Source organism: Schistocerca gregaria, chromosome 5, assembly GCF_023897955.1.
Source record: "Schistocerca gregaria isolate iqSchGreg1 chromosome 5, iqSchGreg1.2, whole genome shotgun sequence".
In the NCBI taxonomy this organism is placed as follows: Eukaryota; Metazoa; Arthropoda; class Insecta; order Orthoptera; family Acrididae; genus Schistocerca; species Schistocerca gregaria.
Window position 1 is genome coordinate 13,036,565 of NC_064924.1, and position 144,179 is coordinate 13,180,743.

Below are 144,179 nucleotides of genomic sequence, written 5' to 3' on the forward strand. Positions count from 1 at the left end.
ACCGCCTGTTGCAGATCCTATACGGGCCTTCCTGGATGCAGGAAATGTTCGACTGCTGCCCTGGCCAGAACATTCTTCAGATCTCTCTCCAACTGAAAACGTCTGGTCAGTAGTGGCCGAGCAACTGGCTCATCACAATACGCCAGTCACTACTCTTGATGTGCTGTGGTATCGTGTTGAAGCTGCATGGGCAGCTGTTCCTGTACACGCCATCCAAGCTCTGTTTGACTCTATGCCCAGGCGTGTCAAGGCCGCTAATACGGCCGCAGGTGGTTGTTCTGGGCACTGATTTCTCAGGATCTATGCACCCAAATAGCGTGAAAATGTAACCACATGTCAGTTCTAGTATAATATACACTCCTGGAAATTGAAATAAGAACACCGTGAATTCATTGTCCCAGGAAGGGGAAACTTTATTGACACATTCATGGGGTCAGATACATCACATGATCACACTGACAGAACCACAGGCACATAGACACAGGCAACAGAGCATGCACAATGTCGGCACTAGTACAGTGCATATCCACCTTTCGCAGCAATGCAGGCTGCTATTCTCCCATGGAGACGATCGTAGAGATGCTGGATGTAGTTCTGTGGAACGGCTTGCCATGCCATTTCCACCTGGCGCCTTAGTTGGACCAGCGTTCGTGCTGGACGTGCAGACCGCGTGAGACGACGCTTCATCCAGTCCCAAACATGCTCAATGGGGGACAGATCCGGAGATCTTGCTGGCCAGGGTAGTTGACTTAACCTTCTAGAGCACGTTGGGTGGCACGGGATACATGCGGACGTGCATTGTCCTGTTGGAACAGCAAGTTCCCTTGCCGGTCTAGGAATGGTAGAACGATGGGTTCGATGACGGTTTGGATGTACCGTGCACTATTCAGTGTTCCCTCGACGATCACCAAAGGTGTACGGCCAGTGTAGGAGATCGCTCCCCACACCATGATGACGGGTGTTGGTCCAGTGTGCCTCAGTCGTATGCAGTCCTGATTGTGACGCTCACGTGCACGGCGCAAAACACGCATACGACCATCATTGGCACCAAGACAGAAGCGACTCTCATCGCTGAAGACGACACGTCTCCATTCGTCCCTCCATTCACGCCTGTCGCGATACCACTGGAGGCGGGCTGCACGATGTTGGGGCGTGAGCGGAAGACGGCCTAACCGTGTGCGGGACCGTAGCCCAGCTTCATGGAGACGGTTGCGAATGGTCCTCGCCGATACCCCAGGAGCAACAGTGTCCCTAATTTGCTGGGAAGTGGCGGTGCGGTCCCCTGCGGCACTGCGTAGGATCCTACGGTCTTGGCGTGCATCCGTGCGTCGCTGCGGTCCGGTCCCACGTCGACGGGCACGTGCACCTTCCGCGACTGGCGACAACATCGATGTACTGTGGAGACCTCACGCCCCACGTGTTGAGCAATTCGGCGGTACGTCCACCCGGCCTCCCGCATGCCCACTATACGCCCTCGCTCAAAGTCCGTCAACTGCACATACGGTTCACGTCCACGCTGTCGTGGCATGCTACCAGTGTTAAAGACTGCGATGGAGCTCCGTATGCCACGGCAAACTGGCTGACACTGACGGCGGCGGTGCACAAATGCTGCGCAGCTAGCGCCATTCGACGGCCAACACTGCGGTTCCTGGTGTGTCCACTGTGCCGTGCGTGTGATCATTGCCCTCTCGCAGTGTCCGGAGCAAGTATGGTGGGTCTGACACACCGGTGTCAATGTGCTCTTTTTTCCATTTCCAGGAGTTTATTTGTCCAATGAATACACGTTTGTCATCTGCATTTCTTCTTGGTGTAGCAATTGTAATGGGCAGTAGTCTAACTTTGTAGGTGGGATATGTTTCAGATCTCGGTCTTGGCTGTACGCAGACGTAATGACAAGTGGGCGCCGTCGTCCGCCCCTGTTACAGCTACTGCCTGACAGTGTTCTCGTCAGACTGGAACGGCTAACACCAGAAACTGATGCGTTCCTACCCAGGAGAAATGAGTGCGGTGCTCCACGAAGCATTGGCTTTGGAGAGGACGGCCTCCGTCGCGTAGGCCAGAAGCCGGCGCTCGCTGCTCGGAACACCTGCCTGCGCGCCACGGAACGCGGCTCATCGCCTGCGCTGTCTGCGGACGACGTGAAAGAGGTTCGTGGTGCTCGAGCTTATTTTACACCCCGCCGTGCATTTCTGGACATGGTCTGTTATCAAAACTGTATCAACGAAATCCTTTCTACAACCCCAAGATGCCTATAATAGGAGTCGCGTGGAACACCCTTTATACTGTGGTACTAGGTCGGACAAGGATGGAAGACAGCAATCCATTAAACAATTATCCGAAGTATTATATTGCTAATTTTGAGATTATAAAACGATTTTTTGGCGAGGATTGTAACAGGAGACCGAAAGAAAGTAGCCATCCCTGACATTTTTGACATCAGAATACGTGCTCGAAGCGGTGGCGCCCCCACTCTGTCAGGGGGCGACCGGGACTCCGCGTCTCGTGTGTCGGCTGGAAAACTCTAGTTCGCCTGTGACGTACAGCAAAGTAATTCAGTAGGTGTACTCGCCCAGACGCTGTTGCTATAATCGGTACACATTCCTGCAGTACGTGTGTGCCGTGCTTGGAAAAGTAAACGTTTTCACACAGAAACTCAGCGAGTGCACGCAACGTAACAGCACTTCCGGAGTGGCGATCAGTGACATGGGCCGATACAGGGTCTGTCGTAGTTTTTGTTATTTTCGGCAGATGTGACACTGTGTATCGAAGAAGCCGAAGAAGTTCTTTTTGTAGTTGATGCAACTATTCCAATCAAGCCTAATGGAGAAACTTAAACACTTGAAATTACAAATACAATTTTTTTCAAAGTAGTTAACTGGCTCTCTTTAAACAGACCGTCATTAAATTTAGATAAAACGCTATACATCCGAGTCCACTCTGCGCAACGCCTGACCACACGATCGGAGATCATACATGGAGGAAAACAACGAACGCAGCAGGAAAATCTAAACACTTAGGGGTTTATGTAGTTGAGAACCTGAATTGGATAGCACATGTACGGAACTTGTTCTAGCTCAGCAGCTTTGCATTAAACACAATTGCAGAATTTGGATATGAAAACATTAAAACGTTGACTTATTTTCCCATTTTCACTCGCTTTCTTGTTGTTTCATTGTACCACTTAGCAAGTGTTCATCGAGGAAGAAAATGTTTGATGGAGAACAACGCGTAGTAAGAGTAATGTGTGGTGTCCACTGTAGAACCTCCTTTACACCACTCTCTAAACACCTGGTACTCACTTATGAAGTTTATCTCAAATATCGAACGCAGTTAATAATCCTCTACTACAAAGACTTGCTGTAACGACATGCTAAAACCCTCGAAAAGACGATTACGGGTATATAACGCTTAGTAATATCCTTCGTAATATTTCCTAAACGTAATTCCCAAATATGCTGAAACTGAATATCAGGGCAGCCGCTATCTTCGCATCCTCTTCCTCAAGATGACGACCAAGACTGTCCGGTTTGGCACTGTTTGCACTGCAAAATTGAACTGCAGTTACTTCGCTCTCCAGTTTCAGCACACTTCTCAGATACTTCGGGAAAACTTTTGGAAGACAATATCAACAAGCGCTATGTCACTGTACTTCCTTTTCACGAGCAGTCAAACGGCATCAAAAAAGTATACCTTCCCAATTTAAAAACTATACTTCCATAAATACATAGGTCCACACTAGCGTCACAAATACTCAGCATGTAATATAGTTATTTTTCATTTAGTTATATTTATTATCGGTTTATTCAACCTGGCACGATTAGGATCATCAGGTTATCTCCTAGATGTAACGTGGCTTTCTACATTTTTTGTGTTACGTGGAATACAATAATCGGGTTTTAAGCTACGTCTAATTTATAATACAAGATTTAGAAATTAGTGCGGTTCAGGGAGAACAAACAGTTTATATTCGTTAACGACAAGTACAGTAGAATACAAATTACAGAAAGGTAGGTTTAAACTATGAGCGCTAGCAACAGTGGACACAACAGGAGGAGTAGAAGAGGGAGAGGTGACCTGATAATACGCAGATAACGAGGACAAGGGAAAAGAAATTGTCGTCAATCTCTGAAAAACGAGAAGAGAAGGAAATGAAACTAGAGAAATTATATAATCCTCCTTCAAGGTAGCACGCTTTGCCGAGAACTTCGTTTCAATGTCCTGTCGCTTTCACGGGATAAAAGAAGAGGAATCCCCACGCGACTCGCCCTTAAGAGCATGAAGCACTGAAGTGCAATCAGGAAGGTTAATCGTGTAGCACTGATATTTTATCATATTAGAGCGTTGGGAACCACTAAGGATCATGCAGGAGAAAGGACGTTTCACAGCGGTTTATCATCATAATTAGTGTAACAAACCCGCATCAGTACTCTGTAAAGACTCCCTGCAGTCAGATCATTGCTTGCAACAAAGCACTAAGAACAAAAAAAAATTTCTTCACATTCTGAGGTCACGTCAGCTCCGTGTAATAATAACTTAGTTCCGTTTCTCTCTGTTGCTGATGAATGAAATCCGATATCAAGAACAAATTTTGCTCACGCTGACGAATAATTACAGTACCTGAAAGCGTCAAGCATTAACACACACACTCCGCCTTCAGGCCAGTAGTGGCCAGCCGGGACCATCCGACCGCCGTGTCATCCTCAGTGGAGGAGGCGAATAGGTGGGGTCAGCACACCGCTCTCCCGGTCGTAAGATGTCATTCGTGACCGAAGCCGCTACTATTCGGTCGAATAGCTCCTCAACTGGCATCACGAGGCTGAGTGCACTCCGAAAAATGGCAACAGCGCATTGGGGCTGGATGGTCACCCATCCAAGTGCCGACCACGCCCGACAGCGCTTAACTTCAGTGATCTCACGGGAACCGGTGTATCCACTGAGGCAAGGGCGTTAAATCGTCAATCATTAGGGAATGGAAATATTGGAAAGAAGGGAAAGAAGTTTTAGGTACAAACTGTTGCCACTCTTGTTAAAAGTAGCACGATTTGGGCAAAAACAGTTCCGCACGTCGCGGTCACTGACGCACACGTGGTAGCTCCGGCGTGTAGCGGCACTCCCCACAACAGGCTGTCGCAGTATGTTGCTCAGAGAGTCATGGGTTCCACACTCGTGTAAGTTACAAGAACAGTAAGTAACGATCCTCTCCTTTTTTTTATAGAGAATGAGAGAGAGAGAGAGAGAGAGTATGGATCTTGCCACCTGGACTCAGTTAAACCGGGAAATCAGTTCAGTTGTTGGTCGCTAGGTTTGTTCCTGGTAGTTTCTGACAACACTAAAGAGTTGCGGCGATATTTTGGCAACTCATATCGACATCCCCAGAAGAACAATACTGAGAGAAGCTAGGGAGCGGAATTTGTAACAGATTGGATAATGATTCAACTGCCGCCAACATACATTTCGCATAAGAACCCCGAAGATACAATACCAGAAATTAGGAGTCACACGGAAGACGTATCTGCAAATGGAACAGGAAATGAAATGACCATCAGTGATGCAGGGTACACACCTTCACGCACCGTACAGGGGAGTATGTATGGATGTAGATGTAAATATGTAGAATGTCTATAGACATGTAGCTAGACAATGTATTATGGACAGTCTAGATACTTTGTCTCAGATACACACCTGAATGTCTTGTTCCTCGATACTAGCTAAATATGGGGGACCCCGTTGTGATCGACCTCGTGCAGTGATAGTAAAAAACAGTGACAGAAATCGAATGAGGAGACATTGATAGAAACGTGTACTGTTTGTGGAGTGTCTTTCGGCTGTAATTTACATTCGACTTTGAAGGTAGAAGACAGCATTGTTTTCTTTCAACATCACTCACTGATACTTAACATTACTTGGCCATCTCCTCGATAATTAAATTTTATTGTTGCGATTTTTATGTTCGGAATTGCTAACTTCCCACAAACATGATGCTGTGTGAAAATCTTCAGTCAGTTGCAACAGTTCCTCCGTTGCCATATCTTGCCAATTGATGTGTAACAACAAGAAAAACAAAAATAATAAAAAAGTCGACGTAGTGTTTCCATGGCGCAGACTAAATAACTGAAGGCCCTGTCTACCAACACGTCCACACTGCGAAATGTTGCGCAATATTGATTGAGAATTGTCTCCTGTCTCCCTTACTGCGATTGTTGCACAATATTGACAAGGATTGTCTCCTGTCTCTTAAATGAAACAAAAGTCAGAAGTTCTGCCATCTTGTTGCAAAAAAAGTGTCTATAGGCAAGAAACGTCTCTCAGTTGTCTGAGAGTACACTGAAGTGCCAAAAGTCATGGGATAGCGATATGCACATGCTGTATACACACGGTGGTAGTACCGTGCACACAAGGTATGAAAGGGCAGTGAATTGACGGAGCTGTCGTTTTAACTCAGTACATAACGGAATTCAACGCTGAATGGTAGTAGGAGCTAGGTGCATGGGAAGTTCCATTCACGACGTTCTTATGAAATTCGATCCACAGCGTCAAGCCTGTGCCGAGGGTACCACATTTCAGGCGTCACCTCTCATCAGGGACAACGCCGTGGCCAATGGCCTACACTTAACTAGCGAGAGCGACTGCGTTTGCTTAAGTTGTCAGTGGTAACAGTCGACCAACACTGTGTGAAATAATCAGAGAAATTAATGTATCCGCTATAACAGTGCCGCGAAATTTGACATTAGTGCGCTGTAGCAGCATATGACCGTCGCGAGTGCCTTTGCTAACACCACGTCTGCTCGTGACACTATCTGCTGGATCCTAGACGACTGTAAAACCGTGGCTGGTCAGATGGTAAGAGCTTGTTGGTAAGAGCTGACGGTAGGGTTTTTATTTTTAACATCCTAAGTCGGAAAAGTCTATGAAAGAGTTTTAAAGCATGAGATCACACCCCTAACAGAATAAAATCTCTTGGAAGAACAGTAGAGATTCAGGAATGAAAGATCAAGGATTCAATTAATTTTTGATGTCTGCCTATTAACGGAAAGATACTCGAAGCACAACCGACACCTATGGTTACCCTTTGTGTATATTCGGAAAGCGTTAGATGCTATGAACAAGAAAAACATGTGCGGGACATTGAAGAAAATTGGAACACAGGATGAGATGGTACACAACATAAAGATACAGTAAAGTCGGTAGATATATAGAAGTGGCTGTAAATTTTGGCATGAAATCTGATTCGAGGTAAGGTGGAGCTCTGTCTCCTCTTCTTGTCATTATTGCAATGAACAACGTCCAGAAGAAAGTACACCATACCGTCAGATGTGAAAAAATGGAAACCATCTGATTTGTTGGTGAATGACTGTGACACAACTGTAAAGGATACCTCGGAAGTCAAATAACTGCTAAAGCATACGGTCTCACCTTCAGTCAAGAAACGTGAGCTGATTGTCATTGAAATGTATGGACAACCAATGGGGCGTGAAGTAGTGGAACGGAAACACAAGCAAACGAGGTATCTTATCAAATGTCCTGCCGTCGCTGTCTGTTATACTACCTCTATACACAAGGAAATCACTGACACAATTAAGCGAGGTAACAACTTATACGAATAGGTAAAGACTTAATATGGAACACGAAAGTATCAGTAAAATGTAAGAATGTCGTGTATGACCACTATAACGAGTCCATTTTGGCGTACGGTTGTGAAACGTGGAACATGAGAAGTAAAGACATCAGCAGAATTCAGGTAGCAGAGACAAGGTTCGACGTAGAATGATCAGAAAGACGAGAAAAGAAACAATCTGGAATGAGAAAATTTGAAAATAGGTCCAATATAAAATTACCTCCGAGCGGCTCAAATTGGACGGACATACGCGATCCTTGAATGATAACAGGCTGACAAGGGTAAAAGGCTCAAATGACTCTGAGCTCTATGCGACTTAACTTATGAGGTCATCAGTCGCCTGGAACTTAGAACTAATTAAACCTAACTAACGTAAGGACATCACACACATCCATGCCCAAGGCAGGATTCGAGCCTGCGACCGGAGCGGTCGCTCGGCTACAGACTGTAGCGCCTAGAACCGCACGGCCACTCTGGCCGGCTGCCAAGGGTAGTGAATGATTTGAGATGGAAAGACAGAATACCAAATGGAAGACCAAATTTCAGGTAAAAGGGCGGTGTGGAACGTGACGTAGAGCAGTGAGCACATACATTGGAGAGCACTGGAAAGAGAGATGACTTTACGAGCCATAATTGGTGGAGGGACCTCGTTCCCGTACCTGCTGAAGGAGATGGTAAATTCCTTTAGGATTAAATACCTAGGAGTGAGCGATTGAAATGCCTCCCAGCTGAATGACGACATTAAACCGCTTGTTCTGAAAGAATCTGCCAGCCTGAAGTTCATTTGCAGATTATTAAGGAAGTATTATCATCCGCGGAAGAAATGTTGTATGGAACACTCGTTCCGCCGATCCTCGAGTGTAACTTGTCAGTCTGCGACACCCACAAGGTAGTCTTAATAGAACTACTGGAGCAGCTGACGTAAGGAGCTGGGTGTTACGTCACGAGATCGTATAGCTGGCTCAGACGCAACGTGATCAAGAAACTGCAGAGGCAGACGTGATGGCTACCATCGAAAAATTGCTGAAACGTACGTTCCAAGAAGAGCCAACCAACATACGAATTCCTCCTACATGCATCTAAATGACAATCAGAAGTGTCGAGGTCTTACGGAAGCTTACCGACAGCCGTTCGATCTGTGAGCTGACGGCGAATAGGACAGACAAGGAGATTGGCTTGCGAGGTAAGGAGGCAGACACAGCAAACGCTGCTGGCTGCGGTTACTGCCCGGAGGTACTCGCGCTTAGACGGTAGCGATGGCAGTGCAGCAGGGGTAGAGCGAGGAGGCGTGCCGGCGGCGCAACGTACCAGGCGGGCCGTGGCGAGGCGCCGGCGACGCTGGCCAGCAGGGCGGAGAGAGACGGGCGCCGCGCAGCGCGTCCGGCACACCACTGGCCGCCCCCGCAGCCCCCGCCCCCGCCTCCGCCCCCCGCCTCCCGGGGGCGCCCCTCTGCGCAGGCGCCGCTCGCCGCTCGCCACCCCCGCAGTCGGAGGCGGCCTCGTCCTCCGCCCCCGAGGCGTCGCCGCGATGGACTGCCCTACAGGTATAGTGCATTACGCCATGAGCTGGTAGCTGTCGGCGGGACGTGAGAGAGCGCAATGTGAGTTCGCGCGTGAGGAGCACCGGACAGGTATGCGACGCTGGTGGGTAGGAGGCTGCCGCGCTCCGGGCCCTGAGCCGGGAACTCCTCCTCTGCCACGACACGAACTGCGGCCCAGAGAGTGGCCCGCGGTTCCACTTAGGGAGGTTAACACAGCTCCAGACAAGGGATGTGATGCGAGCCACGCTGTCCCCACCGCGAGATTTCTCGCTCTGCAGCAGAGAGTGGTTCAAAAAATGGCTCTGAGCACTATGGGACTTAACTTATGAGGTCATCAGTCGCCTAGAACCACTTAAACCTAACTAAGCTAAAGACATCACACACATCCGTGCCCGAGACAGGATTCGAACCTGCTACCATAGCGGTCGCGCGGTTCCAGACGGAAGTGCCTAGAACCGCTCGGCCATACCGGCCGGTAGTTGTAGGTCCGCCTTGATGCAAACGTGTATTCCTCTCTCGCTCATTCCATTGCAAGTCAAAGGTGCAATGGGGACTTGTCCAGCATGGTCTCCACTGCAGGAGAGGCTGTGCCGCTAACTCCTCCTGTTACGATCATGCAGGCCGGTTTCTGCACCTTGCCAAGCTCCTTAGCCACCACCTTCTGCTGTGCTTTATTCCTCCATACTGTAGGCAATAAAATTATCATAGGCCTTATTACAGTGATGTACCGGGTGATCAACAAGTCAGTATAAATTTGAAAACTGAATAAATAACGGAATAATGTAGATAGAGAGGTACAAATTGACACACATGCTTGGAATGACATGGGGTTTTATTGGAACCAAAAAAATACAAACGTTCAAAAATTATCCGACAGATGGCGCTTCATCTGATCAGAATAGCAATAATTAGCATAACAAAGTACGGCAAAGCAAAGATGACGTTTTTTACTGCAAGTGCTCAATATGTCCACCATCATTCCTCAACAATAGCTGTAGTCGAGGAATAATGTTGTGAACAGCACTGTAAAGCATGTCCGGAGTTATTGTGATACATTGGCGTTGGATGTTGTCTTTCAGCATCCCTAGATATGTAGGTTGATCACGATACACTTGCGACGTCAGGTAACCCCAAAGCCCATAATCGCACGGACTGAGCTCTCGGGACCTGGGAGGCCAAGCATGACGAAAGTGGCGGCTAAGCACACGATCATCACCAAATGACGATCGCAAGTGATCTTCCACGCGTCTAGAAATACTTTTTTTGTTCTGACAGAACCTTATGTCATTGCAAGCATCTGTGTCAATTTTTACCACCTGGTACATCCAGTACAAACTCCTGGGCCTTAGACCCCAGTTTTTATCACAGACTCTTCTAGTACACATACAAGAACTATTCGCCTTTCCAACATATGTTCTGTGTGTGAGGCCTCCGTGATAGTTTCACTGGTAGAGTTCAGTCCAAAAGCTTGAGTTTCCAGTATGTGTACTAGAAATGCTTCCCCGTGGACAGTACTACAACAGTTTTTTCAGACATATCCTTAGGTCCTGCTCCCAGCATCAGTTTTGCACAATGCTCATAGCTCATTCTGCCATTATTCTAATGGTTCTAGCAATTTTGTATTGACTAAATCGTCAGTGTATCTTTCCAAAAGCACCCTCTAAGTTGTAATTAAACGAGTTCATTCACAACTAGGCTCCACAGTAGCGAAGGCAAACCCACTCCATAGAGACACCGTCTGATGGTACTGTCACCGTTTTCTCATTTGTAGGCGTTTGCAGGAACTGATACAATACGAGGGTTCACTCCCAAGGCGACAGTGAGACAGCATTAAAGTAACATACATTTCTGGCCAAGAGTTGTAAGTGATTCTTCCTCGGCAGGCCTGGTAGCAGCCGTGCTGCGTCCGGCCCGCGTTATCGCACTGAGTCGGACGCAGCTGCCCATCGCTGAATCTGCAGTCATAGTCGTCCTGTTTGCCTGCGGTCAGTTCCACAGCATCGTGGGTGGCAGAGTGGCAGCCACAGCTGAGAGTCAATGTGGAAGCCTCGCCGCTCCCAGAAATCTGCATACGCTGATGGCGATTAGGCGGAGCCGCAGCAGCCGCACGGAGGACAGCCTGTGGGGCCGTCGCAAGACGGTACCCAGGCGGCACCAGGTGCTCCCTGCCCAAGTCGGGCAGCTTGCAGCCGGAAGTATCAGTTCTTCACCCACAGCAGACCTGCCTGGCCCTTATCTTCATTCAGTCACCATTGTGACCAGCAGGAATGGCAGCTGATAGCGTTGAAGACCCCTCCGACCCCATCCCCCCCTGTAATATTATTGGATTTCAGCTACTTTGCATGTGAGATATTTGGCATTAAAGAAAAGGACAGCCAACGAGCTGTAGTTCGTAAAGATGCTAAGCATCACAGCACGAGAGTAAAGAGATTTTTTTTTTTTGTGCGCCTATACCAAGACGCACGTCCAGCGTTTAAATACTCTAAATAAACACTATGACCAGCTGGGCGCAGATATTTAAAACCATTGCCGCAGCGCTGGATAGCAAGAAGCTGCGAAACAGAAGAAAGGACAATCTATCTTTTGTTAAGAAATATTCTAGAGACTTCATTGTACTTTGTATTTTTGGTAGTCGACATGTTAAGAAGTAGTACATAGCATTGCTACAAGTTATATTTTCATTTTGTGTAAAAACTATGTGAAACGACGAACAAAGATTTCGGTAACTCGCGTGTGAATACAATGTACTTACGCACAAGCAAGGACATTTAATTTTAAGAAAGAACGGACTGACAGAGCAGCGATTATTCGACTGCGCAATCCACAAAAGAAATATTAGATGTAAGTCGTATTTATTGTGTATTTGTCAATGTTTATAAGTTTAATGCCAATTTGTTCAAAATATATTAATATTTTACGATGCAGTAATTTTCTTCTTATTCTTTTCTTTCACTAACCAAAAATGATGTTCAAATTGTATATGAGCTTTGTTACAGGTTCGCTCTTTATCGCGGTGTCTCGATTGTATTTGGGAAACCACCAATGTGTTCAACTTCCGATATGTTAATCATTCTGTTACGAAATGCCACTAATTTGCTTTCATTTCCATTTTTATATTCAAATAGGTCCCTTAGGTATTTTCATCGAAGATTCTGATTACGTGAAGGCAATCCGGATCAAAAGGTCAATTACGAAAACCCTTTCGCATAATCAGTCCGTACGTCTCCTGAACACAATCGAGAACCGACGCTTCGGTGATCAATTATTAATCTCTCTCTTTTTAAGCCGTACTAAAACACAGGCCACACAGGATAGCCGGAAGTACGCAATCTAGCGTTAAGCTGCATTTTGTCAGTAAATATTACCAGCCAACAGTTACAGCATCACTATTATTATTTACCACTATTTATTATACAGAACAAGCAAGTTCCTAACGCCGCCCCCCTCCCCCCTCAGCCAGATGGCTGCAGACCCATATAATCAGACTGCTAATTGGAAGCGACTGCGGCTGGCAACACATTGCTGTATTTCTACAGGTCGTATTCCAGCCAACAGTGCTGGCCTTCTGTCGGTACCAGCGATGCAGACGGAATGACCAGACTCTGGGATCTGACTGGAAGCAAGGGGAGGGCTATATATTGGTCGATGAATATGCTCCAGTTTTTCGAGCCTTTTAGCGTTATCTACTGGACTAGTGAATAGTTTCAGAGTGATCTTTTATGGACGGTTTTCGGTCTGAAACGTGTTCTTAGGTGGTGCGCTACCCCATGAACAGACAATCGTTATGCCTCCTTTGCCATGATGTCGTGGGACTGAAAAATGTGTTCCTGTTGTTCTCTTTCACGTACACTGTGGCAAGATGCTCCTTGTTTGCTTGTGTTTCGGCAACTTCGAAGTGTTTACACAAACACTGTGTATGGGGCAGCCGAACTATGCCTGGACACCGTTTGAGACACCTCAAAAATTTTATTCTTTGTTCTAATACTATTCTGTTGTGCAATATGCAAAATGGTAAATGTCACTGTTCTGGCGTGAGACTGGAATGTGGCAGGCAGGCTACAAACACCAAGCACCGACCGCCATCCGCAGCAACTTCGTGCAGAATTTTGTCACCTGTGCCGAGCTCAGCTGCTCGTAAGTGGTACGATTCAGCAACCTGACGGAAGCGGCCGTGTTTCACTGAAGTGACACACTAATGACTAAGTTCACAAACAGTGTGACCGTCAGTGCACAGCAGTTGGGTGGGGCAAAGGCACATCCTGAATTTGGTCATTACAAATACCAGTAGCCCGCTTAGAAAATACTACATTCACCTAGTGAGAAAGTGCTCCACGCTTACGAGAGCGAACGTGGCTAGAGTTCTCTTTCTGATGCAAGCACACGGACTGTACATGAGCTGACTTTCCATGAGCAAAGCAAATCGTTTTTCGCTAAGGGCAATGTTGCCTTTTATGGGTATAAAACCACCAGGAAAACGATTGCACAGCAGACACACGCTTTGACACGTTTTTAGTCTGGCCGTTAGCCCAAGGCGGTCGGTCGCATGACCCTACCTGTTTGTCACTTTGTGTTACACTGCAAATGGGAGCTTCCTCGAAGTTTTCCACGGCACGGTCGCATGAGTCCTCATGTCCAATAGTTCACTTGTTTAAAAGTAGGGTCAGAATGTTTAAGAATTTAAATTCTTCGTTTGACGGTATTTGTGTTCTGTCGTTAAAACTACAAAAACGCATGGTTTTTCACCAGACGCGTTTCGCTTTATTGAGGTAAAGCATCATCAGTGTTCTATAAATAAGTTATTTATATTTTTATTTGCTTTACGATCGAAAAATATTGTTAAAGCAAATCAAAATGTTAATATTTTAATTATAGACCACTGATGATGCTTTACCTCAATAAAGCGAAACGCATCTGGTGAAAAAAAACACGCATTTTTTAGTTGCAACGACATAAGAAAGCTACCCTTAAGAAGTTTAAGAGTTCGTTCACGAATTCTACTGTCTGGCGCATTGTACGTAATTGCATCACGAATGCTTCGCTATATTACTGTCAACACGTATTTGTACTCTGTCGTCTCAAAGCCTGAAGTTCAGTGATCCACTGACGGTGTGTCTGTTCTGGTTTATTCGCACTCGAAAGAACTTGTAACGAGCTGTGGTAAGCAGTACCTGATCATCGTAATAGTGATGGTGGAAACTAAATCTTCAAAAAGTAACAACTCCGGCCTAGTAGTCCGGAATAGCTTCTGAACGAGGTGGTATATTCCTGTGCTCCCACTGACAAGAAGTAAGGAAGTTTCACAGTACCTCGCACTTGATGTCTATCACAATGGGCGTCGAACTGACGGTGGCACTCGTTCCGAACCTCTTGTTGTTCATAGAAAGCACGGAACGGCGGAATGCGTGGACTTGGCTGGCTGTTGTGGCGGAGTTGACGCAGCAGCGTTTTGCGCATTAATGAGCTTCTGGACGGCAATCATCAACTGCGACGTTTGGTGGTTCCGAAACTGGAGAAACTGAATTATATCAAAGCCAACAAACAGCAGCCGGAGGTGCGTAGGCGCAGGTAGTGCAGGGGGCGGCTTAGCGACTGTTTTAATGAGGGGCCGCCGCAACAAATTATAGGTAGGTCCGAGGCAAAAGAAAAAACAATTAGTAGCAGTGCACCTCTGAAGCAAATGAGAGAAATACCTGCGACAGAGAGGCACAGAATGAAGTCCCGTAATCCTCGTCCCCAGATGAGCAAGGAAGAAGAGAAGTTGCGATCGCTGGTGACAGGAATCCAAAATAATCTGTACAAAACACTTTCCAATTAGGACACCTTATTTCTACAAAGAAGAGAACCATTACTTATCCTTTTGCAGTTGTTGCCTCCTACTTACGAGTGCTTTAGTTTCTATTACTATTCTCAGAATGCAGGCTAAGTATCGTCTTCCTAATACTCAGTGCTGATGCTCTCGAAGGCTGCTAACGAACAGGGCCGACCAGCGATGGGCGGCTGGTACAGTCAGCGTTGACGGGCGCACTGAACTCACTCTTCCTGGAGGTGTGACTCTGCCCGCTCTTTCCACTGGCGCCTTCTTGATGCCGTTTCGCGGCCCTGCGCTGGTCGGTGTCTAGTCGATGCTTAAGAATTGCATACCTCAAATGCCTGTGTGTCAGTCCCTACTACCTTAGCTGGACACACCGTAGGATTCCCTTGATCTCAACCTTGTCTGTAGGTCTTCCAAGGACATCCGTTTCACGAGACTGTCAGTACTTCATTGATTCGTACCCATGCCCTCTTTCCTGTTGCGTCCCATTTCACTGGGTAAGGATGTACAAAATAATATTGATACTGGGCATTCAAACCTACTGCTGGACAACTTACTGACACATGCAAACTTGGACCACACAATTTGGCTTCGACTGCTGACATGCGACAAAACAGTGCCAAATTGTCTTTAGTTGGTTCTGTTACATACTTCAACTCCGTTATAAAGTCCTTTGTGCACTCTGCCTAGGAACGTCTGTGGCGCCAGCAGTGCGGAACTCAGTTACCTATGCACGGCATGGCTAACAGCTTCCTGAAACGTAGTTGCTTCTAACATTGCATCATTTATACTGTCCCTCTAAACCCATATCAGCTGTTCATCCATCTACTGTGTTCAGGAGTTTCTGTGCCATTTCAAGATCACTATTTAGTCTGCCTGGTGCTCTGTGTATATTACATCAGCTCTGCTGATAACTCTAGTACCATCCTCGCAATGTTTGCACAGCTTGCTCCCTATTCATCAGTTGAGTGTTACGCCATTCTGCCTTGGCCTTAGTAGCGTCAGCTAACCCTTGCGCTTGCCCCACCGTGTTGTTCAAATTTTGAATATCCTTGTTCTCCGTTGTCCTGAAAACTGTTTTCAACAGTTTCCTGCCTGCATTTACCAATCCTATACTTATTCCGAACTAGTGCCATAAGTACCAGGTCCTTCACCCTCTTCAACTGCTCCCTCAGTTTCCTAGAAGAGAGTTGTAATCTGTAAGTATTATTCCTGAATATTCACCAGATCTCCCTTTTTTGCTCTTTTTCCTGCAACTCCATACATGTGCCTTGCAACTTTGTTTCTCATTTTCCGCATACTGAAAGTCAGTCTATGTGTCCATTTGTTAATAACACGTCCGGTTCTAAAAAGCCACGATCGCTTCAGTATCGTTTACTAGATGACCGGTTTCAACACTCTGGAGGTGCCATAATCGGACCTGAAACTTGGATTAACATTTATAAAACCACATGGACATCATGGCACATGGCACATGATCGTGGCTTTTCAATTATTTTAAGAACAGATTGATCGTCCCACGACACACCATGTGTTCACTCCAAAACATCTGGTTCTCTTGAGAACACCAGTCCAGGTTGAAGAAGCTGGTTCTGCAATCGACCCACTCCTACCCTCTTCATTAGGTGTAGGATCAGCAAGATTACCAAATTCTTCCTGGCTGCCCGTGTTGGCACGCCTCCCGAGAGAAAGAAATTTAGCGTTACTTTGCCTTCCTCAGTAGAAAAACTCGAGTTGCATGAAAAAAACACTGCCAAGTGAAAGACTACGTATATAGGCACCACACGGATCTTTGCTAGGCACGTGGATTTCTCTCCCTCACAAGGAAACAAATTCAGAAACTACACAAAATTCACACAAGACCAATACCAGAATGTTCCAAATTATACTTTGCATACGCGACAGGACACTGCGTTATAAGCTGGCTGCCTTGTTCAAGACGGTGTGTACCACTTGCAGACACGTGGGCAGCATGCTGTGTCCACGACGGACCATTATCTAAGCGCTACAGTCTGGTGGTGGTGGTGGTTAGTGTTTAACGTCCCGTCGACAACGAGGTCATTAGAGACGGAGCGCAAGCTCGGGTTAGGGAAGGATTGGGAAGGAAATCGGCCGTGCCCTTTCAAAGGAACCATCCCGGCATTTGCCTGAAACGATTTAGGGAAATCACGGAAAACCTAAATCAGGATGGCTGGAGACGGGATTGAACCGTCGTCCTCCCGAATGCGAGTCCAGTGTGCTAACCGCTGCGCCACCTCGCTCGGTGCAGTCTGGTACCGCGCGACCGCTACGGTCGCAGGTTAAGTCCCAGAGTGCTCAGAGCCATTTGAAACATTTTTAACCATTATCAATCCCGTAATTAATGCTACCTTTAATAACCCCTGACCACCGTTAAACACTCACCAATCATGATGTTCTGACCATTACTACCTCCATTCAGAAACAGCGTGGACGCGTGTCGCGGACTTAAGCCACAAATAAAGTGCCGAGAACTCGTCCAAAAATTAACGAAAAACATTCTAGATCGCTTCCTATTATCGTTCCTGAATGTTCTCTACCATGGACGGACACCAAAAACATGTATTTTTCATAGATACTGTGCCACCGCAGGAATGGGGCAAACTGGTGTCCAGACCCCATTATGAGGAAAACCACTTCACAATTTACCGCCACAGCACAAAATTAGGTTTGCCAAGAAATATCATCACCACTCTCGTAAATACCATTATTTAAAACTGTGGAGCTCATCCTACAAGGCGTAGGACTCATGGTCAGCACTAGTACAGAGGCAGTTGCAGCTGCCACTCTCTCATCATGTTATTCCGCCAAAATAATAATAATAATTACACCGCCGTTTGACCCTCCACTCACAAAAATCAAATGTAAATAACAAATGGCGAGCACTATCCACAATGATGTAACTCATTTTTTAAGTTCTTACCAATACCAACCGTAGCTCAGTTACACCACGCCTCTTCAGCTCCACGCCGCTGCTAACAGTGCAGAAATAAGGCTGTTGTCACTCATTCAAACCGCTGGTCTCCCACTGACTGAAGGCCAACCTGCGCCCTCTACTCTCGTCTGACCTGATCTTTCTATAGCCCCCTAAGACAAACTCTGTGCTATGCTTTGGTAAGCGTACTGCTTTCTGACTGTCTTTGGGTTAGTCCTTCACCTATGTACATCGCATTACGTTCTCACATCATGACCTCATACACACTAGGAGGGGCGTAGAACGAAGAGAGAGTGTGACAGATAGGAATACTCACCGAAACAAAACACTGTGGCGCATATTCCCATGTCCATTGTCCAAAGTTTTTGATTACCAGAGAAAAAACGCTCTTACCATATCATAGAGTATTTTTAAACATTACTTGTTTTGCCTTGTGATCTCATTTATACATCGACATTAGTTGTGAAGCGTGCTAGCAGTACTGTTTCAAGGTTAACACAAATGCTAGTTGCAGTAACAAGTCTTCAATGAATGTAAGACGGGAGGAAGACATAGCTCTTCAGCTGTACCAACTGGGATATGCAGCGAAGTGGAAAGGCGTTTGGTTTCAGACACTTCATCTCCATATAAAAAGGCCAAGTGTACAAGTACAATTGGAAATCACGCCAATGTACGGATTTCTCGATTTGGTTTGTTAATGCCACCATCGTGGCTTTTGCATCCCGCCTGGAAGGTGTGCATGGGTCTGCTCCTGAAATCTGACAAAGAGGCCGAATGAAAGGAAGCGAGTAGGAGCAGGTGAGGTAAAGCACGTCGGTACTGCAAGTAAAGTAAAAGAGGATTTTACTGGTGCATAAATGAATACGTAACTTTGTACAGGTGAGCGCGTAGGTGTGCAGCCAAAGTTCACATAAGAAAGTCTCAATAGCAAGCTAAGCTAGAGCGATGATTCTACAGTATGAATTATAACGTTTGTGACTGTTACACTAATTGGGATCATCACACTAGGTGGGATTTTAGGCAGGGTTCCTTGCAATCTATTGGTCAAAGGAAACACAGGAACGAATTAAGCAAGAGACAGCAGTGTGAAAAGATTTGGAAGTGTCAGGACAGAGGAGTTCTGTGAAGTTCTTCGACATTTAACCGGGAAAGAATAAGTTCCTAGATGTAGCTTGTAGCGTTAGTGAAATCATCAGATTCTGCCATATGAAGCTACTGGTGAGATATCAACGAGTTCTGCTGGGTATATGGGGCGACGATGTTGAAGGCTTCAGCAACATGTTGAGCGAATTAGTATTCGAATTTGTCAAGAGTGAACCACGTGAGAGGAGAACAGAACAAAAGAATAACAACAGGCACGAAAACTTTAACTGACCACCGTGATGGACAATGATGGGAAGAATAGTGGGAGCAGACCAGTAGGAGGGGCCATTCCATTCAATCTTTACCAAACAAATAGAACAGCAGGGAATTGCTATCAGCCAAGTAATGAGTCAGAGTTCTCAACAAATTGGCTATAGGTAGACAAGAATAGGCAACGGATGGAGATTGTCAAAATCAGACACCTGAATCCATGGGCTGGTAATCATGAGGATCGTCCATCACAACAATGACTGGTGAAAGATGTGGCAATAGCTGTATGAACACCCATAGAAGAAATCAAATTGAGCCAAGCTAATATAATAGATCAATAGGAAACCTTACCACAGAAGGAGAAGGAAGATGCTCAAATTGAGGTACCAAATGAAAGCCGTAGTGTTGCGGAAGGTAGGCAAATCAGAGAACATGATGAGGGGCAGTCTTTAATTACTTGCATGCTAGGGTGCATAGCAGAGGGGGTGGCAAGCCATCAATAAAATGAAATGCATCGTCAGGATGTGAAGGAAGAAGATGATGATAGTGACTGGAAGTCCATTCCGGACGAAGAAGCTGAAGAATAGGAAGGACCAATGTGGGTTCATTTGTACGAAGCAGAATAAAGGGTTGTCCAGGATATGGGAGACAAGCGAAAAGATAAAAAATAAATTTAAATACAACCAGTAGGTAAGTATTGCCTGTATATACGTGAGAACAACCGGAATAGGGTGGTATTAATTTTGGGAACTAGTTTGTCGTGTACTATCGGCATATTTTTGTTTGCTACGTCGAAATTCACTGTTAGATAATAAACATAAGCACAGATGTCTTTGTAATAGTGTTAACTGTTTGTTAGTTTCATTTCTCTGTACAAATACTTTGTACTGTCATTATATTACTTATGTAGACGACTATGTGTATATGCTGTTTGCACAAACACATGGTGTCGATACTTAAGAAGGCTGATGAGAATGACGGAAGTGATATTGGATTTGTTGTGACATAAGGGTGGGAACATGGATTGTAAAAGGGATATACGCGTTACGCGGATTCCACAATGGAAAGGCGAGTGGAGTGTTAAGACGCCCCAGCTGTGACGGCTATACGTGACGTGGGGGGAGGTTCTGGTGCTAAAGGTACCGTCAGTCCTGCACATTCAAAGGTTTGTGGCTGGTCGTAGATGGCAGGAAAAGTGGAATAATTTAGTGTAGAGTTGTTAATATTTAAGAATCTTGAAACCGTTTACAACTGGAAACATTTTTGTGAATTGATGAGATTTGCTTGGGGGACACTACCGGTTTTGCACCATTACTGATGCATCATTACGTCATGCACTGTTAGTTAAAATGCAGTTCTTTTAAAACAGGATTTTATGAAAAGGGGAATTTTTTTTATAAAGATTATTAAAAGTATTTGTAAGACGTGCGTTAACCGAAAACCTGTAAAAAAAATTTAAGGGCAATTACACACATGATTCGTCGTCAAACAGTCTGGAAGCTATGGTGTCCCATAGTTTAGTTGCAAATCGACAATGTTGCCTTCTCTATGTACAAACTAATTTTTTTTTTGAGTTATCAATCTACTGACTGATTTTATGCGGCCCACCACAAATTCCCCACCTTTTCATCTCAGAGTATATTCTAGTCACTGCCTACCGCTACATTTTTCACCGTCTACGACTCCCACTATTAGCATGAAAGTTATTTCTGGAGTCTTAACACACTGTCCTTCTTCTTGTCAGTGTTTTCTACATTTCTTTCCTCACCGTTTCTGTCGAGAACCTCCTCATGCCCTGCCTTATCAGTCCATCTAATTCTCAATATTACGCTGTATTATCTAATCTGAGATGCTTCGACTCTCTTCCTTTTTGAATTTTCCCAGACTCTGTTTTCCACTTTCGTCTGTGCTGTGCTCGAAACATTCATTTCAAGAAATTTTTCCTCAATCTAAGTCCTATGTTTGAAAGTAGAACACTTCTCTTGGCCAAGAATGCCCTTTTGGGCAGCGCCAGTCAGATCTTTATGTCCTCCTTTCTTCGTACGTCACAGGTTATTTTGCTGCCTAGGTAGCAAAGTTCTTTAACATCATTTACTTTGTGGTCACCAATTCTGATATGAAGTTTCTTGGTATTCTCATTTCTGCTGCTTCTCCTTACTTTCGTCTTTCTTCAGTTTACTCTCAATCGACATTCTGTATTCATTAAACTATTCAGTCCATTCAACAGTTCCTGTATTCTTCTTCACCTTCACTGAGGATAACAACGTCATCAGCGGTTTGAACTATTGTTATCCTTTCATCCTGAATTTTGGTTCCACCCTTCAGTCTTTCTCTTATTCCCGTCATTGCGTCATAGATTTATAGATTAAAAAACAGGGGCGAAAGACTACATCCCTGCCTCCCAACTTTTGTGATTAGAGTATTTCGTTCTTGATCTCCCAACCGTATTGTTAACCCTCTTGGTTCTTTTACATGTTATATATTACCCGACATAAGCTATAGCTGCCCGCCTCCACAGGTCTGTGGTGTGCCAGCATGATAGCTGAGCACGCTCGGTCACAGGGCTGGTTGCCTTGTGTAGTAAAAAACTGAATGAAGGAACCAACAACGAACTTGAACGGATGTCATGTGACGTCCACCCAGACCAAATGCCACAAACAAAAAGAAGAGAGGAAAAAAGTGCATTGAATGTATTCGCAAATGTGAATAATGATAATCATTAGCTGTAGAATGGAATGACGACAATGAAAATTTTTGCCGGAGCGAGACTCGAACCCGGATTTCCATCTTACCGCGAGCTGTCGCCTTACCATGTGGCTATCCGTGCACGACTCACAGCCAGACCCAACCTTTCATATGTCGTTAACCATGTGTCTACGACCTCTACAGCTGATGGCTGTCATTATTCGCAATTGCGTAAACATTTAATGTACTTCATAACGGCTGTAGCCACTGCAGTGCCTAGATGCACGCAGTCATGTCCAAAGGAATTTTGCATCGTAATCAGAATAACACAAGCACTGCAATATCGTAGAAAAGAAAAAGTGGTCAGCACGGCGGAATTACATGTAAGGCGCACAGACGCGGTTCCTAGCTGGATCAGAGATTTTATCCGCTCGGGGACTCGATATTGTGAAGTCTTCTTTCATCTTTTCATCCTCAGGGACACGCAGTTCCTAGAAGTGGCGCCAACTAAAAAGACTTACACCAGGTTGCCTGGCTCCCCGCATGTGGGTCTCCCTTCCTAGCCACATGCATTATTACGTTAACAGAATCTTACGTCGGTTCTTGGTAGAAGTTTGCAACCTGGTGCTTTTCGTTTATTACATGTATTATTATTATTATTATCTCCCTACAACTTACCCTATTTTTCTCAGAAATTCGAATGTCTTGCACCATTTTACATTGTACAAAGCTTTTTGCAAGTCGTGTCTTGATTCTTTTCAGTCTTGCTTCCGTTATCAATTGCAAAGCCAGAACTGCCTCTCTGGTCCCTTTAGCTGTCCTTAGATCAAACTGGTGTCGTCTAAGAGAGCCTCAGTTTTCTTTTCCATTCTTCTTTATATTATTCTTCTCAGAAACTAGACTGTATGAGCCGATAAGCTGACTGTACAATAGCTTGCACTTTTCGGCTCTTGTAGTCTTCGGAATTGTGTGATGGCGTTTTTCCGAAAGTCTGATAGTATATTGCCAGTCTCATACACAATAAACACCAACGTGAATAGTTGTTTTGTTGCCTCTTCCCCAAATGATTTCACAAATCCCCACGGAATGTCGGCTATCCCTTCTGGGTTACCTGATGTCATGTCTTCCATAACTCTTTTAAATTTTGTTTCTAACAATAGATCACCTATGTCTTCCCTATCGGCCAATTTATCTTCTTTTATCACGTTATCAGACAAGTCGTCTCTCTCATAGAGGCCTTCAATGTACTCTTTTCACCTATCCGTTCTCTCTTCTGCATTTAAAAGTAGAATACTCATTACAGTCTTAATGTTACCGCCCTTGCTTTTAATTTCACCTGCAGTCATTTCGCCTTAGCTTTGATACACTTCCTGTCTATTTCGTTCCTAAGTAACTTGTATTTCTGCATTCCCTGACTTTCCTCAACATTTTCTTCCTTCTTTTGTCGATCAACTGATGTAACTCCTTTATTACCCATGGTTTCCTCGCAGTCACCTTCCTGGTACCCATGTTTCTCTTTCCATCTTCTGTGATTGCTCCTTTGTGCACTGAGTCTTCCTAACAAGTTTCTTAAACTTCAGTGTACCCTTCATCATTTCTAAATTGTGATGTGAATCTATATCTGCTCCTGGGTACGTCTTACAATCTATTATCTGACTTCGGAGTCACTTCCTCACCATGGTGTCATCTGACTGAAACCTTCCCGTATATCCCGGCCTTTTCCAAGTACACGTCCTCCTCCTGTGATTCTTGAACACAGTATTCGCTTTTATTAGCTTAAATTTATTGCCGAACTCAGTGTTTCTCCTCCCTCATTCCTACCACTTCTTGCACTCCTTGCCATACAACCGCATTCCAGTGCCTCATGACTATTAGATTCTCATCTCCCTTTGCGTAATGAACAATCTGTTGAACATGCTCATATATTTACTTTCTCTCCATCTTCTGTTTGCGACGCACAGTGGAGTATTTGTACTGAAATCCTGGCCACAATTATCCAGTTTTAATAGTTTAAATCACTCACATTCCTTTTTAAGCTAGTTATAACAAAAATTACCCTTAATTACTTCATTTCCTGGGAAGACTCGGTGTGCATTTGTTAGTATGTATGGCTGCCTGCCTTTGTGTGTGCCGCTACAATCCACAATTACTGTTCTTCTAGCGTCATAATTTCAACTTAGACTTATGAGATACCATTAATTTACTGTGCAGCTCTAAGTATTGATACAACGACACGAGTATATCAATTAGTGTTGCACAATGCCACGTCAAGTTCATGAATATTTTATAAGTTGTTGATTCTCCATAATTTCTCGGAGTAAATTTTAAAAAATTCTCCCAAACTAATAATATTATCATAAGGGTATTATCTTTAGTTTTTGCGTAAACATGTATTGACCTTAATATACTAGTGCGTGTATCGGCTTCTGCCAAAGTTGCTTCTAGATCAGTTCCTGATCTTGTTTAGTAATAAGGTCACGATATTTTAGAAGAGAGCGTATGAAGATTGCTTTTAGGCACCTTTGTAGCAGTGTAGTACCCATAGTCTCAGAGTAGCTACTGCAAATTTTTAAAACTCACTTCAATTTAAAATTTTGCGTATGGCTCCTGGTTTGTAGATTAATAAGTATGAATGGGATATTAGTAACTAATTTTCCATAAAAAAATTAAAAGTACAAAATTATTTTACTAGTTACCATTTCAAATGCAGAAAGAAAATATTGCTTGTTTCCTTGAAAAGGTTTAAAAACTTTAAAAAAACATAGAAATGGATAAAACTTTAATCAATTGTGGAAATCAGTAAACGTTTCAATACATTTAGATTTCAAGTCAGTAGTTTCTTCACAACTCAGCTATTCGCACTCATCTTCAAATTCACCTTCGTGGCCACTTTATTCTTGAATTTTTTCTGAACAACCAATATCGGACGTCTCTGGAAGAAGAAGTTCCAATGTATCGCTGCCATAAAGGATACTTATTTTTATTTTTATTTTCCCTAGCTGCTTTCATAGGATCGCTTCTAAGAAGAAACCTGCACCAGACATCTCTGTTGCAAATCTCTTTGTTGGCCTTTCTGGAGAAATTTCTGCGATAAAGTCTAAAATGTTTGTGTTTGGTCTCAGCTGCTTCTGACAATTGACCAATTGGTACAATAGCTTCTTTAATTATAGGCAACCCATATATCCAAACTTTATACATTGTTGGAGTTATGGAGTGCCAACTGTAAAGTTCCACATACAGGCTTGATGCTTCATAAGCTTATGCTTGAAACATTTCTGCATCAATATGATGCCCACTGCAAACTGCTTCCAATATTACTTTCAACCTTTTAATCAATCTTATATCAACTCCATTTATTTATGAAGCACTGCCAGAGAAAAAGCGTCTGGCCGTATTCCCGCTATTTGTATTTCCAAATCCCAGCACTGGAACGCCAACAAGTAGTCCTATTTCTTCCCTGAACATTCTTTGCATTTTTTCCTTTGTCTCATCTACAATTCGTTTTTCTTCATCACTCGTTGCCTGCCGTCTCCGAATTGAGATTTTGTGTGATAGATGCAGTACTGACTGAAAGAGTAGAATACGTGTGTGCAGAACTGACAGACCAAACTTCAGTGTGTAAGGTTCTTAGAAACGCTTTTCTCTAATTCACTGAAATCTTTTGACGAAAGACCACAGATATAACATATCATTGTTATTGCCCTGCTTCTATCAGCATTCCGCACTTTTCCATCAACCATTGTCAGCAAAATTGTGTGTTTAATTCTTACAACTTCTCCAGCAGTTGGCACTTCTGGTTCATTTAACACGTTGATTGGCTTCTCAATGTACTGAACCTCCACCTTTGCAATGTCAGATGTTTCATGTACGAAACGGTTGCGTATTGGCCGACAGAATTTTGTGGAGTATGGGTTTGAGTTTTGCCATATGGTTCTCTTAGTTTCATTAATGTTAGCAACTACTTTAAGAGATACACATGAGCTCTGAAAAATATTTGCATCACAGTCACTGATGTTCTGAAATTTCTGCTTATACTGTGATTGCTGAGAGCCATCGCAACCCCATTTCGATATTAGTTCGAAACTGTCATTTGCTTCTAAATTTAAGCCTTGTATGACTTCCTCTAAATACTTGAACAATCTCAATACAGTATGATCTGATAATCCTTGCAATTTAATTTCAGCTAAAGTTTCAGTGACGTTAACTGAGTCTTCTGTTGGATAACATTGTGTTTTTCTGACCAACGAGTAGCAATGGTATATAGCTTTGTTTGCACTCTGTATTATTTGATACTGCTTCTTGGTTAGTTCTGCATTAATAAAAATGACCAGTGTTTCTTCAGGGGTAAATTCGGTTGTCTTCTTTTCTTCAGACATTGACATCTTTTTCTTCAGTTTTGTCGCCCTTGTTGGAGTCTCAGTAATTTTTTTAATCGTGTGAGCCATGTCAGGGTTTCCAGCAGCTTTCTGACTCATATTGGCAGCGAATGTCAACTCTTCATGACAACAAGATTGCCTTAGATCCTCAGTTTTGCTCCGCAACGTTCTTTCACTTGATTTGCTGACATATTCTTGTGGCCTTCCTGATGATATGAAAAAATACGTCAGTACCTTCACACTAACTGCTAACCAATCATGATTCTTCTCTAAGAATCTCTTCCCTTCGTTCTTTGCTAAGATCCATCTTCCCTTAAATTCAAATTTGAAATGACTCAGCGAACTTTTTAACGAGATTCTCTCAGAATTTGGGCATCTTGTTACTTCAGCGACTCTATTTTCCATTTTCTTCAACTTCTAATCGACTAATCTAGCACACGGTAGCTTAATCATTTCATACAGAGCTCCTTTAGTAAATTCTTTATCCACATGATGTGGTTGAAATTTGAAAAGAACATGACCTGAAATTAGGTAGTAAATTTATATATTTTATCCAACGTAGGTAGTGCCTAAAAATTAAAACATTTTAATAAAAGCACTGTAAATTTTAAAACGAAAAGAGCTACTATTGATTTTCCAGTTAGAGAACATCTTGAAACACATTTTTATCCTTTTGTATCCTATACCTAAAATGAATGGACTGTGAAACGAAACCCGAAATCATATTACCGGAAATGAAACTTACAATTGTCATTCCACAACATGAAAAGAATAGAAACAACACGATACAACATGAACGTGATAATAACAATAAGGAAACTGCAAATTACCGAAGTTCACACTCACAATTAACAGGTAAAACATCCACAACAAGATTGCCAGTCCGTGACAGCTACAACAGTGAAGACAACAGTCATGTAATGGCGGCTGAGAATAAAACGTTTTGGCTTGTATCCTCTAGATGGCAGCAATGAGGATTGTTCTGTACACCAGCAACTTCATTATATCCCTTATCTTAGAGTTTTTATAATTTCTTTCATGTAGATTGTTTCATGGTTGTGTGAAATACTTTATTTTCTACTTCTTCCCTTACATAATTGATAATTAACAGTTAACAAGTCTACTAAATGTATATTATTGATGTTTTGAAGGCTAAACTGAGACATTAAAGTTACATATTTAATTTTAAGGGCGTTTCAATTCATAAACCCATAAACGCCTTAATTTCTCGAGAAACCCCTCATAAACAGTATATTATTTAAAAAATCATATAAATTCGTAGGGGATATCGGAGACTTTTATTTTTTCACCTGTCTCTCAAGACTATACCAGTCATGACTACATTTCGAAATTGGCTGGGCAGTGCTCGGCATATGTTCAAAGTTGCTATAGAAAGTAACACACGAAATAAAAAATAGTTTAGTAAAACTTCAATTGTTGATATTAGGAAATAAATTTAAATAACTGGAGTAATCCATATTTTAAATACAAACTAGTACAATTACTTAAAATTTAGTACTGTTTCAGCTTCAATCAATCTTTTAGTGTGGTCACAAAAAATTAGATTGAAGCTAATAACGTAATGGATAAATGCGCCAACCGCCAGGAAAAGCACTATTACAACTGAAGCTAGGACCTTCCAGAAACGCTTCAGGCCCCTGATAATTTGGTTTTTAGCCCACTAGTTCGTCAGCTAACAGAAAATATATTTGTTAGAATTGTTGGGAAAATTTCAACTTTTCGGATTTTGGCCAGGATATCGTGTCTAATACTCCATTGGGCGACGTCGGCGTGTATACCTGAACTATTGTTGTCGGTTTGCTGCCGATTCTGATGAGAATAACCCTGTCACTAAATTGTTCACAATAACTCACTCTCTGAGCTACCTTCCTATTCATAAAGAATCCTACTCCTGTTGTACCATTTTCTGCTGCTGTTGATATTACCCTATACTCATCTGACACAAATCCTTGTCTTATTTCCACTTCTCTTCTCTGACTCCCGCCTCCACCCTATATATAGATTGAGCCTTAGCATTTCTCTTTTTAGTTTTGCTAGCTTCCCTACTACTTTAAAACTTCTGACATTCCACTCCCCGACTGGTAGAACTTTATCGTTTCCTTAGTTACTCGATCTTTCTGTCATGCTCAGCTCCTCCTTGACTGTCCCCTCCTGGATTTCCGAATGGGTGATTAGTCAGAAAACTTTTGCCAATGGAGAGATCACCATAACACTTTTCCAAGCCTCATGTCCTGTGGGCACTCATCATCTGTCTTACATGCAGTGGCTTCCGTTGCCTCCAGCATCCTCATGCCGTTTATCATTGCTGATTGTTACGCTTTTTAGGGGCAGTTTCTCACCCCAAGGGCGCCGGCCGGAGTGGCCGAGCGGTTCTAGGAGGTACAGTCTGGAACCGCTCAACCGCTACGGTCACCCCAAGGGCAAAAGAGTGCCCTGAACCTGTGTCCGCTCCTCTGCTCTCTGTGACAAGGCCGTTGGCGAAATGAGAGTGATTTATTATGCCGGAAGTCTTCGGCGGGCACTGCTGATGACTTTCATTCCAAATTTAAGCAGGGGTCAGGTTTCTAACTCGGACGGAGGACGTTTTGATTACTAGACGCCGGCCGCTGTGGCCGAGCGGTCTTAGGCGGTGCTGATACGATTTCAGGTTCGAATCCTGCCTCTGGCATGAATGTGTGTGATGTCCTTAGGTCAGTTAGGTTTAATTAGGCGACAGATGACCTCAGATAAGTCCCATAGTGCTCAGAGCCATTTGAACCATTTTATTACTAGATCTTAGATGCCAAAAATAGTTAGCGTAGTCAACGCCATTGAAACATTTGGATGAGGGGTTTTCATGCCGAGAACGTCAGGACTACTTATATTGGGTAATGATGTTTGTATTTAGGGTGTTCGGCCTAGAATACCTGCACCCGTACTAGGATGAAGTTCGGACATTTAGCCCTGCATTTTTGTTTAAGGAGCACAGAAGGTGGAGGAAGATGGCGATCACGAGGATTAAACTGATGAAAAGTCTGAGAAACGTCATATCTACTGCGCGAAACAACACGCCACCTGGGATATTTTACTACATGACTTCCGGGACATGCTGAACTAGTTGCCATACGGTGTCACGAAAATAGCACCGATAACAGTTCTCGAGAACAGGCAACCCACAGACCTCATCCGTGAAGCTGTAAATTTTCCCCCTTGAACGCGAGAGAAACACCGACGAGCTGTTGACCTTTCACTCAGAAGATTGCGTGAGTCAGGAGCGAAACGGAAATAGAGTTGGGATAGAAAAGCACGCGAGAGAGAGTACCGATTTGGAAAACAATTGCTCTTTAGAAGTTTCTGTGTATCTAATAGAAGCAGCTTTGCCACCAAGTCTATCCCATCTATTATGGACCTGTCCGTGTCTGGAGAATCGCTCACTTGAATGCTCTTGAGATAGAGATCTTGAAATCAAGAAAATCTCTTGGCATCCATCATGTCTGTCATGTCAAACCATTCGTATAATAACTGTACATAGTAGATTTAGGAAAGGAAGGAGCACGATCGACCTGATATTTTCTATCCGTCAACTGATGGAAAAAAGTTGGGAGTATAACAAAAGGGTGATAATGGTTTTTATAGACATAGAAAAGGCATATGACTCAGTTGACAGGGAAAGACTTTGGGAAGAACTGAAGAAGATAGATATAGAAGATGGATACATTAATGTTAAAAAGGCAATGTACAGAGGCCACATTTGTAGAATTAGAACACCACTGGGAAACTCTGAATACTTCGAAATAAGACAAGGACTTAAGCAAGGAAGTATTCTATCTCCTGCGCTTTTTGATGTTGTGATGGAGGGAATGAATAGGGCAGTTAAAGATATAGTAAAAGAAAAAGACAAAAAGATGATTTTTGCAGATGATATGGTAATATGGGGTGATAAAGAGGTAGATGTACAGTTACAGCTTGATGCGTGGAAGGAAATAATGAAAAGGTATGGATTAAAAATAAATAAAGATAAGAGTGAATTAATGGTATTTGGAAGAGAGAAAGGAGTCAACGGAATTATTACCTTGAATGGAGAACCCCTCAAAGTGGTAGAAAGTTTCACTTATTTAGGGAGTGAAATATCTGGGGATGAAAGAATAACTAACGAAATTAATAGGAGGTTACAGAAGGGAGGCAATTTCTACCAAACAATAAAACATCTGATTTGGAATAATGAAGTTTCAGAAAGAGCAAAACTCCTTATGTATAAGAATTATTACATCCCTATTGTCACCTATGGTGGAGAAACATGGACAATGGCAGAAAAAGGACTGGAGCAGACTGCAAGCAGGGGAAATGAAATTTCTCAGAGCAGTTAAGGGAAAAACAAAAATGAACAGAGTAAGGAATGTAGAGATTAGAAAGGACCTCAAACAAGAAAGTATGAGAGAACAAATTGAAAGAAAGAGATTAAGATGGTATGGGCATGTTAAGAGGATGCCTGGGCAGAGACTCCCCAAAATTATGGAAGAACTAAAGATGGATGGGAAAAGACCTAGAGGGCGCCCAAGAACACGGTGGAAAATGGGAGTGAGAATACCTGTTGAAATGAGAGGTGTGAGCTGGCAGCAAGTGGAGGAAGAAAAGTGGTGGGAGGACCGAGCCAAATGGAGAGGACTCGTCAGCACCCAGATCCGGCAGTAGTTGGAGCGGGATTCGGATATAGTAGATTTATACACTCCTGGAAATGGAAAAAAGAACACATTGACACCGGTGTGTCAGACCCACCATACTTGCTCCGGACACTGCGAGAGGGCAATGATCACACGCACGGCACAGTGGACACACCAGGAACCGCGGTGTTGGCCGTCGAATGGCGCTAGCTGCGCAGCATTTGTGCACCGCCGCCGTCAGTGTCAGCCAGTTTGCCGTGGCATACGGAGCTCCATCGCAGTCTTTAACACTGGTAGCATGCCGCGACAGCGTGGACGTGAACCGTATGTGCAGTTGACGGACTTTGAGCGAGGGCGTATAGTGGGCATGCGGGAGGCCGGGTGGACGTACCGCCGAATTGCTCAACACGTGGGGGCGTGAGGTCTCCACAGTACATCGATGTTGTCGCCAGCGGTCGGCGGAAGGTGCACGTGCCCGTCGGCCTGGGACCGGACCGCAGCGACGCACGGATGCACGCCAAGACCGTAGGATCCTACGCAGTGCCGTAGGGGACCGCACCGCCACTTCCCAGCAAATTAGGGACACTGTTGCTCCTGGGGTATCGGCGAGGAACGTTCGCAACCGTCTCCATGAAGCTGGGCTACGGTCCCGCACACCGTTAGGCCGTCTTCCGCTCACGCCCCAACATCGTGCAGCCCGCCTCCAGTGGTGTCGCGACAGGCGTGAATGGAGGGACGAATGAAGACGTGTCGTCTTCAGCGATGAGAGTCGCTTCTGCCTTGGTGCCAATGATGGTCGTATGCGTGTTTGGCGCCGTGCAGGTGAGCGCCACAATCAGGACTGCATACGACCGAGGCACACAGGGCCAACACCCGGCATCATGGTGTGGGGAGCGATCTCCTACACTGGCAGTACACCTCTGGTGATCGTCGAGGGGACACTGAATACTGCACGGTACATCCAAACCGTCATCGAACCCATCGTTCTACCATTCCTACACCGGCAAGGAAACTTGCTGTTCCAACAGGACAATGCACGTCCGCATGTATCCCGTGCCACCCAACGTGCTCTAGAAGGTGTAAGTCAACTACCCTGGCCAGCAAGATCTCCGGATCTGTCCCCCATTGAGCATGTTTGGGACTGGATGAAGCGTCGTCTCACGCGGTCTGCACGTCCAGCACGAACGCTGGTCCAACTGAGGCGCCAGGTGGAAATGGCATGGCAAGCCGTTCCACAGGACTACATCCAGCATCTCTACGATCGTCTCCATGGGAGAATAGCAGCCTGCATTGCTGCGAAAGGTGGATGTACACTGTACTAGTGCCGACATTGTGCACGCTCTTTTGCCTGTGTCTATGTGCCTGTGTGTTCTGTCAGTGTGATCATGTGATGTATCTGACCCCAGGAATGTGTCAATAAAGTTTCCCCTTCCTGGGACAATGAATTCACGGTGTTCTTATTTCAATTTCCAGGAGTGTAGATCAGAGAAGGTGCAATATGTAAATAGTCTACGTGGATGAACTGTTTAATGTAATTTAAAATGGATATTGTGTTGCTTTTTTTTATCGTAATTTTTCATCAACTGAATACTGCTATTAGTTCTGTGGGCCTCACAATTGTTGTGCGATTTCCAACTGAGTGTCGTACTCTGTCCATAGCATTCTAGTAGAAGAGCCTTCACAAGTATCACCATGGTGGATGAAATTGTTCCTGTTTATTTTCCGTGGTTTCTTGTACACTGTCCAAGGGATGGATGTACAGTCGTGGACAAAACGAGCGAGACCCCTCGCCTTTTCGTTATGCTGATCCGCACAGCTTTAAAGTCTGGCAAACAGTATAACAAGCAAGGCGACGAAGTGCTACCAACATACTATGCACAGGCGTGAAATTGACGAACTATCCAAATTTTGTCAGACTGTTTTCAATCATATGTAAGACTATACGAGAGTTGGAACCTAAATAGTGGCAACTATTTATTCGCAACCAATACAAAAGAGTTACATGCTTGCACTTGTTACTGTCCTTCAAAGTAGTCACCAGCGTTGTGTAGAACCCGTTGCCGTTACTCGCTAATAACAGTATTTTGTTATTTCGACACACATCCCGAATGATTGTCACATAAGCGGTGACATAAAGGTATGAAATTCATGTTTTAGAGTCCAGAAAGGTTTATCCAACAGAAACTGCGGATTATTTTGCCATTTTCCTTGCGAAATAGCAGGCTTATTCATGTCTGGGGTAATATTAGAGGGCTGTTTGCCTGGGTTGTCTGCTAGCAGACTGAAAGGTGTTTGCTAGTGAAGAAATTCTCGCGCCCCCAAGACGTTTTATTGCTACATTTATTCTGTCCTGGCGCCCTGTGGATGCCAATATGAAACTCTTGTAGAATTTCATACTTGTTACTGCCTTCCTTCTTCCGATTCTGTCAATAATTGAATTGACTTACGTGTGGCACTGAATGATTTTTAACTGAATTTCGTCATGAATCTTCACACATTGCTAAATTTGCATACTTTCGTGGTAGGTCAGCATCGATAATCCACTATGACTGGTCTGAAAGTTGGCACAAACCGTTTCGCGGCCGAACGCGCATAATATTTTGCTAATTCGTAATGATCTGGGGTACTTTGTCTTAACAGAACAGTTGTGTTATCTCGATAACCTGAAATTCATTTTTATTAGTACAGTTCATACTAATTAGCGTTTCTTCTTTCATTTATATCTTATATTTACGTTTTGTGTTTAACACACTAATCAGCATTGATATAGTCTTACACATGATTGAAAACAGTGTGACAAAATTCGGATAGTTTGTCAGTTTCACGGCTGTGCATAGTATGTTGGTAGCACTTCGTCGCCTTGCCTGTTATGCTGTGTAGCAGACTTTAAAGCTGTGCAGATCAGCATAACGAAAAGGCGAGGGGTCTCGCTCGTTTTGTATACTACTGTACATCACTTTCATGTTTTCGCAGTGTGTAAACGGTAAATCGTGCCACAGAGCATGTGCATCTCGATTTTGGGATGCGTTTCGTATTGTGTTAGCAATCCACGCATTTGGCGCGTGTCGACGCTAAAGACTCAAGTGCCATGAGCACGCGCGTCTCGATTTTCGGACGTGTTTCGTACGGTGGTTCCGGTCCACGCCTTAGGCGCGTTTCGACTCTAAGACTCAGGGTGATATGGGCCATCACCTATCGTGCAATGTAGCCTGCCTCGTGGTGGAATTTTGCCAGCACCATGTGAGCGCTGTTGGCGAAATATTGTGTATCGGGAATTAGTACGGACAAGTGCAAGTCATGGCAGAGTGGTGAATCCCAGACCCGGATATAGGAAGCAGAAACGTAACGACGAACCATGTATGAGAGTTAAATTAGAAAAATATTTATGTGCAGAGATAATAAGGCATAGTGCCCATGTTTCATTTCAGCAACTGTGATCCTGAAAGAGGAGACAGGGGACACACTTGTACTACGTACAATCACGAGCAGACAGTCAAGATTCAAAGATTTCAGGTTTATCGCCAGCACCTGACTGAGTAGACACACTTCCTGGCCACTTCAGCATCAGCAGTCAACACCGCTGGACATCGAAATATAAAAGAGGAGTATAAAAGCAATAAAATGCATGAAAATTCGCTTAGGTAGTATTAGTAAAGGCATAGGGTAGTACAGTAAGTCAGTATTTAGTAGTGGGAGTAGACTGCGTGATTGGTGGAGGTATAGAGGTTGCGCTAGTGTGAAATAAGAAACTAGTGTGCATGACAGGAGTAGAACTAATAAGAAACTAACAAAAACACGTGCACGCACAGATACACCTCACACCGCACAATTTATGTCTGTACAACGTTAACAGAGCACTGCAGACATTAAATTTAGTTTTAAATTTGCGTCCTTAGTAATAAAATAAATGAGTAATTATATTAAGAAATTTTTTGTTTTCGTCTGTATTTTCTCTTTATGTAAATGGATTATATCAGTGTAAATATGGCACTTAACCACTCTCGAGGACTGTGCAGACACGGCAGACTTGACTTCACGGGACGCGGCAGCCAGCGAATGGCGAAGGAAGCACAGCCCGGGGTTCTCGGAGGTGTCGGCATGCCACCCTAAAGCCGCCCATTCAGTGCCCGACCGGTCCGCCTAACCGCTGTTCGAGGGACAAGAGAGTCAGTCGCTTGGCACCACAGTGGGCGCAGGCGCTGGGCCTAGCCGACTCAGTGGGACGCCGAGAGGGACGTGCCCGTCGACAAAAGGAGAGGCGTTCCGATGCAGAGGTGAGCGGTGAGAGCAGGGCTGCCCCACGTCCCGCTCACGCTGAATAAAGTTCTGCGCCAGGGGCAGGTCCCACGTCAAATACAATGCTGTCACACCAGTCGCTGGTGGCTAACTGCAGCCTGACCAGGATGACGCCAAGGGTCCAGCTGCAAAGATGCCGATTGCTGCCCAGACACCAGATGCTACGAGACAACAGGGAACGCCAGAGACGTCTGCGGCCACTTCTGCCACGTCGTGCACTGACTGGGAGGCCATTTCACTCGACCACAATGGCTGTTCTTCAGTCCTACCAGTCGCAGTTTGTGCGAGTGCAGTAGTGCCATGTTTTCAAGTCGTGTGACATTCTCAATTATAAAATTTGTCTCCCCAGGGACCCTTGTGGAGTGAGCGGTAGGGTACCTTTCTCTAATATCATTATGTAATCTCTTTTTGTATTTTCGTCAGCCGGCCGCGGTGGCTGAGCGGTCCTAGGCGCTTCAGTCCGGAACCGCGCTACTGCTACGGTCGCAGGTTCGAATCCTGCCTCGGGCATGGATGTGTGTGACGTCCTTAGGCTAGTTAGGTTTAAGTAGTTCTAAGTTCTAGGGGACTAATGACCTCAGATATTAAGTCCCATAGTGCTCAGAGCCATTTGAACCATTTTTTTGTTTTTGTAAGTATCGATTGAACTGTCTTCATTGTGTTTATATGTTGTTCTGCACATTTATTAATGCTCTGTTTATTTGCCTAGAATTATTTTCATGTCATACGAAAAAAATAAAACACCAGTTACACAGATAATAAGACAAACAGATTAGACATTTGATTTCCTTGTTCGTTGAGAATTTGAGAGTGAATGTGTCTGATGATGGAGATCAAATGAGTGCTAGAGCAGGGGTAAATCGATGAGCAGAGATCAATTCATACTCCAAGTCACTGCAAATGATTAGCGACATTAGACATCTCTGACCTCACAATATGGTGTGAATGGATATATTTTTTTTGCTGCAAGGCCTTTTAACCGCTTACCAAATGTTTATCAGAGCTCTGTGATGTAGCAATGACCCCTGGATCTAACGTAATTCATACTACTCACAGCAAATTTTTTCATGTAATCTTGCTGGCTTGCAGCTTTGTGTGAGTGAATGATCTGTGGAATGAATGAGGTCAAGCTAGGATGTGTTTTACGTACGGGCAATCCTGATTGGCAAAGTTACCTTTTTTCTCACACATATACATAGGTTATAGGCATGAGATTCTCCTACTATTTTCAATGATTTCCTCTGGTTCGTGTCACACTAACCAATATTGCAGTGAGACATTACCCATGCAGAAATGAACGACAGGTAGTGGGCAGTGAGAGAGGACAAGTTACTCTCTCACCTATTTTTCACAAGGATTTTGTTACGTTGCACAACTTGTGCGAGACCCCAGAAAGTTGATGAAGCCAAAAGCATGGGGTATTTTTATGATTCTTAGTTCGTAGAACCGGCATATTTAGAAGTTGAAAGGTTCAAATGGCTCTGAGCACTATGGGACTTACATCTGAGGCCATCAGTGCCCTAGAACGACTTAAACCTAACTAAGCTATGGACATCACACACATCCATACCCGAGGCAGGATTCGAACCTGCGACCGTAGCAGTCGCGCGGTTCTGGACTGAAGTGCTGAGAACCCCTCGGCCACACCAGCTGGCAAAGTTGAAAGCAGGTGGCGGCGAGCCATCGCTCAGTAACTCTTGCCGGGCAGGACCACGGCCGCATAGGGGCCGACAGAGCACCGCCCCCCCCCCCCCCCCCCCCCCCCCGCCACAATCTGCTTTACCTGCACCGGCGCCCGCCGAAAGCTGGGCGGGGGACAACAGACTGAAGGGACGCGTCTACACACCGGGGTCGTAAACCGGGCATTGTGGGCTGCGCCACGCCTAATAAAAATTTACAAGTTTTCGTATTCGCCAAAACGGCAAAGGTGCCTGTGATCCACTTCCATCGGCCACCTTGGTCGTAAAGGAAACGCTGCCATCTCGGAAATGCTTAGAGATAGAATCTTTATTATACCTCATACCTAGGACTAACTTACTGTAAGGCATAGGCAATTAAGATAAAGATCTGTAAGAATGTATCTGTTCGCTTGTTGCTGTGGGAAGCGATGCGACTTCAGAGAAAAACACCTTCTCCCACCGCTAAAACTTTAAAAAGTCAGTAATTGGCGGCTTCTTTTATTTTCAGAGACACAGGTCTCTTACCTCATGCGCTGGTTGGTCGTGAGTTTGTGCTGGCGTGTAGGAGGGGAAACTTAGCGCCTCTAAAGCTCTGTGGTTGGCTCAAGACGGAATGGAAGGTGTTGTCGTTCGTGTACTGTGCGGAAAAATGGGAATTTTTGTCTATCTGGAGAGATGCGAAACACTCTGGTTCTGGACTTCAGTCCGGAAGCGACTTCTGGTTAGTACTTGGGACCTGTCCTAAGACTGACTTAACTTGCGGGTAGTTAGACTGGGGAGCCTGTGGTGAAGTTCCCACTGTAGCGACAGTGTGACTCCAAACGTCTCGGACTACTCTTTTGCCGGGGGCACACTTATTCGTTTTGGTTTACTAGTCTCGACTTTTGGCATCCTTGTGCGCTCTGCCATATAAGTGAGCCGAATTGGTCCTCGGTCTACCAGCGAACGGGTGTGTCACACACTGAAATCTATCGTGATTTCAGGGCTCTGGTAGAGAGTAAATTGCGATCCGTCTGTCTGATCGCTAGATCGTGAGATTTTTCATTACTTTCGTGGCCGCTGTCGATTCACGGATACCGCCTTACTCCTCTCCACCGCCGCACACGTCTCGCCAGCTGCAAGTTGCATCGCTGCACGAAGCAAGTACTGCTGCTCCGGCCTTGTCTAGGCGTACAAACCCCAATCGCCACTTCCTCTCAGCTGCACCTTGTATATTTGAACAGCCGAAGTCTGGTCAGCGTGTGATTAACACCGACAGCATTATCCACCTTTTTACGGCCAGTGTACTTGACTCACCTTTGCCACTCAGGATCCTTGTCCATTGTGGTCTTAAACCGCCTGTTAGTTGTTTAGAGTATTTAAACATGATTTGCTTAAGTTTAACATATTCTGGCTGTCTTTGTTTATGGGAAAATAAATGTTGTCAGTAAACGAAATTTTGCTTACCTTCTCAATCAAATCACCACTTTTATATAGTGACTTCAAGTGTTAACTCTCATTCTGTACCACACTGCCAGGATAACTTTCATTGTAGCGTCCCCTCCCAAACAGGTCAAAGTTCATTTTTAACGTTCCCTAACAAGTGATATCTTTCAATGTTCCATAACAGATCGGAGTGTCTGGGGAGTCGCATTCAGAATGCACTACGCAGTGGTTGACCCCTAATTTCTCGTAGTCCGTACACGCAGTATGTTGCGGCAGTAGAACCGTTTGGCAGTCAGCTTTAAATGCTGGTTCTCTAAATTTCCTCGATAGTGTTTTTCGGAAAGAACGTTGCCTTCCCCCAGGGATTCCCCGAAACATCTCTGTAACACTTACTTGTTGTTCAGACCTAGCAGCCAGCTTCTGAATTGCTTCAATGTCTTTCTACAATCCGACCTGTTACGGATCCCAAATACTCCAGCAGTACTCAAGAGTAGGTCGCACTAAATCCTATACGCGATCTCCTTACAGGTGAACCACAGTTTCCAAAAATTCTCCCAAAATACCCAAGTTCACCATTCGCCTTCCCTACCACAGTTGTCACATGCTCTTTCCATTTTACATCGCTTTCCAGTGTTATGAAGAGATATTTGAACGACTTACTGTGTCAAGCATGACATTAGCAGTACTTCATCTGAACACTACAGGTTCGTTCTTCCTACTAATCCGCAGTAACTTACGTTTATCTACCTTTAGAGCTAGCTGCCATTCATAGCACCAACTGGAAATTTTGTCTAAGTCGTCATGTATCTTGCTACGGTCACTCAACCTTACCGTACACCACAGCATCATCAGCAAACAACTGCTAATTGCTGCCCACCCTGTCAGCCAAATCATTTATGTATGCAGAGAACATCAGCAGTCCTATAACACATCCCTGCGGTATTCAAGGTGATAGCCTCGTCTCTGATGAACACTCTCATTCAAGGACAACATACTGAGTCCTATCATCTAAGAAGTCTTCGAGCCACTCACAAGCCCGTGAACTTATTCTCTCTGCTCATACCTTCGTTAACTGCCTGCAGTGGGGCACCATGACAAACGCTTTGCGTAAATCTCAAAATGAAATCCCTGTGTTGCTCTTCATCCATAATTCGCAGTATATCGTGTGAGAAAAGGGCAAGCTGAGTTTCACGAGAGCCATGTTTTCTAAAACCATGCTAATTCGTGGACATAAGCTTCTCAGTCTCAGGGAAATTTAATGTATTCGAACTGAGAACACGTTCAAAGATTCATCAGAAAACCAAAGTTTGGGATATTAGTCTGTGATTTTGCGGGTCCGTTCTTTTACCTAGTGAAGGGAACAAAAGAAAAATTCGGAGTATGTATTACAATCCATGGAGAAGAAATAAAAACCTTGAGGTTCGCCGATGACATTGTAATTCTGTCAGAGACAGCAAAGGACTTGGAAGAGCAGTTGAACGGAATGGATAGCGTCTTAAAGGACGGTATAAGATGAACATCAACGAAAGCAAAACGAGTATAATGGAATGTAATCGAATTAAGTCGGAAGATGCTGAAGGTATTAGATTAGGAAATGAGATACTTAAAGTAGCAAAGGAGTTTTGCTATTTGGGGAGCAAAATAACTGATGATGGTCGAAGTAGAGAGGATATAAAATGTAGACTGGCAATGGCAAGGAAAGCGTTTCTGAAGAAGAGAAATTTGTTAACATCGAGTATATATTTAAGTGTCAGGAAGTCGTTTCTGAAAGTACTTGTATGGAGTGTAGCCATGTATGTAAGTGAAACATGGACGATAAATAGTTTGGAAAGGTAGAGAATAGAAGCTTTCGAAATGTGGTGCTACAGAAGAATGCTGAAGATTAGATGGGTAGATCACGTAACTAATGAGGAGGTATTGAATAGGATTGGGGAGAGGAGAAGTTTGTAGCACAACTTGACTAGAAGAAGGGATCGATTGGTAGGACTTGTTCTGAGGCATCAAGGGATCACCAATTTAGTATTGGAGGGGAGCGTGGAGGGTAAAAATCGTAGAGGGAGCCCTAGAGATGAATACACCAAGCAGATTCAGAAGGATGTAGGTTGCAGTAGGTACTGGGAGATGAAGAAACTCGCACAGGATAGAGTAGCATGGAGAGCTGATCAAACCAGTCTCAGGGCTGAAGACAACAACAACAACAATATACTGACATGATCTGCGCTTTTTTCCAGTCATTAGAATCACGATAAATGCAGGCTAGGTAAGGGGTCAATGCCGTAGAAGACTCTTCGAAAAACCGAATTAGGATTCCATCCGGACCTGGTGATTCATTTGATTTCAAATTTTTGAGTTGTTTCTTTACGACAGGAATGCTTATTAACATGTCGTGCATACAGAAGTCTGAACGATGATCAAATGACGTTATGTTTGCACGTTTCTCCAGTGTGAGTGGTTACACAGGCCAACGATGGAAAAATGTTTTTGATGAAAATACCTGATTCGTATGGTTTTTAGGGTGAGAAATCTAAATACGATACTTAAAATGCTGTACCACACACCATTTCTTCACATTTTACAGTTAAATTTATTAAATTCAGCGATTTTTTTAAAAATGTAACGGCTTTTATGTAATTAAAATAATTTAAAACGGAGGTGTAATGAACGTAGATGACGTTGGTAGCATTGCTCAAAAACATTTGTGGCAAAAAAAGGTCCAGTCTATTTTTGTGTTAACAGATGGTGTTTTGTTTACTCCCAACCTAACCTCACTTTCCCATTTCCATTATATGTGCTCAGTACAATGTTTAATAGTGGTTGTAAAATCTCTGCTGACAGTTTTTGTTGTATTTGTGGTGAATTTGAGATTAAAGAACACCAAAGAAACATTACTAACTTTGTGAGAAAGGTTTATCTATCATACTTTGTATCTGAACTTGGTGATTAAGATAAGGTATGTTATGTGTGTGTTGGAGATCTGAGAAAATGGCCCAAAAAGGAGAAAAAAGCCTTTAGATTTGCTGTTCCTATGATATGGAGGGAGCCAAGAAATCATTCCAATGGTTGCTACTTTTGCAGTGTTGATATTACTGGTCATAATTCGAAAAACAACGAGGTAATAAGTTATCGTAATCTTCCGTCTGCCATCCGACCAGTAGGACATGGTGTAGATTTGCCGGTTCCTGAACCACCAGATGATTTAAATTCTATTCCAACAGAAGTATTTCCTGATGTACAATCTGATTTAGATGAACCAGATGATGATGAATTCCATTGCAATACAGAAAGTCTAGAGCCCAAATTGTTTACTCAGACCCAGCTTCACGATTTGTTGAGTGTTCTCGCTTGAGGAAAGAAAAAGGTGAACTGCTTGACTCCAGAGTAAAAGACAAGAACTTATTGCCAGTTGGAACCAGCATATACACGTATAGAAAGAGAGAACAGCAATTTTCCAAGTTTTTTCGACAAGAAAGTGATTTAGTGTACTGCTCAAACATTCCCAGTCTGATGAATGAGTTTCGTATTGAATACACAAAGGAAGACTGGAGTCTGTTTATTGATTCATCCAAAAGTAGTTTAAAGGCTGTTTTATTACACAATGGTAACATCTATACCTGTTGGACATTCTGTACATAAGAAAGAAAGCTATGAAAACCTAGAAACAGTACTAAATAAAATAGGCTATTCTGCTGAGGGTTGGATGATGTGTGGCGATCTAAAAGTAACATGCATGCTCCTTGGTCAGCAAGGTGGCTTTACCAAATTTCCATGTTTCTTGTGTGAATGGGACAGTAGGGCTAGGGATCAACACTGGTGTAGAAAGAACTGGCCTGCGAGGGAGTCTTTAAAACCTGGTGAGAAGAACATTCTACACAAATACTTGTAGATCCAAAAAACGTACTCCTACCACCTCTACACGTAAATTAGGCCTAATGAAACAGTTTGTAAATGCTTTGCTTAAAGATGGACCATGTTTTAAGTATCTCTGCCAAAATTTTCCACACCTTTCAGAAGCTAATCTGAAAGAAGGGGTCTCTGTTGGACCTGACATTAGAAAATTGATGTTTAATGTTAACTTTGAATCCATAATGACTTTAAATGAGAAAGAAGCATGGGTATCATTCAAGCAAGTCGTTACAAAGTTCTTTGGACATGAAAATGACCTAGAATATGTTTCTATTATAGCTACAATGTTAAAGAAGTTTAAAAATTTAGGATGTTTAATGAGACTGAAAGTTCACTTTATGAACAGTCTCCTTGATTACTTCCGGACAGTATGGGAGATGTTAGTGAGCAGCAAGGAGAGCGTTTTCACCAGGACATTAAAGAGTTGCGAAAACGCTATCAAGGCCGCTGGAACACCAACATTATGGGGGATTACTGTGTCACTTCACCGAGAAGTTCAGCAAGCGACTCATCGTAGAAAAAGCTACACAAGAAGCTTCAAGGAAAAAAGAGAAAGAAAATACAAACCAATTCAAGCTGACAAGTGAAACCTCTATTAACACATATAATTGTTTTAAGTCGCTTACTGTAAATACAAATCATGCTTATGTTGTAACAAAGCGTTTCATTTATTTCCCCATTTACCGTATAGCATAGGATTTTCATACTATATAGTAAAATGCTTATTGCTCGAAAACTATGGGCGATACAAAAAAAACTAAGGCTACATTTGGATTCAGCTCATAAAAATCGATAATGATCAGCTATCAAAGGAAAAAAAGTTTTTTGGCCTGTGTTATTTGAACGTGAAAATTAAAACTTCGTCTTTCGTTTTGCTATCTTCAGCTGCCACACTAAACTCATCAACAAGGGACTGAATGGAAGTGTTTGACCCATCGTTCCCTGCCAGATATTTTGCTAAGGTATAACGGTGGTAGTTGTTGTGTGCTTAGCTCATAGACTTTCGGCAGATTCACGAATCTCTATTAATCTGCGCTTGTCGCCTCTTGCGTGCTCTCTTTTGAACGGAGGTCCAACAGCCTCAGCTTCCTCAGAATCATCCGAATTTCATTGTTAAGCCATAGTGTTTTTTTCTGTGCTTATTCCACTTACCAGGCACATATTCTCGACACCATAGTTTACAATCTGCTTAATCTTGCCCGTAATTCCTCTTCGTCTGTCTTACTGGAAACAGTGACGTCAACTCACCGTCTAGGTGAGACGCTAACAACTGCTTGTCTGCTCTTTCCAGCCAAGACACTCTCCTGGCATTCTTAACAGATCTAATAACTTGCGTAACCATAGTTGCTATAATGACATCATGATCGCTAATGCCAGTTTTTATACTGACGTTTTCTATAAGGTCCGGTCTATTTGTAGCTACAAGGTCTAAGATATTGCTTGTAGGCTGCAGAGCTAATTACGCAGGACCGCTTTCAGAAATTGTGTTCTTAAGTATTTCTGTAATCTGTCCGTACCCCACAAAATGAATCCATAGACATCCAGATTTATACTCAGTAGGTTGAAGTAGTCTCCAACTGGTCCTTCAACGTTTACTAGTGATGGTAAAGGCAAAGGACCTACAGGATTCACAATCCTATGACAAACGGTGCCATCAAACTTCACTTGCTCTTACAGCTATGTTTAGTTGTATTGTAACTGCGCGTTGCGGGCCGCCATCGCATAGACTTGTGCTCACCTTAATTATATTTCCATGAAAAGTGTTTTACAGAGTTTGATATTATTTTCTTTTGTGTGCATTATATTAAAAGGTGATAATTTTGTACTACATTTGTGCCTTCTGTAATTACGTAATGATGAAAGTCAGGGTCACAACAGACAAAATTGTTGTTGGATTGCGTTCAATAATTTAATTTTTTGGGTGAGACATAAAACCAAATGCATTTCGCAGTGCAGCAATTATTGGAATTTTCGAACACACAAGTAGTGGCAATAGCTCGCGATAGTTAAATTTTCAGGCAGTTTAATGTTACTGTAACACTTTCTTTTCTTACACTAACTGCATGTTACTACAGTTTTCATCTGGAATTTCAAAATCAACCGCATAGTACACTATACTTCATTTGATAGCTGTTCCAGCTGCAGGCATAGGCGTGGCGACCTATGGGACAAAAGGTAATGATGGCCGGCTGCGCGGGGACAGCACTTGTGGCGAAATCGCGTTCGCCCTTTGACTCTTCTGTTCAGGATGGACAGCACGCATTGCGACCACACGCATGCAGTGAAGCGGTGCTGCAAACCACAGTTCGCTGGCATACGAGTTCAGTGGGTTGCACACAACACGTCCGCGCAAACAACCACACCCTTTCTACGTCAGCTGATGTAAATTCGAGGAGCTGTTGATACATACGTGACGATAAGATTTTTGTCCCTTGAGTAGTCATTCTGAGCGGCTCGCAGACGAGACAACAACATGGAAAGCTGAGGATTTTCTTTTCCCGAACAGCCACGCTATCCCGTGGGGCACGCCGGCGTTGCTCGCGGAAGAGCGCGGCTCAGTGGCGCCTCTGGCGGTGGGGTTGAGCCCCATTAGCGCCCCTCCGGTTGTCGCCTGTAAGCCGCGGCCCAGAAGCCGACGAGAGGCTTAGAATTCGCGCCGGCCCCAGGAATTAGCGGACTAATGAAGTGTTGCCTGATATTAAGAGGAGCGCATCCGCCGCGTAAATATTCAGTGGCTCCCAGGGCGAATAAATACAGCGGGTGAATTAGCTGCGACGAAAGCGCCTCTGCCGAGAGAGTGAGGAAGCTTCCCATGTCCTCCACGGCTCGAGGCTGGGGCCATCCCCTCCTGTTGACGCCGCCTCACTCTTGCCTTCTAATGCTATCGGCTTTGCGTCTCACGATTTTGAAATGCTTCGAGAGGCTGCACTAAGAGATGGGAGAACGTGTTTTTTTCCCCTTCAAACTATGAAAACTCCTAAGTTAAGTCCCCCTCTTCCAAAGTAAGCTGATTAAAAGAACCGTTTCGTGATAGTATTACACGTGACTAAACACACTACAGTAAAATCGTTTAAGCTGTGGCGAGCATTTCCTCTAAATAAAGAAGAGAGCGCCACAGATTTGAGAATATGGGGTTTCTGGTTCTATTGTAAGGCTGTTTACTTGGAAACTACGAAAGAAGTGCTCACAGTTTTGTACTGTTATTAAGAACATTTTATCGACGTCAAGCGTGGTTTTCTTTCGCCATCGTTCAATGAAAAAATGGCGCAGTTCAGTTTGAGTCAGGCCGCACTATTGACCAGACAGTTGACGGGCGGATGTACGCACAGGTGTGGCGCAGTTAAAATTCTGAAACATTTGAACAACGGTCAACGTTAACAAGGAAATGGTCCACACCGACGTGCCGAAACCTAATATGAAATTTCTCACGCAGGAAGAATACACCGAAAGAAATGCAATCTCAAAATTTTAGCAACTAGGGCGCTTTGCACGTACTTTTTTTTAAAAACTTCAAGTTACACTTTTCCCCCACAAGGAACAGCTTATAGCAGTCGTTTGTAGAGCCCTAGCGCGAATCGGTGAATACGATTAAGAAGACGCAATCATGACAAAAAGAGACCTTAGTGCCGCGTAGCGCGATGTCCACACTGCACACACGTTAATTTAAAACAGTTACAACATACCAAAAACCTCTCAAATGAATCATTTTTTGAATAACTTGCAGTTCATATGGACAGCTAATCTGTTATAGATGCAGTGACAAGCAGACAAAGAAAATCAAGGCAGTGTGTGATATTACAGACGACTTCCACCTCAATCTGGACTTTAATTTTTTGACATTGAATATGACAATTCCTGTTAAGCAGATCTTATGATAATTTTTGAATAATGTATATTTTGCTAACAGTGAGATAGTCCCTTGTTTATTCGATGCAGAGGAAACGAAAGTTCGATGTGTCTCTTCGAGCCGGCCGGAGTGGCCGAGCGGTTCTAGGCGCTACAGCCCGGATCTGCGCAGGTTCGAATCCTGCCTCGGGCATGGATGTTTGTACTGCCCTTAGGTTGGTTAGGTTTAAGTAGTTCTAAGTTCTAGGAGACTGATGACCTCCGAAGCTAAGTCCCATAGTGTTCAGAGCCATTTGAACCATTTGTCTCTTCGATGACGAAAACAATTGTTTTGCTTATACCAGGCACACATGCTAACAATAAAAAAAATGCATTCAGACATTTCACAGAATTTACTAGTTTTTTTTCACAGAACAGGATTGGCATAATAAATAGTCGTGGCCGTTGTTGTGTAAACTGCACTGTGTACCAGGCATACTAGATCAAATTCATAAAATGTGGTGATGCAAACTGACATGGAAAAAGTAATTGAAGTTTAACAATCCAGGCCAAGACTCCAGCAAAAGCAATGAATGGTAAGATGACGTTTTGAATGTAACATTGAAAATTATTCTCTCCCATTTTCCAGATTTTGCTACGTAAGTAAACAGTAATTTTTTTTTAATTTTCAGTCCCAAACTTTTTTGATTTTCCTGGAGACGGAGATAAAACGGAAGAAACAATAATCCACTGATCAGAATGAGTGACATTGTTGTACACAAATGTGTCATAGCATTCACCGACTGCAAGCGTCTCTTGTCTTTTTTCGCTCTAAATTTAGAAATGCGGTTTGCACGGAACCTTATTGGTTGGCTTTATATGCAGCTTTTATGGGGTAGCAAGAAACTTCGTCTTCACATCAGGTACGAATTTCTTTATAGCGTTACCTATTAATGACAACCCCTACACATTTACTCGGCGTAAACTTCATAACTTTGCGACTTCCTTTTCTGTTTAATTTCTTGAATCTGTTTACCGAGGTCGATGAAGCCTGGAAATAGTAATGTTCATCGCCCTTGCATTTCAGATGATCAATCTCGTAGATCTTCTTTGGTAACGGTGCACTGTCTCTCCCAAACAGCTCTAAATCTTTCGCATAGTTTTTCTTTCACACTTTTAAACGTTTCGTTTTGGGGCACATTTCGTACTTCACATAAACCTTCCTTTCATTTCTACCACTGATGATCAGCTTTTACAGAACGAAACCAGCTTTGCACACTGCTTAAGTTTAAGTAATTTCTGCCTCATTCATTTAACCAAAAATTTACAACCTTTTCTTTATCACTGACGGTTATTACTGTACATGTTTCCTTTGGGCGTACAAGGTATCATATTTGTTTTGTAGACTTTAATTAGCACAACAATCATCATTTGAACAGAGATTCACAGATTCGTCTGAGTTATTTCCTATAACTTCTAATTTAACAGCATTTCTAATGAAATGTCGACACCATTGGAACGAATGTCAAGAAATTAACTCATAAACAAAACATATGTAGGTCTTCAGGTGAAGTACTTTTTTTACACAGCAAAACATGATGAGGGCGTTGACATTGTTGAGATTGAAGCAACTTTCTGTTGTGGTATTCTAGAAATTTCAATGGGGATATTGAGTCAATAAATAAGTCCCCCCATGAACCATGGACCTTGCCGTTGGTGGGGAGGCTTGCGTGCCTCAGCGATACAGATGGCCGTACCGTAGGTGCAACCACAACGGAGGGGTATCTGTTGAGAGGCCAGACAAACATGTGGTTCCTGAAGAGGGGTAGCAGCCTTTTCAGTAGTTGCAGGGGCAACAGTCTGGATGATTGACTGATCTGGCCTTGCAACATTAACCAAAACGGCCTTGCTGTGCTGGTACTGCGAACGGCTGAAAGCAAGGGGAAACTACAGCCGTAATTTTTCCCGAGGACATGCAGCTTTACTGTATGATTAAATGATGATGGCGTCCTCTTGGGTAAAATATTCCGGAGGTAAAATAGTCCCCCATTCGGATCTCCGGGCGGGGACTACTCAGGAGGACGTCGTTATCAGGAGAAAGAAAACTGGCGTTCTACGGATCGGAGCGTGGAATGTCAGATCCCTTAATCGGGCAGGTAGGTTAGAAAATTTAAAAAGGGAAATGGATAGGTTAAAGTTAGGTATAGTGGGAATTAGCGAAGTTCGGTGGCAGGAGGAACAAGACTTTTCGCCAGGTGAATACAGGGTTATAAATACAAAATGAAATAGGGGTAATGCAGGAGTAGGTTTAATAATGAATAAAAAAAATAGGAGTGCAGGTAAGCTGTTACAAACAGCATAGTGAACGAATTATTCTGGCCAAGATAGACACAAAGCCCATGCCTACTACAGTAGTACAAGTTTATATGCCAACTAGCTCTGCAGACGATGAAGAAATTGATGAAATGTATGATGAGATAAAAGAAATTATTCAGGTAGTGAAGGGGGACGAAAATTTAATAGTCATGGGTGACTGGAATTCGTCAGTAGGAAAAGGGAGAGATGGAAACATAGTAGGTGATTATGGATTGGGGCTAAGAAATGAAAGAGGAAGCCGTCTGGTAGAATTTTGCACAGAGCATAACTTAATCATAGCTAACACTTGGTTCAAGAATCATAAAAAAGGTTGTATACATGGAAGAATCCTGGAGATACTGAAAGGTATCAAATAGATTATATAATGGTAAGGCAGAGATTTAGGAATCAGGTTTTAAATTGTAGGACATTTCCAGGGGCAGTTGTGGACTCTGACCACAATCTATTGGTTATGAACTGTAGGTTAAAACTGAAGAAACTGCAAAAAGGTGGGAATTTAAGGACATGGGATCTGGATAAGCTGAAAGAACCAGAGGTTGTACAGAGTTTCAAGGAGAGCATAAGGGAACAATTGACAGGAATGGGGAAAAGAAACACAGTAGAAGAAGAATGGGTAGCTCTGAGGGATGAAGTCGTGAAGGCAGCAGAGGATAAAGTAGGTCAAAAGACGAGGGCTGCTAGAAATCCTTGGGTAACAGAAGAAATATTGAATTTAATTGATGAAAGGAGAAAATATAAAAATGCAGTAAATGAAGCAGGCAAAAAGGAATACAAACGTCTCAAAAATGAGATCGACAGGAAGTGCAAAATGGCTAAGCAGGGATGACTAGAGGACAAATGTAACGATGTAGAAGCTTATCTCACTAGGGGTAAGATAGATACTGCCTACAGGAAAATTAAAGAGACCTTTGGAGAGAAGAGAACCACTTGTATGAATATCAAGAGCTCAGATGGCAACCCAGTTCTAAGCAAAGAAGGGAAGGCAGAAAGGTGGAAAGAGTATATAGAAGGTTTATACAAGGGCGATGTACTTGAGGACAATATTATGGAAATGGAAGAGGATGTAGATGAAGACAAAATGTGAGATAAGATACTGCGTGAAGAGTTTGACAGAGCACTGAAAGACCTGAGTCGAAACAAGGCCCCCGGGGTAGACAACATTCCATTGGAACTACTGACGGCCTTGGGAGAGCCAGTCATGACAAAACTCTACCAGCTGGTGAGCAAGATGTATGAGACAGGCGAAATACCCTCAGACTTCAAGAAGAATATAATAATTCCAGTCCCAAAGAAAGCAGGTGCTGACAGATGTGAAAATTACCGAACTATCAGTTCAGTACAGCTGCAAAATACTAACGCGAATTCTTTACAGACGAATGGAAAAACTGGTAGATGCGGACCTCGGGGAAGATCAGTTTGGATTCCGTAGAAATGTTGGAACACGTGAGGCGATACTGACCTTACGACTTATCTTAGAAGAAAGATTAAGAACAGGCAAACCTACGTTTCTAGCATTTGTAGACTTAGAGAAAGCTTTTGACAATGTTGACTGGAATACTCTCTTTCAAATTCTGAAGGTGGCAGGGGTAAAATACAGGGAGCGAAAGGCTATTTGCTATTTGTACAGAAACCAGATGGCAGTTATAAGAGTCGAGGGGCATGAAAGAGAAGCAGTGGTTGGGAAAGGAGTGAGACAGGGTTGTAGCCTCTCCCCGATGTTATTCAATCTGTATATTGAGCAAGCAGTAAAGGAAACAAAAGAAAAATTTGAAGTAGGTATTAAAAATCATGGAGAAGAAGTAAAAGCTCTTAGGTTCGCCGATGACATTGTAGTTCTGTCAGAGGCGGCAAAGGACTTGGAAGAGCAGTTGAACGGAATGGACAGTGTCTTGAAAGGAGGATATAAGATGAACCTTAACAAAAGCAAAATGAGGATAATGGAATGCAGTCAAATTAAATGGGGTGATGCTGAGGGAATTAGATTAGGAAATGAGACACTTAAAGTAGTAAAGGAGTTTTGCTATTTAGGAAGTAAAATAACTGATGATGGTCGAAGTAGAGAGGATATAAAATGTAGACTGGCAATGGCAAGGAAAGCGTTTCTGAAGAAGAGAAAGTTGTTAACATCGAATATAGATTTATGTATCAGGAAGTCGTTTCTGAAAGTATTTGTATGGAGTGCAGCCATGTATGGAAGTGAAACATGGACGATAACTAGTTTGGACAAGAAGAGAATAGAAGCTTTCGAAATATGGTGCTACAGAAGAATGCTGAAAATAAGGTGGATAGATCACGTAACTAATGAGGAGGTATTGAATAGGATTGGGGAGAAGAGAAGTTTGTGGCACAACTTGACTAGAAGAAGGGATCGGTTGGTAGGACATGTTTTGAGGATCACAAATTTTGCATTGGAGGGCAGCGTGGAGGGTAAAAATCGTAGACGGAGACCAAGAGATAAATACACTAAACAGATTCAGAAGGATGTAGGTTGCAGTAGGCATTGGGAGATGAAGAAGCTTGCGCAGGATAGAGTAGCATGGAGAGCTGCATCAACCTAGTCTCAGGACTGAAGACAACAACAACAACAACAACAACAAATAATTGTTGCTTAAATAAGTGTGTACAGGTGCTCACAGCAATCAGGGGGAATAAATGTGTCCCACATATGTACAGTTTAAACTTAAAACGTATGGTACGCCGCCGCTGGCTCTGGGACACTTACCAGCCACACAAGTGCTTTTCAGCACACCACCTAAAGGTCTAAACCACATGAGCACAGACGAAGGTGAGATCATAATAATGGCAGCGGAAGTCGCAAATATGTAATTACAGAGGTCAATAAACAGTTCACCCACTTATGAGAGAAACGTCATAGGGTAAAGATGTCAAAATCTACACTACGTGATCAAAAGTATTCGGACTAATGGCTGAAAATGACTTACAATTCCGTGGCGCCCTCCATCAGTAATGCTGGAATTCAATATGGTGTTGGCACACCCTTAGCCTTGATGACAGCTTCCACTCTCGCAGGCATACGTTCTATCTGGTGCTGGAAGGTTTCTTGGGAAATGGCAGCCCATTCTTCACGGTCTGGTGCACTGGGGAGAAGTATCGATGTCGGTCGGTAAGGCCTGGCACGAAGTCGGCGTTTCAAAACATCGCAAAGCTGTTCTACAGGGTTCATGTTTGGACTCTATGCAGGCCGGTCCATTACAGGGAAGTTATTCTCGTGAACCACTCCGCCACAGGCCCTGCATTATGAACAGGTGCTGGATCGTGTTGAAACATGCAGTCGCCATCCCCGAATTGTTCTTCAACAGTGGGAATCAAGAATGTGCTTAAAACATCAACGTAGGCCTGTGCTGTGATAATTCCACACAAAACAACAACGTGTGCAAGCCCCCTCCCTGAGAAACTCGACCACACCATAACACAACCGCCTCCGAATTTTGCTGTTGGCACTACACACGTTGGAAGATGACATTCACCAGGCATTCACCATCGGATTGCCACATTATGTACCGTGATTCGTCACCCCACACAACCTTTTTCCACTGTTCAATCTTCCAATGTTTACGCTCCATACACCAAGCGAGGCGTCGTTTTGCATTTACCCGCGAGTTGTGTGGCTTATGACCAGCTGCTCGAAATAAAATCCAAGTTGTCTCACCTTCCACCTAACTGTGATAGTACTTGCAGTGGATCCTGATGCAGTTTGGAATTCCTGTGTGCCTATTACACATCACGACCCTCTTCAACTGTTGGCGGTCTCTGTCAGTCAAAAGACGAGGTCGGCCTGTACGCTTTTGTGGTGTAATACTGCATGTCTGGGAGTGAATTAGAGCTGATCACTGATGGAAAGGGCGACGAGTGCCATTTGTTCCTCAAAAGCCGCTATCGGCAAAGAGGAGTGCTTGTTTACTGCCTCGAGAGACAGCAGACCGAGGAGCCGGCGGTTTACAGCACTGGAGGCCGCGGAACCCCCAGACCAGTAACTCACACTAGTGGGAGGTTGCGCTCTGGTGGAACTGCAAAAAAATTCAGACCACGAGAGAGTTCAATGTGAGGGGGAATGCTTGGAATCACAAACGATGGTTGCAAGTTGATCTCTGAGGAATCTTCTCACGGGAAGCGCCAGGGCAAGCTTTCCAACGAAAAGCAGGCACATCCATCAATCTAAGACACTTCCCTCTGGGGACAGAGACTTTGCTCGCGAGATCCACAGAGGAGGATCTGGCTCTTAGGGGAACACTCACAGTAAATGAGGTCTATTTGGATGTTCACTGAGTTTTTTCTGACAGTCAGGGTGCAAGCCTCCTCTTTCTCACCACTGATCAGTGTCAGACAATTTTTTGTCCGTCTAATCAGAGGGTGGAGGCCCGGTCGTCTAAAGAAACTCAAACAAATGTTCTGACAATCTTGAAATAACATGTACGGTAGAATCTGACATTATGTGTTTCATATTTTTACTTTTTTGCATTCTAAGTGTTTTTTAGAATAAATAATTGCCAGTATCAAGTTGTGATTCAGTCTAGTAGCATTCCGATAGGAATGATTCGTTTGATGTGCTAAACTGAAATGAAGTAAAACCACAAGACGATATTCCATTTTATGAAAATCCCTGTGTGTAGATTGTTAATGGATGAGTCATTTTAATCATTTGTAGGCATCAGAATTCCGTATCAGAGACAACATTAGACAAACACACATATATGTTACATAGAACATAGGGTTTACATAAAAAATGGTGACCATGGTCCATGAGATTTCTCAAAATCAGAGCGTTTCTAAGTTGTTGGAAACTGACCTTTCAGCGAAATTTGTTGTGGACTGAGTATGTAGGGAGACTGGACACTAGCTCTGTAATAAAATTAGATTTCAGTTATGTGTGTAAGGTGGCAGGTTAAGTGAATGTCAATTTCTCACCTTACATGAGAGTTTTTATACATCGTAACAGGAAGGTGAATGTCATCTGACATACTTCAGCGAAAATGACCAGATTTGCCTAATAAAGTGTACAGTACGCAATGCAAAGGGATGACACTCAATCGACAGTATTAACACACCAAACCTAAATCCTGCATGTCAATGAGCAGGAGGTGAAACAATCTGCTGGAGGAAACGTTTTGTTTGGGAGCACATGCAAAGGGCGATGTCACAGGCTGAGTACATCGGAAACCTCTTAAAGTAACCTGTGGTGCGGGACAACGAACGGACCAGGTGACTCATCCAGGGGAGCAAGTAGGGGGCCACCGGCGTAGTACGGAAAGAATCTGTAGAAAACTGCAGTGGGGAATTTCCAGATGGATACAAACAAAACAGTGATGCAGTCGATCACGTGAACTGCACATGGTACGCTCATGGTGTACACATGTAACTTTTAAGTGTCTGGAGCAGGCACAAAATGTCCGATTGGCTGACATGAACTAGGAAGAAATAAAGTGCCGAAATGCAGTTTTATGGTAGGCCCTTTGCGATTGGCAGAGATAGTTTCCACAAAATAAAAGGAACACTCCTATTGATCGGAAAAAGCTGTGATGTGGAGCACGAAAGGATTGAGGTGGGGGACAGTTTTGCTACAGGAGGAACTTTGATTGTACACTACATTCACTTCGGCTGACACTTAGCTATACATTAGCTGTAGTGTTGTTGAGCTCCAACAGCAGAGAAACGAAACAGCCACATAGTTAATTGTTCTAGCAAGAACTGCGAGGGCATTGTAATATGCATGCTGCTCCATCCATGGGAGTGCATATCGCCATATTTCAAGACTAGGGATGAGTGCATGTTTTCTCACCTAACGAGAAACATAGGACAGTTTCTGCTGATAAAATCAGCAGAGGTGTTATAGGACTCTCAGAGGACGAGAGCAGGCATGCAGGTGACGGCTCATCGCAGCTGAGGTAAATACCACGAGCAGAGTCGCAGAATTGTTGGTTCACCAGGTTGCATCCACTGTGAACTCAAGCAACCTTGAGTAATCTTTTGCTCATCTTGTCTCAAAAACTAACCATCTTCCGTAGACTTGACTGTAATCCTAAATAGTACCGAACTTAGAACCGCAATCGGATGATTTGTCGTAATATTGGCCAACTTCACGATGTAGTAGTAAGAACAATTTTGTAAACAATCTTCTGGTTAAAATTTGATATTGTTGTGTTTAGAGTTATGTCGATTAATGAGGACGAAATGCATTATCTTGACAACTGTCCTAGCATTGTCACGTTACAAACTATGTAAATTCGTGTATTTCTTTGACAATAATTCTGAATTAAAAACAATTTGTGTACAGTTTAAACAACATTGTGCTCTGTCAAAAAATTTGGATCATTTATTCCGTAGAAGCTAACGCACTCACAGGTGTTTATGCTGATCTCTGATGAAGGAGAAAAGGAGGGGAATGGCAGATATGGAATTACAACTAGCGTTGTTACAACTGCAATATTTGTATTATAAGATCACTTGATAGAATTAATAATTTATGGCGTAGAAAAAAATGCCGCACTTGGACGCAATTCTTCTTTCAGATTCAGCACGAAAGTTTATTTAGCAAAATCAGATCAGATGATAGTTTATTTAGCAAAATCAAATCAGATGCATTTTGAAAACACATGTATAAAAAAGGGTATCTACCAACACTGTCACTTCGTGCAGTGCATCATAATGTCCAGAGGAAGTTGTACCACTCTGGACTACCTTACAAACCAATGTAACTCATTTAGTAGACTGCTGGGACATCAGATCCACATCCGCATGGAGCTATGGTTCGAACCCTCATCAAGTTTCTGTTTTCTTTATTTTTATAGATGTGTGTTTCCTAGTTCTCCTCGTATATAAGCAGTATATCATTTTGTCACTTGAAATAGCCTATCACATGACATTGGGATCCATTAAACTGCATACATGTGTCTACTAATAGCACAGTGTATAACCATACCTGTTCCTGTCAAGTTCATGTAGAACACCTTCCCGATGGAGTAGGAAAATGATGAATATGTCGACATGCTTTCGCTGCTGGTTGCATCCGATAACCAAGCAGCTGCTCCTACTCGTGCTGCATATGCTGCGTGGTGCCCTCCTAATAGCAATGGAGCAACGTCTTCGGGAATCAGACAGTTTTTGTAGGCAAGTAATGGACAGAGGTCGTCCAAGGAGTAGACATACTCAACAAGCAGAGGACATGATTTTTATACCCTTCAAAAATCACCTTGGCGATGTACCCATGATACTGCAAGGCAGTTCCAGATGTCTCAAAGACTGGTTGTTGAAGTATTACACGATGAAGAACTGCATCTGCATCATTACATGTTATCTCAACATTAGCGGCCAGAAGACTACATTCGACGAGTACAGTTTTGTGAATGGATTTTGCACTAAGGGGAAGTTATCTAACATTTTATAAACAACGTGATCTGGAGTGAAGAATCTAGCTTCGCTCGTGAAACGATTGTCAACTTCTACAGCAGTCATTACTGATCGGTACACAAACCAGACTCACCCGTGATCGTGGCTTTCAGGCATACTTTGACTGGAACTGTGCGAGGAGTCCTTACCTATCGTGAGACAAGTTGAAAAAGTCTCTGAATTATAAGTTCCTTTGCATTACTTAGTCTGATGCATTAGAAAAAATTCCACTAGGTGTTTGGCGACAGCTATGTTTTCAATATGATGGTGTGTAACTACTTAAATGAAGCGTTTTCACGGAAATGGATTTGTTGTAGAGGTCCAATGTTCCCTGGACATTAACCCACTAGATTTTTATCTGCGGGGACACTTAAAGAACAAGTTTGTAGTACTGCACCCATGGATGCAAATGATCTAACAGCATGTGTGCATGCCACTTTGGCAATAGTGAATGTAGCTGTATTCCGTAGGGTCGAGCAAAGTGTTGTATAGCGAGTGATGACACGTTTGCAAATGCAAGGCTCTCACTTTGAAGATCTTCTATGAAGTGAACGTTGCTCCCACATGGACCTATCTGCTCTGTGAAAATAAGTCTGGACATCAAACGTATTGTAGTATAATGTGCAATCTAATTCGGCCTACTACTGTGTTTTTGTATCTCATTGGATACAGAAGATGTTACTGTATCCTCTATTATTTTCCATTGGCTTTATTTGAGTCATGAACATGACAATGGGCATTTACGTCAGCAAAAATGTTCGTGTTATGCCTTAATGTTTCAATAAAGGTATCAGTAACAGAAAGATATGTACAAGATACCGCATTGTGGAGGTGTAAATTGGATATAATTTGGTGCTGTAACTGAAGAAGGATGTTTGGTGCCAACGAATCTAGAACTTCAGCGAGCCTGCCTATCGTTCCCCATGTGTCCCTGAGCTAATGAGACAGCTTCTACACAGCACAGAGTTCGTGCCACGCCGCAAGCAATGACAGCGTTACGGGAGCCTCGTTTTTTAAAATTGCATTTCTATTGAACCTATTGGCGGGACTAGTTGTTGCTAAATACACTTTCGTCTTAGACTGGCATGACGAATCGCATGCCGATCACCAATTGTAGCATTTTTTCTTTGGCGTAGTATGTTGTGTGGTGCACTAGTCTTTTCTTTTCAAGGTTTTTTAGTAAGTTCTGATCCCACATATCAATTTCTTCTGAAATCGTTTTTGTTGAGCATTAGGTTACTGACCCATTAGCACAGAATTTCGTTTAGCTTAAGATGACAGTAAATTAGGATGCTGTGATGTGTCAATAACAAACAGGTACCCTCAGACAAATTTTAAGTCAGATAGTAAGTAGTAATTTATATATTTTACTGTTGTTTTCATTGTTTGTGTGTATGTGAGGAAGGATGGAAGCAGCGTCGGTGATGAAGCGAAGTAAAGCGCGTAACGCCAGTCAACACGATGAATCAGGAAACAGTGACAAAATGGTACAAAAACGTGACGTACAAAAAATGTTTGGGTGATGTCGGCAGTAACATTCCAGCTGAACGGCCAACTCCAGAAAACGAGTTATAATACACAGACGACACTGGTTACGATAATGCAGTGGGTGGTCACTGAGAAGCCAAAGACTGAAACTGCCAGGTAGATGAGTCCCGTAGCTAGGAAAAATTTTAGCAAGACGCCATCACATACATCACGAGATGGTAAGTAGGCGATAAGGCCGATTCTGGCAGGCTTTTGACATCAAATTGATACGCTAACTAATTAACCTGATCTATTAAACCATCCCTCCTCCTTAAGCTGATGTTCTGCCCAGGGATTGAGTGTGAGCACCTGGGGATAACCCAACCTTCTGAGAAACCCCCCATCGCCCCCCCTCCCTCTCCTCCTCCCCATCCCTCTGGGTAAACATACACCTTTATTGTCACCACTCGACAGTTGAGTTCAGAGCCACTTTCCCCCTCCTGGGAGATCCCCTAGCTCAACCGCCCCTTCCGCCACCACCCCCTCCCCTCCTCCATGTGGAAATTGGTGAGAAAAAGACTCAGTCGGCGCTGAGCTGCTGGAGAGGACAGATCTCATTACACGAAATTCAAATGAGTGTCAATTGTTCATTCAGATTGCGTTTTCTTTATTTAATTAGTCTGCGGAACACAGAGTTGCCCCAGACTGCTGCCCAGCTTGGGTAGAACTCACATCTGCACCTCTCACCTGCACTTTCTATGACATAATGACTGTAAACACAGAGGAACGGAATGACGTGCGACATATTACCCGCCGTTTTGGGTCGCCGTTGCGTGTGGTTGTCGCCTGAGCGCCGTCGGGCAGTGTGAAGAGCGCAGAGCTGAGCACGCCCGTCTGCATGCCGCAGAGCTCAGGCCACTGCTGACGCCACACGTGTCACTGCCAGGTGGCAGCAGCTTTCAAATGGCTACAATCCCTACGTCTGTGTGACGAGCTATCGGACAGGAAGGATCTCACTGTGGAGTGTCCATGAGATAATAAAATAAATAGAGAGAAATGTCGTGGCATAGTATGCAGTTTGCTGGATATTTTAGCCCAGTTGAAAATTATGTTGCTAATTGTCTCAGTATGTAGTGTGTCCTCCTGAGAAGATGCAATCCCAAAGTGTTCGACTGAGGAGACATTGGTGTTGGACAGAGAGGAACTTAATAAGCATACAGCTGAGGACTGAGTCCACAGCCTCACAAGGAATGGAAGGAAGTGATAATAGATGAGTGTGGGGTGAATACTTTTCAGCAAATAGTGGCAGTGCAGCAGGCTGAGCTGGACAGGCATCGCACAACTCAAAGAGATAACTGTCTGTGCTGGAGCTGTTTGTATCTTTTTAAATAGCCAGGCAGTCCACAGTACAGGAGATAACTTCATCCTATTTCACTATCCCACTAAGAATGAACCAGAGGTGTGTGCACCTCGAATGAGCTACTCCACAAAACTGGCACAGAGGATGCTTGAAACAGTTTTTTCCCCATCATTGCCAATAGGAACACAGCATTCCGCCCTCTTCCAACCGAAACTTGGCGGGAGCCAACAGGAGTGCAGCAACACTAGATCTGTTCCCATGACGGTGGGGGCTCGGGGATATAAGATGGATGCATTCTCAGTCATAGTCAGTCAGTGGAAGAACGACGAAGTGTCAACGGCAGCCGAGATTCTCATCCACTTCTCTCGCACATAACAAAAATAAGTACATGTGGTTTAGTTGCATATCGTGGTGTCTTTGTCTATGGATTGTTTCTTCTTCTTTGTTCAGAGACCTCCGGCTATGATCACGGAAGGATTGTGGTGTTACTTGATCTAGCATAAAATTGCCTCCAAAGAAGATATTTTATGTGATCTTGAGAGTAGGTGACCTTCATGCCGCGCCAGTCTCTAGTTACACCTTAGTTGGCACAGCTTGCAATAGAATCCATAAGTCTGTATCACAGCGAGTATGACTCGAAAGCAAAGTGACTGTGACAAAACAAAATTTACCAGCAATGTTAACATCATCTCTACATTGTCTGTTCTTCTCCAACCTATCTATGAGTGTGCTGATGCAACTCAACCTCAACACCTAACACATTCATTCATCCCCTAATATGCATATGACACCACACATAAATACTAAAGTACAATAGATGCCACTGTCCAACAAGATATTAAGCTTGACCACAATGTAAGAATGTCAGTGTAAAAAATGTAAACTATGAATGAGTTCGGATAACGTTTACTCTGGTAGAAATTATTGATCTGCATTTACTTTTGAATCAAATCTCAGACATTATACAGTTAGGCGATAATTGTGGCCAAATATTGCACCTTATAGAGAAGGACGTGTAATTAACAGCTGATACAAAACACGTCAACGCAGTTGGATAAATACATATGACCATTAAGACATAATATTGACACAATAAAGAAAAAACAGACAGTGGAACCAAATACAAAACGTGGTTAGTATGTGCAGAAGAGGAGTGTTTGTAATCGACATTGTGGATAATGAGCACAGTATTTCCGTTGCACATGTCGTTTATACTCACGCGCTAAGGTGTGAAGCTTTCGGGGATGGGCAGTTCCCTTGGTTTGGTAGGCCATGACAACAGACAACACACGGAGTGTTACAGCATCTCGTACTGTCATCTCGCTGTTGTACATGGATTCGCACAACCCCAAGCTACCTAATGCTGTAATTTTAAGAACGACACTCGAAGACTTTGCTGTGGCAGTTGCTGATTTGCTGGCAGAGCTGTCGTACTGCGAGACTAAAATCTGCTGTTATTGTACTAAGCAGCGTGAATGTGTTCTACAGCCCTCTGCTATTACATTCATAAGTTGTGGCCGCTTAAAGTTGAGTGACAGAGCTATCTCCATACGCCCAGTAATTTTATGGACTAGGACTCCCTTCTTTATCCTCCCGTCTTCGTTTCCTTGAGCTCATTCTTTGCTTCTTGGGACTTCTTTCTTGAATGTCTACTTGTCTTGTACCTTCAGGTCTTCTTATTTGCACTCGTCTGACACTTCTTTCCTTCTTTTGGGACCAAACTTGATTTCAGGGTGACTCTACTTCTGACAGTGGTAAAAGTGATTGTCACATGTGGAGGGTTACGCCCAAAGTACAGATATCTCTGCTTCTTACGCCATTGTGTTTGGCTGCAAGATCAAGGAAAGAACAGACCAGCTCTACATTCAAGACAATGTCACATCGTAGCGTCGTGTTGTACGCATCAAGGTAACCTGTTGTTGCTGTCAAGGGCTATAGGCTGACATAACTGTGTAGCCTAACAGCATCAGTCTCGTCCTGTTTTAATCAGATTTGGTTAAGTCTACTCTGCAGGGACCCTGGATCAGCCCTTCGCATCGGCGCCTGACGCCGCCTGCCTCTGCAGCCCATACCTGTCCACCGAGGCGGCGTCGGCAGCGCGGTCGCTGCCTGGCTATCGTGGAAGCGCTCCCCAGGGACCGCCTGCCTCCTTCCGGTCCGGGAGACTCTTCCCTTTTTTTGTGCGGCCTAGCCGCCAGCTCCCTGCTCTCTCCCAGGTCTTGCCCTCTGCTGCCGCTGCCTTCCGCTTGGTTCGCCGCCTCTGCTTTGGTGTTGTATGTCCTCTGCTGGTCTGTGGTCGCTCTAACGCTACTTACGCCATTCGACATTTTGCGCACAGTCTCATTACAGAATATTAAAGTCATTTTGTTATTACAGTTAAATCAGGTTCAAATGTACGAGATTGCTTAACACTACATGCTTAATCATTTTGATGTTGAAGCTCTTTTGTCTGTGTTTGCTTTAATAATAACATATATTTTTGAGTGGGGTCCGCCTTTAGCAAGACCTTATTTTGTTTTTGCCCCAGACATGTTTCACTGCAGTTGCAGCATCATCAGTGTTTTTTTTATTGTTATGGCTGTTAAACATAATGAATGTTCTTTACTGTTTAAATACATACAAATATTAATTTCTAAATCGTAATTACAAGTTTTTGAGGAGCACATAAAATTGTGTAATCATAACTTCTTACCACACCTGTGTCATTGGCGGAGTGCTAAGGATACAGGAGAGCGAATGGGAACTTCCAGAAAAACCTGAAAGGAGTATGAGCGTCACATGACTGGCTGGCAGATCCATGACCCACGTAGTGTCAGGTAACGTTTGTGCAATGGCTGGTGGTATCTGTCACCTGACCGCACACGTAGATGCCTTATGTCCTGGAGGGAGTGGGATATGCTGTAGAGAGGCACGTCTCTATGGGGATCTATCGAGATGACTTCGCTTTGGGCATAGATCCAAGACACTTCCCTCCAAGGAAGATTTCGCTGGTAAAGGCCACAGAGGAAAATCTAGCGGTTAGATTTTGAGATGTGTTGCTTATGACACAAGTTTCCCAGTAAACAGAGTTGTTAATCATTTTACTCGAGTGGCAGTTCCTTAGCTCCTTGTGGAATCTGACTCATACTGAAGTGCTTCTTTACGGGAGAATAACTGAGTTAAATTTTTGTTCTTGGTTAGTGAGCAAACAGAAACATTGACTCGTGTTCTGTCTTGAACTGAGATTATTTCAGCCCTAGGAGTTGGCGGATGGCGTATTGCGTCCACTGCGTAGGCAGAGAATTGCAGGTCACCCAATCTGGGTGATGGTCTTCTCTTTCCCACCGCTAACCAGTACCAGCCAATCAGCCAATTTTGTATCCATTTAATAGGGGGCGGAGGGGGCAGGAGCGAGGGCACAGGCTAAAGGAAGTCAAAAATATCTTCTACCAACCTGGAAATTACATGTAGGATAGAATCCGGCATTGTGTACTTCACTTTCATACGAGGGTTGGAACTTTAATAGCGACAACTATTTATTTACAGCTCGTACAAAACAGATACGTGTTTCAAAGTTTTACTTGTGGTGTCACCGTCAGACACCAAACTTGCTAGGTGGTAGCCTTTAAACCGGCCGCGGTCCGGTAGTATACGTCGGACCCGCGTGTCGCCACTATCAGTGATTGCAGACCGAGCGCCGCCACGCGGCAGGTCTAGAGAGACTTCCTAGCATTCGCCCCAGTTGTACAACCGACTTTGCTAGCGATGGTTCACTGACTTCTACGCTCTCATTTGCCGAGACGATAGTTAGCATAGCCTTCAGCTGCGTTATTTGCTACGACCTAGCAGTGCGCCATTATCAGTACTATTGATATTGTAAACCATGTATCGTCAAGAGCGACGTTCTTCAGTAATAGATTTTAGTTAAGTATTCCACCAGCTACGTCCGTTTTTTTCAATTCTAATTCCCTTGTCATGTTCCAGACCTCACGCCAGCCTGCGTGAGCTAAAACGCGTGCATTTTGGCCTCCTTTAGTAACCCTGTGTTGGCTCTCCTGCCAACCACAACATTACTGACCTTCAAAGTAGTCACCAGCATTGTGTATAGCACGTTGCCAGCGATGTGGAAGTCGTAGGATACTCTTAGCGGTGCCAGTTGTGTTGACAGTTCGAGTGGCGCGGTCTATTGCCCGACGAAATGATAGCAGCTCTGAAGCGAATGCCGTGAAGTGTTTCCTTCAGTTTAGAAATCGAGCTGAACTTTATTTATTTATTTATTTATTCATCCGTGGAACAATATATATTGTACGGACGTCGTCAGTTTATAATACATGAGCACACATTTACATTTACAATGAAAGAGATTTCTCATATTTTGTGTAGTTTTTATAACTTGTCGCACACACATTTATAATTACATTATATTTTGGTGATAATGTCATATGTTGCTAATAATCTATATCTATGTTAAATATTCTTTTACAGTATAACAACTTTTACTTACTAAGAATGTTTTAAGCTTTTGTCTGAAAATGAGGGACTCATTTTTTTAATTTCCTGCGGTAATTTGTTATATAGTTTTATCCCATTATAAAACATACTTTTTTGCGTCTTTGCCTTGTTCTTTCTATCTAGATGGAGGTGGTGACGAGATCTTCTTTCATGGTCATGTATTAGGCTGTTTGTGTTATACATGTTGAGATTTTTCTTAATGAACATTATGTTCTGAAAGATATACTCACAAGAAAAAGTTAGAATGCCTAGCTTTCTACATAATTCTAGACAGTGGGCCCTGTTGTTGCTGTTTGTTATTATCCTTATGGCTCTTTTTTGTTCTTTGAACATAGTCTGTATGTTACTGGCACTTGTTCCCCAAAACATGATCCCATAGCTGAGGACTGAGTGTAGATATCCGTAATATGTTATTTTAAGATAGGTATTATGGCATACCGGTGAAGGATTCTAAGAGCATAGCATGCTGTGGATAATTTCTTTGCCAAAATGTTGACATGGTTTGTCCATTTCAGTTGGCTGTTTACATTCATCCCTAAGAATTTGGTACTTGTTACACATTCTAATTCATTATTATTAACTTTTATTCTAGTGGCTTTGTGTTTTTTGTTCAATTGGAAGTTAATATAGTTAGTTTTCTTTACATTTGGGGTACTTTATTTTTTAATGACCAGCTGTGGACATAACTGAGAGCCTCGTTTGCTCTTTCTGACAGCTGTGTTGGACTTTCACCTGTTATTACTATGTTGCTGTCATCAGCATAAAGTATTTTTTCTCCATGTCTGGTACTTTTTGGGAAGTCGTTAATGTAGATAAGAAACAATATTGGGCCAAATACACTTCCCTGTGGGACGCCAATATTCACATGTTCTGGGTCAGACAGGTGTTTTACAAGGGAATTGTTTGAAACTTGTGATATCTCAACTCGTTGAACTCAGATTTCCAAGTATGATCTGAACCACTTCTTTGTCACACCTCTTATTCCTATTTGCTCTAATTTATGAAGTAAGATTTTATGGTCAACTGCATCAAAGGCCTTTGACAAGTCCAAAAAGATACCACATACATTTTCACCTTTGTACAAGGCTTCTAAAATTAGTGAACTGTACTATAGCATATTGTGTGCCTTTTCTGGGCCTAAAACCAAATTGGTCATTGGACAGAAGGTTAAATTTATTCAGGTAATTTAGCAGTCTCTTTTTGACTAGTATTTCTATTATTTTAGAAATGATAGACAGTAGATGATAGAGGTATTCAGGGTACCCTCCGCCACACACCGTCAGGTGGCTTGCGGAGTATGGATGTAGATGTAGATATAAAAATCGACCTGTAGTTCTCTACATGTTCCACATCTCCGTTCTTAAGGATAGGTATAACTTTTGCTTGTTTTAGGTACTCTGGAAAGTATCCAGATTCGAAAGATTCATTAATTATGTTTGTTAATGGGCCGTTTATGGAGCCTATACATTCTTTAATTACGCAGACTGGGATTTCATCGTGTCCTACTGAAGTTTTATTTTTTAGTTGGCGTAGTACTAGTGCCACTTCCCTTTCTGTAGTTGGCAAGAGAACCACTGAGTTTGTTGGCTGGTTCTGAGTAGGTAAATCATACGTATCTGGAAATTTCTTCTGTACTTTTTTTGCAATACTACTGAAATATGAGTTTAGAAAATCAGCAAATTTTTTAGGGTTACCTACTGGTACATATTTGTTTTTAACATGTGAATTGAGGTCCTTTTTAGCAGAGTTAGATGTTTCCTGTTTGACGATGTTCCAGGCTGCTTTGCTCTTGTTTTCAGCTTGAAGTAATATTTCGTTATTTGAAAGTTTTTTGCGGCTAGCAGCACCTTTCCGTATATATTCCTGTACTTTTTGTAGAACTGCAGAACTTTTGGGTTAGATTGATTATTTTTTATGGTGTTGAGATATCTAAGAGTTTCTGAGGATTTTTTGATACCTGTAGTCACCCATTGATTTCTCTTTCTAGTTTTAATTTTATAAAGAGTTTTGGGAAACATCTCTTCAAATCTGAGTTTAAAAATTGACATGAACTTGATAAATTTCTGATTTGCATTAGTTTCTGGATAGACTTCCCCCCAATCTTCATATTGAGGCTGGGATTTAATCTCATACAGGGCTGATTTGGAAAACAACATTCGTATGTACACAGTTTAGGAGGAGTTTCTACATGAATGTTAGTTTTTAAGATCTGGCAGAGGTGGTCTGACAGGCCCAGGTTTTTGACAACAATATATTTTTTACTATCAATACCTGTAGGTACATGATCTATAGACGAGGAAGATTCTTTCGTTATTCTAGTTGGACAATTAACAAGGGAGGATATTCCATAACAGCTCAGAATATTCACATATATGTTGCTAGCCTTATCAGGCTTCATCATATTAATGTTTACGTCACCACAGATAATTACATTTGCTTTTGGTCCCGAAACCTTGTCTAAGCTTCGACACTCACGAGGGCTTAACTCAGGGGAGTGCAGTAGGTGGTATGACACTTAGCAGCCTCATCAGTCAAACAAATCAGTAACAGCTTGCACTGTATATGCTTGAACATTGTCCTGCAAAATGAAGGTCAGGTCCTGCAGAAAGTGTCATCACTTCTGTTTCTATGCTGTTCATTTTTGGAACACAACCTACGACCAGCTTACAGACAGAAGTGACGTAACGAGGCCTGTGGGGCAGTATCGATACGTTATAGCACAAGGACGTGGATAAAAGATGAAAAAGAGAGAAAACAAAGGAAGAACAGGAAAGAGGAACTTTGGTGAAGGGACGTTGTTGAACAGCGGGAGGGCTGCACGGGATGTAGAGTGAAGGAAGGGATGTGAGAAGCAGAGTCAACTTGTGCCTTCTTGCGTTTCCATTAAATGTTGAAATACAGATTTCGTCTGAGAAAGTCTTTAATTGCCGCAGCGAGGCGCACACAGCCTCAAAGATAACCTTACTTGGAGGGATAAAGTCAAGCTACGAAAGAAATCACAGCGCACAAGGGAAAATGAACACTCGAAAGCGCTTGCATTTACGGTCCAGAAAGAAGCAATTAAGATGGCCGGCAGCTGGCGGCAGCCGCTTCCCGTGTTTAATGAAACAAGTTGGCCGATTTACTGGGCGCGGGCACATTAGCGCAGCTGCAGCCACGCTGGGCGTCTAATCCCCCCTCCATGCCCACCTCTATCGCGAGTACAAACGCTGCGCAGTGCCGCAGCCCCCCACATCAGAGACCGGACGTAGGTGGTGCTGACGATACTTCCGGTAATCTGGGCGCGCTGGTCTCAGCACCTTCTCTGGAGCAAACTTTTATCTCTGGCACTGTGATACATCGATTTACACAGATGATGATGGAAACTACGGTTTAGCTCAGTAAATATTTTTGTCTGTGGAGTGCCCTTGCTCGAAGTGCATTACGACTGAATATATGAAAGTTATAGCACCATGAGACAGCGTGCGTGCACAGTCAGAGTGGTATTACGCGTAGTACACGCTTGGATATGCAAATAATTAGCGTTTCAATACAGCTGCACATAGTTACTAAGAGTATCACAATCTGCATCTGTATACAAAGAAACATTGTGCAAAGGGTTTTTCATTCGGACATCCCTTTGACTGTTCATTGCTTGTGACTCGAATGTATTTTCTTTCAAGTAAGAAGAAGAAATGCCTAGCAGGACATAAGGGAATCGACCTCAGCAACACCGTGGCCTGCCGAGGCTGCATTCCTCATACTGAAATGCTGCTGCTGCTCTCCTTGGTCATGTGAGTATGGGATCGATGGATTTGAGAGGGCCGTGGTCAACACTGTGCATAAATTCAGTGGCGCCACATGGCTAGTGACTGTCAGGGCAGGCATACTATTCACTGAGCCGTGCGAGATCAAACAGAAACGTCAAATGCTTCAGGTCATCAAACAGGCTTGTTCGCAGCAATACAAATATGAACACAGTTAGTTTTTAAATTTCTTATTTATATGCTGGCATTCATAGTTTGATCTACTGCCTAGCAACTAAACACATGGTGTAACGTCTGTTATTACAACTTTTCATCAGACTGCACTTGGATATTCTGCTCAACGAAATATGGACGCTATGCAGATGTGAAATGTTAATGTGTTAATAAACTGCAACTACGTTGCGAGTGTGAAACAGGATATTACCCACAAAGACAGAGCAGCAACGTCTGGAGCAGCACGGGCCGCCGGTGTGGCCACCTCTGCTCCAGCTTTCCACGACAGAGCAGCGACATCTGGAGCAGCACGGGCCGCCGGTGTGGCCGCCTCTGTTCCAGCCTTCCTCGACAGAGCAGCGACATCTGAAGCAGCACGAACCGCCACTGTGGCCTTCCCTGTTCCAGCCTTCCTCGACAGAGCAGCAACGTCTGGAGCAGCACGGGCCGCCAGTGTGGCCACCTCTGTTCCAACCTTCCACGACAAAGCAGCGACGTCTGGAGCAGCACAAGCCGCCGGTGTGACCGCCTCTGTTCCAGGCTTCCTTGACCGAGCAGTGACGTCTGGAGCAGCACGGGCCGCCAGTGTGGCCGCCTCTGTTCCAGCCATGCTCCACAGAGCAGCAACGTCTAGAGCAACATGGGCTGCCGGTGTGGCACTGACTGTAACAGCCATCCTCGGCAGAGCAGCGACTTCTGGTGCAGCACAGGCCGCCAGTGTTGCCGCCTCTGTTCAAGGCTTCCTCGACAGAACAGCGACGTCTGGAGCAGCACGGTCCGCCAGTGTGGCCACCTCTGTTCCAGCCTTCCTCGACACAGCAGCGACGTCTGTAGCAGGAGGGCCGCCGGTGTGGCCGACTCTGTTGTAGCCTTTCTCAACAGAGGGTGTCACATCCGTAGCCCTTCCTGATCCAGACGTCGCTGCTCTGTTGAGAAAGGCTACCTGTGCTGTTCCAGACGGGCCGCCGTTGTAAGGGCCTCTGGTCCAGCCTTCTATGACAGAGCAGCGACGTCTGGAGCAGCACGGGATGCCAGTGTGGCCGCCTCTGTTCCAGCATTCCTCGAAAGAGCAGAGGCATTTGGCGCAGCACGGGCCGACGGTCTGGACACAGCAGCGTCGTCTGGAGTAACACGGGCTGCTGGAATTTCCATCGCTGTTCCGGTCTTCCTTGACAGAGAAGCAATGTCTGGAGAAGCACAGACCACCGGTATGGCCACGTCTGTTCCGGCCTTCCTCGACAGAGCCGCGACATCGAGAGCAGCAAGCGCCACCAGTGTGGCCGCCTCTGTTCAAGCCTTCCTCGACACAGCAGTGACGTCTGGAGCAGCAAGGGCCACCGGTGTGGCCGTGTCTCTTCCAGCCTTTCTCGACAGAGCAGCGACGTCTGGATCAGGAAGGGCTACGGATGTGGCACCCTCTGATCCAGCATTCTTCGACAGAGCAGTGACGTCTGGAGCAGCGCAGGCAGACATTGAGGCTGCCTCTGTTGCAGCCTTCCTTGACAGAGTTGTAGCATCTCGAGCAGCACAGGCCGCCGTTGTGGCCGCCCCTGTTCCAGCCTTTCTCGACAGAGTAGCAACGTCTGGAGCAGCACGGGCCTCTGGTCCAGCCTTCTATGACAGAGCAGCGACGTCTGGAGCAGCACAGGCCGCCAGTGTGGCCGCCTCTGTTCCAGCATTCCTCGACAGAGCAGAGGCATCTGGCGCAGCACGGGCCGACGGTCTGGACGCCTCTATTCCAGCCCTCATCGACAGAGCAGCGACATCTGGAGCAGCACGGCCCACCGGTGTGGTCCCCTCTATTCCAACGTTCCCCAACTGAGCAGCGACATCTGGAGCAGTCAGGGCCGCTGGTGTGGCTGCCTCTGTTCCAGACTTCCGCGACAGAGCACTGTGGTCTGGAACAGCACAGAATGCCAGTGTGGTCGCCTCTGTTCCAGCCTTCCTCTACAGAGCAGCGACGTCTGGATGGGCACGATCCGCCAGTGTGGTCGCCTCTGTTCCAGCCTTCCTTGACAGAGCAGCGACGTTTGTAGAAGCACGGGCCGCCCCTGTAGCCGCCTCTATTTCAACCTTCCCCGAAACAGCAGCGTCGTCTGGAGTAACACAGGCTGCTGGAATTTCCATAGCTCTTCCGGTCTTCCTCGACAGAGAAGCGACGTCTGGAGAAGCACGGGCCGCCCGTGTGGACACTTCTGTTCCAGCCTTCATCGACAGAGCAGCGACGTCTGGAGAAGCACTTGCTGCCAGTGTGGCCCCCTCTGTTCCAGCCTTCCTCGACAGAGCAGCGACGTCTCGAGCAGCACAGGCCGCGGTGTGGCTGCCTCAGTTCCAGCCTTGCTCGACAGAGCAGCGACGTCTGGAGCAGCACAGGCCACCAATGTGGCCGCCTCTTTTCCAGCTCTCCTTTACAGAGCAGCGACGTCTGGATCATCATGGTTCGCCAGTGTGGCCGCCTCTGTTCCAGCCTTCCTCGACAGAGCAGCGATTTCTGGAGAAGCACGAGCCCCTGGTCTGGCCATCTCAGTTAAAGGCCTTCCTCGACAGAGCTGCGACATCTGCAGAAGCACAGGCCGCTGGTTTGGCTGCCGCTGTTTAATCCTTCCTCGACAGAGCAACGAAGCCTGGAGCAGATTGTGCCGTCAGTGTGGCCACCTTTGTTCCAGCATACCACGACTGAGCACCACCGTCTCAAGCTGCACGGCCAGCCAGTGTGGCCTCGTCTGTTAAAGCCTTCCTCAACATAACATCGATGTCTGGAGCAGCACAGGCCAACGGTTTGGCTGCCTCTGTTCCAGACTTCCTCGACAGAGCAGTGTGGTCTGGAACAGCACAGAACGCCAGTGTGGTCGCCTCTGCTCCAGCCTTTCTCGACAGAGCAGCAACGTCTGGAGCAGCACAAACCGCCGGTGTGCCCGCCTTTTTTCCAGCCTTCCTCGACACAGCAGACACAGCAGCGACAACTGGAGGAGCATGGGCCGCCAGTGAAGCCACCTATGTTCCAGCCATCCTCGACAGAGCAGCAACGTCCGGAGCAGCACGGGCTGCCATTGTAAGCGCCTCTGTTGCAGCCTTCTATGACAGAGGAGCGGCATCTGGAGAAACACGGGCCGCATGTTTTCCCACCTCTGTTCCAGCCTTCCTCGACAAAGCAGCGTGGTCAGGAGCAGCACTGGCCGTCGCTGTCGCCGCCTCTGTTCCAGCCTTCCTCGACAGAGCAGCAACGTCTGGAGCAGCACGGGCCGCCGGTGTGGCCGCCTTTGTTCCAGCCTTCCTCGACATTGCAGCGACGTCTGCAGCAGCACGGGCAGCCATTGAGGCCGCCTCAGTTCCAGCCTTCCTCAACAGAGCAGCGACGTCTGGAGCAGCACGGGCCGCCATTGTAAGCGCCTCTGTTCCAGCCTTACTTGACACAGCAGCGACGTCTGGAGCAGCACTTGCCGCCAGCGTGGCCGCCTCTGTTCCATCCTTCCTCTACTTAGCAACGACGTCTGGAGCAGCACAGGCCGCCGGTGTGCCGCCTCTGTTCCAGCCTTCCTCGACAGAGCAGCGACATCTGGAGCGCACCGGCCGCCGGTGTGGCCGCCTCTGTTCAAGCCTTCCTCGACAGAGCAGCGACGTCTGGATAAGCACAAACAGCTGTGGTTACTTGCCTCTGTTCCAGCCTTTTTCGTCAGAGCAGCGAGATCTGGAACAGCACAGGCTGACGGTGACGCCACCTGTGTTCCAGCCTTCCTCGACAGAGAAGCGACGTTTGCAGCAACTCGGGACGCCAGTGTTGGCAACGACTCTTCCAGACTTCCTCCACAGAGCATCGATGTATTTAACAGGACGGGCCGTCCAAAATGGCCGCTTCTGTTCCAGCCATCCTGGACAGAGCAGCGACGTCTGGAACAGCACGGCCTTCCGTTGACGACGCCTCTGTTCCAGCTTTCCTCGACAGAGCAGACACGTCTGGAGCAGCACAGGCCGCCGTTATAAGCGCCTTTGTTCCAGCCTTCTACGGCAGAGCAGCGATGTCTGGAGCAGCACGAGCCGTTGGTGTGGCCGCCGCTGTTCCAGCCTTCCTCGACAGAGCAGCGCCGTCTCGAGCAGCACGGACCACCAGTGTGGCCTCTTCTGGTCAAGCATTCTTCGACATAACAACGACCACTGGAGCAGCACAGGCCTCCACTTCGGCAACACAACCCTGTCTCTAGCAGCACGGTCCGCTGGTGTGGCCGGTTCTGTTCCAGACTTTTTCGACAGTGCAGCGACATCTGGAGCAGCACGGGCCGCCATTGTGGCCGCCACTGTTCCAGCCTTCCTCGACAGAGCAGCAACGTCTGGAGCCGCACTTGCCGCCATCTCTGTTCCAGCCTTCCTCGACAAAGCAACGACGTCTGGAGCAGCACTTGCCACCGGAATGGGCATTTCTGTTCCAGCCTTCCATGACAGAGCACCGACGTCTGTGTCAGCACGGGCTACCGAAGTGGCCGCCTCTGTTCAAGCCTTCCAAGACTGAGCAGCAACATCTGGAGCAGCACAGGGTACTGGTGTGGCTGCCTGTGTTCCAGATTTCCTCGAGAGAGCTGTGACGTTTGGAGCAGCACAGGCCGCCATTGTGGCCGCCTCTGTTCCAGCCTTCCTCGACAGTGCAGCGACGCCTGGAGCAGCACAGGACGCCGATGTGTCAGATACTGTTCCACTCTTACTCGACAGAGCAGCGACCTCTGGAGCACTACGGGAAACCGGTGAGGCCGTCACTTTCCAGCCTTCCTCCACATAGCAGTGACGTCTGGAGAAGCACATACAGCTGTTGTTTCTGCTTCTGTTCCAGCCTTTTTCGTCAAAGCAGCGACGTCTAGAGCAGCACAGGCCGACGATGACGCCGCCTCTGTTGCAGCCTACCTCGACAGAGAAGCAACGTTTACAGCAGCACGGGACGACAGTGTTGCGTTACTCTTCCAGACTTCCTCCACAGAGTAGCGACGTATTTACAGAACGGGCCATCCGAAATGGCCGCTTCTGTTCCTGCTTTCCTGGACAGAGCAGCGACGTCTGGAGCAGCACGGCCTTCCATAGACGACGCCTCTGTTCCAGCTTTCCTCGACAGAGCAGCGACGTCTGGAGCAGCACGGCCTTCCATTGACGACACCTCTGTTGCAGCTTTCCTCGACAGAGCAGCGACGTCTGGAGCAGCACAAGGCCCCCAGTGTCGCCGCCTCAGTTCTAGGCTTCCTCGACAGAGCAGTGACGTCTGGAGCAGAAAGTGCCGCCGGTGTGGTCATGTCTCTTCCAGCCTTCCTCAACAGACCAGCGACGACTGGAGCAGCACAAGCCGCCGGTGTGGCTGCCTCTTTTCCAGCCCTCCTCGACACAGCAGCGACATCTGGAGCAGCATGGGCCGCCAGTGTAGCCGCTCATGTTCCAGCCATCCTCGACAGAGCAGCGACGTCTGGAGCAGCACAGGCCCCCGGTGTCGCCGCCTCAGTTCCAGGCTTCCTCGACAGAGCAGTGACCTCTGGAGCAGCACGGAACGCCATTGGGGCTGCCTCTGTTCCAGCCTCAGTCTACAGAGCAGCAACGTCTGGATTAGCTTGGGCCGCCAGTGTGGAAGCCTCTGTTCCAGCCTTCCTCGAAAGAGCAGCAACGTCTGGAGCAGCACAAACCATCTGTGTGGCCGCCTCTGTTCAAGCCTTTTTCGTCAGAGCAGCGACGTCTGGAGCAGCACTTGACGCAAGAATGGCAATCTCTGTTCCAGCCTTCCTCGACAGAGCAGAGACGTCTGTGTCAGCACGTGCTACCAAAGTGGCTGCCTCTGTTCTAGCCTTCCAAGACAGATCAGCAATGTCTGGAGCAACACGGGCCACTGGTGGGGCTGCCTCTGTTCCAGATTTTCTCGATAGAGCTGTGACGTTTGGAGCAGCACAGGCCGCCATTGTGGCCGCCTCTGTTCCAGCCTTCCTCGACAGAGCAGCGACGTCTGGAGCAGCACTGGCCGCCAGTGTGGCCACCACTGTTCAAGCCTTCCTCGGCACAGCAGCGACGTCTGGAGCAGCACTTGCCGCCACCGTGGCCGCCTGTGTTCCAGCCTTCCTCTACTTAGCAACGACGTCTGGAGCAGCACCTGCCGCCGGTGTTACCGCCTCAGTTCAAGCCTTCCTCAACACAGCAGCGACGTCTGGACCAGCAAGTGCCGCCAGTGTGGCCGTGTCTCTTCCAGCCTTACTTGACAGACTAGCTACGTCCTGAGCAGCACAAGCTGCCGGTTTGGCTGTCTCTGTTCCAGCCTTACTCGACACAGCAGCGACGTCTGGAGCAGCATGGGCCGCCAGTGTAGCCGCCCACGTCCCAGCCATCCTCGACAGAGCAGCGACGTCTGGAGCAGCACAGTCCCCCGGTGTTGCCGCCTCAGTTCCAGGCTTCCTCGACAGAGCAGTGACGTCTGGAGCAGCACAGGCCGCCGGTGTGGCCGCCTTAGTTCCAGGCTTCCTATACAGAGCAGCAATGTCTGAATCTGCACGAGCCGCCAGTGTGGCCGCCTCTGTTCCAGCCTTCCTCGACAGAGCAGCGACGTCTGGAGCGGCACGGCCTTCCGTTGACGACGCCTCTGTTCCAGCATTTCTTGACAGAGCAGCGACGTCTGGAGCAGCATGGGCCGCCGTTCTAAGCGCCTCTGTTCCAGCCTACCTCGACAGAGAAGCGACGTTTACAGCAGCTCGGGACGACAGTGTGGGCGTGACTCTCCCAGACTTCCTCCATAGAGCAGCGACGTATTTAACAGCACGGGCCGTCCGAAATGGTCGCTTCTGTTCCTGTTTTCCTGGACAGAGCAGCGACGTCTGCAGCAGCAAGGACTTCCATTGACGACGCCTCTGTTCCAGCTTTCCCCGACAGAGCAGCGACGTCTGAAGCAGCACTGGCCGCCGTTGTAAGCGCCTCAGTTCCAGCCTTCTACGGCAGAGCAGCGATGTCTGGAGCAGCATGAGCCATTGGTGTGGCCGCCGATGTTCCAGCCTTCTTGGACAGAGCAGCGACATCTCGAGCAGAATGGCCGCCGGTGCGGCCGCCTCTGTTCCAACCATCCTCGACAGAGCAGCGCCATCTCCAGCAGCACAGCCCGGCAGTGTGGCCTCTTCTGTTGAAGCCTTCTTCGACTTAACAACGACCACTGGAGCAGCACGGTCCGCCATTGTGGCCGCAGCTATTCCAGCCTTCCTTGACAGAGCAGCGATGTCTGGAGCAGCAAGGGCTGCCAGTGTGTCCACCTCTGTTCAAGCCTTGCTCGGCACAGCAGCGACGTCTGGAGCAGCATTTGCCGCCAGCGTGGCCGCTTGTGTTCCAGCCTTCCTCTACTTAGGAACAAAGTCTGGAGCAGCAGAGTCCGCCGGTGTCGCCCGCCTCTGTTCCAGCCTTCCTCGACAGAGCGGCGACGTCTGGAGCAGCACCTGCCGCCGGTGTTGCCGCTTCAGTTCGCGCCTTCCTCGACACAGCAGCGACGTCTGGAGCATCAAGTGCCGCCAGTGTGGCCGTGTCTCTTCCAGCCTTCCTTGGCAGACCAGCAGCGTCTAGAGCAGCACAAGCCGCCTGTGTGGCTGCCTCTGTTCCAGCCTTCCTCGACACAGCAGCGACGTCTGGAGCAGCATGGACCGCCAGTGTAGCCGCTCATGTTCCAGCCATCCTCGACAGTGCAGCGACGTCTGGAGCAGCACAGGCCGCTGGTGGCTCCGCCTCAGTTCCACGCTTCCTCGACACAGCAGAGACGTCTGGAGCAGCACGGAACGCCATTGGGGCCGCCTCTGTTCCAGCCTCAGTCTACAGAGCAGCAACGTCTGGATTAGCTTGGGCCGCTTGGTTGGAAGCCTCTGTTCCAGCCTTTTTCGTCACAGCAGCGACGTATGGAGCAGCGCGGGTAGCCGGTGTGGGAGCCTCGGTTCCAGCCTTCCTCGACAGAGCAGCGACATCTGGAGCAGCACTTGACGCCGGAATGGCAATCTCTGTTCCAGCCTCTCTCGACAGAGCAGCGACGTCTGTGTCAGCACAGGCTACCGAAGTGGCCACCTCTGTTCCAGCCTTCCAAGACAGAGCAGAGACGTCTGGAGCAGCACACGCCGATGGTGACCCCGCCTCTGTTCCAGCCTTCCTAGACTCAGCAGCAACGCCCAGAGCAGCAAGGGCTGCATTGTAGCCACCTCTGTTCCAGCCATCCTCTAAAGAGCAGCAACATCTGAATCAGCACAGGCCGCCAGTGTGGTCGCCTCTGTCCAAGCCTTCCTCGACAGAGCAGCGACGTCTGGAGAAGCACAAACAGCTGTTGTTTCTGCCTCTGTTCCAGCCTTTTTCGTCAGAGCAGAGGCGTCTGGACCAGCAGCGGCCGACGGTGACGCCACCTCTGTTCCAGCCCTCCTCAACAGAGAAGCGACGTTTGCAGCAGCTCGGGACGCCAGTGTGGGTGCGACTCTTCCAGAAATCATCCACAGAGCAGCGACTAACAGCACGGGCAGTCCGAAATGGACGGTTCTGTTCCAGCCTTCAAGGACAGATCAGCGACGTCTGGAGCATCACGGCCTCCCGTTGACGACGCCGCTGTTCCAGTCTTCTACGGCAGAGCAGCGATGTCGGGAGCAGCACGAGCCGTTGGTGTGGCCGCCGCTGTTCCAGCCTTCCTCGACAGAGCAGCGACATCTCGAGCAGAACGGCCGCCGATGCGGCCGCCTCTGTTCCACCCTTCCTCGACAGAGCAGCGCCGTCTCGAGCAGCCCGGACCGCCAGTGTGGCCTCTTCTGTTCAAGCCTTCTTCGACTTAACAACGACTACTGGAGCAGCACGGGCCCCCACTGTGGCTGCCTCTGTTCCAGCCTTCCTCGACACAGCAGCGACGTCTGGAGCAGCAAGTGCCACCGGTGTGGCCGTGTCTCTTCCAGCCTTCCTCGACAGACCAGCGACGTCTCGAGCAGCACGGTCCGCTGGTGTGGCCGCTTCTGTTCCGCACTTTTTCGACAGTGCAGCGACATCTGGAGCAGCACAGGCCGCCAATTTGGCCGCCACTGTTCCAGCCTTCCTCGACAGAGCAGCAACGTCTGGAGCAGCACAGGCCGCCAATGTGCCCACGTCTGTTCAAGCCTTCCTCGGCACAGCAGCAACGTCTGGAGCAGCACTTCCCGCCAGCGTCGACGCCTCTGTTCCAGCCTTCCTCTACTTAGCAGCGACGTCTGGAGCAGCACATTCTGCCGGTGTCGCCTCCTCTGTTCCAGCCTTCCTCTACTTAGCAGCGACGTCTGGAGCAGCACATTCCGCCGGTGTCGCCTCCTCTGTTCCAGCCTTCCTCTACTTAGCAGCGACGTCTGGAGCAGCACATTCCGCCGGTGTCGCCTCCTCTGTTCCAGCCTTCCTCGACAGAGCAGCGACGTCTGGAGCAGCACAGACAGCTAGTGTGGCCGCGTCTGTTGCAGCCTTCCTCGTCAGAGTAGTGACGTCTGGAGCAGCACGGGCCGCCAGTGAGGCCCCCTCTATTCTAGCCTTCCTTGACAGAGGAGCTTCGTCTGGAGAAGCACGAGCCGCTAGAGTGGGAGCCGCTGTTCTAGCCTTTCTCGACTGAGGACAAGGCAGTGACGTCTGGAGCAGCACTGGCCGCCTGTGTGGCCGCCTCAATTCCAGCTTTCCTCGACAGAGCAGCTACGCCTGGAGGACTAAGGGCCGCCAGTGTGACTGCTACTGTTCCAGCCATCCTTGACAGAGAAGCGACGTCTGGAGCAGGACGAGCCGCCAAAGTGGCCGCTTCTGTTCCAGCTTTACTCGACAGAGCAGCGACGCCCAGACAGTATTGGTCGCTGGTGTGGCAGCCTCTCTTATAGCTTTCCTCAAAGGAGCAGCGTCGTCTGGAGCAGCACGGGCCGCCAATGCAGCCGCCTCTGTTCCAGCCTTCCTCGACAGAGCAGCGCCGTCTACAGCAGCACGAGCCGCCAGTGGGACAGCCTCTGTTCCACCCTTCCTCGACAGAGCAGCTACGTGTGAAGCAGCACAAGCCGCCGGTGTGGGTCGGTCCAGCCTTCCTCGACAGAGCAGCTACGCCTGGGGCAGCAAGGGCCACCAGTGTGGACGCCTCTGTTCCAGGCTTCCTCGAAAGAACAAAAAAGATTAGAGCAGCACGGGCCATCAGTGTGTCCGCCTGTGTTCCAGGCATCCACGACAGAGCAGCGATGTCTGGAGTAGCATGTGCCGTTGGTGTGGCCGCGACTGTTCCAGCCTTCCATGTCATAGCAGCGACGTCTAGAGCAGCACTGGCCGCCCATGTGGTCCTCCCTGTTCCAGCTTTCCTTGACAAAGCAGCGACGTCTGGAGCAGCACGATCCGTCAGTGTGGCCTCTTATGTTCCTCCCTTCCTCGACACAGCAGCAACGTCAGGAGCAGCGTGGGCCGCCAGTGTGACCGCATCTGTTCAAGCCTTCCGCCAAGCCGGTGAATACGCATCTGTTCCAGCCTTCCTCTACAAGGCATTGACTTCTGAAGCAGCACATGCAACCGGTGTGGCCGTCTCTGTTCCAGCCTTCCTCGACAGGGCAGCGACATCTGTAGTAGCATGGGCCACCAATGTGGCCGCCTCTGTTCCAGCACTCCTCGACGGAACAGCTACGTCTGGAGCAGCACGGGCCGCCGGTGTCGCCGCCGCTGGTCCAGTGTTCCTCGACAGAGCAGCGACATCTGGAGCGGCTCGGGCCGCCGTTGTGGCTGCATCAGTTCCAGCCTTCCTCTTCAGACCTGCAACGTATGAAGCAACACCGGCAGCCAGTGTGCCTGCCTTTGTTGCAGCCTTCCCCGACAGAGCACCGACGTCTGGAGTAGCACGGGACGCCAATGTGGACACCTCTGTTCCAACTTCCCTCGACAGAGCAATGACGTCTGCAGCAGCACGAGCCGCCGGTCTGGCTGCCTCTGTTCGAGCCTTCCTCGACAGAGCAGCGACGTCTGTAGCAGCACGGGCCGCCATTTTGGTCGTCTCTGTTCCAGCCTTCCTCGACAGAACAGCGACGACTGGAGGAGCAGGAACCGCTAGTGTGTCCCCCTGTGTTCCAGCCTTCCTCGACAGAGCAGCGATGTCTGGAGCAGACCGGGCCCCCGGTGTGGACGCCTCTGTTTCAGCCCTCCTCGACAGAGCAGCTACACCTGGAGGACTAAGGGCCGCCAGTGTGGCCGCCACTGTTCCAGCCATCCTTGACAGAGAAGCGACGTCTGGAGCAGCACGAGCCGCCATTGTGGCCGCTTCTGTTCCAGCCTTTCTCGACGGAGCACCGACTTGTGGAGCAGCACGCGTCGCCAGTGTTGCTACCTCTATTCCAGCCTTATTCGACAGAGCAGCGGCGCCTGGATCAGCACAGGCCGCTAGTGTGGCCACCTGTGTTTCAGCCTTCCTCGTTAGAGCAGCGACGTCTCGAGCCGCACTTTCCTCATCAGACGAGTGACTTCTGGAACAGCACGGGCCGCCAGTGTGGCCGCCTCTGTTCCTGCATACCTAGACAGAGCAGCATGGGTCACCAGAGTGGCCACCTCTGTTCCAGCCTTCCTCGACAGAACAGCGACGTCAGTAGCAGCACGAGCCTCCGTTGTGGCCACCTCTGTTACAGCCTTCCTCGACAGCACCGACGTCTATAGCAGCACAGGCCGCCAATGTGGCCACGTTCGAGCTTCCCTCGACAGAGCAGTGACGTCTGCAGCAGCACGAGCCGCCGGTGTGGCCGCCTCTTTTCGAGCCTTCCTCGACAGAGCAGCGACGTCTGTAGCAACATGGGCCGCCGTTGTCGCCACCTCTGTTCTAGCCTTCATCGACAGAGCAGCGACTTCTGGACCAGCATGGGCCGCTAGTGTGTCCGCATCTGTTTCAGCCTTCCTCGTCACAGCAGCAGCGTCTGGAGCAGCACAGGCCGCCAGTGTGCATGCCTCTGTTTCAGCATTTCTCGACTAAGCAGCTACGTCTGGAGCAGCACGGACCAGCAGTGCGGCCGCCTCTGTTTCTGCCTTTCTCGATAGAGCAGTGACGTCTGGAGCAGCACTGACGGCCGGTGTGGCCGCCTCTGTTTTAGCCTTCCTAGACAGAGCACCGACGTCTGGAACAGCACAGGCGGCCAGTGTGGCCTCCACTGTTCCAGCATTCCTATACAGAGCAGCGACGTCAGGAGCAGCATGGGGCGCCAATGTGGGCGCCAATGTTCCAGATTTCCTCGACAGAGCAGCGACGTCTGGAACAACACAGGCCGCTAGTGTGGCCGCCTCTTTTCCAGCCATCCGCAATAGAGTATCGTCGTCTGGAGCAGTACGAGGCGACAGTGTGTCCGCAAATGTTCCAGCCTTCCTCGACAGAGCACCGACGTCTATAGCAGCACGGGCCACCAGAATGGCCACCTCTGTTCCTGCCTTCCTCGACAGAGCAGCGACGTAAGGAGCAGCACGGGCCTCCGTTGTGGCCACCTCTGTTACAGCCTTCCTCAACAGAGCACCGAAGTCTATAGCAGCACAGGCCGCCAGAGTGGCCGCCTCTGTTCCATCTTCCCTCGACAGAGCAGAAACGTCTGCAGCAGCACGGGCTGGCAGGGTGGCCACCTGTGTTTCAGCCTTCCTCGACAGAGCAGCGACGTCTCGAGCAGCACGGGCCGACAGTGCAGCCACATCTGTCCCAACATTCCTCATCAGATCAGTGACGTCTGGAGCAGCACAGTCCGCCAATGTGGCCGCCTATGTTCCTGCCTTCCTCGACAGACCAGCGACGTCTGGTGTAGCACCGGCCGCCAGTGTGGCCGCCTCTGTTCCTGCCTACCTCAACAGAGCACCAACGTATGGAGCAGAACGGGCCGCCAGTGCTGCGGCCTCTGTTCCAGCCTTACTCGACACAATGGCTATGTCTGTAGCAGCACAGACTGTCGGTGTGGCCGCATCTGTTCCAACCTTCCTCGACAGAGCAGCGAGGTCTGGAGCAGCAGGAGGGCTGGGTATGGCCGCCTCTGTTTCAGAATTCCTCGACAGAGCAGCGACGTTTGGAGCAGCACAGGCTGCTAGTGTGGCCACATCTGATGCGGCCTTCCTCGTCAGAGCACCGGCGTCTAGAGCAACAATGCCGACAGTGTGGCCGCCTCTGTTCCAGCCTCCATCGACAGACCAGCGATTACTTGAGCAGCACGGGCCAGTAGTGTGGCCGCCTCTTTTCCAGCCACTCCCGACACAGCAGCGACGTCTGCAGCAGCATACGCCGCCAGTGTGTCTGCCTGTGTTTCAGCCTTCCTCGACAGAGCAGCCATGTCTAAAGCACACCGGGAAGCTGGTAAATACGCATCTGTTCCAGCCTTCCTCGACAGAGCAGCGACGTCTCAAGCAGGACAGGCTGCCAGCGTGGCAGTCTCTGTTCCAGACTTCCTCGACAGAGCAGCGGCGTCTCGAGCAGCACGGGCCGACAATGCAGCTCCATCTGTCCCTACCTTCCTCATCAGAGCAGTGACGTCTGGAGCAGCACAGGCCGCCAGTGTGGCCGCCTATGTTCCTGCTTTCCTCGACAGACCAGCGACGTCTGGAGCAGCACTGGCCGCCAGTGTGGCCGCCTGTGTTCCTGCCTACCTCAACAGAGCACCAACGTCTGGAGCAGAATGGGCCGCCAGTGCTGCCGCCTCTGTACCAGCCTTACTCGACACAACAGCGATATCTGTAGCAGCACGGACCGCTGGTGTGGCCGCATCTGTTCCAACCTTCCTCGACAGACCAGCGAGGTCTGGAGCAGCAGGAGCCGCGGGTGTGGCCGCCTCTGTTTCAGCCTTCCTCGACAGAGCAGCGACGTATGGAGCAGCACAGGCCGGTAGTGTGACTACATCTGATCCAGCCTTCCTCGTCAGAGCACTGACGTCTAGAGCAACAATGCCGATAGTGTGGCCGCCTCTGTTCCAGCCTCCCTCGACAGAGCAGCGATTACTTGAGCCGCACGAGCCAGTAGTGTGGGCGCCTCTTTTCCAGCCATTCCCGACACAGCAGCGACGTCTGCAGCAGCACGCCCCGCCAGTGTGTCTGCCTGTGTTTCAGCCTTCCTCGATAAAGCAGCCATGTCTAAAGCACACCGGGAAGCCGGTGAATACGCATCTGTTCCAGCCTTCCTCGACAAAGCAGCGACGTCTCAGGCAGGACAGGCTGTCAGCGTGGCAATCTCTGTTCCAGACTTCCTCGACAGAGCAACGACGTCTGGAGCACCACGAAAAGACGGTGAGGTCGCCTCTGTTCCAGCCTTCCTCAACTGAGCACCGACGTTTGTAGCAGCACCGGCCGCCAGGCTGTCAGCTTTAGTTCCACTTTGCTCGACAGAGCACAGACGTCTGGCGATAAACGGGCCTACAATGTGGCAGCGTCTGTTCCAGCCTTCCTCGACAGAGTGGCGATGTCTGAAGCAGCACGGACCACTGGTGTGCCCGCATCTATTCCAGCTTTTCTTGACAGAGCAGCGACGTCTGGAGCAGCAACGGCCGCCAGTGTGGCCACCTCTGTTCCAGCCTTCCTACACAGAGCACTGACGTCTGGAGCATAACGGGCGGTCAGTGTAGCCTCTTCTGATCCAGCGTTCCTTGACAGAGCAGCGACGTCTGAAGCAGCACGGGCCGCCAGTGTCCCCGCCTCAGTTCCTGCCTTCCTCGACAGACCACCGACGTCTGCAGCAGAACAGGCCGCCAGTGTGGCCGCATCTTTTCCAGCCTTCCTCGACAGAGCGGCGACGTCTGAAGCAGCACGGACCGCCGGTGTGGCTGCATCTGCTCCAACCTTCCTTGACAGAGCAGCAGTGTCTAGAGGAGCAATCCTGCCAGTGTCTCCGCCTCTGTTCCAGCTTTCGTTGACAGAGCACTGACGTCTGGAGCAATTTGGGCGGCTAGTGTCTCCGCCTCAGTTCCAGCCTTCCTCAACAGAGCACCGACGTCTGGAGCAGAACGGGCCGCCGGTGTGGCCGCATCTCTTTCAGCATTCCTCGACAGAGCAGCGACGTTTGGAGCAGCACAGGCCGCTAGTGTGGCCGCATCTGTTAGAGCCTTCCTCGTCAGAGCACCGACGTCTGGAGCAGCAATGTCGACAGTGTGGCCGCCTGTGATCCAGCCTCTCTCGATAGAGCACGATAGAGCAGCGTTTTCTCGAGCTGCACCGGCCGCTAGTGTGGCTGCCTCTTTTCCAGCCATCCTCGACAGAGCACCGACGTGTGGAGCAGCAAGGCCCGCCAGTGTGCCCGCCTCTGTTCCAGCCATCCTCGACAGAGCGGCGACGTCTGAAGCAGCACGGACCGCCCGTGTGGCTACATCTCTTCCAACCTTCCTTGACAGAGCAGCGACGTCTGAACCAGCTAGGGCCGCCAGTGTGGCCGCCAATGTTCCTGCCTTCTTTGACAGAGCAGCGACGTCTGGAACAGCGCGGGCCGTCAGTGTGGCCCCTCTGTTCCAGCCTTCCTTGAAAGAGCAGCGACGTCTGGAGCAGCATGGGCCGCCATTGTGGCCGTCTCTGCTCCTCGACAGAGCAGCGACGTCTGGAGTAGCACGGGCCGCCAGTGTGGCTGTCTCTGCTCCTTGACAGTGCAGCGACATCAGGGGCAGCATGGGCCGCCAGAGTGGCCGCCTCTTTTCTACATCTACATCTACATCTACATTTATAACCTGCAATCCACCAAACGGTGTGTGGCGGAGGGCACCTTTCGTGCCACTGTCGTTACCTCTCTTTCCTCTTCCAGTCTCGTATGGTTTGCAGGAAGAACGACTGTCTGAAAGCCTCCATGCGCGCTCTAATCTCTCTAATTTTACATTCGTGATCTCCTTTGGAGGTGTAAGTAGGGGGAAGCAATATATTCGATACCTCATCCAGAAACGCACCCTCTCGAAACCTGGTTAACAAGCTACACTGTGATGCAGAGTCTGCCACTTGAGTTTCTTAAACATATCCGTAACGCTATCACGGTTACCAAATAACCCTGTGAAGAAACGAGCCGCTCTTCCTTGGATCTTTTCTATCTCCTCCGTCAACCCGATCTGGTATGGATCCCACACTGATGAGCAATATAGAGTATAGGTCGAACGAGTGTTTTGTAAGCCACCTCTCCCAATAAATCTCAACCTGGTACCCACCTTACCAACAATTAATTTTATATGATCATTCCTCTTCAAATCGTTCCGCACGCATACTCCCAGATATTTTACAGAAGTAACTGCTACCAGTGTTTGTTACACTATCATATAATCATACAATAAAGGATCCTTCTTTCTATGTATTCGCAATACATTATATTTGTCTCTGTTAAGGGTCAGTTGCCACTCTCTGCACCAAGTGCCTATCCGCTGCAGATCCTTCTGCATTTCGCTACAATTTTCTAATGCTGCAACTTCTCTGTATACTACAGCATCATCCACGAAAAGCCGCATGGAACATTATCTACTCCGGCCTTCCTCGACAGAGCAGCGAAGTCTGGAGCAGCACGGGTCACCAGTGTGGCCGCCTCTGTTCCAGCCTTCCTCGACAGAGCAGCTACGTCTAGAGCAGTACGGGCCGCCGGTGTGGCCGCGTGTTCCAGCCTTCCTCGACAGAGCAGCTACGTCTAGAGCAGTACGGGCCGCCAGTGTGGCCGCCTCTATTACAGCCTTCCTCGACAGAGCAGCGACGTCTGCAGCAGCACGGGCCACTAGTGTGGCTGCATGTGTTCCAGCCTTCCTCGTCACAGCAGCGACGTCTGGAGCAGCACGGGCCGCCGGTGTGGCCGCCTCTGTTCCAGCCTTCCTCGACAGAGCAGCGACGTCTGGAGCAGCACAGGCCGCTAGTGTGGCCGCCTCTGTTCCAGCCTTCCTCGAGAGAGCAGCGACGTCTGGAGCAGCACAGGCCACCGGTGTGGCCGCCTCTGTTCCAGTCTTCCTCGACAGAGCAGCGATGTCTGCAGCAGCACGGGCCACTATCGTGGCCGCATCTGTTTCAGCCTTCCTCGTCACAGCAGCAACGTCTGGAGCACCACGGGCCGCCAGTGTGGCCGCCTCTGTTCCAGCCTTCCTCGACAGAGCAGCGACGTCTGGAGCAGCACGGGCCGCCACTGTGGCCGCCTCTGTTCCAGCCTTCCAAGTCAGAGCAGCGACTTCTGGAGCAGCACGGGCTGCCACTGTGGCCGCATCTGTTCCAGCCTTCCTTGACAGAACAGCGACGTCTGCAGCAGCTAGGGCCGCGAGTGTGTCCGCCTCTGTTCCAGCCTTCCTCGACAGATCGGCGACGTCTGGAGCAGCACGGGCCGCTAGTGTGCCCGTCTCTGTTCCAGCCTTCCTCATCAGAGCAGCGACGTCTGGAGCAGCAAAGGCCGCCAGTGTGGCCGCCTCTGTTCCAGCCTTCCTCGACAGAGCAGCACGGCCAGTGGTGGGCCCGACTCTGGATTGGCATCAGACCATCTCTTTACACCAACCACATTCTACATAAACACTGAAGCCCAAAAAAAACTGGTACAGGCATGTGTATTCAAATACAGATATACGTAAACAGGCAGAATATGGGGCTGTGATTGGCAACACCTATATAAGACAAGAAATGTCTGGCGCAATTGCTAGATCGGCTACTGCTGTTCCTATGGCAGGTTATCAAGGTTTAATTGAGTCTGAATGTACTGTTATACATGGCGCACGAGCGATAGGATGCAGCATCTTCGAAGCAGCGACGAAGCGAGGATTTTCCATAACGATCATTTCACGAGTGTATCGTGAATATCAGATATCCGATAAAAAATGCATCAAATCTTCGATATCGCTGCGTCCTGAAAAGGATTCTGCAAGAACAGGACCAACGACCTCTGAAGAGAATCGTTCGACGTGACAGAACTGCAAACCTTCCGCAAATGGCTGCAGATTTCAATGCTGGGCCATCAATAAGTGTCAGCGTGCGAAACATCATCGATATGGGCTTTTGGAGCCCTCGATGACTGCATGACGCAAAGCTTTACGGCATATCTGGGCTCATTAACACCGACATTGGACTGTTTATGACCGGAAACATGTCGCCTGGTCGGACGAGTCTCCTATCAAATTGTATCGAACCGATGGGCGTGTATGTTTAAAATCTCACGAATCCATGGACCCTGCATGTCAGCAGGGAACTGTTCAAACTGGCGGAGGCTCGAAATGATGTGGGACGTGTGCAGTTGGAGTGGTACGGGAACCCTGATACGTCTAGATACGACTCTGATAGGAACATGTACGTAAGCGTCCTATCTGATCACCAGCATTCATTCATGTTCATTCTGCATTCTGACGGAGTTGGGCAATTCCAGCAGGGCAACGCGACACTCCACAGGTCCAGAATTGCTACAGTGTGGCTGCAGGAACACTCTTTTGAGTTTAAACACTTCCGCTATCCACTAAACTCTCCAACATGAACATTATTGAGCATATCTGGGATGCTTTGCAACGTGCTGTCCATAAAAGAGCTCCACCTCCTCGTACTCTTACGGATTTATGGACAGCTCTGCAGGACAAATGACGTCAGTTCCCTCCATCACTACTTGAGACATTAATTGAGTCCATGTCACGTCGTGTTGCGGCACTTATGCATGCTCGCGGGGGCCCTATACGGTTTTACGCAGGTATACCAGTTTCTCTGGCTCTTAAGCGTAGAATCACGACGGGTTGTCCCATGTATGTAAGTGGAGAGCAAATATTGCCAGATTGAATTAGTCATTGGCCATTTTGGGCAAGCACCCGGGGCCATGGCAAGGGTGTCATTGGGTGTACAACACGATTGCCCTTATTTCACGTAGCTGGTAATATGGGTAGCAGACCTTACATTTTTGATGTGTGGAGGCAAGTCAAGCTCTCCAAGACATTATCTACTGACAAAATAACACAAGGCAAAAAAATGTTGACAGCGTTGTCGTGAAATACCTCAACAAAGAATGTGTTTAACTGTTTCCCTGGCCAGCAAGCTCTCCAAATCTCTCACTCATAGGGCTGTGGATTTCTGAGAGACTGGTTCACAGCCACCCGACAACCACTACGACTGACGAAATCTACCTTAGAACTAAAGCAGCATATGCTATCCAAACTCAGTTCGACTCGATTGCCACCTTGGTTAGATCAGTTGTTACTTCTCTGTGTAGTAAATTTCACAGCCCATTGTGGCTATCAGTGTAGGACATATTGAAGGGGGCCGAATCAGAACCTGTATAAGTTGTGACTAAGCACGACGGACGCTGTGTTGGTGATTAAAGACCAAGGAAGCGGTATGTAACATATGTTTTGGCGGAGAAGAAGAAGACAGAGCAGGGCAAAGATACCAAGACGTCAATGTATTAATGAAAGCAGAAGGTGGCGATATTGGAGCAGTAGGAAAATAGGATTGTTACGGTGAGGAAGATGATAATGACGACGATGAAGAGAATGGTTGTTTTGAGGATGATTGTTACATGATAGATAAGTTGCTCGTGGCTGCCGCTGTCCTGTATTTCTGAATTTTCTTCCACTGCCACCAACTGCAGTAACCGTATTTGGAAAGGTTTTTGAGAGAGAATTATTCTTCGGGCAATGGACTGTCAAAAAATTGTTGCAGTGCGTAGAAATCGTTAGTTTAAGGCCGGAACGTACAGCAGAAACGAGTTTTGGAAACTGTCGGTATTCGACTGATTCACTGTTCATCGTTAATGGTGATCTGTTTCTATCCTGTGGACATTGGTAGCAGGAAGTATATTGAGAGGTTAGTCTGTTACTAGGTGAGTTATTGTAATTTGTTGCGTTAAAGCTGCAGACGCTGAGGTGTTAGTGCCGGTGCATTATCTGTGTTAATTTATAACTGTAGGCGAGTAGCAAGCTCACCGTTCTGATAGAAACATATCTTGATAATTATCAAACACAAAGGCAGTGAACCTGAATCTTACAGAAAAATATACCTGGAAGAAGCGAAGATTGGATTTAGCGCAAACATTGCACATTACAGGAACCATTCTAGTACTCTCTTATTGTGAGATGACAAATGACTTTTAATTTTTTGTTTTTGTCCAGAAAGGGATTATAGTGGGTCCGTGATACTTCAATACCTAAAGAGGCATAATTTTTGAACCAGCTAAATTAAAGATCAAAGTGGTGGTGACACCTACGATTATTCTTTTAGTTTTGTTTGCATGTATTACTGATTTGTGTGGGTTTAATGTTGCAGGCATTCCATCACGCACGTTCCATTATAGTGTTGTTGAAGGAAAAAGGTTACAATGTAGCCAAGGTGAAAAAAATAAAAATTCAGTGAAGCCTTTCAATGGTCATTGAGATCTGTTATCTCCAGTGTAGGACTTAAGTCCTCAATCTCTGATAAAAAAAGAAGGAACAATTAGCACAACATGATGAGATTATAAATAATTTTAAAGAGAATCAGAGAAAGGTAACAAGGTTCGTAATCGAGAATTATGGAATGTATGCTTTGTGGCAGTAAGATTAAAGATAGTGAAAGCACTGAGTTTAGTAACATCCCAAAGAGATTCTTGGGTAGAAACAGCTCGAGCTTAAAATACTTAATCACCGATAAACATTGTAAGCGTATAGATGACTATCTAGGAAATACATCTTCGACTATTGATAGAGACAAGCTGAGAAACTAATCAATATAATAGCTAAAATATTTGGCGTCGAACGTAACTCAAAGGAAAGTAATTTTACTATTGAAAGAGTAATTAGCACTTCATTTCATTGGTACTGCTGATGTATTTCCGCTTTCTGAAGCTGACAGTTGCTTAAAATGAATAAATTTTAAATGTATCTCTAACGACGGACGAGTGTAAATGACAAGTGGATGATGTAGCATGGAATTATTATTATGTCAGACGCTTTTTCCTTGTTCTTCTTTATCTTGTTTGTTGGTTTCTTACGTGAGTAGAGTAGGTAAAGATTACTTACCTGTTTCGTCCGCTACAATTATTTCCGCTAAAAGTCTCTTGTAGGGGCGTGTATGCCGAATACGTAGATTTTTGATATTTGAAAAGGTCTTCCTAGGTGCATAATAAAGTTAATAAGGTCCTGGTTTGTCCTAGTTACACTGTAGTCGCGTGTATTACACCTAAGTTTAAAGGAATCGTTTGTCTGCTCGCAGTCGCATTCTGCTTCTATCGTAACTGATACCTCATAATTTTCTCTTCCAGATGCCGTGGTTGCTTATTTGTTGAGATGTGAGAGGGTGATATTAATTATCGTGTACCTGAATAGAAGTATATATATTTCATTGGGTGCAACGGTATGACGGTTCTGTTCAGACCTGTGTTCAGTAGATTACTGTGCCTTGGCGCCTTCTTGTAGGTTTGGTAGTTTTTATTGACGAATCTACTTGTTCATTATTTGGTGTATATTGCACGTAAACTGTTCAAGGTTTGGTGTCGGAATTAGCTGAAAACCACGTTGTGACGTAAGCTTTTGTGGTAACATTGTTATTTGTTGTTTTTTCTTGCATATTAGATCAGACCATTGAGCAACGTCACTGATAATTAAGCTCTCTGTGCTTGATTGTAGAGCTATTTTCTGAAACACTACTTTGAAATTAGAACCTACAACTTTTCTCAGTACGTGATTTCATGTTCTTCCCTCTCATCACAGTACAAGTCCAGTGCCTTAGCTATCACCTTCATATAGCTACGAATATCCAATAGTTCTGCGTTGACTTGAATTTTTTTCATTGACATACAGTTCATATCGCTGTATTCTAGTATTCAACTCCTCGTCATCTATAGCTCCCGCCTGATTAAGACTTTCCAGTTCCATTAATTTAACGTTGATTGCATAGGTTTTTCCGCAGGCGCTTCGCAGACTCTGTGCGATGGTACAAGACATATGGAAATTTGTCCATGATCTACATTTCCAGTCACTTATCTAGTTTTGGTGTGTGTTCACTCCAGGTAACTGACTAACAGATCAATAGAGAGTGCAAAACTGCCGCATTGTCGGATAACGCAAAGAAAGTAATAAGGCCCTGTGACTCCTGATTGAACTGCGGTGGCAATGTTGACATTAATTGATTCAGAATTGATCCCTTTTAATTAAAAAGGGGTGCACATTGATGTTACATTCAGCTACTGAACACCAGATGCAAATGTTGAACATAAAATTAATGAAGAAAGTGACTTGGGAATTCAACTACTTGATTGAAAAAAGATGCAGTCGATTAGCACAGATTTATTTTAACTCACGACCTTCAGTCCCCACATTACATGACTCTCCTAACGGGCAGTAGTAATAAATTGCGTTTGCATGGAGTAAAGCGCGATAAATCAAAAGTAATTCCTATCGACTGACCTAGGCGTAATGCGAAGTGCGAGAAGAATTCTACAATACACGGCCCATGAAACCCTTGTGGAAACGTTGGAGACGTGATCCAACAAATTAATCAGTGGCCGGAGAGGGCGCAGTATCACCGAATTCAGCGTGGCGGAGCGGCGTCGTTGTGTGGACGTCGGATACCTTGCGGTGCTGCAAGGCTGCGCTCGTCTATTCACTCCTAGCTATCTCGCTCAGTACATAGCTGAACCAAAACTTCCTATCTCCAAGCTCAATCGTTCCATTTGCTAACTCCTAAGCTGCAGAGATGCTCACTCTTTCTCTGGCAAGCTGAGTCAAGAACGCCACGTCCGCACTCTAGGCAAGCTGGGAACGGAAGACCTCTACCGGGACTTCTCCCAGTCAGCTCTTCGCCTAGGTTTCCCCTCCAGCAAAATCACTTACGTCAATTGCAGCGCAAGTCGCGTTAATTATGCGTCGCTTCCCAGCGCCGGCCAATGCCTGCCCTGGGAAGTGAACAAATTCGCACAAAATTTCCCTTCCTCTCAGCTTTTGCTATTTAGCTCCTCCCAGGCCACCCATCAAGGTTAGCGTCTGCAGAACACCATGTTTTCCGGAATTCTGATCCCTGGGAGACTACTTCAAATTCCTTGGTCCTACGTTCCCATCGGAGGCCGGCGTATTTCATTCTGTCGCTCTGCACCTGATTTGCTTCAGACTCTGCGGACCGTGAATTCAGAGTGAAGTTGCTATAGTCATGAACACGCATATTTTGGCCTCTGTTGACCGCTCCGCCGTAGCTTTGCGCGGCTTTCTCGCATGTTTCACTGAAAACGGGACGACGGACATTTATAAACAGGCGTACAAGTTCTCCGTCTGCTTCCCGATACAGCAGCATGGGGTCGGGGTCAACCACCCATGCTATCACTCATCTTAAGGCGGCTAGAGGCCACGCCGCGTACCACTTTCTCAGAGCTTGAGCTGCCCTAAGCTGCGTATTGTCGATTCCGTTCCCCAGCCGGCCACAGTTAACTCTAAATACTTCCCTGGGGTAAACTAGCGTCAGATAAATCGACTCGTTTCCACAAAGTTTTCATGTCGTGTGAATTACTTTAAAACCATCACCCGACATTAATTATTCCAATACGTCCATACTATACCCTCTACAAGATGCATTGTGCCTTGTCAGTCATTTTGTTCAGCCCTACTGTTCGCTCAACGTGATTTAGGTGATCTTTAATGACTTCATGTAAGGGGCATTGTTCTTGCCATCTTACATAGCCCCTCTCTTCAAATCAATTTTGCAGTGCAGGTGATGACTCCTATGGTGTTAGCACCTGTGGTACAAACTTAATATCTCCATAGCTGGTATTTTTAATCCGTTCGTGTGAGTAGTTACGGGCGATTGATTACCACTGCCTCCTCTCTGATGCAAACTCCCACTCATTCCTAGGGTACCTGCCTTCAATGACTGGATTTACTGTTAAAGATGTGGTCATTATTTAGTCTAATTTTACTTTAATCTCTGCCGATTCCTGAGACGATTATTGGTCAGAGTACTCAAAAGAAAACTACAATTATATTACAAGGACACAAGTCGCTAAGGGCAAATACACATGTTTAAGCACCTCTGTGCTTGTCATTTGAATGGCAAGACCCGCAATTATAACTTAAGGTCCATTCACTCTCAGTTATCCACCCCTACTCGACATAAATTACTAAAAACATACATGAACAATATTCGCGTAACATTTTGTGAAGTTGATAGTAGTTGCCCTCATTCAATTATATGTGAATCCCCCTTTGACACGGCATGACAAATATATGACGTTTAAACAAATGGCACATTTATAAAATCATAACCTTCTTATAACATAATTCATAAACAGAACAAATGAGTACGTTCGTTGAGGTGCATGTTATTCATTTGAATCCACACTGACACACTCACACACAGGGCACAAGTTTGTTGCAGGAACGGAAGTGACAATAGTTCTGACTAGCAAGTTGAGGGATGGCTACCGGCTGAGAAGAGAGCAACGTCGATTACGGAGGTGGCGCCACAGGCGCTCGCATCTTCTTGAGGCAGGATGGCTCTCACCTAAGAGCTCATTGTTGACATCTGGTGCGACAGGCACAAGACCCCATCGGTGCATCTATGATCGGTGACCTCTCGCGGCTCAGTCACAGGTCATTGCTCCTTCTATAGACGTTTTAGGGCAAGAGATGGACCGTGTGTGGTGTGCCAGGTGTCGCAGCTTCAACTCCCTCTTACTCAGTTACGACATCTTGACACACTAAGACAAGTAATTTTAGTACATGGAAAGTGCTTATGTTTAACCATCAGTATCATACAATTTTTTTTATTTGCTTGAAGACAATGAACTTATTTCATTACAAAAGGAATAATTTTACTTGTTTGTAAATCAATTTCAGGATCAATTAAAATAGAAATGTAACAGTCTTTTTTATACATAAACATAAAAATGTAGAGGACAACTTGCTTCACAGTCGTTCACACACACACACACACACAATCAAGGAATAGGGAATCAAGATTATTTGGACAGGATCCCATCACCATTTCTAACTACCAATTCATACGTCTAACACGGTGTTGGCCAACCCGACTACATATCTACTATTTACTACTTTTAATCTCTAATCTTGCTTTTTTCTGAATTCCCTATGTGACAGACGTCCCTCTTATTGTGCCTGCGAACATGTATAAAACACAACAAACTTCTACATGTGTCAATCTTACCAAGATTTTTGTTGGAAGTTTGGATAGCGTCCTTTATCGTGTTCTATTGCGACACTTCTTCTCTCCTCTATTTTCTTCCTGTTTTCTCCTTTTGTCACGAATGGTTTTATAAGTCCTGTGAACATGTTTCGGATTAACAATGTCATAATGACACAACACAGATATAGCTCACTGCTCACACTCGCAGCTGTTACAGTATCTTGGTATCAACAAGTATTTCTGGCGTATCAAAGCTGCTGTTCGCTCTGTAGATGATTACATCCGGTTCATTTTAACATACATTGGGTGCGCTAATTCACGCAACTGCGCATAGCTGTCCTCTTACGTATTCAGGGGCTTGCGAGATGCGTCGGTGTGTCCTCATAACGACCTACGGGACTGGCCACCTTAAATATGTTCTCCAATGACGGAGATACAATTACGGGGAACTTTTCTGTGGTTCACAGAGTTCCTAATCCATCTTTTTCTAGCGGTACGCCTAGAAATACTTGTTTTCCATTCTTTAATCATGTGTTTTTACAAAATACTCTAGTGCACCTTACTTTCACAACATCGAGAGGCGAGATATTATTAATAATAAAAACACAAAATATCGCCACATATAAAAGAGACATTCTACCACTAAGATCAGTTCACGCACAAACAAACAAGACACTTTAACAAAAATGCTTATTCTAAGCCTATATTTTCTACGTCCGCGCTCTGGTCTAGTCATTCGTAGTCCTGCCCGTTAAGGTGGGTGGACCAGGCTTCGGAGGGCGGACTTCGACCTCTTACTAGTTGTTATTTTGGTAACCATAATTCCTGTTCCTTCCCGATTGCTGATTACCGCCCCAGGTCCTTTGTAATTTATTATGTTGCACCGGAGAGTGTCGCTCTTCTTCCTTGTACCTTCTTTTCGAGTTGCCATTACTATTATCATGATTGTGGCCGTTGTAGTTCGGTATTGGCCTACTATCCCACTGGGGTCCATTATTGCGACGGTTGTTATTTTGTTCACGCTGTCGGCGTTTCTCCCGCGCCTGTTCCTTTTGAAATACGAATTCCAGTTCGCTCAAAATGCCCTTAAGTACTTCAGTACCGCTACCACAACGACCGGCAAGTGATTGGTGTTACGAGATGGGAAGTTTCATGTAGAATAATCTGATTATTTCCGCACCGCTACATGGGTTGTCTAGGTACTGGTTCCTTTTTGTCATATTTTCAAAAAATTTGACCGGACTCCGGTACCCTGATCCTTCCATATCTCTGGACATCATAATTTCTTGTCTGATCCTTTCTTGTGTTTCTTTAGACCAATACTTGCCCAAGAAGGCATTATTGAATTCTTCGAACGAGACGCTCGTCTTCGCTACATTTCTCATGTACTCAGCGATCGCGCCCTCCATATGGGAGCACACAAAATCCAGCTGGTACATCAATGGCCAGTGTGGGGGCAAAGATAACTCGAATTGTCCCATAAAAGTTGTTGGATGCAAGCTATTACCTTCGTCCTTGTAGTGATGGAACTTTCGGACTGATACAAAATGCTTGTAGTCAAAGCGGTCATCATTCCAGTTATCATTTCGCCCGTTCTTACGATTCGTATGAACTTCGGGACGTGGACTAATTCGTTCCGACACGCTATCGTCATCTCTCCCCCTCTGTATGTTCGACAGTTGTTCGGTACATCTAATCAGCTGACAGCAATTGTGCTCACTGGACTGCTGCACGCTGTCCGTGTTTACCTCGGTCGTTGCCTCAGAGCTGTGAATCAAGGCGTGGCTCCCGTTGCTTATAGCGTCAACTTTGTCACACCGTGAAGCGGTTATCTGTGTTCCGGCAGGTGACGGTTCAGTCGACTCAGTAATTACACCCTTCTCCTTTCCTGATGTCTCTGTAATGAGACGTTTAACCTCGTCCTCTAAATTTCTTTTTAATATCGCCACCTCCTCTTTCAACATCTCGTTAAGCCCTATGTCCGGTTGCTCTTGTTGCTTTTCGACACGTTTTATCCGGTGTTTTAGCCTTGATAACATGACCTTTCCTACTTTTGCCCTGCTTTACGTGGAGTCCCGAGTTTCCCTCGCTATTTTCCTTGCACCTTTCGCAATTAATTTGGCTTCAATTGTCGTTTGTTTGATGATGGCAATCTCTTTCTCTCTTTTGACGCCGAGATTCTTTACCTCCTCTTTTACTTGCTCTTTCAACTCCAAATACGCCTTTTTAATTTCGGCATTAAGGTTGGCACTCTACTCTTTCAGCTCCAAATTCGCCTTCTTAATTTCGGCATTAAGGTTGGCGCCCTGCTCTAAGTTCACCGTTTGCATCTGTTGCAACAGGTCCGTAATGTTTTTGAGAGTAGCCGCATTTTTATCCTCGCCCTTTCGTGGTTGAAAATGCGACTCTTCTCCTCTGTTCTGAGTGACCCTTCGATATCTAGACAACTACCGTCTCCGCGCCCCCGTCGGAACACTTGTGAATGAATCGTTTGATAATGGTCGGACACCTGATACACCTACGTTTTGATACACAGCCTTTTATACCCGAATCTCATCGAAGTTTCGTCTACGTCGGCGCTAAACTGAATTTCCTGATTTTATCAATAATCAGGTAGCCATAATGCAAGTTATTCCAGCAATCCCCACATATGGTAACGAATGCATTGGGCGACAGGTCGGTTCCTACACATGATTGGTAAAGCTTTAAATTCAGATTGTCTTATTTGAAAGCGGTAATAAGTTTTGCATTATTCTGAAGCAACTGCTTCGCGATCCTTGAGTATCTCTGGCCCAAATAAAATACATTGGCTTCCATATGACGACCAAAGCACAAATATTTGCTGATTTCATCCTGATTATCCTCTGCAACGTCCTCAAATATGAATACACTGTTTGGCTTTACTTTTTCAGACGCTGGAATATCACTGCTTCTGCTGAATTTCTGGTACGTCGCTCCCTCAGTGCCGTACTGAATATCCTGCCAATAGCTGATATTTCGGCTGAAACAGGGTTATTGAAAAAATACTTACAAGCTCGAAGCAGACTGCCTCCGGCTGTGTTAATGGGGTTTTCCTGCAACCCGATGGCCCAATAGCCAGAGCACGTGTGTTGTCAGGAAGTACTAATCCATTCGTCTTGTTCTTGTGGCTTCTAGCATCATGACTGCAGCACCAGTCAGTTACTACAAGGCCCTTGTGGTGCCGTTGTTTCATCCACTCAGTCATGGTGGCAACTGTTCGTTTATATCGGCCTCCAGAGGGTTTTATGAACTCTTTCATGTAGTGCATGTAAACACAAATTTAAATGTGATCGTAGTTCTTTACTAACATCTGGTAATGTTGAGTCCATCTCCATCCATGCAAAGCGTGCATCGTGGAGCTGAGCTATGGTGTCCTCCAGTGGGCAGATAGCTCCCGCAGGTTCTGTTTAACGTCTACAGCAAGCAGTGATGTGTGATCGGACAGGAGCCGGCGGTGCCGGCACGCTGAGCCAGCCACACCTGCGGCTGCTCGACCCACCCGCGCTCGCAGCTGCCCTCTGCACACACAGACATTGGTTTTGTTGCTGTTGTAGGAGCTTGACACTGTTTGTTGCTGCAGTGTTTGTAATGAGTCTTCATTCGTTTGAAGAAATATGTTGCTGTTGTGGTTTTCAGTCCAGAGACTGGTCTGATGCAGCTCACCATGCTACTCCATCCTGTCCAAGGTTCTTCATCTCCCAGTACATACTGCAACCTACATCGTTCTGAATCTGGTTAGTGTGTTCATCTCTTGGTCTTCCTCTGCGACTTTTACCCTCCACGCTGCCCCCCAATACAATATTGGTGATCCCTTGATGACTTAGAATATGCCCTACCAACCGATCCCTTCTTCTAGTCAAGTTGTGCCACAAATTTCTCTTCTCTCCAATTCTATTCAGTACCTCGTCATTAGTTATGTGATCTACCCATCTAATCTTCAGCATTCTTCTGTGAGGAGAAATATAAGTTAATAAATCTTCCTCTTACTGTGTTGCTTGTCCACTAATCATTGCTGCTCCTGTCCAGCTTTCCCACGACGACAGCTGCCGCACCTCTCCTGTTTCAGTTTCTAACCACTTCACTATCACTATGTCATAAATGCCCACTTTCATTTTTTCTCTTGCCTTAGTTAATCCTTTCATCGGCATTACTTACTTTCCTATGAATACCACAGCTTTAGCTGTCTTTATTTGTGCTTCCTCCCCGTGAACCGTGGGCCCTGCCAAACTTAGGTAGCTTGAGTGTCTCTGTAATACAGATAGATGCATCGTGCAACGACATTTGAGAGATATCTGCAGAGAAGGCAGACTGATACGTGGACCTCTTCAGTAGATGCAGGGTCATTGTAAAATTATCCATAATAGCCTACCTACAGTGGTACTGCAAACAGCTGAAAGTAATGACGAACTATAACGTTAATTTCCCGAGGACATGCAACTCTGCTGCGTAGTTTAATGATGAGCTCGTGTAAAATATTCTGGAGATAAAATTATCCCAGCTTTGATATCCAGCAGGGGACTACTAAGCAGGATTTTGTCATCAGAATAAACAAAATTGGCTTTCTACAGGTCGGAATATGGAATGTTAGATCCCACACTGTGATAGTAAGGTTACAGAATTGAAACATGGCAATAGTATGTCGTTCAAAAAGTGATGTCCCATGTTGAAGTTGGTACTTAACTTTCATAGGTCTCTTCATCGTTTAGGGAAACAAACACACCTGCAATGTTGGAAAGACAATGACGTGATAAAACCCTTTTCAGGAAGTTAGTGGTCGTCACCTCTGTCAGTATTCAACATACCGTCAGAAGGTTTACGTATGTGCTAATTTAAAAGCCACGGTAAATCCACAAACTGCCGTGGATTGCTGTCCTCTCCCATGTCCAGAGCATTTCACGGACAGATATCGACACTGCAGATGCTTTTGGGGATTGATTTACGTGAGGCGTATTTGCAGTTACTGCTGGACGAACAGTCCCAAGAATATTTTGTGATCAATACCCATCTGGGATTGTTCCACTTTCAAAGTCAACCATTCAGAAGCGCTTCTGCTTCAACTATTTTTCGACGATTCCTGCAGCCATTAACAGCTAATGTGCCTTCATATACCAACTGTCTGGACGATATTGTTGTCACGGGCCGTACACCTGATGGACATTTGGCAAAGTTTAAGCGTTTATTTCAAGTGATCACCAGGATTGACTTAAAGTGTAAGAAGAAAAAGTACTTCTTCTTGCACGAATAACTTCAATATTTAGGACGTGTAATAAATCCACAGGACACTCATTCTTCTCTATCCACTTCTCTCTCCTTAAAGATTTGCTGGTGCCCTGTAACATCAGGAAGCTACAGGCCGTCACAGCAAAATTAATCTATTGTTGTTGTTGTTGTTGTCTTCAGTCCTGAGACTGGTTTGATGCAGCTCTCCATGCTACTTTACCCTGTGCAAGCTTCTTCATCTCCCAGTACCTACTGCAACCTACATCCTTCTGAATCTGCTTAGTGTATTCATCTCTTGGTCTCCCTCTACGATTTTTACCCTCCACGCTGCCCTCCAATGCTAAATTTGTGATCCTCAAAACATGTCCTACCAACCGACCCCTTCTTCTAGTCAAGTTGTGCCACAAACTTCTCTTCTCCCCAGTCCTATTCAATACCTCCTCATTAGTTATGTGATCTATCCACCTTATCTTCAGTATTCTTCTGTAGCACCACATTTCGAAACCATCTATTCTCTTCTTGTCCAAACTAGTTATCGTCCATGTTTCACTTCCATACATGGCTACACTCCAAACAAATACTTTCAGAAACGACTTCCTGATACATAAATCTATATTCGATGTTAACAACTTTCTCTTCTTCAGAAACGCTTTCCTTGCCATTGCCAGTCTACATTTTATATCCTCTCTACTTCGACCATCATCAGTTATTTTACTTCCTAAATATCAAAACTCCTTTACTACTTTAAGTGTCTCATTTCCTAATCTAATTCCCTCAGCATCACCCGGTTTAATTTGACTGCATTCCATTATCATCATTTTGCTTTTGTTGATGTTCATCTTATATCCTCCTTTCAAGACCGTATCCATTCCGTTCAACTGCTCTTCCAGGTCCTTTGCCGTCTCTGACAGAATTACAATGTCATCGGCGAACCTCAAAGTTTTTACTTCTTCTCCATGATTTTTAATACCTACTTCAAATTTTTCTTTTGTTTCCTTTACTGCTTGCTCAATATACAGATTGAATAACATCGGGGAGAGGCTACAACCCTGTCTCACTCCTTTCCCAACCACTGCTTCCCTTTCATGCCCCTCGACTCTTATAACTGCCATCTGGTTTCTGTACAAATAGTAAATAGCCTTTCGCTCCCTGTATTTTACCCCTGCCACCTTTAGAATTTGAAAGAGAGTATTCCAGTCAACATTGTCAAAAGCTTTCTCTAAGTCTACAAATGCTAGAAACGTAGGTTTGCCTGTTCTTAATCTTTCTTCTAAGATAAGTCGTAAGGTCAGTATCGCCTCACGTGTTCCAACATTTCTACGGAATCCAAACTGATCTTCCCCGAGGTCCGCATCTACCAGTTTTTCCATTCGTCTGTAAAGAATTCGCGTTAGTATTTTGCAGCTCTAACTTATTAAACTGATAGTTCGGTAATTTTCACATCTGTCAGTACCTGCTTTCTTTGGGACTGGAATTATTATATTCTTCTTGAAGTCTGAGGGTATTTCGCCTGTCTCATACATCTTGCTCACCAGCTGGTAGAGTTTTGTCATGACTGGCTCTCCCAAGGCCGTCAGTAGTTCTAATGGAATGTTGTCTACCCCGGGGGCCTTGTTTCGACTCAGGTCTTTCAGTGCTCTGTCAAACTCTTCACGCAGTATCTTATCTCCCATTTTGTCTTCATCTGTATCCTCTTCCATTTCCATAATATTGTCCTCAAGTACATCGCTCTTGTAGAAACCTTCTATATACTCTTTCCACCTTTCTGCCTTCCCTTCTTTGCTTAGAACTGGGTTGGCATCTGAGCTCTTGATATTCATACAAGTGGTTCTCTTCTCTCCAAAGGTCTCTTTAATTTTCCTGTAGGCAGTATCTATCTTACCCCTAGTGAGATAAGCTTCTACATCCTTACATTTGTCCTCTAGCCATCCCTGCTTAGCCATTTTGCACTTCCTGTCGATCTCATTTTTGAGACGTTTTTATTCCTTTATGCCTGCTTCATTTACTGCATTTTTATATTTTCTCCTTTCATCAATTAAATTCAATATTTCTTCTGTTACCCAAGGATTTCTACTATCCCTCATCTTTTTACCTACTTGATCCTCTGCTGCCTTCACTACTTCATCCCTCAGAGCTACCCATTCTTCTTCTACTGTATTTCTTTCCCCCATTCCTGTCAATTGTTCCCTTATGCTCTTCCTGGAACTCTGTACAACCTCTGGTTCTTTCAGTTTATCCAGGGCCCATCTCCTTAAATTCCCACCTTCTTCCAGTTTCTTCAGTTTTAATCTACAGGTCATAACCAATAGATTGTGGTCAGAGTCCACATCTGCCCCTGGAAATGTCTTACAATTTAAAACCTGGTTCCTAAATCTCTGTCTTACCATTATATAATCTATCTGATACCTTTTAGTACCTCCAGGGTTCTTCCATGTGTACAACCTTCTTTGAGGATTCTTGAACCAAGTGTTAGCTATGATTAAGTTATGTTCTGTGCAAAACTCTACCAGGCGGCTTCCTCTTTCATTTCTTAGCCCCAATCCATATTCACCTACTATGTTTCCTTCTCTCCCTTTTCCTACACTCGAGTTCCTGTCACCCATGACTATTAAATTTTCGTCTCCCTTCGCTATCTGAATAATTTCTTTTATTTCATCATACATTTCTTCAATTTCTTTGTCATCTGCAGAGCTAGTTGGCATATAAACTTGTACTACTGTAGCAGGCGTGGGCTTCGTATCTATCTTGGCCACAATAATGCGTTCACTATGCTGTTTGTAGTAGCTTACCCGCATTCCTGTTTTCCTATTCATTATTAAACCTACTCCTGCATTACCCCTATTTGATTTTGTGTTTATAACCCTGTAGTCACCTGACCGGAAGTCTTGCTCCTCCTGCCACCGAACTTCACTAATTCCCACTATATCTAACTTTAACCTATCCATTTCCCTTTTTAAATTTTCTAACCTACCTGCCCGATTATGGGATCTGACATTCCACGCTCCGATCCATAGAACGCCAGTTTTCTTTCTCCCGATAACGACATCCTCTTGAGTAGTCCCCGCCCGGAGATCCGAATGGGGGACTATTTTACCTCCGGAATATTTTACCCAAGAGGACGCCATCATAATTTAATCATACAGTAAAGCTGCATGTCCTCGGGAAAAATTACGGCTGTAGTTTCCCCTTGCTTTCAGCCGTTCGCAGTACCAGCACAGCAAGGCCGTTTTGGTTAATGTTGCAAGGCCAGATCAGTCAATCATCCAGACTGTTGCCCCTGCAACTACTGAAAAGGCAGCTGCCCCTCTTCAGGAACCACACGTTTGTCTGGCCTCTCAACAGATACCCCTCCGTTGTGGTTGCACCTACGGTACGGCCATCTGTATCGCTGAGGCACGCAAGCCTCCCCACCAACAGCAAGGTCCATGGTTCATGGGGGGAATTAATCTATTACATTACGTTTATTATTCATGCTGCAGAAACTGCTGCATCGCTGAACCGGCTGCGCCAGAAAACTGTTCCCTTTGTGTACTTCAAAGAATGTCAAGACGCATTTCAGCTGTTAAACGTCGCCGTGTTAAGTCGTCTTTTTATTATTCGTTTTGACCCCGCTGAGCCTGTTGTCTTAGGTGTGGACGCATCTTCTTGGAGCGGTGCTCTGTTGGAGAGTTTGATCGTCTGATAGGCCGATTGGCCACAGTCCTTGCCGCAATGGTGACACCGGTTCTCGTCAGAGCACCGAAGTTAAGCGCTGTCGGGCTTGGCTAGCACTTGGATGGGTCACCGTCAGGATCAGCCGAATTCTGTTGGCAAGCGGGGTGCACTCAGCCCTTGTGAGGGCAACTGAGGAGCTACTTGATTGAGAAGTAGCGGCTCCGGTCACGAAAACTGACGACGACCAGGAGAGCCGTGTGCTGGCCGCGTGCCGCTCCGTATCCGCATCCAGTAACACCTAAGGGCTGAGGATGACACGGCGGCTGGACGGTGCCGTTCGAATGGTGTTTGTTTGTTGGATAGGCGCGTCGGTTTTGCCTCAAAAACTGTCAAAAAGGACAGTACAAATATAATCAACTTGAAAAAGAGGTGCTCACCATTGTCTATGCTGTTACGAAATTCTACTAATATATGTACTGTCGAAAATTCTGTTCTTTTACTGTTCATCAGCCATTAACGGCTTTGCTGAATCTTTCCAAGCCTGTCCCACCATAGTCAGAGCAGAAATGACAACATTGGGCTCTGTTATCGTCTAATTATCAGTACAAATTGTTGTACAGGCACCCTGCGCGACATTCTAATTCTGACTTGTCTCGGTTACTTGTTGGTACAGACACAGCGTTTGATTCATCTGAGAAATCATGTTATGAAATTGGAACTCAAGATTTGGAAAAACTTCAAAGTTTTTCTCTTGACTCTCGGTGCATTGCTTAAGCAAATGCCACCAGCCCAGCCAGCTCTTTAGGTAGTTTAGAGTGATCCATGGGTGGCCACGTAGTTTGAAAGAGATTCACTACTCATTGTGACTACTTTTCGGAACGTAACGTGCTCTACGTTGTCAGGTGTTCTGGTGCGACACACAGAGAACGATAATGCACAGGTTGTGGTTCCTCACTTTGTACAGTAGGATGTTTTGTTACACCGTGGTCACTGGGGCATAGTACGCACAGAGAAACTCGCCCAGTGTCATTGTACTCGGCAGGGCACATGCACCCAAATTCAGCAAATGGCCTCTCATTGTACTATTTCTACAAAGCATTAGTCTGCTCCATAACAATGCTTTTTCGAGAAGTTACTTCCGTCGGGATCGTGGCATCGGTTCCATAATATTTCTATTCTGGAACATATGATGGCTGTTCGTCTAGTCCCCATTCCATCCACCACTACTGCTCATACAGTATCAATTTCGTCCTCAATTTTTTGTCTCTAAGGTTCTCTGAGGTCCTTGTTTGAGACAAAAGACCACATTTCATGTCAGCTTATTTTTTGTTGATAACGGCACACACCGTGTAACTACTGCTCCTCTTCACCTTCAGTCTAACGGTGAATCTGAATGGTTCGTTCATATGTTCAGAAGTCATATGGAGAAACTCCATTCCTTCCACACGAGGGATCAATCGTTAAAGACTTCTCTTTCGTCCTCTTTTCCTTGCCGCAAGACGGGAAGACACTGGCAGAATTACCACACTGTTGTCGTCACCGTACCCTGTCGCATCTTCTGTGGCCACTGTGGAAACAATTTGTTCCACCGGGTCAAGACAAGCATTCAAGTGGAGGACAAAGTTTTCCTCAGATGTTCTGGCAGTAAACAGCATTGGTGGCATCACACAACTACTCGGCCGTTCACCTTACATTGTTCAAGGTTCCTCTGTGCACGGCAGCGTCACCAGAATCAGCTGCGGCACTCTTATATCAGTGATTTGGCCGCAGAATGTTAGCCCTGAGACTCAGCACGCCCCAGGGATCCGCAGCAGCAGGCATCTCCGCCTACCCACCAGTCGCGGTCAGCGCCGTGCAGAACGGTAAGTAGTGTCGCCGCTGCCGACGTTGCCGACAGTTCCGCAGCCAGAGCTGAAGTCCGAGGAGCTGGCGACTCTCAGCAGCCGCCCCGACCACCCTGCTGTCCTGCCGACCACAGCGCCTGCGTCGCTGCACCCTGCGGCTGGTTTTTCAGACTTTGTCCTCGCTCTTTTGCAAGGTGGGTACCAGGGGTGCACAGGGAGCTGCCACCTGGTATCGCTTCAGCCCGTGTCTGCTCGCCTGCTCCCGGCAACCTAGCACTACACGACGATGGTGGGCAGGTTTGGGGGGAGGAATGTGGTGCCCTCCAAAGAGAGAGGTCCCAGTTTTTGTGCCTCATGACGGAACCACAAGTTAAAGACAATCGCTGCAACATGCAGTAACGGAAGAGAGACGTCGATGAAGACACGTCCTTAAGAGGTTCAGTAAAAATGGAAATGAGTGTACGGCATCGTTGGCCAGAAGGCCCCATTCAGGGAAGTTGGGCCACCAAGTGCAAGTCTTATTTCAGTCGACGCCACATTGGGTGACTTACGCCCCGGTGATGAGGATGAAATGATGATGAGGACAACACAACACCCAGCCCACGTGCGGAGAAAAACCTTCAACCCAGCCGGAAATCGAGCCCGGGCCCACTGCACGGGAAACAAGCACGTTACCACCCAGCTACCCAGGTGGACAGTCGTTCTGTATGCCACCGCCACTGGAAGTCGACTTTCGTCAAAGCACAGCACCGGACACCTCACTTAATTAACCGGACCAATAGCAGCATTACTGTAGTTCAGATCCAGCACGTGCGAGCTACTGTCATTAGTCAGAACAGTGTACTCAGGTTTGTAGTTAAGTGTAAAGTGATATTTGACTATCAGTCAGTGCACGAACTAAACCATTATCGTTGTGTTCTGTGACTGTCTTAAATGTACACCATCCCTCAAATGGATTCGGGTGTCCACCAAAGTAAAGTATCCTGTATTAAAGCTTTCTGCTGAAACTGATCTAATCTTCATACCTCATATGTTGTAGTGTCTACTCGACCTCCTTCAAAAGTTAAACTCATTTAAATGTTGTCTAGGCTTTTTACGATTTATAAAAATAGGTGCTCTGTACGGAATATGGTTGGAAATTAGGGAGTTGCGGAGCCAGGAATAGTGGGACTTCTATTTAAGTCAGTACAGGTTTATCAACAGCATAGTGGACACACTGCAGTAACCAAGATAGATACACAGCCAACAACCACTGCTGTAGCACAGGTATGTGTGGCAGCTGGTTGAATGCATGATGAAGAGATTGAAACGAAATGTGGAGAGATAAAATAAATTATTCAGATAGTTTAGGGAAAAGAAAATTAAAATTGCGATAGGGCACTGCAATCCGATAGCAGGGAAAGGAATAGTTGGAAGAATAGTAGAAGAACAGGGATGTGCGAAAAGAATGAATAGGGAAGTTACCTGGCAGAGTTTTGCACAAAGAAGAAATTAATCATTGCTAACACATGGTATAGGAATCGTCAAAGGAAGAGTTATATGTGGAAGACACTTGGAGACATAGGAAGGCCTCAGTCAGACAATACAATGGACAGCTAGAGATTTCGAAACCAGAATTTTTAACTGACAAACATTTCCAGGAACAGATTTATTAAAGTATTTTCTATTTGATTATGAACAATGTATTGGCATGATCAATGGTAATGTGCAATATTTCTTCGAAAACTTATAATTTGCCTCCACCTATATCATTTTCAGTGGTGTATTGTTAACTCGAGATTAATTCCATACAGTTCAGATGTCTGTGCAGTAGCGTTAATGTCATGTAATAGAAGTATTAATGTAACGCCTCGAGCATATATACTCCGTTCATCATAAGAATTAACCTGATTTAAACAAACACAAACGCGATGATTGGTCTGGATCCGTAGCTCCGAAACATTGGTGTTGTTACGCTCTTGGAAGTAGGTATAACTTCTGTATTACATACTTTATTACTGTGTCACTGTAAATGAAACTTTAAAACATTCTGATGTATTAACAGCCATCAAAATTTTTTAAAATCATACTTTACCCACGTAATTTTTATGTCAAAAATTGTGCACAATCTCAGTCTCGGAAAGCCCTACTTCTGTTCTGATTGTCCCGCTGTTCATACATACCGCGGAAACTGATGACACTGCTTCCTGCTTCGTAGTTAAACGCGTGCGCGGAACACCGTTAATGGCTAGGAAGTTGTTCTTAATGTTATTCACAACATTACAGACAAAAATGAGCTTTGACGTTTACTGAGACACACGATGTCTTAGATACTAGAAATACAGATGTAACTGTAATTGTGGCGTAATCTGATGCGTCATTGTCAGCGCAGTGGGCGGATTAGTGGGTGTTAGTTCGAAACCCTTTGGAATGAATAGTTTCTTTTTGTTCCATTTCAATACCTAAATCACTTAAATATGAAATTTATCAATATGTGACCATTTACTCATACTTAACCATCATGTTTTTCAAGTAAAATGCTCGCCTTCTGGTTTCTAATTACATACCACACGCAGAATTCTGGTTTTCATTGCAAATACATATTCTTAATTATCGATATATTATAAAACATTGTTACAGATTTTGAAATTAAGAAAACATTACAAAATTTATTTTTTGGAGAAAAATGAAAAATCAGATGTTAGATATGCCCACTGTTTTATAGGACATATGTGATCTCGCACAATCCAGAGTGATAAGTGTTGTAGAAATACAGAAAACAATTTTGGCAGTGTTGAGCACACTGCACAAAAGTATTGGGGCAAATCCAACTCTGAGCCACTCTACATTGTTGCCAGATGTACCCAAGATGGCGGCGATGATGTCATCCAAGAAGGCGGCATGTATACTTGGGAACAGCACAACATCATCCAAGATGGCTGCCATGACGTCATACAAGATGGCAGATTTTGGCGGGAAGATAGGTTAATTGGGCAACATCCACTAAGCTAAGCCCCTCCCCTCCCCCAGGAAAATGGCAGGAAGTTCACATTCCAACAGGATACTGCATCACACCACAGTTATCTCTACTAATCGAAGAAAATGGTGGGAAAGAAAGGTCACCTCCACTAACCAAAGACATCCAACCACCACCTCCTCCTATGGATTGGTGGGCATAGGACTCGGCCTGTGCTGGACATAAGTCTTTATTATTTTGCATGTACTATTTTATTTAAAAAATTAGAGGCACTACCACCATCCAGTGTGGCCACCAAGGGGTCTGGACTCCAACTGACCTAGTACACAGTACCACCACCAGAGGGCACTCTCATCCCTCATGGGAGGTAATCCAAGATGGTAAGGGTGAAATTCCGGGAAACAGTGTGGTCGCCACAGGTTCCGGACTCCGACTGACCTAGTACACGGTACTACCGCCATAGGCGCTCTCATCCGTTACATAATCTAAGATGGCTGCTGTGATGTCAGCTGCTGACACAAGTACCATTATCGAAGATGGCAGGCGTGTTCGCCACGAGATCTGGGTCTACTTCACAGTACCACAACCAGAGAGCACTGTCATCCGTTCTGTAATGTGATTTCAGGTGATGGTCTGGGGTGGGGGAAATGGTGGGAAAAGGACTGTGCCTGTGCTAGATATAGGTCTTTATTTTGCAGACAGTGTCTCCACCATGAGATCTAGAGTCCAACTGATCCAGTACACAGTACTGCCACCAGAGGGTGCTGTCATCTCTCCTGTCACATAATCCAAGATGATGGACTGGGGGGAGGGGGGGGGGGGAATGGAGCAAAAATGACTCAGCCTGCTCTAGGCTACTGGAGAGAGTAATGAAGGAGTGTACTTTATTTATTTTGGAGCCATTTATTTAGGGATGGAATATATTTATCACAATGATACAGAACACATGCTCTGACATACTTGGGGCCATGCCACACAGCCCACAGATCTGTAAACTACTTCTTCAGACACGTAAATAAAGCAGTACACAGATGTGCAGACACAAAATCAACTCATAAACTGTCCAAATAGCGCATAGCACAGCCTACAGACCTGTTTGAAAAATAATGCAACAGTCCCACAATTAATTCACAAGCACCATCCACTGCCCACCATCCCCTGTCCACTGGACCGCACAGGAGGCCGGCAGCAGCCCCCACGAAGTGACGCGGACGTCAGCTGTCAGACCACACACAGGCGCCCGCTCAGGTCACGCATGCATGAGGCGGTGACATCCCCTTAATACTTGGTACCTGAGAAATTCCTATCAAAATACATGTTCACCTAGACACTGTCGCTGATGTGACTGGATGTGGGCGAAGACCTATTTCCTGAGTGCCCCAATGCCCCCGGGAGCCACCACTGGATGCAAGCGAGTGGGACCCATCGCTCTCATGCTGCTGTAGGTGAAAGTTGGGTCTATTTTCGAGTGTACTGCCAGTGTTATACTGACATCACATAACTACAGAGAACCAACCAGAGTAGAAAGTTGTGCAGAGAACAGGACTAACAACTTGAACACAGTTAAGTAACATTCAGCAGGAACCAATCATCAACAGGAACCAATCACATACACAGAGAGCTGTAGCCATAAAGACAGATAACTGGGACCAAGTGTAGCTCGGATAGCTTTAAACTGACTGGCGTCTGATGCGGGCTCTGACAATTATCTCTCTCTCTCTGTCTGTCTGTCTCTCTCTCTCTCTCTCTCTCTCTCTCTCTCTCTCTCTCTCTCTCTCTTGCTCACACACACACATACACATATCTGAGGCGCCACATGTGTGGCTTTCTGAAAGTCAATGCAAACGGAAGATACAAAAGAAATTGAAATAATTTTGAGTTCCAAATATTTCATTAAAATCTTCAATATACTTTTAAAAACTCTGAGGCGATAGAAGTTTTACTTGATTTAGAGGTATCAAATATATTCACAATGACTCAGCATGGACTGACTGAAAATGAAATAAAATATACAATTCACAGGGTTGTAACAGAGTGTCATATTTTTGCAGAATGAAATATGAAGGTGGTGGGATCACACTGTATGTGCGTAGCACCATAAGTAAATGTGTTTCGTGGCCAGTTACAAATTGTAGAGAAATGCGTTTTGAAGCAGCAGCAATTCAAACAGATTTTCAGAACAAATGTCTAGTGTTAGATATATATCACTCTCCATTCTCTAGGACAAAAGATTTCCCAATAGAACTCAAAGTACTACTTGACAATGCAATCAAATAATTCCCATTCTTAATAGCAGTTGTTGACCTAAACATACATACATACATAAATAGAAACACAGTAGCTGTACAAAATGTTATCATTATGTTGTATAATATGAAGCTGCATGTAAATAACCCAACAAGGAACACTGAATCATCACACACAATAACAGATCGTATATTTATAAATCTACCTTTAAGTAAACTGAAAGTATACATAATTACCATAGTCATTTCAAGTCACTGTTGTCAGGATTCATTGAGCTACAGAATAAGAAAACTGAAACTAGAAATGTAGTTATAGAGTGTAGGCTGGCAAATGCTGGAAATCTCAACATATTGGAAATGTTTCTCAGATCAGAAGCCTGGAAGGCTGCATAAAGCAGTGATGTGGAAGAAGGCTGGAAAACTTTCATTTCAACATTAAGTCACAACCTAAGCATAGCTTTTCCTAAGTTCAGCAGAAAGATAAATGTTAGACATAGTAAGAAATGGATTACTAGAGATATCATGAATGCTAAAGAGGAACTAAAGGATTTTCATGAAAGATATAGGAAATGTAATACACAAGAATGCTGTCACATGTACAGACATAATAAGAGAAAACACTGCAAGATGATAAGACAAGCAAAATAAAGATATTATAAACATCAAATAGGAACTTTGTCAAAAAATTCTAATACAGTCTGTTGACACATAAATACAAACAGAAATGAATCAAATAAGACAGTAGGAGGAAACATAGTACTTACAACACAATGGAAATAACTGCCTGGCCCATATGAATTGTCTTTCAATTTAATTTAGTGTCATGTAAATACAGGTCAGAAGCTAATGAAACACATGAAGCATTGACTACAGAAGAGTGTAGCTCAACCAGAATTAACAGAATGTCTGTTCCTATTTCCAACAGGTGAAACAGAAGTTACAAATATAATCAGATCACTGAAAAACAAAGAGGGCGAGGATGGAATGCCTGCAAAAGGAATCATATGCTGGTCACAGTATCTAGTTAAGCCTCTGACATTCCTATTCACTTGGTAATAGAGAAGGGACTGTTCCTCGCATGTCTCAAAAAGGGTAAAGTAGTGCCAGTTTACAAAGATGGCAACGAGGAGGATTCTGGAAACTACAGACTTGCAAAATTACATCTACCTTATCAAAAATTGTATAAACAGCTATTAAAAACATAAAATTCATAGAAAAACAAAATATTCTGGATGAATCACATTATGGATTTAGGGAAGGGAATTCTACAAAAACGACTGTGGCAAGTTTCATGACATTTATAATCAGAGCTTCGGAAGCTTATTTCTTGATCTCTCTCAGACTTCAATTGTGTATGCCATACTACTTTATTAGATAAACTGCATAGATATGATATCAGGAGGAATGCAGCCAGTCTAACAAAATCATTATAGAAAACACAGAACAAGTAGAATTAAGATAAAATGTAAGCAATAAGATGGAAACCTTTTAAAGCCATGCTGCTTCATTCAACATGGATGAACTGCGTGTCCAAAGCACTAGGCACTGTGCAATAGGTATCATAAGACAGGACATATTGCTTCTGTATGTAACTCCTCTTCAAACCTGAGTGGGGGTGAAAGGAACATGGATGCAAACAGTGTCAGCAGTGATGATGTCTCTAAGCAAGTTATACATTGAAGTGTGTATGTTTAGCAAACCACTGAGAATGCACGTGGACTCAGGTGCAGCAGCAACATTGGTGAATTCTTAGACTTATGTGGATTTGTGTTCTCCCCTTCTGACTCCAGGGTCACAGAGGCTGGTAAGTTATAAGAAGCAGCAGATTCCTGTTCTTGGACAGTTTTCTGCACCTGTGACTTACAAGGCAGTGGTTCATTCATTAACATTCCTAGTTTTGGACAACATTTATGTTGAAAACCTGTTTATTTTGGACACTTTTAAACTGTTTGGATTTTTCATCAGTGATTAAGTGCATTTGGTTTCTGATCAAGTTCCATATCAATAGTTAGATGCTGTCGATAGTGAATTTCCGTTTTACGATGAAACAGTCTGCCTTCCCCCAAATTTTCTAGGTCTGCCAAGTGCTGGTAACTTTACAGGTTCAAGTAAAATCAGATTTAGAACATCATCACTCACTTGATTGTGTTTGAACTATTTCGTCCAGTGAATGGTTAACATTACTGGTGGTAGTAAAAAAAAACCTACCAGTAAATTATGCCTCTGCAGTGATTTTAAAAGATCCATTAATGCACTGTCAGTTATTGATACCTACCTATCCTTTATGACATCCTGATAAGCTGTTATCAGAATTATCATGGGTGGGGGGGGGGGGACTATTATTTTTCAAGGATTGACTTGGCAGATGCAAATTTACACCTGCAGCTCGAAGAGGAATCTAAATACCTTCTAATTATCATTACCCTATTTAGACTCTATTGCAATCAGCATTTGCCTTTTGGTGTGGCGAGTGTACCAGCTGTTTTTCAACAAATTTCAGAGCAATTTATTGCATCAGTTCTAAGCTGCCTCAACTATTTGTTCGCCCACTGCTTGAATACTGCTCACCAGTATGGGTTCCGTTCCAGATAGGGTTGATAGAAGAGATAGAGAAGATTCAACAGAGACCAGTGCACTTTGTTACAGGATCATTTAGTAATCGCAAAAGAGTTACAGAGATGATAGATAAACTCCAGTGGAAGACTTTGCAAGATAGACACTCAGTAGATCGGTATAGGTTTTTGTTGAAGTTTCAAGAACATACCTTCACCGAGGAGTCAAGCAGTATATTGCTTCCTCCTATGTATATCTTGCAAAGAGACCATGAGGATAAAATCAGGAAGATTAGAGTCCACCCCAAGGCATACCGACAATCTTTCTTACCATGAACAATAGAAGACTGGAATAGAAGGGAGAACCAACAGAGGTACTCAAGGTACTCTCCGCCACATACCGTCAGGTGGCTTGCGGAGTATGGATGTAGATGTATTTTGATGACAGAGTAGTGTCTGGTGCCTCTACAGAGGAACATTTGCAGAATCTTCATGCTCTGTTGTCTATTTTACAGTGTGCAGAGTTAAAGTCCAATTTGTACAACATACATTATTTTTCAATCTTCGATTATTTATTTGGGTTCTGAAGTGTTGCATGTTGGCCTTAAATCATGGCACCAGCATATTGTGGCTATTACTGCATTGCCTCACCCCATGTCCATCAAAGAATGTTTAGGCAAAGTAGCAGACCACCACAAATTCTTACTGGATGCTGCTACTGTGGCACAGCCACTCCTAGAATTGTTATGTAAAGATGTTCCTTTCTACTGGTCACTGGCTTGAGATGGACATTCAAGTCGTTTAAATCTAAATTGCAGTTGACCCCTTGTTTGGTCACTTGTGTTAGCAATGGATCCTTGCTCATAAGTATGTGGACAGATCTGAATGCACTATTGCAAATGCCCCTAAATCCTTAAATTCAGTGCAACAGCATTATTCTCAGATTGTGTTTTTCTATACAAGTCTAAGTTTCACCTGATCACAGACTACAAACCACTGGTATCTCTTTTCAATCCTTCAGTGTCCTTGCTGGACAAAGCTGCACACAACTCACAGTGATGGGCTCTTTTCGTGTCAGGATACAATACATTTTTGACGTATGGCTCAACAAGCAAATGATGACATCTTATTGCAGTTGCCAACCGGTCCAGATTCTAACAACCCTACCACAACAAAGGTCAGCATTTAATAACGATTGTGGTGTTGCTCATGCTGCTAAATACTGTATTTTCGGGCAACAATAGTCATATTATGTGGCACGTGTCATTAGAGCACAGTTAATAAAGTCATTTCATGTAATAATCAAAAAACTAGGCACTCATCTTTTTGTGTTTCTACGCTGGTCTCGTCGTCAAATCATGGCTCAATCATTGAAAATCTATGTGGTTATGATTCCAAGCTCAGATACAAAGAGGCCTAGGTTTTATTCTGCTATATTCAAAAGTTCGTATCTATCTAGATAGATACGAAGCCCACACCTACTACAATAGTACAAGTTTATATGCCAACTAGCTCTGCAGATGATGAAGAAATTGAAGAAATGTACGATGAAATAAAAGAAATTATTCAGATAGTGAAGGGAGACGACAATTTAATAGTAATGGGTGACTGGAATTCGAGTGTAGGAAAAGGGAGAGAAGGAAACATAGTAGGTGAATATGGATTGGGGCTAAGAAATGAAAGAGGAAGCCGCCTAGTAGAATTTTGCACAGAGCACAACTTAATCATAGCTAACACTTGGTTTAAGAATCATGAAAGAAGGTTGTATACGTGGAAGAACCCTGGAGATACTAAAAGGTATCAGATAGATTATATAATGGTAAGACAGAGATTTAGGAACCAGGTTTTAAGTTGTAAGACATTTCCAGGGGCAGATGTGGACTCTGACCACAATCTATTGGTTATGACCTGTAGATTAAAACTGAAGAAACTGCAAAAATGTGGGAAATTAAGGAGATGGGACCTGGATAAACTGAAAGAACCAGAGGTTGTACAGAATTTCAGAGAGAGCATAAGGGAACAATTGACAGGAATAGGGGAAAGAAATACAGTAGAAGAAGAATGGGTAGCTCTGAGGGATGTAGTAGTGAAGGCAGCAGAGGATAAAGTAGGTACAAAGACGAGGGCTGCTAGAAATCCTTGGGTAACAGAAGAAATATTGAATTTAATTGATGAAAGGAGAAAATATAAAAATGCAGTAAATGAAGCAGGCAAAAAGGAATACAAACGTCTCAAAAATGAGATCGGCAGGAAGTGCAAAATGGCTAAACAGGGATGGCTAGAGGACAAATGTAAGGATGTAGAAGCTTATCTCACTAGGGGTAAGATAGATACTGCCTACAGGAAAATTAAAGAGACCTTTGGAGAGAAGAGAACCACGTGTATGAATATCAAGAGCTCAGATGGCAGCCCAGTTCTAAGCAAAGAAGGGAAGGCAGAAAGGTGGAAGGATTATATAGAAGGTTTATACAAGGGCGATGTACTTGAGGACAATATTATGGAAATAGAAGAGGATGTAGATGAAGACGAAATGGGAGATACGATACTGCGTGAAGAGTTTGACAGAGCAGTGAAAGACCTGAGTCGAAACAAGGCCCCCGGAGTAGACAACATTCCATTAGAACTACTGACGGCCTTGGGAGAGCCAGTCATGACAAAACTCTACCAGCTGGTGAGCAAGATGTATGAGACAGGCGAAATACCCTCAGACTTCAAGAAGAATATAATAATTCCAATCCCAAAGAAAGCAGGTGCTGACAGATGTGAAAATTACCGAACTATCAGTTTAATAAGCCACGGCTGCAAAATACTAACGCGAATTCTTTACAGACGAATGGAAAAACTGGTAGATGCAGACCTCGGGGAGGATCAGTTTGGATTCCGTCGAAATGTTGGAACACGTGAGGCAATACTGACCTTACGACTTATCTTAGAAAAAAGATTAAGAAAAGGCAAACCTACGTTTCTAGCATTTGTAGACTTAGAGAAAGCTTTTGACAATGTTGACTGGAATACTCTTTTTCAAATTCTAAAGGTGGCAGGGGTAAAATACAGGGAGCGAAAGGCTATTTATAATTTGTACAGAAACCAGATGGCAGTAATAAGAGTCGAGGGGCATGAAAGGGAAGCAGTGGTTGGGAAAGGAGTGAGACAGGGTTGTAGCCTCTCCCCGATGTTATTCAATCTGTATATTGAGCAAGCAGTAAAGGAAACAAAAGAAAAATTTGGAGTAGGTATTAAAATTCATGGAGAGGAAGTAAAAACTTTGAGGTTCGCCGATGACATTGTAATTCTGTCAGAGACGGCAAAGGACTTGGAAGAGCAGTTGAACGGAATGGACAGTGTCTTGAAAGGAGGATATAAGATGAACATCAACAAAAGCAAAACGAGGATAATGGAATGTAGTCAAATTAAATCGGGTGATGCTGAGGGAATTAGATTAGGAAATGAGACACTTAAAGTAGTAAAGGAGTTTTGCTATTTAGGAAGTAAAATAACTGATGATGGTCGAAGTAGAGAGGATATAAAATGTAGACTGGCAATGGCAAGGAAAGCGTTTCTGAAGAAGAGAAATTTGTTAACATCGAATATAGATTTGCGTATCAGGAAGTCGTTTCTGAAAGTATTTGTTTGGAGTGTAGCCATGTATGGAAGTGAAACATGGACGATAACTAGTTTGGACAAGAAGAGAATAGAAGCTTTCGAAATGTGGTGCTACAGAAGAATACTGAAGATAAGGTGGATAGATCACATAACTAATGAGGAGGTATTGAATAGGATTGGGGAGAAGAGAAGTTTGTGGCACAACTTGACTAGAAGAAGGGATCGGTTGGTAGGACATGTTTTGAGGCATCAAGGGATCACAAATTTAGCATTGGAGGGCAGCGTGGAGGGTAAAAATCGTAGAGGGAGACCGAGAGATGAGTACACTAAGCAGATTCAGAAGGATGTAGGTTGCAGTAGGTACTGGGAGATGAAGCAGCTTGCACAGGATAGAGTAGCATGGAGAGCTGCATCAAACCAGTCTCAGGACTGAAGACAACAACAACAACAACAACATTCAAAAGTTATGTAGATGCGCTTCACAAACCATCCTTAAAGATTACACTTTTGCTGGACAATGGTGATGTAAAAAAAAGGAATCAGCACTCTGAATTTAAGTTACACTTCCTTTTAATTGCAATATCACGTAAACACAAAACATCACTTCACAATACAAAACATACTTAAAACATCTTCCTCACAGTCACTGTTAAAGTTCACATTTTAAAAGCTGCCTATGTTATGCGTCTTTCCAACATGACATCCAACACTTGACTTTCTCAAGGTCCAACTTTCTAACAAGTCAACAACTAACTAATAATCACTTACATGCCCGAAAATCAGGTTACAAGTACGTCAAAGATCATAGTGACAAAAGGAAGAATACACATAAGAATAATATCATTGCAATATAAACATATTGATGTATCACAAATGAAATCAAATCTTAATGTTGTCTCAGAAATATGTTAAGTAGTTAACAGAAATACAGTAGAATATTACTGGTATCGAGAGGTTCAGGTGAAGTGCCGTAATGGTTACATAATTCAAGTACCATTACAAGATCCAGAGTCTGATAAAGAGGAATTGCTTTGTTTTTATTGAGACATGGACTCACAAAATGTTGGTGATGGTTTTCCCATTACTAGCACTAAAATTGGAACCACAGTAGCTGCAGATCCTGTCTTAAGTAACATTACTTCTTTTTTGCAACATGGGTGGCTGGACACATCTCAAGGCCATGCTTCTGATCCTCTGAAAAATTATTTTGGTTTACGGAACTGTCATCCTGTTTGTGACAAAGTGTTGCTGTTTAGCTACAGAGGATACCACTGCCTGGATTGTAGTCCCATCTGCCCTTTGGCATGAGGCTATGCATTTATTACATGCGGACCACTGGTGTGTGTCACATACAAGAGCATTAGCATGCAAACGTGTCTCTTGGCCAGGTATTGATGGGGAAACAGTATAATTGATGCAGCAGCTTTCCACCGTGTGCCACCCATCAGGCAGCTCCCTGTGCTTCTTTGTCACTCTCACTGGATCCACAACAGCTTCGGGAATGGGCTCATCTAGATTTTGTGTGATATTCATTGAATTTCTACTGTCTTGTTGTAATTGATGCTTATTCTAAGTTTCTGTATGTAGTGTGTTGTCTGGCTACTTCTGCAGTGTCAACAATTACAGCTTTGTCAAACATTTTGCAATGGAGGGTCTTCCATATACATTAGTTACAGAGAGCAACCCCCAGTTCATATCTCAGGAATTTGAAAAGTTTTGTAAAAAAAGTGCTGTTCACCATGCCATTGCTCCTCCTTTCCACCCCAATCTCACAGTGCATCAGAATGAGTTGTACAAACTCTTACCACTCAGATGAAAAAAGACATTTTGGATGTGTCATCAGAATTAGCTCTCGACTGGTCCCTCAGTTCTTATAGGTTCACCCCTGTTGGCGATAAAGAGTCCAGTGGAGTTGTAGCACAGTTGTCAGTCCTGGACTCTGCTACATCCACTTTGGTCAACACCAGGCCATCCACTGGCACTGATGCCGCAATGCTTCTGGTGAGCAACAGCTGTTTGAGCTTGTAGGTTTGGCTGCCAGCCGAAATGTGTGCCAATGGTAATCAAGAGTACCTGTGGACAATGCTGCTGTGTTGTCCACATGACTGAAGGGAGGGCATTGCAACACGTCGACCAGCTATGGCTTTGCATGGGCGGCTGCGCGCTGCCTCCACCAGCCTCCTGTGTACTCTGTCAATGTGGCCATCTCCTACATCATGCCCGGTGCCTTCACCTTCTCTGGCACTGGCGTTTTCACTACTGTCTCCTCTGCTGTGGGTGGCCCCTTCAGCTATTGGGGGTCACAGTGGGACCCCAGGTGCTGTGCTGTCACAGCCAACTGCTGTCTAAATCATAGCTGTTCTGCTGCAACCTCCTACCCTGGGGAAATGGAAGCTATGCCAACATTGCGTGTCATACCATGTGGCCTCTCACAGGGGGACAGGCACTGCACCTGTCCATGCTTGCATCTCTTCTGGCCCTACGCACCAATGGGAGCATGCCACATGACTCAACAGCTTACATCACCCACAGAAGAAATGTATGTAAACACAGTGCTCACTTCTTCGTGTAGGAAGGGTAGTGCTGTGTCAATTCTGTGTGTGCACCATTTCATAGTTTGTGCAAGAATTTTGTGCTGGATTTGGCTACTATAGGCCACCAGACTTGCTAATACAACAACAGTTGTGTATGCAGCCTTCCTGATGCACCCCTGTCAGAACTAATGGCTGTATGAGTCAGAGCACAAGGCTCTGCTGGGCACTTGTGTATTGCTAATTGTAAGGCACCTTATCTTCCATGTGTGTGTACTATTTGTGCAGTAAATTACAGTTTTCTTGGCCTAGAACAGAGATCATTCCTGTTCCTTGTGTTACAGTTGTGACAGTCAGCATTTATGTGGAGAGTGCTTACATAAGCTTTGGTTAAGATTACCAGTATACATTTAAATATGTGGAGGAATGACAGATTAAGTATTTCTATTTTCCTGAAAAGAGGTCTGTAGGTAGCATGTATAGGACTGTGGGTAATTATTCGAATAGCCCATTTTTGTAAGATAAAAATTTCTTCTAAATCAGATTTTGAGTTGGTCCAGAATGTTGTCCCATATGAAGCAACAGACTGAACATATCCAAAGTATTTCATTCTGATGCCTTCTAAAGTACAAACATTTGCAATAACTCTCAGTGCAAAGCAGGCTGAGTTACGTCAGTGTGTAAGGAATCTTACATGGTGTTTCCAATTCATAGCTTCATCTATTTGGATTCCCAACAGTTTTGCAAATTGTGCTCTCTCTATTAGTCTGTCACCCAGTTCTACATTAATCACTATTTTAGTATTTTTGGTTTTAAGCTGTTAGTTACCCTAATTACTTCCTATCAAAGAATGGAAACTCCAGTTGGGAATACCAATGATGTAGGAAAGATAGATTGCTACTTAATGTAAAGAAGACATGTCAAGTTGCAGAAAGGCATGATTAAAAGACACTCACATGTAGCTTTCGGCTACAGCCTTTGTAGTAAAGAGGGACACACACACACACACACACACACACACACACACACACAATCTCTGCCCAACCTCTTTGCATTTACATATGTCTGCCTGTGTCTGTATATGTGCGGATATATATATATATATATATATATATATATATATATATATATATATATATATATATATATATATATATATATGTGTGTGTGTGTGTGTGTGTGTGTGTGTGTGTGTGTGTGTGTGTGTGAGTGTATACCTGTCCTTTTTCCCCCCTAAGGTAAGTCTTTCTACTCCCAGGTTTGGAATGACTCTTTACCTTCTCCCTTAAAACCCACATCCTTTCCTCTTTCCCTCTCCTTCCCTCCTTCCTGATGAAGCAACCTCGGGTTGCAAAAGCTTGAAATTTGTGTGAGTGTTCGTGTGTTTTTTATTGTGTCTATCTACCAGTGCTTTCTCATTTGGTAAGTCACAGCATCTTTGTTTTGTGCCTGTCTGCAACTTGAGGTGTTTATGGTAGGTAGCAATCTATCTTTCCCTACATTGTTAATTACTTCCTGTTTATTTGTTGAAGCAACCTTCATTCTGCAGGTAACTCATGGAACCTGTATTATTTTTCGTTTTGTGAATTTTAAGTTTAGTGAATGTGGTACTTTTAAAAAATAGTTGTTAGTGTAGTTTGCCATTTTCTTCTTTTGTATACTATAATTTGTAATGTTTTTGTGTGTTATTTCTTCATCTTCACAAATGATACTAGTTTTGTTCCTTACAATTTTCTTTATAGTTTTTGATTTGTTGTCAAAATTACTGATTAAATTGTCATTATATAGCAGCTTTGCTTTCTCTATTGCCTTTCAGTATATTTTTTTGTATGTTTTTACAAAGTCCACAAATTGTGGATCTGCACATTTTGATTTCTTGGTTCAGTCATTTCATTGCTACCCTGGAAATCCTAATACCTATAGTTATCCAAGGTTTATGAGTCTTTTTTTTTTTTTTTTTTTTTTTTTTTTTTTTGTTCTAAAGAATTGAGCCTCACTAGTTTCTTAGGAAAACACATTTTAAGTTGTGACATGGATATAGAAGAAAAAATTTTACAAGCATTATGTGCACTTGGTTCACACAGCACAACTGCCCAGCACTTATGGGTTAGACAGTTAACAAAATTTGTGCAGTTATCTTCAAAAAAATTTCTTTTATAAATGTAGTGTGAAGCTTCTTTTCTCCCAGGCATTGAGGGAACTGAAGCACAACAGCATTCTGATCAGACAAACTGAGGTTGGTATTAATTACCTCCACTTCATTATGGAGTGTATTATCTATAGGAGTGTGTTATGCATGTGTTGTTCGAGTGGGACCTATGTTATGCAGTGACATGTGCAACTCTGTAAAATATTAAAAAATGGTCTTTAACTGTCATATTTCACAGAAGATATATGTTAAAATCCTCACAAAGAAGCACAGTAGCTTTTTCATTGTACCCAATGTTTAGCATCATTTCTAGTTTTGGTATAAATTTCACTACCTCTCCACATGGTGACTTGTACACAGCCATTACTATTGTATTCCTTTGCCTTCCATATGACTTGACAGAAGCTGTTTCAGAATGCTTTTGTGCACTTAACATTTCAATATCCCATCTCCTTTTGAATTTTAACTGTGCTTTTGTATAAATACAGACGCCAACATTTTCGGCATTTTCCCTACATCCCTACAGTAAAAGGTAGCTAGTCTAAAAGGATGTATAATGATGTTGTTTAACTCATAGTCCATACAACAATGCTCTCAAAGACGCAAGCACTCAATATTGAACTGATCTAAGGCAGCTTGTAGTTCAAAGAATTAATTCCTTTGACACTGAATTTTTAGCTTCATATCTTGAAAAGAATTTGGGGAAATGTTAGATTTAGTTTCACTTAAATCTGTTTTGTCAAGTTGGTTGTAGAGGGGCTGTTTGTCTGTACATTTGCTGAAAGTATTATACTGTAACCTTTCCTGTTCTGTGTGTATGCACATATTAGAGTGCTTTGTTGGGGCTTCTGCTTCCATTTGTAATATAATAGGATTATCATCTTTCTTCTCACTTAATTTCCAGACAATTTCTTTATTTATATTTTATTTATTTATTTATTTTTAATTGTCTACAAACATACTGTAAAGTAATTGTATATCTCCTCAAATTGTGATTTACACTGTAGCTGAAATTGCAGATATGTACTGACATAGCTAACATTGCACTAAACAGTGATCAAAGGATGAATAAGTAAATAAATAAATGATTGAAACTTATCAAAGTTGCTGTCACTACTGTTACTTGCTCTTTGGTTAGCTTAGCAACTGCCTTTCTTCATACTTAATTACATCAGTCTTTGATTTGAAATAGGATGTATCCTGTTCTTCTAACATCTCAAACATTTTTTTTTCTAGTTTTGCTGACAGTTGAAGAAACCTGGACACCTACATGTCTCATGTCTTGTTAATTGTCCAATTAGACTTTGTGGATTCTGGATCTTTTTGATGCACAATTCTATGCCTTACTGTACAGCTCTATATTCTTGATTTCTTATTGCCAAGCTCATTAACTTCTGCTTACAATATTCTACACATAAATGCACCAGTCTCTCGCATCAGCTTTTCCCTGAGGTTTTCACAGATTAATGTAACTGACAGTTTTCCATGTCATACTGTAAATTTGTACCTTGCCAATACTGTCACAATATAAGCCAGGCGAAGAGGGAAACTTCTCTATACTAGAATCTACAAAGCTTCTAGGATTGTAATAAGTACAGCACATCAGTGAATGAAATGTATGTAGTGAGAATAAATTCCAGCATCAACAGGTTAGAAAGTGATTTATATATCCTAATAAATTCCTAAGCTATAACTGTTTGGAGAAAGATGGTTTACATCTGAACAGATTGGATTCCAAAACATGTAGCAAAATGCTCACTATACTTATCATACCATAAGCAATAAAGGAAATTAATAAGTGCTCATTGGGATGTTCAAGAATCTAAATCTAAAATTATTAATAGAACTGAGAGTACATATATCGTGCACTGGAATGTAAATGGATTAAATGCTAAATACTAGGGTGACAAAAATCTAAAGTTTATCTGAGTTTAAAAATATTAAAGTAACTTGTTTAAATGAACCCTGCTTAGTAAAGATAGAATAAAAATCTTAACTAAAATCTAATGGCAGCGACGGTGAAGAAGAAAGACTTTGGAACTGCAAAGCTGACAGATGAGGCAACCCTCCTTTCTGGGGATTAAATGAGAAGGGAACCACTGACTTGTGGTGGAGGATAAGCTCCAAAGGCTAAGGCAGACAACCCCAACAGAAAATTCTTTCTTGCATTAGGCCTAGCAAGCCAGTCTTCATATATTGCTTTCAAACTGATGATATTCATCAATACAGGAAGGTGAAACCAAATAGACTAAAAAATAACCTAAATATTGGCACCCTTAATATACTAACCCTCAATGGAAAAATGTAAGAAACAACAGATGTACTAACAGGGAGAAAGTTAGATATTTTGGGAGTAAGCGAAATGAAATGGAAGGGAAAAGGTGAGAAAAATTTGAGAGGAGAAGGAAAACCATACTGTAGTGGGAATAATAGGTTTGGAAGAAATGGTGTGGCAGTGACAGTGAATAAAACTGTACAAAGCTGTATTGAAAGTGTGAGATATATATCAGACAGGATCATAATCTTAAGCCTGAGATTCCAAAAAGAAACACAAAAAGTTATCCAGATTTACGTACCTCAAGTGGGATGTAGTGAAGAAGAGAAGATGGACATTGAAAATGAGTTAGAGAACCATATAGGGAGTGCTAATATAGTGATGGCAGATTTTAATGCACAAGAAGGCAAAGACAAAAGGGATTAGAGCAAGTGTTGGGATGTTTTTGATATGGAGGCAGAAATAAAGAAGGAGAAAGACTCCCAGATTTGTGCCAGAGGAATGAAATGAAAATAGCAAACAGCTGGTTTATGAAGAGAGAAATCCATGTTATCACCAGATATAGTTGGGACAGAAGAACCAAGAGCATAATTGATTATATTCTAGTAGATAAAGAATTGGGAGAGAAAGTAACAAATGTGTAAGTAATTCCAAGTGTGAGTGCAGAGGGAGACCATAGATTACTGGTGGGACAATGGAAAATGAATCAGTGTGTGAAAAATAGAAAACAGAAGAAAGTGATGAGGATATCGGGTTGGAAACTGAAGGAGAGTGAGAGTGCTGTGACATACAGAGAATTAATCACACAAAAATTTCCAAAAGAAATACCTGACAATTGGAGAAGAGGAGACATTGTTCCCATCTTCAAAAAAGGCAATAAGAGTTGTGGTGTTGGTGATGGTTAGTGTTTAATGTCCCGTCGACAACGAGGTCATTGGAGACGGGGCGCAAGCTCGGGTTAGGGAAGGATTGGGAAGGAAATCAGCCATGCCCTTTCATAGGAACCATCCCGGCATTTGCCTGAAACGATTTAGGGAAATCACGGAAAACCTAAATCAGGATGGCTGGAGACGGGATTGAACCGTCGTCCTCCCGAATGCGAGTCCAGTGTGCTAAACACTGCGCCACCTCACTCAGTGGCAATAAGACTTTGTAAAAATTACAGAGGAATAACCCTTATGAGTCATACAGCCAAGATTTTTGAAAGAATTTTACTGAATCGAATAAGTGAAAAGATAGGAAAGGAGCTGTGTGAAGAACAGCATATCCGTCAACTGATGGAAATAGTTGGGAGTACAACAAAAGGGTGATAATGGTTTTTATAGACATAGAAAAGGCATATGATCCAGTTAATAGGCAAAGACTCTGGAAAGAAATGAAGAAGACAGATATAGAAGATGGATACATTAATGTAATAAAGACAATATACAGAGGACACAATTGTAAAATTAGAACACCATAGGTGAACTCTGAATACTTCAAAATAAGACAAGGACTTATACAAGGAAGTATTCTATCTTCTGCACTTTTTAATGTTGTGATGGAGGGAATGAATAGGGCAGTGAAAGATATAGTAAAAGAAAAAGACAAAAAGATTATTTTTGCAGATGATATGGTAATATGGGGCGATAAAGAGGTAGATGTACAGTTACAACTCAATGCATGGAAGGAAATAATGAAAAGGTATGGATTAAAAATAAATAAAGATAAGAGTGAAGTAATGGTATTTGGAAGAGACTAAGGGATCTACGGAAATATTAATCTGAATGAAGAATCCCTCAAAGTGGTGGACAGTTTCAATTATTTAGGGAGTGAAATATCTAAACGAAATTAATAGGAGGTTACAGAAGGGAGGCAATTTCTACCAAACAATAAAACACCTGATTTGGAATAAGGAAGTTCCAGAAAGCAAAACTCCTTATGTATAAGAGTTATTACTAACCCCATTGTCACCTATGGAGGAGAAACATGGACACTGACAGAAAGGGACTGGAGCAGACTGCAAGCACAGGAAATGAAATTTCTCAGAGCAGTTAAGGGGAAAACAAGAATGGACAGTGTAAGGAATGTAGATATTAGGAAAGACCTTAAACAAGAAAGCATAAGAGAAGAAACTGACAAAAAGAGTTTAAGATGGTACGGGCATGTGAAGAGGATGCATGGGTAGAGACTTTCCAATATTACGGAAGAACTAAAGATGGATGGAAAAAGACCTAGAGGGTGCCCAAGGACACGGTGGAAAACGGGAGTGAGAATATTTGTGGAAAGGAAAGGTGTGACCTGGCAGCAAGTGGAGGAAGAAAAGTGGTGGGAGGACCGAGCTAAATGAAGAGGACTCGTCAGCACCCAGACCCGGCAGTATCTGGAGTGGGATCCAGATAGAGATAGAAATGAAGAGTGTATTTTTTGAGGGACACTGTGTTAAATTAAGGAACTTAAATGTTATTATAATGTTGATATGTAGGATTCCAGGAAAAGTTGGAACTAAGCTTTCCTGTGTAGATTTCATTGTGTGCTAGAACTCCCCAATAAAGAGAAAACGAAAAAAGAATGTAAGTGCTGCTGATTTCAACTTTGATGTGCTGAGTGAAAGTTATGAAGCATCAAAATTAATTGACTTAATAAAAAAGATACAGTTTGCAATTAGTTATTTTGGAAACAACAAGAGAAAATGCTCCGTCATCTACAAGTAAATAAAATAGAAAGAAACTTCCACATGGGAAAAATATATTAAAAACAAAGATTCCAAGACTTACCAAGCGGGAAAGCGCCGCAGACAGGCACATGAACAAAACACACACACAGATTTACTAGCTTTCTCAAACGATGGTTGCTTCTTCAGGAAGGAGAGGGAAAGACGAAAGGATGTGGGTTTTAAGGGAGAGGGTAAGGAGTCATTCCAATCCCGGGAGCGGAAAGACTTCCCTTAGGGGAAAAAAATGACAGGTGTACACTCGCACACACACACACACACACACACACACACACACACACACACACACACACACACACACACACATCCATCCGCACATACACAGACACAAGCAGACATATTTAAAGACAAGTATAGACATTATTTTAAGGAATCATGTTTTTGAAGATGCATGAATATTTGGTTTAGATTTAGCAGTTTCTGATCATGCAGCATTATTCACTGAGCTGAGATCAAGTAAGGAGTTTTATGTAAAAGAGTCTACATAAAAAGGAACTTTAATCAGGAAAACATGAGTTCATTTCATGACAAGTTAAATGAGACAGAATGGCATTTTGAACAAAATATTTCAAGCTGTGTAAATTTAGAAGCATTCTTAGCTAGTTTTTTAAGTATTTTCAGTGAAATGCATCCACCCAAAACTTGTTTTAATAAAGCAACAAAAAAAGCTGAAATGGATAACTAAAAGCCTAAAACTCTAGTGCTAAGGAAAGACAGCTATATGATGAGCTAAGATATAGTATGTGATGAGCTAAGATATAGTAAAAATACTGACTTTGTTGAATAAGTTAGATGGTACAAAATTACATATAACAAAGTTGTCAAGGAAACAAACCAAATGGCAAATAATAGTTTAATTTATGACATGACAATAAATCAAGGACAGTGTGGTCAGCTATTAAATATGAATTAGGTGTTAAATCCTCTAGACATGAAATTTGTAAAATCAAGCTTGAAGATGAGGTTTTTGTAAATCCAACTCAAATTTTAGAATGCTTCAATGAATTCTTCATGAATGTTGAGGAGTCAGATGTCAGTGTCACAGATTATGACAACAAAGTATGTCCTTTCACACTAGATCAAATGTCTGAATGCCTCACAAAATTTAAAACAGTATCATCAATTGAAGTAGAAAATATTATATCAATACTCAAAAATAAAACTCCTGCAGGTTGAGATGAGATACCCACAAAAGTTCTCAAATTTGTGCTTAAAATAATAGGACTCCACTGTGTAAAATAATAACACAGTCTTTTGAACATGGTTTCCCAGAGGTGCTAAAGTATGCAGAAGTAAACTGCTGTTCCAAAAAGGGTAAGAGAGGATATGGGAAATTACCGTCCCATATCTCTTCTTCCAGTCCCGTCAAAAGTATTTGAAAAAGTAGCTGCCATCTAGATTAAAAAATTTTACTGAAAAACTTGAGAATTATTTTGAAAAATCAGTTTGGCTTTCAGCATGGAAAAAGCACTATAGAAGCAATTAACTAGTTTGTTGACAAGATTAGCACATTACTAGACAATAAAAATAAAGTTGCAGATATCTCACAAAAACCTTTGACCCAGTAAGTCATGCACTTCTTATCCATAAGCTTGACAAGTATGGCTTACTTCATACCTGTGCAGTAGAAAACAGAGAGTGGCTGTTCTAAAAATGCAGCAAATTATTGTTCTTCGTGGAAGACACAAAGTTTCCCCGCAAGGTTCTATCCTAGGACCTATTTTGTTTCTATTCTACACTCATGCTCATAAATTAACGATAATGCTGATACACAGTGGAACAGCACTCTGGTAGGCAGTTTGCAGGTTTAAATCACCTCAGGGTATGACCATGTGGTGCATTTGACCTGTGGTTGTCGCACAGTGGCGCTGGCATCAGTCCACGTATGTAGAGGTGTGTTAGTGCATGTCAGAGTACGGTGCAGCGAGTAAGTGTGCAGACGTTTTCAGACATGCTAATGGTGACAGTGTGTTGAAAATGGCTCAAAGAACACATATTGATGACGTTATGAGGGGTGGAAAACAAGGGCGACTGGAGGCTGGTAAAACACAGCAGGTCATAGCACGGGCCCTCCGTGTGCCACAAAGTGTAATCTCACGATTATGGCAATGATTCCAACAGACAGGAAACGTGTCCAGGCGCTACAGTAAGGGATGTTCACGGTGTACACCACAAGAAGACCGATATCTCACCATCAGTGCCTGGAGATGGCCACGGAGTACTGCAGGTAGCCTTGCTCGGGACCTTGCTGCAGCCACTGGAACAGTTGTCTCCAGACAGAGGGTCTACAGATGACTGAACAGACATGGATTATTCACCTGGAGACCTGCAAGGTGCATTCCAGTGACCCCTGGTCACAGGAGAGCCCGTAAAGCCTGGTGTCAAGAACACAGTACATGATCATTGGAACAGTGGTCCTAGGTATAGTCTGAACAGTGATTCTTGCCGGATTTTCATCTGGCATGAACCAGAAACCAGATACCAACTCCTTAAAGTCCGTGAAAGGGACCTGTATGGAGGTCAAGGTTTGATGGTATGGGGTGGGATTATGATTGGTGCACATACATCCCTGCATGTCTTTGACAGAGGAACTGTAGCAGGTTAGGTGTATCGGGACATCATTTTGTACCAGTATGTCTGCCTTTTCAGGGTGCAGCGGGTCCCACCTTCCTCCTGATGGATGATAACACACGGCCCCACCGAGCTGCCATCATAGAGGAGTACCTTGAAACAGAAGATATCAGGTTAATGGAGTGGCCTGCCTGTTCTCCAGATCTAAAACCCATCAAGCATGTCTTGGATGCTCTCGGTCAATGTATCACTGCACATCTTCAAACCCCTATGACACTTCAGGAGCTCCGGCAGGCACTGGTACAAAAACGGGAGGCTGCACCCCAGCAGCTGCTCGACCACCTGATCCAGGGTATGCCAACCCTTTGTATGGCCTGTTTATGTGTACATGGTGATCATATCCTATATTGACGTCGCGGTACATGCACAGGAAATAGTAGCGTTTTGTAGCACATGTGTTTTGGGATGGTTTTTTCAACTTATCACCAATACTGTTGACTTACAGATCTGTTTTGTGTGTGTTCTTTATGTGCCTATGCTATTAGCAACAGTTTTGTGCAGTGCTGCATTGTGTGGCACCACATTGTGCAATTATCCTTAATTTATGAGCATTAGTGTACATTCATGATATATCAGTCAATATTAATGCCCCATCGGTTTTATTTGTGGAAGACGCATTTGTATTAATTGAGGAGCACGAGCCGGAAACTATCTCTGTCTGCATCATCAATACGATAGGCCATTTAGGAACATTGTTTCGTCTCAATAGATTAATCCTTAACAGCCCAAAAACCCATGTGATCCAGTTCAGAACAAAACAGACAACTTCCCAGGAAATTGAAATAAACCATAAAAATCAAAATCTAGAAATTGTGGATTCTGTTGATTTTTTATGATTAAACCTATACAAGGATTTAAATTGGAACAAACATGTGGACTATCTATGAAGCAAACTATGTAGCTTTGCATTTATAATGCAGATATTACAAATGTCACTGACATGGACACAAGGAAAACTGCATACTGAAACTACTTGCAGTCAGGTTAAGTTATGGTATTGTTTATTGGTGAGATTCAAGTAACTTAATGTGAATGCTGAAATTACAGGAAAGAATTATTAGAAATGTATGTACTGTGCATGAAAGGAAGTCAAGCTGCCCATTGTTTAAAAATCTGAAATTATTAACAGTGCTGGTACGCTCCCCGTATGCTCCCTGCTGATCGTTTAAACTTATACGTTCAGACTCCCCAGTATATGGGAATAAAAACTGATGACAAATTAAAAGCCAAGAACCTAGTGTGAACCTGGATTCACTGAAAAGAAAGCTACATGATACTGTACTTTAATGATTCTACTGCTCATTTGAAGATTTCATGAACAATAAACTGAGTATTTGAGAAGGATGTAGTTTATAAATTGGCATGTTATGTGAATAAGCAAAGGTATATTTTCACAAATAAGTTGCATAAATGTTTAAATACAGCTCTATCTCATTAACTATAGCTTTATGTCAGTGAAATTGTATTATGCATATTCTGACGTTTCTCCTGCACTCTAATCAAATGAGTAACGTATTATCTTATGAGACAAATCAATCACAATTCAGTTCACACAGCAGCAATACAGGTCAACAGTTGCAACACTCGCATCAGTTTTCTCATCTGAAATTCAAGAAATAGTTCTATTTCAGTACAATTCCTTTAAACTATTGGGATGCACCACTAAAAATTTGTTTCTTTATAAATGAATGGCTACTGCTGGACCCTTTGTCCTCACTACAGTGTGCACAGTGTGTTGAGCTTACGCCTTCTGCCTCTTCTAATGCTTTAATTGTACAATATAACTTGATTGCCTATTTTCATTACATTAATTATTTGGAGTTTCTGGTGGAGTAGGAGAGACCTTTTCTTTGTGTCCCAAAGGCACGGGCTCAAGCTATGTGTTTAGACTAATTCTCAGAGAGTCTGCAACTGTTAGTAACTGTTTCCTTGCCTTTTTCTTTTTTTACACGACAAAACTCCTCTGATTCGCAATGTTCTTATTTTCATGGCATTCTGACTGGGGAGGTAGCTACAACTTCTGAGCTTATCTTGTAGCATTCAAAATGGTAGGACACTTGATCGTTTTTTAAAATATATTAAATTCTTCTGTTGTTGTTGTATTATTTAGGATAGCATGAACTTCAACTGATTGAAACCACAATACTCCCAAAATATTCGTTTGGATTGTTGGTGATTATCTGTGTAATATACAAGACAAAGCCATCAACTTGACCTCAGTAGAAAGAAACACACTTGCAACATATCAGCTCCAGCAACTGACCCCGCGTGAAAATTGGCTCATAATTCTGACAGTATGCAGCTATGACGTTCAGAATGTACAGTTTTCAAACATTCGCGCGCAACGGTTTGTCATTACCAGTCCCAGTGCAGCTGTACTGTACGGTGTAAGAGAAAGCAGGCTTTGCGCATGCGCACGTCGGCGTGTTTACGGTGGTTGTTGGCTGCGATTCGGTATGGAACATCGTAGCGTCATCCGCGGCGCTACACAGAAAGTTTGAAAGTGGTTATTGATACTCGTGCGTTCTAGGTAGTAGGCCGTTTTGCAGAAACGAGCCAAAGTGTGTGGCTGAACGACAAAATGAAACCGTGCAGACTGTAGCGTTCGCCAGCTCTCAATAAAAATGTAGGTTGAGTGTTCACGCAGTGGTAGTCTGTTTTTAGGAAAGCCGTAACATGTAGATCTTATGAAGGTACATGGATGTGCATTGTATTTAGCAAAATTAGATATTGCTATATGTTGACTTTAAGTGCGAACATTCTAGGTTAGGTCTGCAGTGACTGTTATTGATGTCAAATGAAACAAACTTTTACCAGTCACTGTTTACTTTCTTCTACAACGCATTTCAACGCTATAACGGCTAGAGACAGGTTAATTCCCCCCCGCCCCCTCCATTCGTAACACAAAACGTACCATAATACACGTAAGCCCATCAAATGGAGGCTTAAACCATTGAAGTGCGTTGCTGTAGTAAACAAACAGAAGCTGGTAACAGCAAACCTGCTGTTTTATTCGATGTTCAGTGTTATATTAGAGTGTGAGAACTGAATCCAGTTTTGTTTGGCATGCCGTAGCTCCACATCGCTGCATTTTCGACCTGCTGTTATGTGGATCTCATTACTCGATTTGACATTCTCTGTTCTGCCCCAAACCTATCACTAGGTTATTTTTGCCCACTCTGTATTTGGAAAGCTGCCAGGTATGCGCTTAGTGACAGGCATATCTTATACTTAATCTGTATATGGTAACCAGAGAGTTTTGTGCCCTTTTAGTCGTACAGTGAAAAGTATATACCTGTAGACCTGCGCCTGAGAGATGTACCATTGGAGATATATCATTTAATTTGTTTAGAGTGAGCTGTTCCATCTGGATTGTTGTGAACAAATGTTATTTAGCTACTGGCTATTAGGAAAGGCAACTTGTTTACGAAATTTCCAGGCATATATAAGTCTGAAATGGTGTTTAGAGTGAGTTTCATTCATAAGCCACCTGGTATTTTCCGTAGTTGATGTATGATATTTGTATAAAAGCTAGTTTGTGGTTTTACCGAAATACATGTCAGCCCAGAATTTTTATAATCAAACTTAAATATCAGTAGACCTGTCCTGCCACCCCTACCAAGACTTCTCCCTTTAAACCTGTAGCCATTGAACCTATAAATAATTTACCTAATGATAAAATCCTACTTGACTGTGTTATGTGCTGTTTGCCAAACTTTTATTGCTGGGGTACCCCGTTTTATTTTGCAAAAGTCCATAATGGTCAGACATTAAGTTGCTTGTTTTGTGCTGCACCATTCTTAGTGTTAAGATAACAATACTGTATAGCATGGGAATTAAAATATGCAGTTAATGCTGTCTTGGGCTGGTTTGTTGGAAATTATGAAAAACTAATGGGCTTGTCATGGGAGGTAGTCAAAGCTCCTTGATCAGGACTCGGCGTGATCTGACAAAATGCTGTTTTTGGTACAGAAATTGTAGCAACAAGTTCTAATATAGAAATTATGTCATGGTGCTTTTATTCCTGCACATTGCTGCTATGTGTGAGAATCTGTTTGGACAGAACTTCCTTTGCTCCCTGCATCTCCATCTGTAAACAATCATGGAAAACTAAATGAGATGTATTTCATTGTTTGTGGAAGGAAGTTAGGAAGTAATTTACTGATATACCTTCTTCAGTTCCGGAATGCAGTCTTGTCTGCTCTGTTGATTGTAGGGAGACATTAGTGCTGTGAATCTCTCTCACCTCATTTTGGACAGGTACTTACTTTCTTGCATAGTTTACACAAATAACAAATGTTCCTGTGATTTTGTAATCAGTGATTGGTGGTGTAATTTATCTATTGTAAAATTGATACTCTTGCTCTTCACATAACAACCATTCCACCATTGTTCTTTTCTGATTTATGCTATAGGATTCGCATAATTTGTGACTATATTAGGTGGTGGTGGTGATGGTGTTGGTGGTGGTAGTAGTAGTAGTAGTAGTAGTAGTAGTAGTAGTAGTAGTTTTCTTCAATTTTAAGGCTGAACAGCCTGAAATGCAAGCTCTGCTCTTGGGTTTATTAATCTGTTGATTGGAACTGACGTTTCACATTTACCCCATTACGTCAGGGGTAAATGGAAACTGCTGTCTCAAAGTGTGGACTGGGCACAGATTTGCCTGCAATGGTAATTGTAAACCAACATTGTTGTAACATTCATGAGCATTTTTCTGATTGTTTACAATTATCCCCAGGAAACACGGAAGGGTCCGATCTCGCCCGTCTGCTTTGACCCATGACGTCACAAATATGGCAGTAACGACCATAAACCACGATTCCAATATGGTGCATATAAAGTCGGTACGTACACATTATGAGGACGAAAATACATCGAAAAACAGACACACACAGTTTCCAAAAAAGCCTAATGACACTAACGGGACAATTGCGGGAAATGGGTTGTTTTTGGGTGGGGGCAAACTAAAGATAAACAAATTTAGACACCTACCTCCATACAAAACCACACTAAATGATGAAAAAAAAAAAAAAAAAAATCACAAAACTCCCCAAATACCACTAAACACAATATCTGGAATCGGACACTTCCCTTGACCTATATAGCTCAAAAACATCTCCCGATACCAATATCAACATACACAGCCACACATTGGGATCAAACACTTCCCCTGACCTGCGCTCTGTTAATTTTATTCGTTGTACCCATTCCTGAACTAAGATTAATTTTACTAAAATTACGACACGATGTACAGCGAACAACACTAAATTAACCTTCACACAAAATCATTAACTCACTGAAACGAATTCCACTACAAACACAGCCAACACTCGAACAATTCTGGATAATTAGCAAAAACAAACTGAGCCCATTACACCACACAAACGAAAACCCTGAACATACCACCAGAGAGGACAACAAACCACAACACGACGACATCTACAAACACGCAACACTCACAAACCAAACTCCGCTCCGTCATGACGTCACACGACAACACCCTTACGCTTGGGATCGGGCGCTTCTGTCGACCCTTATCCCCAACCAACATATATTCAAAATTAAAGATGAGCCATGTTAGAAAGGAATTTGTCAAACAACAGTAAAACTGAATTAATAGGTTACATATTCCCTGTCAATATACATAAAAGAACACATTAACACAAAAGTATATAGCTAAGATTGTTTCCTCATTTGGCTTTAACAGGGCCAAAACAAATTTTTCATGAGATTGTATGTAATCCATCTGATAAACGAGTCATCAAACACACTAAATGAATGTTATTTTGTGTCCGTCCTTTCTCTTTTTTCTTGTGTTTTTTCATTGCCTTCCAGACCATCCATCCCATTGTGACACTGTATTGGTGGTCTCATTCACATGCAACACAGTCTGTGTAACTGTGCGGAGTGTAGGTGCAGTATCACAAGCCCCAAATTTTTCCTGCTGATAATTATAATGATTTTATTTGTCACATTTCCTCCCTCATCTTTTTGTTCTTTCATGTTTTAATTTCCACTAGTGGACTTTCCATTGTTGCTTTGTACAGCCAGTTCCACTAATCGTAGGCTGACATGGGTAGCATGCCCATCAAATATCAAATTGGCACTTTGGGAAATTGGTTTGCATGGCATTTGTGTGTGTAAGGGAAGAAAGCTGTGCTGGATCACTAACTAAATTCGTGCCTTCCTCCTCCCCCCCCCCCCCCCCCCCCCCATGCACCCATTTGTTAAAGCAGCATAAAGTGTCCCTGTTTAGATATTACACCGACTCCAGAACACTGTAGTCCAGCACATTTATATATGATCAGTTTTGGCAAGTAAGTTGTGTTGGCAGCTACAGAGGTCAACGATTCCCTGCCAATCCAGCAGAGACTCTATTCAGTGGCATTCCCTCTTCTCAAAACGCTCTTATCCTGGTTGGGTAACTGCCAAACTGAAACTTATCACAGTTGTAGACAAAGTGTGGTTTCTCGTTAACTTTTACTCCACATGTTTCGTACAAATTATTCAAACAATGGAAACTCCATGTAGGAATATCAACAATGTAGGAAAAGATAGTGCTACTTACCATAAAGAATGGATTTGTTTATAAATAACTTTTTGCTACCAGCCAAAATTTTATTATATACATTTTACGTGACGTGTTTCAGGAACTGATTCCCATTTTCAAGTGTGTATTTCTTTGTATTATGCCATTTTCTCGTATTGTTTTATATGTGTGAGGTTCTACTTCGTTTAATTGACTTTACTGCAATGTATAAAAAATGCACAATTTTTAGTTATTTAGTGGTTTTTATATGTAGATAGTGGCAAAATGTGGAAGAACTTGTACCTAGTTTTCTTATGGTCCATTTGTGCAGAGTCACATACCTGTTAAACATCACTAAAACTTAAAATGATTGAGACTGCAGAAATGGAACAAAAAGAAAACAGTAAGTACAAGTTCTATCAAATTTTGCAACTAACTACATAGAGGGTGATTCACAAAAATATGCAAATATCTTACTATGTTAGTCTACAAGTAAAACTAAAGAAAAAATGTTCATATAAGCATAGGTCCGTAAATGTTTAGTTACAGAGTTAAGGCTAATAAAAGATTTAGCCCGAAATTTAGCTGTTGTTGTTGTTGTTGTTGTTGTTGTTGTTGTCGGCTGGTTTGATGCAGCTCTCCATGCTACTCTATCCTGTGCAAGCTTCATCTCCCAGTGCTTACTGCAACCTACATCCTTGTGAATCTGCTTAGTGTATTCATTTCTTGGCTCCCTCTATGATTTTTACCCTGCAATACTAAATTTGTTATCCCTTGATGCCTCGGGACGGGTCCTACCAACCGGTCCCTTCTTCTTGTCAAGTTGTGCCACAAACTCCACTTCTCCCCAATCCTGTCCATCCAATCCTATCCGTTTTGCTTTTGTTTATGTTCATCTTATATCCTACTTTCAAGACACTGTCCATTCCGTTCAACTGCTCTTCCAGGTCCTTTGCTGTCTCTGACAGAATTATAATGTTATTGGCGAACCTCAACATTTTTATTTCTTTTCCATGGATTTTAATACCTACACCGATTTTTTCTTTTGTTTCCTTCACTTCTTGCTCAATATACAGATTAAATAACATCAGGGACAGGCTAGAACCCTGTCTCACTGCGTTCCCAACCGCTGCTTCCCTTTCATGTCCCTCGACCCTTATAACTGCCGTCTGGTTTCTGTACAAATTGTAAATAGCCTGTCGCTTCCGGTATTTTACCCCTGCCACTTTTAGAATTAGAAAGAGAGTATTTCAGTCAATATTGTCAAAAGCTTTCTCTAAGTCTACAAATGCTAGATATGTAAATTTGCCTTTCCTTAATCTATTTTCTAAGATAAGTCTTACGGTCAGTATTGCCTCAAGTGTTCCAACATTTCTGTGGAATCCAAACTGATCTTCACCGAGCTCAGCTTTTACCAGTTTTTCCATTCACCTGTTAAGAATTCGCATTAGTATTTTGCAGCAGTGACTTATTAGACTGATAGTTCGGTAATTTTCACATCTGTCAACACCTGCTTTCTTTGGTATTGGAATTATTATATTCTTCTTGTAATCGGAGGATATTTCGCCTGTCTCATACATCTTGCTCACCAGATGGTAGAGTATTGTCAGGACTGGCTCTCCCAAGGCCATCAGTAGTTCCAATGGAATGTTGTCTACTCCGGGGGCCTTGTTTCGACTCAGGTCTGTTAGTACTCTGTCAAACTCTTCACACAGTATTGTATCTCCCATTTCATCTTCATCTACATCCTCTTCCATTTCCATAATATTGTCCTCAAGTAGATTGCCCTTGTATAGAGCCACTATATACTCCTTCCACCTTTGTGCTTTCCCTTCTTTGCTTAGAACTGGGTTTCCATCTGAGCTCTTGATATTCATACAAGTGGTTCTCTTTTCTCCAAAGGTCTCTTTAATTTTCCTGTAGGCAGTATCTATTTTACCCCTAGTGAGATAAGCCTCTACATCCTTACATTTGTCCTCTAGCCATCCCTGCTTAGCCATTTTGCACTTCCTGTTGATCTCATTTTTGAGACATTTGTATTCCTTTTCGCCTGCTTCATTTAGTGCATTTTTAAATTTTCTCCTTTCATCAATTAAATTCAATATTTCTTCTGTTACCCAAGGATTTCTACTATCCCTCATCTTTTTACCTACTTGATCCTCTGCTGCCTTCACTACTTCATCCCTCAGAGCTACTCATTCTTCTTCTACTGTATTTCTTTCCTCCATTCCTGTCAATTGTTTCCTTATGCTCTCCTTGAAACTCTGTACAACCTCTGGTTTAGTCAGATTATCCAGGTCCCATCTCCTTAAATTCCCACCTTTTTGCAGTTTCTTCAGTTTTAATCTACAGTTCATAACCAATAGATTGTGGTCAGAGTCCACACGTGCCCCTGGAAATGTCTTACAATTTAAAACCTGGTTCCTAAATCTCTGTCTTATCATTATATAATCTATCTGATATCTTCTAGAATCTCCAAGATTCTTCCATGTATACAACCTTCTTTTATGATTCTTGAACCAAGTGTTAGCTATGATTAAGTTATGCTCTGTGCAAAATTCTACCATGCGGCTTCCTCTTTCATTTCTCTCCCCCAATCCATATTCTCCCACTGTGTTTCCTTCTCTCCCTTTTCCTACTCTCGAAATTCCAGTCACCCATGACTATTAAACTCCTGTGTTACCCCTATTTGATTTTGTATTTATAACCCTGTATTCACCTGACCAAAAGTCTTTTTCCTCCTGCCACCGAACTTCACTAATTCCCACTATATCTAACTTCAATCTATCCATTTCCCTTTTTAAATTTTCTAACCTACCTGCCCAATTAAGGGATCTGACATTCCAAGCTCTGATCCGTAGAACGCCAGTTTTCTTTCTCCTGATAACAACGTCCTCTTGAGTAGTCCCCACCCACAGATCCAAATGGGGGGACTATTTTACCTCCGGAATATTTTACCCAAGAGGACGCCATCATCATTTAACCATACAGTAAAGCTGCATGCTGTCAGGGAAAAATTATGACTGTAGTTTCCCCTTGCTTTCAGCTGTTCGCAGTACCAGCACAGCAAGGCTGTTTTGGTTAGTGTTCCAAGGCCAGATCAGTCAGTCATCCAAACTGTTGTTCCTACAACTACTGAAAAGACTGCTGCCCCTCTTCAGGAACCACACATTTGTCTGTCCTCTCAACAGATACCCCTCCGTTGTGGTTGCACCTATGGTACGGCCATTTGTATCGCTGAAGCACGCAAGCCTCCTCACCAACGGCAAGGTCCATGGTTCATGGGGGTAGGAAATTTAGATACTTCACTAAAATTTAGCTACTTCACTAATATGAAGCCATAACAAAACTGCACGAGGTTAAAGTAAAGCACAATTTCCATTTATTTTGTTGATATTGGTCTGGTGAATCTAATAAAACATGTCTGAGACGTGTACATGTAGTAGTTTTCCAAAACATCCATAGAAGCAAAGTAATTTAATAAAAATTTTTATTTATTAAGTACTGGTCCCATTCGTTCTTAAATTACAGACAATTGCACTTTATTTTCAACAGAAGTGCAGAGAATTTAATTTTGAAAAAATGATGGTAATAACATTAACTGAAACTGTATGAATGTGTCAAATCATCATGTTTAACATGAATTCATGGGTGCTATGGTATTAACAAAAGCAGATTATCTGGCTGATTCATACAGTTTGTTAACTTTATTACCACCAATTTTGCAAAATTAAAGTCTCTACAACTTCTGTTGAAAACTTTGAGTTATTGTCTAGAAGTATTTAATAAATTAATGATTTTATGAAATTACTTGTTTGCTTCTCTGGATGGTCTGGAAAACTACTGCAGATACACAACTGGGACATGTTTTATTAGATTCACCAGACCAATAACAACAAAATAAATGGAAATCATGCTTTACTTTAACCTCGTACAGTTTTTCGATGTCTTCATAATAGTGAAGTTGCTAAATTTCAGGCAAAATCTTTTATTAGCCGTAACTCCATAATTAAACATTTGCAGATCTATGTTTGTATGAACTTTTTTCTTTAGTGTTACTTATAGAATAACATATTAAAATATTTGCCTATCTTCATAAGTCACCCTGTATAAAAATCGATGACTAACTAAAAATTGCATATTTTTTTATACCTTGCTGTAAAGTCAACAGAATAAAGTAGAACCTCGGACATCGAAAACATTACACAGAAAATGGCGTAATACAAAGAAATACGCACTTGGAAATGGGTATCGGTTCCCTAAACAAATCTTGTAAAACATAAATAAAAGAAAATCATGACTGGTAGCAGAAAGTTATTTCTAAACAATCCCGTTATTTTCACAGTTGCAAGCTTCTGAGAAAACCATTTGTAATGGACAGGCAAAGTGAGGTGGTTGTGGGGCAGGGGTATAGTGAAGGGAGGAGTTGACCCTAAGGATGAACGGCAAGTGCCACACTGTGGCCAAGACCAAAGTGAACCACCATGTGGCACAATTCACAGCTGAGCATAACATGCTTGATTTTAGTGGCTGCTTCACGGCCTGAGCCATCTGGACCCTCCCCTCCACCATCAGCTTTTCTGGACTGTGCAGATGGGAATTATCTTTACAACACTTTCTCTGCTCTCATACTTATCCTGGCCTCAACATATGGTAACACACTGTCCCCACGCCCTCCACGTAATAGTTTCGTCTCCCTCTGTCCTGTCAACTCCTCGACATTCTCTTCTCCCATTCTGTTTATTTGCAGCACTCTGCCAACGCATCCATCCATCTTTCCCCGCCTCCATTTTTTTTCAGTCCTATTTTCTCCACCTCCCTGCCCCACAACCTCCGGACACTGAGCTTGTTTATGTGCATGAAGTGTGCTTGCTTATGTGAATGTTGTGTTTTTCTGTGTTTCTCTTTTGCTCTTGAAGGCTGTGGCTGAAAGTTTTGTTTAAGTATCTTTTAACTGTGCCTGTCTGCAACTTAGTGTCTTCCTTATGGTAAGTAGCGATCTATCTATTACTACATTGTTGATAGAAATTATTCAGTTAATTGTAGAAGATATAAAATACAAATGTATCTCTAGCAATCTTTTGATGCTTTCGAAGGAATCTTTTGAGGCTTTCGAATGTCCTCAGGTTTATTTAAAGAAATACAAATAAAGGCCTGATACCAGTACTCACCAGGATGACCATCTTTAAGTGTAGTTTTCAATAACTTTATGTCCACTACATTATTTTGCCAATGATTTAAGTTAATTTTTTGTCACATGGATATCTCCTTTCTGCATAAGGAATTAAACAATTGGCCATTGTAGCTGCAGATGTTGTGGCAGATTCTTTTATGTGTTTGTTTTTTACTTGTCTGTTGTCGATGTATTATGCTCGCAGCAAAAGGTCGTAACAATGTGATAAAATTGTCTCTGATAGTACTGTTAAAAGAATTACTGTTTGTTGTGCGTATGAAGAGTCTTGAGAGAGACGACTGGATATATTTAGCAACTATTCATACATGAGATTGCAGGTTCGAGTGCTGTTGTCCACGTCTCCTCCCGTACACGTAGCATTCAATCTGAAACAATTCTGCTATTTCAGTACTTCCAAAAGTACTAATAAAGGTTGTGACACTCACCTTTGTTCTCATGAAATAACAAGTTTATTGTGGCTCTTGTACAATTCTCCACATAACATCAAAAGAAGCGAACAGAAAACTCTAGTTACACTTAGTTACAAGTAAACCACAGAGATAGTAATATTCCGAGTCAACGATATAATTATCATAGAGTCTCTCAGATAATGTCTTTGCCACTTAGCTTACTCACAGTCGATTCAGTACATTACATATTTATTACGCTACAATGTGAAGAAGAGCTTCGTGAAGCTCAAGGCCTATATTATCTGGGGGTACCCTTCAAATTAAAGAAGATATTAGAATAAAATCATTTATAAAGGGTTAAATTTAATTTATTTTATGCTATTATTCTGGGGTGCCAGAAAAATTTAATATTCCACTCTTTAATTTGGTGGTAGGCTGATATGATTGATTTTGGGACACAATAAGCTGCTTCTGCTTCCCTAAATGTTTTAGCTTTATTTATAACCTGCACAGACCTTGACACATCAGTTACAGTTTAATTACAATCTGGACACTTTTTAATGTAGATTATAAAGATCCTTTCTTAATTTTCAACATTGCAAATGTTAATTTTAAATGGCATTGCTTGCAAGTGTTAACCTCTTTCCATGCTCTGAAAGTAGATAGTTTCAAGAATGGAATCTCTACACACATTTTTAGTAACTTACTTAACTTGCAAATGGCGTCATTATCTAGGGGTTGTGATAACTGCATAGTCTTAATAAAAAAAATCATCAGGTCCAGGCTTGTTGAATAGACAAGACTGAAGTATTGTAATTTGTTACCATTATTGACAGTTTATTTCCAATTCATATCACATGCCACAGAGTCACTGACACTGTTCATTTTCTATTATGTCAAGTATTTTGACAACGAACAAACTGCATAGCGGTACATGCCAGAGATGCTAACAAACTGTGCACAGTTAGTCACAAAATGATAGTGGACTCTTGGCTCCAAAGACAGCATATGCATGGCACTTTGTTCTAGAAGCTTCCAGACAGTTCAATAAATCAATTACTAATGAGACTGCTTCATTTTTTTGTTTTAAGATATTTTCAAATTTATGGCTGTATTTCACAAATGTAAATTATTTTAGATAATGCTGGATTGCAGGAAATTGTGAAGGACTACAAAAATTTTGTATTATAAAATCAATGCCTCATGATTCTAAGTGGCAGAAATGCTGTGTACAATAATGAACTCAAAATTGCAACCATAGTTCTGAGAGACACATTCAGTAAAATAGACAGTCAAAAGGCAATTGTGAGAGGCATAGTGGAATCTTCTGTTATAAACAGAGAGATTTACAGGCAGATCTGTCAGTCCAGTCCAAGCGCTTCTTTCCTCAGGGTGTAGATGATCTAAGAAAACACTTTACAGCACCTGGCATGCATCTGAGTAAAATGGGCAAATCATTACTCGGTCAAATAATTGAAGTGTTTTTGGAAAAATGTTCATCATAGAAATTAAAACTGCAACACTGTTGCACTGTCATCAGCAAAGAAGGCATGCAAAGTATTGTACATAGCCAAGACCATCATAAACCTGCAAAATTCTTCTTTACTGGCTGATCCAGAGGACAAGAAGCTGTCACTGCATGCCCTTACACTCACAGCAACAGCAGCAGCAGCAGCAGAAGACACTGAAACACCAACACAAGAAGATGAAACAACAGCAAACCCATTTGCACTCGCAGCAGCAGCAGCAGCAACAACAACAACAACAACTACTACTACTACTACTACTACTGCTACTACTACAGTGGAAGACATAGAAACACCACCAACACATGAAAAGGAAACAACTGAAAGGGAAATTTGTAGTGTAATAAGCAGATGAAAAAAGGTACTACTATCACACTAAAGGACATTTTTAACATCAGATAAGAAGAGGAGAAAACCACCACGAAAAGTAGATATAAATTTTAACAGTATTTCATCAAAATATACATTCCATAAAGAATAAAGCTCAGCAACTAGAATTGCAAACACTAGACAGGACCATCACTGAAAATTGTTGTAAGGAAAATGAAATTGTATATTTTATAGTGGAGATGCTGAGTCGCGATAGGTACAACGAAAAGAGTCACACAGTTACAGCTTCCGGCCATTAAGGCCTTTGTCAGCAATACACACATACACATACGCACCCATGTCTGCAGTCTTAGATAACTGCAACCACACTGTGAGCAGTAGCACCAGTGCGTGATGGGAGTGGCGACTGGGTGGGGTTAAGGAGGAGGCTGTGGAGGGGAGGGGGAGGAATAGTATGGTGGGGGTGGTGGACAGTGAAGTGCTGCAGTTTAGATGGAGGGCAGGAAAGAGAGGGGGAGGGGGGTAAGTAGTTTTTCTGAATTGCACACGTGGGAACTTCCCCTGCAATACATTCTACATTCCCATAACCCTCCTGGCCTCAACCTTCGTTAGTCACTGTCCTCACCCATCCAGCCCCTTCCCTGTTCCCATTCCAGTACTACCACAGCCATCATTTCACTGCCACATACAGTTAATTTCTCTCTTTTCTGCTACTTACCCCCACCTGCCTCCCCCTCCCCACCTTCTTTCCTGCCCTCCATCTAAATTGTAGCACTTCACGGACTGTCACCCCCACCATACTATTCCTTCCCCTCCCCTCCCCAACCTCCTCCTTTCCCCCACCCAGTCGCCACTCCCATCATGCACTGGTGCTACTGCTCACAGTGTGGCTTCAGTTGTCTCAGACTGCAGACATGTGTGCAAGTTGTGTGTGTGTGTGTGTGTGTGTGTGTGTGTGTGTGTGTGTGTGTGTGTGTGTGTGTGTTGCTGACAAAGGCCTTAATGGCCGAAAGCTATAATTGTGTGAATCTTTTCGTTGTGCCTATCGTGACTCGGCATCTCCACTATAAGGTGAGTAGCAATTTTCCTTGCCAATATTGTTACATTCCATGCTGGATTTTCCTTTGTTTGAAGTGGTATATTTTGCATTGATATCATATGACATGGCCTATAGTAGAATTTCTGTGGAAGGTGGGGGTTCATGTATTTATGTGAAAAAATATATTACTTTTAAAATCAGAAAAGACATTATAGTGTTAAGTGAAGACAAACATTTTGAATTATCATCAGTTGAAATAACAAAAAACAAAAATTCAAAAAAATTAATTGTAGTTTGTTTGTCTAGAGCCCCTATTGGTAATAGGGACATTTTTTCCTCATAACTTGATCAAAGATTCGTCAAGGTATCTAGTTCAAAAGTGAACATTCTCATATGTTGGAATTTAAATATCAACACGGTGGATTCAGATAATATTAATACTACATACTTGAATATTTTCTGCAGCTACAACATATGAACTGTCAAATTAGAGTGACCTAACAGTCTTCATCAATAACAGGCCATGTAGCAGCAGACAGAGAAAGAAAGCACTGCAAGTTACTTGTTCAAAATTGAGGCCTGTCAGATCATCTCTGTCAGATATTAAAGGCCAAGATGCAGAAAAGTCTGCTAAATTGAACGCATATGAAAGGGTCTTCTCACAATCGTCTATATAATTTCCCATTCCAGTTAAAACATGAAAGGTGGGAGGAAGTTTATACAGTAACAAATGTAAACAAAATGTTTAAAAAGTTCATACCACTATTTAACCCATTGACTGCTATGCGCAACAATGGTGGTCACACCTCCGTGCTGCATTGTCAAGTTGTGCACTGGGTGCTGAATGCTTCTGGCGTGCTCACTACTCGCAATGCTTCCAACACCCTCTCTGTTTTTTCAGCTTTCTATTTTGTTCTGGTCTTTGGACTGGTTTTGGAAGAATTGGGTGTATTTATTTGCAATATTTACACTTCATTTTCATGTGAAGTGCATTTTTATTATAATGTATATACAAATAAAGACATTTACTGTAGTGATGTACTTCTACATTCTCTCAAAACAAGATTTAACAGTTTTTTTATTGCTGAAACTGTTTGGGGTAAGTTTAGAAGCACGGATAAGCACAAAGAGTTACATTTCAGCACAATTTAGTTTGTTACCTAACACCATTTCGAGCACAGACTATGTACGTTTGTACTTTTCCCACTGATCTGGTAAACATAGGGTACTCTTGACATTTAGACCACCTGCTGTCTTGTGATCGACATAAAATGTTGCAAAACTTTCTCTAATTGTATTGAAATTAAACTTTTCTTCCTTCATTTTCGTCCCATATTTCCGGTATAAGCAGACAGCATTGAACATTGCCATGTCCAAAATATGGCAAAACAGTTTTCTGTACCACTTAGACAACTTCCATGTACTTTACACTGTTTTTATTTGCATGCTGCTTCAGTCGACTAGTCCCATTGATTTATTGTAATCTATTACCACACTCGCTTTCATTGTCAGATCACCACCCTTCTGGTCTCTTTTTGAAGTAAGTCGCATTTGAGCTTTGTGGTACCTTGATAGCACTGCTAATTACAAATGGAGATGAATGATAATCAACAATGTCTGTAGATTTTAAATTATTCGTAAGAGAATCTTGTTCATCCGAATTGCTGTCTATTGATGAGCACAGCGATTCTTCAGAGGTCACTCACCATCAGCATCTGCAGTATCTCTTTGGAGGTGAGGGTGTTTTACATGCCACCACAATACATAAATTCACTATGCAATCACAATCAAATAACAAGCGACTGACATCTGAACCAAGAATAGTCATGCAGAAAGGCATGAAACTACAGTTCGACAGAAATCACAGTAGCGTCATCTGTTGCTGTGTGTAAAGCAAATTACTTGTTCAAGTGCTGTGAGGGTCCGCCAAAAGAGCCGACATTGACTTCAAATGCAGTCGTGTTCTGTGTACTGAAACACTATCTGTTGCAGTTAGAGCAAATGATAAGGTGGGGCAGAGTCAGCCAGTACCACTGCAAATAGACAGACGACTTATTAAAGTGTAGCTAAACAATAGGCGAGTGAACGTCTCAGAACTTCTGCAGCACCTGGGGCACGGCAGTGCTAAACTGCTGTGGCAATCAGCTGCAGTCAAAGAGTTAAACTAAAATTTGAGGAAGCATTTCCCAAAACATTGCATTCCATTGCAGCTTCAAATAAAAAAAGTATATGGGTGACCGGACTGAAACTGTACATCTATCAAAAATTGCCGGACTGGCCCAGATTTTTCAGAATAAACAGTAAAACAGTACTGAAGGCGGATAACAAAAGCAAAGCAATCGGGAACATAATCAAACAGGAGGCAGCAAGTGCTGGACAAAAACATCTGCAGATGCAGATCAAAAGCATAGATGTTCAAATCAGCAGCCCAAAGGAATTAGTAGACTTCGTAAATGAACACTTCAGCCACATCACTAAGAAACTGCAAGAGAAATTTCCAGACACCTATGTTCTACACCACCGGGACCGGTGACCACACTCAATGGTGTTCTTTCCAACAACAAAGGAGGCGGTGGCACAGGTAATACACCAATTAAACAATAAAA

The 144,179-nt window shown here is 44.1% G+C and overlaps 5 protein-coding genes across 5 annotated transcripts; 3 read left to right on the forward strand and 2 right to left on the reverse strand.

Annotated features, from left to right (window-relative positions):
* The first annotated feature begins 8,229 nt into the window (after positions 1-8,229).
* Positions 8,230-69,780, forward strand: LOC126272709 (uncharacterized). The gene is made up of 5 exons (XM_049975744.1): positions 8,230-8,289; positions 8,893-9,159; positions 67,385-68,046; positions 68,139-68,968; positions 69,056-69,780. The coding sequence occupies exons 1-5, from the start codon at positions 8,230-8,232 to the stop codon at positions 69,778-69,780; spliced, it is 2,544 nt and encodes an 847-aa protein (XP_049831701.1).
* A 1,417-nt stretch (positions 69,781-71,197) lies between these two features.
* Positions 71,198-74,030, forward strand: LOC126272710 (mucin-19-like). The gene is made up of 6 exons (XM_049975745.1): positions 71,198-71,359; positions 71,417-71,627; positions 71,738-71,914; positions 72,001-72,113; positions 72,264-73,365; positions 73,453-74,030. The coding sequence occupies exons 1-6, from the start codon at positions 71,198-71,200 to the stop codon at positions 74,028-74,030; spliced, it is 2,343 nt and encodes a 780-aa protein (XP_049831702.1).
* A 5,937-nt stretch (positions 74,031-79,967) lies between these two features.
* Positions 79,968-80,449, reverse strand: LOC126272711 (uncharacterized). Its single transcript, XM_049975746.1, has 2 exons — positions 80,311-80,449; positions 79,968-80,254 (listed from the first exon to the last, which is right to left on the reverse strand). Exons 1-2 carry the CDS (start codon positions 80,447-80,449, stop codon positions 79,968-79,970), a joined length of 426 nt encoding a protein of 141 aa, XP_049831703.1.
* LOC126272712 (uncharacterized) lies at positions 80,448-81,430 on the forward strand. Its single transcript, XM_049975747.1, has 2 exons — positions 80,448-81,174; positions 81,219-81,430. The coding sequence occupies exons 1-2, from the start codon at positions 80,448-80,450 to the stop codon at positions 81,428-81,430; spliced, it is 939 nt and encodes a 312-aa protein (XP_049831704.1).
* Positions 81,431-81,521: 91 nt separating this feature from the next.
* Positions 81,522-82,750, reverse strand: LOC126272713 (uncharacterized). The gene is made up of 2 exons (XM_049975748.1): positions 82,027-82,750; positions 81,522-81,901 (listed from the first exon to the last, which is right to left on the reverse strand). Exons 1-2 carry the CDS (start codon positions 82,748-82,750, stop codon positions 81,522-81,524), a joined length of 1,104 nt encoding a protein of 367 aa, XP_049831705.1.
* Positions 82,751-144,179: the final 61,429 nt, after the last annotated feature.

Bases quoted from the DNA above. Each gene is read 5' to 3' on its own strand.
- LOC126272711 (XM_049975746.1), bottom strand. From the start codon at position 80,449: ATGGCTGCTCTGTCGAGGAAGGCTGAAACACAGGCAGACACACTGGCG. The intron at 80,255-80,310 runs GTCTGTCGATGG...TTGTTGCTCTAG, and splicing joins TGCTGCTCAAGTAATCGCTG to ACGCCGGTGCTCTGACGAGG.
- LOC126272712 (XM_049975747.1), top strand. From the start codon at position 80,448: ATGTCTAAAGCACACCGGGAAGCTGGTAAATACGCATCTGTTCCAGCC. The intron at 81,175-81,218 runs GTCTGCAGCAGC...CCTGTGTTTCAG, and splicing joins ATTCCCGACACAGCAGCGAC to CCTTCCTCGATAAAGCAGCC.
- LOC126272713 (XM_049975748.1), bottom strand. From the start codon at position 82,750: ATGTCGCTGCACTGTCAAGGAGCAGAGACAGCCACACTGGCGGCCCGT. The intron at 81,902-82,026 runs GTGCTCTGTCAA...GTGCTGCTTCAG, and splicing joins CCAAATTGCTCCAGACGTCA to ACGTCGCCGCTCTGTCGAGG.
- LOC126272709 (XM_049975744.1), top strand. From the start codon at position 8,230: ATGACTTTACGAGCCATAATTGGTGGAGGGACCTCGTTCCCGTACCTG. The intron at 9,160-67,384 runs GTATAGTGCATT...AGTGTGAAACAG, and splicing joins CGCGATGGACTGCCCTACAG to GATATTACCCACAAAGACAG. The intron at 68,969-69,055 runs GTGTGGTCCCCT...CCTCTGTTCCAG, and splicing joins TGGAGCAGCACGGCCCACCG to ACTTCCGCGACAGAGCACTG.
- LOC126272710 (XM_049975745.1), top strand. From the start codon at position 71,198: ATGTCTGGAGCAGCACGAGCCGTTGGTGTGGCCGCCGCTGTTCCAGCC. The intron at 71,360-71,416 runs GCAACACAACCC...GTTCTGTTCCAG, and splicing joins CAGCACAGGCCTCCACTTCG to ACTTTTTCGACAGTGCAGCG. The intron at 72,114-72,263 runs GTTGCGTTACTC...CCTCTGTTCCAG, and splicing joins CAGCAGCACGGGACGACAGT to CTTTCCTCGACAGAGCAGCG.